General features: G+C 43.4%; 1 protein-coding gene across 1 annotated transcript; it reads left to right on the top strand.

Annotated features, from left to right (window-relative positions):
* Nucleotides 1-36,277: 36,277 nt before the first annotated feature.
* Nucleotides 36,278-109,089, top strand: LOC125018041 (contactin-associated protein-like 5). Its single transcript, XM_047601679.1, has 24 exons — nt 36,278-36,511; nt 52,860-52,970; nt 54,311-54,504; nt 62,514-62,661; nt 65,195-65,398; nt 65,774-65,958; nt 67,790-67,933; nt 69,884-70,151; nt 74,682-74,825; nt 74,921-75,080; nt 78,081-78,187; nt 81,105-81,224; nt 84,798-84,998; nt 87,486-87,642; nt 89,036-89,163; nt 89,993-90,163; nt 90,920-91,138; nt 94,971-95,210; nt 97,313-97,534; nt 99,325-99,458; nt 100,691-100,778; nt 100,877-101,077; nt 103,432-103,506; nt 105,774-109,089. Exons 1-24 carry the CDS (start codon nt 36,439-36,441, stop codon nt 105,971-105,973), a joined length of 3,894 nt encoding a protein of 1,297 aa, XP_047457635.1. The 5' UTR covers nt 36,278-36,438; the 3' UTR covers nt 105,974-109,089.
* Nucleotides 109,090-144,179: the final 35,090 nt, after the last annotated feature.

Below are 144,179 nucleotides of genomic sequence, written 5' to 3'. Positions count from 1 at the left end.
GGTCAGTCTCCCAACAGAGACGCTCCAGCTACAAAAAAATGAATATAAAAATAAAAACAAATGATGTGCAGGGGAACCAGGGTGACCACTCCAGCCAGAACAGACCCCCTGAGAAAAGAGGGATCGTCTTCTAAGACTCTAGACATTCAGAATTCTTAATTCTTCTCTCTACGTCCTCCTCCTCTTCCTCCTGGTTGTTTGTGTTTGAAAAGATGAACCAAAGCTGGGAGCCATGTTGGAGACGTTGTGGCCATCTTCTTCTTGCTCTATCGAGGAGAAAGACGCTCCTGAACTCATCAACTATCATATAATAGAAGAATCAGTTCTTCTTCTGCTGCTGTTTTATTTCCTGTTAATCGAATGCTCTGTTGTTTCAGACCAGGAGCTCGTTTAATGAACGTGAAACCTCCGTGCTGAGTAATGCACTGTGTTTTCATCCAGATATTCTTTGTTTGTTGTACGTTGTTCTGCCTTCAGGGAGCTTCATGTCCAGCGGTGGGACTGTACTGTACAGCTGGACAGATAATCCACCCATGAATTGATCCCATTTCAGAAAAGGTACTGAACCAGTCGTTTTCCTGCTGTTAAAGGTCAGTCTCAGGTTTGCAGGCTCTGCTGTTAATGTCACCCTCTCCAAATACCGCGGCTCTAGTCCAGGGGACTGGACTTCACCACGTACTTGTTTCCCAAAGTTGACAGAACAGTAACATGACGTCGTGGAGGCTTTTATTTGTTTCAGAAAGCGTGGGCGAAGGCTCTGCGTGGTGCTTTAAAGGCACTCTGAACACATCCAGGCGCCTTTTGTGAAACGACTTTAAGGAAACAGAGGAAGGTCAGTGTCCTGGTGACAGACAGGCGGCCGGCTGTGCTCGCAGAGGATTTAAAGGCCGAGTCAGACCACGTAGGGAAAACGTTCTGAGGAGGCCACGCGTTAAAAGCTGGAAAAGCTTTGAATCCCATGGGAAGAACAGGCTGGTTTGTTCCATGTAAATCCTTAAAAACATTATTCTGTTCAGACAGTTAGAATGATTCATGTCAGAATTCCAGCAAATAGGAGGAAATAGTGCATTTGTTGGGGACTATTTCCTTCTGTGGAAGAATACCGGAGTGAGTATTCAAAGCAGCTGGTTAGTATATGTGAGGCTGACTCAGAATGAACTCCAGAGCCTCATCCATACTTTATATATTCATATATGAATGCTTTTTGAACAACAGTAGCTCCATGGGGCAGATATATATTATGAATATGAGGCTTTTGGCAGCACAAGCGTTGGGGAGATAAAACGCCTGCTGTTTGTTTTGGTGTTTTTAATGGCATTTCTTGGCAGAACAATGCAGAATAATGCCAGCCTCGTCGTCTAATGAGGAGATCAGAGAGGAATTAATGAGGGAACACATTTGTGTGCACAGATAAATGCATCCATTGTGGAGCTCAAGTCACAAAACTCACTGTTCCTAAACGCTGTAAAATGAGTTTCTTCTCGAGCCTTTCAGCAGTGAAGACGGTTTGTAACGAGTCTCACGACTTCAGCGACTCTGTACTTAACTCTGTGAAGTCTGGCATATCAAAAATAATGGGCGGAGAAATCTACTTTCTTCTAAAAAGAAGCACTTAAAGGATCTTTAAAGCGTTGCCATGCAGTTTGGTTTCCTGTAATATTTGATTCATCAGATATTTATGTCCAATAACGGATCATAATAGCAAAAAGTAATTAATATTAAGAATAATAGTAACTTAGTGAACCTCTGCAATATTAGGTTGATAAGAAACAGCACATGTAAATATCTAAAAATTACAATAAATTAAGTCTTTTAAGTAAAATAGAAAAACCCGTAGACTGATCACAAAGTGCATTAAATTAACAACTGATGTAAAGCATCTTTTAAAACAGAATTTATAAAGTATGAAGTAGCTACACGTTGCTGCATTAAATTAAATATTCACATTGAAATATCAGCAACAGCATGAATTCTGCTCTAAATGTAACCTTTTAAAACAAGTAAAAAGAAAAGTCCATGAAGGCGGCCATTTTGGAAATGGCTGCCAAAAGCTATTGAATGCAGGGCACAGATAAATCCACCAGGGGACAGAAGACGAGTCTTAAAGCGTTTACAGTAGGTGACAGCCAAGACTCAAATTTGATCCTGTTGGCTGTTTAAATGTCGATGACATTTAACGTGGACTCGATTCTTGCGCAGAGCATCAGTGGATATGTTGAGACTTGTGAATAATTTACCATCATTAATATTTTACGATGTAATGTCAAAGTGAAAACAAGGTGAAGATGTGACATTCATGGTGACGGACCTGGATCTTCATCCTTCAGCCCCTGGCTCCTGTTCAGAGCTTCTTGTTCTGCTGCTGAATGTGTTGGGACATTTATCCGCTCAGAAACACTCCGAATGAAAGATAATGTTTCTGTGGAGCTGCTGAATGTCTAAATAAGTGGCTGCTTCCTAACAGGTTCACTTTAGCAGCTTAGAGAGATGAAGCTCCATCAGTGTTGTGTTCCCTGCCTCCAATAAAAGTGAGTGACTGCAGATTTAAACAACTACTTTCTCACTGATTTCTTGCTGGAATAATCTCTTATCCACAGCAATAATATCCTCAAATGGGTTTCCACAAATGACGGAGCTATATTATATGTTTTAAGCTTGTTTCTGTGGGTAAACTGAGACTCTTTAGTGAGATTTCCTCTGGGTGCTCTGATTGATGATAGACTCCTGCTGCAGTACTGAGGACCAGCAGCAGAGCGTCACTGGAATCATTTTTGAGCCTTTAAATAACTCATAACTCGTCCCTGAACGCAACACGCGGCCTCATGCCACAGTGGCTCTTAAAAGTTTTTGCATCCTTCCGAATTTTCTGTGTTTTTCACAAATATTGTCCCGAGAGCAGACAAAGAAGAACCCAATGAAACTGAAATATGATGTTATTGTATGTGTTTATTCCAGTAAATGAATCTTTGTTCATATCTGTGAGTGGCTAAAGCTGTTTTGTAACCTCCTAAATGTTTCTGGTACCTTATTTATTGGACCTACTAAACTAAATTCTCAAGTGAAACACCAGAAACTTGAAAGTGACGGCCAAAAGTATCTGGACACCTTTTTTTGTGGCCTCACTTAAGCTCGTGGTTTTAAGTTTGCCTTTCTTTAACACGCAGGACACAACATCTGGGAATTAACCAGCGTGTGTAACAGCTGTAGCTTTCAGATGATCCACGCTGCCGCTTCCTATTGGTGCTGCTGTGGGATTTAGGTCAGAGCTCTGGGAGGACCATCATAAGACGATTTCCTCCTCAGCTAAATATTCTTTAGAGTCACGGCTGCCGTGCTTTAGACCGTCATCCCGCTGGAAGACCCACATGAAAGCGCTTGCTTAATTCTTATTTAAGTTCGCCTACACGGTCCCTCCACAGTTCACGATTCCATCAATAAATAAGAGCTCCTCCTAAACTATTGTGAGGAATTCTGCTGCTCCTCCCGTCGCTTCACTCCTCCCTCAGTGGCGTCTGGTTGAAGTTCCTCCTCTGGCTTTCACGTTCCCTAACACCAGACCCATGGAGGCTGAATTTGAAATATTCCAGAAATAAAACACATCTTCAAATGCTCATATCTATCTGTGGATGTTCTTTTGCAAATTTAATCTTAGCTCTCTCGTTCTTGGAGCCTTTAGTGTTTCCGCTCTGTACCCATACTGCTTTCCATTTTCTATTTTCCATTTCCATTTCCATTTCCATTGGTCTGTGAACTGAGTTGTATCTGGTTGATGTTGTTGATCCTTGCTGCTGTTTTCTGGCCTCTTTCACTTACTTGTTACTCACGGTCCACTCTGCTGCCTCTGTTTGTGAATCAGCCTCTGTCCTCCACTTTAAAACTCTCTGCTGGTGTACATACAGCGGCCGTGGAGGAATGGCCTTTTCTTCAGCAAACAAAAGAAGCTTGACCTTTTCTCTGAGCTCCCTCCTCTTATGTTTGCCATCCGTGCAGTTGCGTTTCCAAAGTGATGTATAGAGTAAAAGTTAATTAAGTTCAGTAGATTCACTTCTAGCAGAGAAACCGCACGAGTGTGTCGCCATGAATCAAAAACCAGTTAACTTTTTTGCCTTTATGAAGCTCGTGGCCAGTTTGAACTGTCTGCGTGCAGCTCTGTATCTGATAAAACTCCAGGATGACGCCAGAGACCACGAGGAATGGAGCATTAAAGGAAATTCCTCTGACTTTATGATGTGTAATATCCCAGAAAACAAGTCTCTCTGCACAGATAAAATCATCTGACTCTGGATTCAGGAACGAGGAAATAAATTGGATTGAATTATCGTGACCAGAGACACTTGGACTCTGCAGACCCCTGGATTGATTTTTATTTTGTCTTTCCAATCAATTTAGCTGATTAACTTGTTGTGAGTGAGTTTACAGAAAGATTAAAGACGATGTCAAACCAGCTAGAAGTCCTGCTCTAAACCGTTGCTCTAATAAAGATCGTATGAGTGGAGCTGATGATGTGTTAAGTGAAGATCCATAAAGGTTTTGACAAATTCAGCAAAATCCTATAATGTGTTAACGCTCTGAGGCCTCTGCTCTGTCCACGTCCTCCATGCTCCCCTGTTCAACCTGTTGTCAACCATTTGAGACTCGTCATCTGCCTCCTGGCCGATTCTTTTGGCAGCCATTTCCAAAATGGCCGCTTTACCAGACTTTCCAGTTTATTTTTTCAGAAAAAAATCTTGTTTTGAAAAGGTAACAAGATGATTTCAAAGATAAAATCTTAAATTATGCATCAGTTTCTTCTATATGAGTGGCGTTTTTAGATATTTATATTTGATTATATTATCAATTCAGAAATCAATTCATTCAGTTCATCTTTGAGCAAGAAAAAAGATACTGATTTTTTACTTCCTCAAGGCAAAACCTAAAATGTCATGAGGAAAAATTAAACGAGACCAACAGAAATGTTTGAAATGATGAAATAATCCAAATACAATGAGATGAAATAAAATAAAACATTGCTAAGTAAATTGCCATAAATCAACCCAATGCACCAAATATGATACAAGACAAAATCATCATACATCTAAATGGTTATCAGTAATTCTAATCATTCATACATGTAGTTTCAACAGTCAACTTAAAAAACAGGTTAAGAATGTGAGACGTGCTCAGCCTTCACTTCTATTTTGTCATTTTAATTCGAGGTCTGAAAACAAGTTTAAAACATTTAAGATGCCTCAGATTTCCTTTTATTTTTAATTTATTTTTAAAGTTCAGGTCAATAAAAAATGTTTCACTTCACTTTAAACTAACTTCAGTTTTAAAGAAGCAGAAACTTTGCTCCTGTTCCCTGCAGTTATAATAAGAACACATTATATACAGTGTATATATAGAATTCTTTAATGCAGCCCGGGGGTAAATGGATAAAACATTCATACAAAGTGGAATTTTATCAATACCTATCTCCTAAATAATTAATCACTTAGTATTGCAGAAGAAGAAGTAAAGTAGAAACTGTCCCTTTTAACACAGATGTGGATCTTTTAGTCTCCTTCACGGTCGCCCCACTGCCACCAGTAATATCACATTCCTGCTCCGAGTACAAATGTCTATCTGCAGGACTCATCACGCCGTCCCCAGCCCCCGGAGAGTCTAATTTTAAAACAACAATGCTGTGCTTTTAAGATCTGAATCTCTTGTATCCTGTATCAAATTGATCTTTTTTCTTCTTTTCTTTTTTCACTTGACCTACAACTTCAAGAACAAAACTCGCGCGCCCATCGTCTCTGAGCTGTGAATTAGACTGAGCCGTGCTTTCTGTTAGAATTTGTTGATTTGCTGAATTATTTATGATGCGAATATCTGCAGAAATCAAACGTGTGCACTCGTTTCGAGGCCTGAAATCCAGCTGTTCGGGTCCTGCTCATCGTTACCACATCCTGCAGTATTCCACACGGATCACATCACATCACCGCTGCAGCCCGCACCCTGAAACCACCAGCCGCTGTGTGGTCACAGCTTGGCTGCAGGCTGGAAAAAAAATAAATAAAAAATACAGGGATTTGATGACAATGCAGACGGAAAGCGTGTAATTATTTTGCAGTAGGACGTGGTCAGAGTAGCCGTAATGACCACTGTATGAGCTGCTGGGAGATTACAGGGCAGATGACAAGTGGCAGACGATTGAGAGGCTGCAGCTGAAACATGTCATGTTGAAAAGGGTGAAAGTAGACGATCTGACAACTCCACTTGTGGCTGGGAGTTATTTTCAGTTTGGTATTCATGTTTAATTGTATTAGCATACGCAGCAATGATCTAAAGCACAGCTCCTATTTGTATTCACAGCACAGTGGTCAAAATGCAAAACACAGACTGTCAGGATTAGCATAAGAACCAAGCTGCATATTTTCAAAAACATTTCCTGAGACTGTGACTAGAGCATTCAGCAGAGTTCAGGACAAAAGCGGAGTAATACAATAAATTATAGATTACTCAAAGCTGACTTTTAAACTGGGCTAACCATTTAAAGCATTCAGAGCAGACACAACGCTGACAGGTTTGCATTATTCATAGTCCACACGCACGCAGACACACACACACACACACACACACACACAGGCGGCTGCAAAGTCTCACAAGATGAACGAGCAAATTTGTTTTTATTGGTGAAGACGAAACATTTGAAGGATTATCCGTGGCAATGAGGAGCAGCGACCACGTCTCTGGTTTTTATTGGAAGCCGTCACTTCAAGTGTCGCCGACGTTTCAAGGAGGTATTTCTTTCATTGAGGACTGAGTTGGATTCTGCTCTGACGCCGACAGCGTCTGTTTATCTGAAGAAAATCACCAGTGAAGTTGGCAAAACGATCTGCTTGGTGTCGAGTTAAATCTTTAGATGAGCTTTTACATTTCACTTCTCTTCATTTTCAGAAGGTTTCAGAGGAAATATCAGGACGTCCTCGGATGCAGATCAGCTCTCTGGGCTGAATACTAGGGTTTTATTCTAACGCTACAAAGACAGATTCATCGTTAATGGATACGAGTTTTTCAAGAGTAAGAGTTCTTTAAAATAAACCCACCTCATCTGGTTCCAGCGTTTCAACAGAGAGAAAACGAGATGTATCTGTTTTAAACAAACAATCTCCAGAGTCAAGCTCTCATGTTTGGTTTCAGTCCTTCTAAATATCCCGGCAGCATCAAACTGTTTTGTTCCTTAGCTCCTGACAGACGGAATAAGGAGGCCTGAAACAGACTGCACATGAAGAGCACGGAGTCGGGGAGGAGAACTCAAATCTTCCAGTCGGCCTCATGTGAAGGTGAAGGAGTTTATTCAGCCGACCACCGTCCGGCTGGGAGAATTTAAACCACCAGGAGCTGCCTTCTGGGTCTCTTTGTCCATCGATGCAACACTTTCACTCCACTTCACACCCTGGACTTAGAGTCTGCTGTAGAGTTTTGAGCAGAGAGTTAACTCCAGGTCGTCCATTGATTTCTCACTTTCCTTTAGTTTGTGATCTTAACTCTTGACCCGAGGCCTTGTAGGCGAGAGCCGCCATTCCTATTTTTACTTGTTTTTTTACTCCTGTTGCTGGAGTTAGAATTAGTTTAGTTATTATTGTGATTTTATTTCCGCGTAGGGACAGTGGGTTTGTTGTTACGTCCTTGGTTCTCCCTGAAGTTTCCCCAAACCGCCAATAAAAGAGAGAGAGACCCAAACAACTCGACGTCCTCCGTCTGGTTTTATGTTCCTCCTCCGTCCCCTAAGACTGAAATGGGGTCGTAACAACAACAACAAACAAGTGGACAGAGTGGACGGGGCGAGCCGACAGATGTACCAAGACAGGAAGCAGCTCAGAAACACGAGGGAGACGCTCGGAGGCCGTGAGTCGGGTTTGTAAAGCCAAGCTACAGAGTTCGTTTCACACCTAATGTGCCACTAGCTGTCACAGAAATCACGCTCATACGCGGCTCAGCGGGCGTCGCGTCTTTCATTTTCACCAGCGGAAAAAACTATGTGAGAGAAAATCATCTCATCTCAAAGGTCCACATGAGCCTTCCACCACATCACCAACCCACCGCCAGCTCTGGCCAAATGAGCTCCTTTTAGATAACATAACAAAACACCAGCCAGTCTGCTTCCATTCCTCTGTTCTGTGCAGAACATTATTAATGTTGGATGGTGGCATTCGAGTGAACAATCAAGACTGGTATTTGATTTTGGAATCGTTTCTGATGGGAACATTACAGAAGATTAGAGTCTGTTATTAATCCCTGAATGCACTGAGAGAGATACCGCGACCTAATACATTCAGTGTTAATTATATGGTGTCAGTAATAATACAAATAGTCTTTAAGATGCTTCACAGACCCTGAAACCCTCAGAGCAGCACTACAGGTAAATGAAGGAATAAGAGGACAGGTACGTATAGCAGCATAACTAACCACTAATGAGTATCAGCTTCATCACAGAGGAAACCGTGGGTGGTTACTCTTCACATTCATACCAAAGACTTCTGGATCTGACACTTTATTTAACAAGTTACCTAACAGGGTGTTCGAGGAGCAAATCCACAGGAGGTGTTTGAATCCAAGAGATTATTGTTCAGTTCCAGTAATTAGCACATTGTAATGGTGAATTCATATGTTGCTTCTCTTCATCTGAACACTCACATATTATTAGTAGGTTTTGTTCTATCACATCCAGTCCACTGTCTGCGTTTCGGTCTCACCTGAAGATGAAGAGATACTTCACGTTCACGAGCAGCCGTGTATAAACCACATGTGTGTGTCATATTCATTTGGGGGAATCGGCTGATTTTAATAAGCTGCTGGTCAACTGGAGGGAGAGGTCTCACCTGACCCCGTCCTAAGACCAAACCACATCTTCCCAACAGTGCTCCAAAGCTCACTAATTAATGCATCCAGACCGTGAAGTGCAAAAACACCAAATTAGCGGATCACTGGGGTTAAGTGTCCCAGCGTGTCTTGGTTGGGACCAGTTGCTCGGCAACCAGTGGAGAGTAAGGTACCAAGAAATGCAAACCCTTCCTGTAATCATCAGTTTGTTGCTGCTTTGTCATTCACAAAGTTTAGAGTCTCAACAGGAAAAAAAAATAAAAAAGCTCAGCCCACACCCACGGCTAAAGCCCGCTCCTGAAAGTCTGTCACTGTTGCAAATGTGTCTCTGTGCACAGCCTCGTCTGATGTCTCCTACCAGGATGGATTGAACAGGTGCCTGAAAAACTTTCTCCAGCCAATTTATTCTCCCAGACATCTGCTCGCTGGTGCACCGGTGCCAGTTTCTTCCAAGACACTTAGCACATGAACAGAGCAGCTTGAATTTAGCCTGACAGCGTTCACAGGTCAGGGAGGACACAGGAAAGTAAGAACTGCATGAAAGTTATGGAACTAAACTCCTCATTTGGAGAAATTGAATTAAAAAAAAACGTCACATCTCAAACATTACATCAGATGAACTTACCTCCACGTCATTGTAAACACACCCTTTGTCTCTGCCCAGATTGGGTTTATTTGCCTCATCGTGACTATTTACAGCTTGAAAGACATTAAACATGCACAAATGGTCCTGGTGCTGAAAGGTGCTCTGTATGACCAGCATGCGGTGTCAGCTCAGGGGACTCCTCTAATGAAGTTACAATATGTAGACGTATGAGCCGAGTGTAGTAGGAGGGAGCAGCAGCCCCTCGGTGTGCAGACACTCTGATAAATATTGATGGTGGAAAGCAGGCCTGTTGACATAGCAAGTGGCTGTGACACAGTTACAGCTGGCAGCGAGCTGGCGAGAGCTGCACTCTTGGCACTTATAATTCTCGCTGAATGCTGCGAGTGCTGAGCTGTGCAACCAAACCCTCTATTAGATCACAGTAATACATAATGAAATCAATCTCCATTTGTGCCCCTGCAATGTAGGCATTTTCCATTTTCTGCGTTGGAAACGTGGTTCTTTCTGCAGGGTTTAACGTGGTGATGGACAGAAGAGACAAACACGTCATCTGATTAGTTTAAGTGCCTCTGATTGGTTGGAGGACTATCCAGGTGATGCACAGGTATTTTCTTGTCTCTGTTAGTTTAAAATGAAGTGGAAAAATAACTTCTATTGGAAAATAAGAAGTCAAGAAACACTGGGTGAGTTTAACGGACTCAGAGCACCGAGCACTGAGAGTAGCTAATGAACAAATAATACAGTGTGCTGGTCTGTTCTCGACTTCTCATCTACTCAAGGTCACATTGTTTACTCCTTTCAGCCAGACTCACAGGCCCTGAGAGAAACAGGAATGCTGCAGAACTTATGATGCACCTCGTTGAACCTGTTACTCACTGGTGTGGATGGACTCAGACATGTAGCACCCACCTAGACCCGACCAGCCCCCCACCCCCACCCCATAGCAATGACACTTATTGATGGCAGCAGGATGCAGCCTGACACGAAGTGTTGACCTGGCCTCCAAATTCACTAGATCCCAAACTGATCAAGTATCTGTGGGATGGGGTGATGGGGAGGCCCCTCCCCTCATAGACCCCCCCACTAACAACATTCAACACCCCCAGAAGGCCCATGTCCATCCTCTAATGAGACACAACAAGGAAGACCTGCAGAACATTAGGAAGGTGGTCATAATGTTATGCCTAATCAGTGTATACTTCAATAGACTCACAGGTTAAAGCAGCATCTAAAGCATGTGTGAAATGTCCTTAACTAGTGTGACTCTCCTGGGAAAATGTCTTGTACCCGGGTCCACACATTAAAATGTGAACATTTCCGATGTTATCTAATCAAATAATCTAATAACTGCAGCTATTTCATATTGAAACTTTCATCCAACTTTCACCACAGTGATTTAAAATAGTGCTAAATTCCAACTTTGTTTGTTGTATTTACCTGATTAAAGTTGTATTCAGACTTTTAATTCTTCAATTCCGTAGCAACAAAACTCAAAGTAAACTTGAGTGTCATCTGCATAAACTCTGATGCTCCTGTTTCATAGAAGAGGTTTGAGTTGAGTAGTATCACCGTTTTAGAGAGGTCTTGAGATGCTGTTTTTAAGCTTTAGGATAAAACATATTTCCGGAGCGTTAGACTGGCTGCAACAAATCTGATGCTGAACGGCTAAAAATAAGAAACAAGGACAACTGATGGACAGCTTAAGAGCTTAAGATGCTGAGCAATTTTCTCTCAGGGTTCCGTCATCGACAGTATAAAAACCTTTCCTCTCATGATATTACACTTTTCATTCAGGTGAGGGCTGCAGGCCTTTGACGGACCAAGGCCTCGTGAAGACCAGCGTCAGTGATTTCCCTGATTTGATGTGAGCAGAAGAGGCACAGCTGACTCTGTGCAGGTTTAGTACAGTAACAAAGAGAATAATTAAATGAGATCATTACAGTTATTAAAGCATGTTGGCTGATAAGAGATCGATGATGTTTTGAGGGCGGGGGCAGCTCCAGCTGAGCAGCAGCGACCCTGCAGACGCAGCCTCCCACACTCGAGGGAACAGCTTGTTTACCAAAGCACTGCCTCTCTGCGCCTTTGGTGTTGTTTCACTGAGATTCGATTTTTTATTGTTCAAAGAGGCTTGTTTTTGCCATCAGGGTTTATATCTCATCACAGAGAGACATCAAAGGGAGATGAAGCATTCTTGTGATTCCCTCTTTGTGCCTTCTGGAGAAAACCAGCTCCGTCTCTTGGGTCAAAGGGACTCCTGAAGATCCCCTTCCTCTATGAGACGCTTATTTTTTTCTCTCTCTCTGGTTGTTTGTCATTTCATTTCTTTTGTGTGCCATCAATGTGCAACGTGTCACAACACAGCGTGCATCGAAATGAAACTGAGAAGTAGCCCGATGAGTTCAACGCGCTGCAAATTATGTTCAGTGTATTTTTGTGATGTTGTTTCTGTGAATGGATAGGAACGATGTCAATTATTAATCTGTCACTCTTGGTCTAACTCATAGATTCTAACATTAATACCCTCCTGAGGATCACTTCCAACCACTCCACTAATCCCCTGACTTTGTTATTTCCTGAAGTATCTTGACATCCACTCAATACATAAACACAAAATTTAGAAATAACTATTCATGATGGCCCAAGGATGCATCTTAGTGATGGTTCCCAGAGGACGAATCTTTGTATTTCAATGAATAGTGACTGGATAGATGGGGTCAGAGCAACGACATTAAATCTGCATCTGCTTTAACAGGAAAGTTGGCATTCTGCTCTACTTGGAGCTAGTAGAGACCAGTAAGTCATTGCCTTTACATGCACAGCTCAATCCAGCCATGCTTGGAATTCGACTTTCTGAATGTGGTCCTTCAGAAATCAAATAACTGACGGGAACACGTCCTCCTCCTCCACAGTAGGTGGCGATATGTGTCGGATTAAGGCAATAATTCATTGTTTTTGTGCTGTGTGTTTGTGACCTGGATGTGGAGTGGTCTCCAGGTCTGGGTTGCTGTGTAGACCTCCTCTGAGGCTGAGTTTGCAGTGAAACCTATGAATCACATTTGTTTCCTGATTACGGTGGCTCTGCCTCTGGAGGCCGCCAGGCTTCATTCTGCTAATCAAGAGGAATGAGTTCACCGGTCTCTTGTTTGTTTACCTCTTTTTAACTCTTGTAGATGAGCGAAGCTGCTTCTGTCGCTCCCGCATGGCTCCACGAGTCCTTTAATTGTTTTCTGTTTTCAATCAGTGTTGATGTGCCGTCCCAGGATGGATCAATGGGACACAAGAGAAAGGGAATTGAGGATGTAACGGAGCAGTCTGATCAAGCATATATGTGTAGAAAATTCAACTTTATTGTCTTTCCATAAATATAGTTTACGTACACAACACAATACAGACTGATATCTGATCAAACAGAGAAACTATGAGAGACTATAACTATTACACTGTACAGAAGTAAGTCTTTTAGCATAATGAGCTAGTTTTATCTGCGGACGTCATGTGATTCAGTAACAATCTGAGTTTCATGTGGTTCATTCACACATGATAAAGAAACTCCGTTACATTCACCATCATAGTTCTGTCTGTGCTACTTCCTGCTTCACTCCACTGCATGGACACGTTAAACCTTCTGACTGCTTTAGTTCCTTTTAATGGATGATAAAAAAATATATTTTTAAAATAGAACATGATGAGACTGGAAATACGAACAACCTTTCAGTATTTAAATGAGCTCTGTAGATGAACACATTAATGCTGGATTTAATCAAAGTCACCTTTATTGTCAATTCTGACATTTACAACACAAACAGGATTGAAATTTCTTTCCTCAAAGGCTGACGGTGCAAGTTAAGTTTAAGTCGCTAGATGTATTTAATCACTTGATCCCTGGTCTAACGGGTCTGAGACGTCTCCACTTTGCTCCCTAACATCTGTCCACACTATTAAACATCCTTCATGATTCTCAGGAGACGAGACGCAGCAGATCTCAGAGATGTTGATCCACCCACTGGATTCGTTTTATCACAGGACGTCAGTAACAGCAGGATCAACAGGAGGAGGTCATTTGTTGTGTCATTTTTAATTTACAAATTACAGACATGGGTGAGTCTCACAGGATTAAAATTGATGACTTCTGTTATCGCTGCAAATTACTGGAGGTCCCCAGATGAAACTAGTCCCACACAAATTGGCATTTAGTGTAAAAAAATGTGACACTAATACCAGGTCACTGGTGCCTTCTTTAAAACCCCATATATACTATAGACACGTATGGACAGAATCACCAGTGGACCTAACCAGCATGTCTTTGGACGGTGAGAAGGAGCCGGAGAACCTGGAGAGAACCCACACAGACACAAGGAAAATTATAAATTCATTTGTTCCAGAACAGAGTGTGATTGGTACGTTCACACCTGAACAAAGGAACCCATCAGAGGGAGAAACACTCCCAGTTTAACAGGCTCATTGGTGTAAAAGCAGCCTCAGCACCTGTTTGCACCGAATTAAGTTCACCTGGTGATGTCATGCGATTTAGAAATTACCTACGTCTGTGTTTCACTTGCCTCATTTACACTGAATAAATTAACTCTGTGCTCTGCTCTTTCTCGCTCCAACTCTACTGTAGGTTGATATCATGCCTCTTATTCCAGCACATGCTCTGAAAACTTTAGTTACTCTAAAATTAAAAAAAACATGCATCAGTTAATAAAATCCAACACATCTAAATCTGCAGCGACACACGTCATCCATCTCATCCTCCTCCAGGAACAGGAGCTTTTTTTCCGTGAATGTGTCTGAATGCTACACAGCCACATCTTGATTTTTTACTCCTTTGATTTATGACACACACACAAAAAAGAGGGGAATCAAATAAAACTCTTAAAACAAGAAATAAAAACACAATAAATTACAGACATTAAACTCACAGACGACCTCCTTCATCATTACCAGCTAACTAGAAGTCCCAGCTACAAATCATCCCTGTGAATTAGTTTTATTTCTTCATTTCTCTGCTCAGGTGAATCTCCATGCGGCTTTTATTCATTTGAATTTGTGTGTTTTTCCTTGTGTCCTTAGTTAACACTTTGATTGATTGATTGGTTTCTCCTTGTTTGCTCCGCCCTCTTTAGTCTCACCTGCGTCTCGTTAGCTCCTCTGTTCTCCAGGTATAGATTTCCTTTTGTTCTCTATCAAGTCGTCTTCTGTCTTACAGATAATTTCCTCATGCTTCTGAGTTGCTGTCTCAGTTTTGGTCCTCATCTGTCTTTGGGGTGGTGCTTTTGGTTCCAGCTCCTTTGGAGACTGTCCCAGCAGAAGATTAGATTAGATTCAACTTCATTTTCATTAATCATGTTCAAGTACACGGCAACGTAATACAGTTAGCATCCGACCAGACGTGCAGAGTATGTGCAGATATATGGAGAACTGAAACAATTAATAGAAACCATCAGTTCCCAAAGGAGAGACTCCAGACCAGCTTTGCTCCACCAGTGGTTGGTGCGCAGGTGTGTGTGGGGCAGTTAAACCTTTTGTAGAAACTCATTCTCAGTGATGAAGCATCTGTTTGAGCATCTTATCCAAACTTTTTTCCTATCAGATGCTGCTCGAGTCTCGAGGTGCTGGACACCCAGACGCCACTGATGATTCCTGTAGCAGGTAATCACACCTGGGATTAAACTATTTGTCTGCACCGAGCTGTTATTGGCAATTTCACACTTCTGGATATTTACAGTCCACATCATCCCCTTGTGGGAATGAGATTTTGCTTTCTCCTGCTTTAACAAATGGCAGCAGGTGAGCCATCAGATTAGAGATGTCCTCAGGCAGCCAAAACACACATTTATCCTGTAATGGACCACCGTGCTGAGGCGAACACCATTATTCTTAAGATGACGTGGAGGGAAAGTTGGCAACGTGCCTGGCTACTCAGTCAGCCGCTTCAAAACGTGACACCTCACCTCTGACCATCGATAACCACGGCCCCCTCGAACCGTAACACCTGAACATCGAGAAGGCATTTCACACCAGGTCCAGGACGTAGCCACCTCCACGCCATCAGCTAATTAACACGTTGGATCGGCTGAATGTAAAAACTCCAGCTCATAGATAGATAGATAGATAGATAGATAGATGCTTTATTAATCCCTAACTGGGAAATTTCACAAAAATCTTAAAAAAACAAAAGAAGGAAAAAAACGTCTTTTCTCTTTATGACACAGGACATAAACGCACACGGGGCAGAATAATAAAATATTGATAGCGATCGGCGCCTCCTGGCTCCACGCACACACACCTCAAACCTGATTAAATGAAGCTGCCTCGCCACATTTTAATGACAGCTCACTCCGTCCTGTCTATTCGGGGCGGAGCCACCACAGCAGCCCTGCAGCCTCAACAAATGTATTTCATGTCAACACGGAATGAGCCAGTGTTAACACCAAGCAGGTCTCCGACGGGCCGCATCTACACAGACCAAGCGTCCGGCGTCTCTCAAGTGTGGAAGTGTTTGATTTGTTTTTGTTTTCTACTTTATAACCAGAGAAGAAAAAGAAGCAGAGACACAGAGGGAGGCTGTTGTGGTTCAGTGACTTGAACTTTTTAATGCATAATAATTATTTATAGTGTATTCTCAGCAGTGGGCTGCACCTGTGCACCTCAGCCGTGAATCCTGGAGGGGGGGTGCGAACCTTTGACTCTTTGGTGTCAGAGCTGATTTCTAATCCACAGCTTTTTATTTTCACTTTAGTTGATCGTAGGCACCAAAGCTAATTAAAACCTGACGGGTTCTAAAGATGGATCAACCCTCCACGCGGTCACCGTCCTAAAATAATGGCCCAAGTTTTTTTTTGGACAAAATTATTATTTTTAATAATAAATATCATATATTGAATGTATCCAGTGCCTCGGGGCATTTTTTGAAGGGGGGGGGGGTCGATGCTCAGTGTGCCGTCTCCAGTCATCTCCATCTTTGTCTGACTCCATAACTCCCAACTGATTCAACAACGGTTAAAGAGGCGGAGCGTGAGCTAGCTACCAGTGAGGACACCTGTCATTCAAAGAGGCCACGCCCCCTTTATTTCTGCAGAACTTTAATTGCTGATCTAATTAAAACAGGTGAGTCCCTGAACGAAAAGGAAAAAAAGCTCTAAAGACCAAAACTGTTTTAGTAGCAGGCTGCGAACATAGAGGTCTACGAGGACTGGCTCAGTGGTGGAGTCTCTAGTGGACATTAGAGGAAGTGCATCCAGATCAACACTCATTTAGAGACAACAGCTTTACAAACAAACAGAGTTCAGCGTTAAATCTGTTCTCATGGAACCTCCCAGACTGTCACGACCGTGTCATTGAAGGCAGAAATCATTTATGATCAATTTGACCGTTTTCAGTTTCTCTGGAATTATCTGTTCAGGTGAACAAACATCTTGCGATAAATGATCTTGTTATCTCAAGAGATCTGCCTTTTGTTTTTTACAAATTAAACCTGTTATCAGAATGAACTCCAGATAACAAATTAATTTACTGGTGATCTTGAGATAATAGCATTAAAAAAGAGAAAGCAATAAACAAGCATCCAGGGTCGCGTTCAGCTTCCATGCACTTGAGCAGCTCATACCTGGTGTCTCGTGTTCCCTTTTGACCTTGGCCAACCAGAACCCAGCCTGGTGACTGGGGATGGGGAGTGGAGGGGTTTGCAGGTAGAGACTCTGGAGGAAACGGCGTCTCTGTCAAGGAGGAAAAACTCAAGTTGATGGAGGATTGAAATGAATGAGCAAGTGCAGGAGCCTGGGAGAATGTGCAAAATGACACATTCGGCTGGCAGCACAGAAATATCTAATTACAGAGTTATTCCCACAAAGAACATCTCACAGAGGCTCGTCTGACACGAGTACTTGAGGAAACCCCGGTTTTCTCTGCAGATTTAGCAGCAGCAGTAATTAACCCTGCGTTAGATGTGAGGAGAAGAAATGAGAGGCTGGGGTTAAAAGAGGCACCCCAGTTAAAAAACCAACTCCATCACATGAGCTCTGAATGTGGTGGGAGTAAAAGAAATTAATAATTAAATGATGCAGCCACAAATTTAAAGACAAGGAGGAAGAGGAGGAGACGCTGACGCCGCTCCCTGTTTATGTGCTAAAGAATTAGGACGGTGGTAATTAAACAGCAGCATCCAGGGCAGGCCTCGGAGGACACACGACTAAAAGTGAAAATGATGACAAAGACCCATTTTAGACCCCGAGCCTGACAGTGATGCCGCTGGAAGCTTGCGGTCGTACAGTGAGATCCAAACGTCGGAGAACATTTGCTTCTGTGTTGCGTTTCTCTCAGATCGAGTGCGTCTTTCAGTCGGTTTAATAATTTGAGTGAAACGCTGAATATCTGAGACGTCACAGTATCTCAGCCTCTGATCGGCGGCGCTCCAGCTGCATGGACTGGATTCTGTTCAAAGCTGATAACCCGTGTTATCCCAGCGTGACCTGACAACGCTCCAGCTTCTTGTGATGTCAGGAATGTTTGGCTCTCGGAGTCAACGCCGCTAATCTGCTCCGGTTTGACTGACGACCTAGAAATGGAGCCAGATCGTCTTTTCTTTTTTTTTTTTTTTTTTTACTTTACGAGCTCTTAAATGATTCTCAGTCTTTAAGCTTTTTGATTATGGAAAATATGACACATTATGACCGACTCTGGTTCTCAGATTCAGAAAACTTTATTTGTCCCTGGGGGCAGAACAGATTGTGATAGATACATGTTTGAACTTTCCAAAGCGTCAACATGACCAGAGGAGTAAAGTGAATAAAGTGCAAACACGATTTATAGGGATTATATATTTACATGTTATTGCAGAGGTAGTTTAGGTAAAAAATAACATAAATAAAATAAAAACTAAAAAACAGAATAACAAAAAAAACGAAGTCCTTGAAAAAAACTATTTAAAATGTATTTTATGGGACTGAGGTATAATCTGTTTTCCCGTTCACACCTGGATTCAGGAGCCTCTGGACATGAATGAGGTAGAAATCTGGTCATGAACAGACTCTAGTGGCCAGTCCTTTACAATAGGTCTTCAAGAAACTCTACATCTCTGCTCTTATCCCAGCTCGCTTTTATATTCGTCAGTTGTCTTTTAATCCAGTCATCTGGATGATAATTAGAAAAATTATGGCTAGAACCAAAAACCCATCCAATTCTACCACCTAATGATATTTCAAAAAGAAAATCCCTTGAGTCTCATCACGTTGATTGGAAACACTTGTGAACAGATGGACTCTAATTTGATTTTAAGATTAATTTTTAATCCTGGAGGTGCAGTTCAGTGATATGAAATATTGGTTCACTTTCCTGAAGAAACAAACGCACACACACACATGTATATGTGTATATATATATTAAAAAAAAAAAGCTGACCCGAAAGGAAAAACGTCTCATTTCAATCTAACACAATGCCAGCGCGGTTTGTGCTGTGCAGCAGTTTCTCCGTTTCAGGGAAGTTCAGAAGGGAATAATTACAGTGGTGATGAGAAGGAAGAATGTAATTGTGACTATAGACTTGTTTTTTTTTTTTTTTTGTCTCAGCAAAAAGGGAGAGCCTCGGTTATGAAGAGGCGGTCTGATTTGCCAGTGTCAGCTGGCCGGGCTGCAGAATCCCCAGTTGGGAGCTTAGCCGCTCTCAATTAAATCCACAGCCGAGCACTTTGATGGTGGAGGGCTGCACTGTGAATTAGCCTCTGTGTGGAGCTTTTGTAGCTCTGCCACTGGCTAAGTGCACTCGCAGTGACCTCTTTCCTGTCCTTAAGCAGAGACAGAGAAAATTATAATGGAAAGGCAGCAGTGTCACTGAAAAAGTATTTTATCAGACGCCAGCATGTCATCAGAAGGGAAAAGTGAAGGAAATTATATGACGCCGCGCTCCTTTATCATCAGGTTTATAAAGTCGTACATGTGAAAAGTTGTCATCAGCAGGAAGGCCTCACAGCGCACGGCCGTCTCATTTTCTTAATTGCTCCATGGAGGTGAGGATGGTGGACCTTTACAGACAGACAGACGGACGGCTCCTCTGTTTTCAGACATTCACGTCCTCCAGGATCAGGATCAGTCGCTGCTGCTTCTCCTCCACCTGAGCCGAGCCGTTGGCTGCAGCCTACACCTTTTAATTTAGCACTAAAAGTGTCGTCTGAAATCGGCTTACACCTGACTCCAGAGAATCCTCCAAAACAGAAACAGAACTCGAGACACGAGGAAAAACAACGTGTGTGGAAACGAACAGCAACAAACTAACATCTACAGCTGCCTCACTAAAAGCACAGCTGTCAGACATGCGGCCTGGTCAGAGGGTCCAGTCAACTCAGCTAGAAGATATTAACTGTATTTATTCAATAAAAATGACCGCTGATCAGTCCTAACTGTTTGAGACGCTGAGACACTGAGACACTGAGACGCTGAGACACTGAGACACTGAGAACCTGGACTAAACAGCAGATAATTCAGTAAATAAAAAAACTTAAACTTAATAACATAATGCTCTTGTTTGCACTAAACCAAAGGGAAACATCTTGAGTTATTGTTGTTTATTGGTTGTTATTCTATGATGTCACTGGTCCAGTCCCAGTCCCCCATGTGCTGCATGGGGCCCCTATATATTAAAATAAAAAACTGAGGGTGTTATTTTTTATTTATTCATATATTTGCCTGTAAACTTTTCTTGAAACATTATCACATGTATTTATTTTACTGCATCTCAATATTGATTTGAACTCTGACTGGAAAATGTAAAACATGCACCAACAGGTGAGGGTCTGGCTTTGTTGTGTCTTTAGTGGAGTCGTTACTTATTCTGGTCTCACGCCTGAATTATTTTAATGAACAATTCTTTATTGTTAAATTCTGGGACAAACATGTGTCTCTAAACATTTACACTTTAAATTCATGACGACGTTCATGTCAGCTCCACTAATCCAGACATTTAGATTCGTCCACGGTTTTATTCTGACTCTCAGACCAAACGTCTTCCTGCTGTGACCCCGGCTCTTTCTTTTTATTGCACCAGTCAAAGTTAAATTAGTGTCAGTGAAACTTCTCTCTGCTTCTCGATTATTGTTCTCATAATAAAACCTCTTCATCTTACTGTTATATATTTTTATATTTATCTCATGGCTTATATATCTTACAGTTTCTAAATCTAGGATCTTTATACATATACCACTTTATCTCAGACATAAGTTTACATAAAGAGGGTTGAACAACTCCTTTTTAAAGTCGACTAATTTGTGGGGAAAGTTGAGCCCAGGTCAACTACACACTAATATATGAACAGTAGAAAGTAAAATGAAATCTGTATTCTCACCTTAAATACATATCAAGCTATAGAGGCTTTTCTGCAAGTTTAATGAAGCTTGACCGCGGCTACTGTCGACCACGGCAACAGCACAGTGACAAACTCTCAGCTCTAATAACAAACCGTCTGTCGCATTAAGCAACAATGTCAACTAATAAACCACAACAGAAGAAAATACATTTCAGAACAGACACTGTGAGCTACAGATATACTGTATGTATAGTCTGTATAAAACCAGGCTGCACCTCAGCTCCATCAGTAGCCTTTGCTAGTCGTCCACAGCCTGGTGGTGGATGGGACAGTGGAGCTGGATTTTCTCTGGAGCTAAAGCTCTAATAACTTTATCAAATAGTTGATGTGCAGCCTCCTTCTCTCTGGGCCTTTGGTGAAGTTATTAACTGAACAACTTCTGGACAGTGGGTCTGGAGGATATGGGCCATTCCTCTGCTAGCGTTAGCCTTAGCATTTCTTTACCATGAGTATTTCAGGACTGACACATCGACAGGAATGAGCTTCATCTTTAGTGACTTAAAAACCGCTGCTAGTTTGCTGTAATGACCCACTGGACTCCTCCGCTGTCTTCTAGGAGGCGTCCATGTTGTTATTGTCAGGTGATCAGTCACTAGTCAACACGATGGTTAAAGCATCATTGTACAGCAGCGAAGTCGACTAAGCAACTAACCCTCAATAGAGACAGTATATCACAGTAGCAGATATGCAGTATCTATCTACCTATAAAGGGAAGGCTTGAACACTAGGTTAGTTATGAACGGCTGAGCTCGACTCAGCGCCACCTGCACGTCTGTCAGTATTCTAGAAACTGTTTCTTGTCTAGTACAAACTAAACGTTTTGGCCATCCAGTGAGTCCCCGACAGCTGAACCTAAACCAGCGCTCAGCCCCGGTGTCCCAACACAGACCAGGGAAGCTAATGGCTAGCCAGAGACCGAGGCTAAAACCCTGATGCGAATGCTGACATGGATAATGGACGTGGATACTGCAGCAGAGTCAGCAACTCCTGCTGCATTTCCTCCAGACCGAGTCATTAACATGAGGAGGATTCATCCAGCGGAAAACAACACTGACTCAGAAAACTGTCTAACATGCATAACCAGAACCACTCCCATGGTTAATCTCTCTCTCTCAAAAAAAACAACTATCAGCTGAAGATGTGACATTTGCACAGAGGCCACTCCTCTGTAATATTGTTTTATATTTTTATGAAGCTCCAGGCAACATGGAGCCATTTTCCACAATGCAATTCAACGTATGGATTTGCTGTTGCTTGTCCCCAAAAATCCAATGACTTCCTGGTTGGTCTTCCTGTTCATACGCCAACTAGTTTGCTAGCTAACAAATGAAGTTACAGAGCTGCACATGATACGTACCATCTACCTCTGTAGCTGCTATTGATCGACATTTTATTTCCTTCATCAACAGGTCAGTGAATAAAGCCGGGAGCTTAGCAGTTTGTCTACATTCGACATCGTATTTGTTCCAGCAGCTTTAAGCTTTTAGAGCCGTCTCTCAGAAACTGTTCATCAGAACAGAGGTTTGTTTTTTGTCTTTTTTCGTCTCCACACATTCACTCAGACGCATAAAGTTAATTGCACGAGTTAAATCTGCAGCTCCGACTTGTTCTGCTTTGTGATTTTCAGCCAAGGTCTTTTCCATTCACTTCCTCTCTGTAATGTAAGATGGTGGGAGCCCGGGTATGACACAGAGTGTGTTTCTCTGTGTTTGACAGGATGACCCAGTGGGCGAGGAAAAGCTCCTGCAACAGGGAGAAAGCATCTGGCCGACTTGATATTATGACAAATCTCCCTCAAAATGAGAGGATGCTTGCAATATATTACAGCGCTGGATGGAAGCCTCGTGGCCCAGAATGATTCCAGCAGCTGCGTCCCAGCAGAAAATGACAGTTTCTCCTGAACGCAGCAGGTCATGAATATGACATTACTTTAACAAGCAATCTGGGCTTTTTAAGGTTAAAAATAGACACACACACAGACACACACACACACACACACTGACATTCAACACATTTGCATTTTTTAATTGAGGCTTCATCAGCATGACAACAAGGAGTCTTTTTTTATTTTTAGTTTGTCTTTTCCATTCTTCCCGATCCGAACACTGTCCTCTGAAAGCGCTGCAGCGTTGGCGTCCACCTGGACAACGCGTCTCCAACATGATTAATCATTCTGATGGGAGGCTGTGACTTCGCCGTTTCCATGGAGACAAAATAAAATGATGTGATCAGATGAATGTAGCGACCCAAAACACCAGCCACTGCAGACCCCTCTCATCCCATCCTCTGCCTTTCCCTCCCCCAGACCGGCTCAAGACAAACTTCTTTGTACCCACTGAGGTGTGGTCTTGTTAGTGAACTGATGATATAACTCTTTACCTCAGACCTAAATCTACATAAACACGAAGCATGGCAGCACTAGACAGCTTAGTGACACACAGGAGATAAAAAGAAGCAAAAAAATCTGTAAAAAAAAAAGAAAAGTAAATGCAATAGAAGACATGTGCATGGAAAACTGATCCATATAACATAATGCACATCACTTGATAGAGCAGAAGAAGACGACCCACATGTCTCCAACTTCCTGCTCATGTGGAGTCCAGCTTGGTTCATCGTTGCAAACACTTGTTTTTACCCCACGCGGAGCAGACGCGCTCAGAGAGAATGGATTTATTCCAGCAACCAGAGAGAAAGCAGCTGGTTAAATGTTTACACGGTTATTAGGAGGTCAGATAATCAAAGGTTTACACCAACACTCTACGTCTGATCCGTCTATTCTGACTGAGGAGGTTACGTGAGGCGTTTGGGTGGAAAAGAGAATCATAATGAAACCTTGAAGACTGTGTTAACTTACTCACTGGAGCAGAACATTGTTTTAGTTTTCAGAGACAGATGTCACCCAGTCTCAGGTTCTGTTTCCCTCATCTGAGAAAATGCGGATAAAAATAAAAGTGAGCAGATGTGGCTTTAAAGGCATCTGTCTGTGCAGGTGTGTCACTAACCAGTTTATCTGCTAAATGCTTCAGCGCCGTCACCGTGGACAGTCGGAGCGAGAAGAATCTCACTGGATGACATCGACTGGAACACGAGTCTCCAAGTTCAACCACAGTTAAATCAGTTTCAGAGACTGGACAAATGAGTTTATGCTCCTACTCAGAGTTCAGGTCGAGGGTCGTGTTGTGATGACTGAGGTGGAGGAACGATGGCGGCCACAGCCGAAAGAAACAAACCTTAAATCTCTGTGGGAGGTTTTACTTTGAGGCTGCTTCCTCCTCTACACCCTGTGAGTCCTCCAGCTTCAGCTGGATTTCATCATGATACAGCTGATACAGAGCGCATCATGAGATGAGATGAGATGAGATAAGATACTACTTTATTGATCCCCATTGAGGAAATTCATCATCTGGACAGTCCTCCAACCAGTTTACTGTCCACATAAAGCCCCGCCCCCACACCATCTCACAGGCTGGTAACGTCTTTCATCTTTCTAGTTCTATCTAGTTCCTAAAGGAGAGACTCCTGTACATAACCTGTTGGCTTTCATCCCACAGGAACTACCTTATATTCTGATGTATCATCAGAAACAAACAAGTTAGATCTGAGTTCACCTCAGAGGAACTTTTTTCACAATCAATCAATCAATCAATCAATCAGTCAATCAATCAATCAATCAATCAATCAATCAATCAATCAATCAATCAATCAGACTTTATTTCTAGACCACTTTTCATACAAAATATAGCACAAAGTGCTTTATACGATAATTCCACCCCGCCCCCAACACAGACCCACACCCACACATACACAGACAGATGCACAATTTAATAATGTGTGAAACACTACAAACTAGAACAGCATTCATTAAAACACGGGCAACAACTGTGGAAACACTGGAGGCTGGAGAAAACCAGCAACAGCAAGGTAAAGTCAGTCAACAAATAAAATAAAAACTCCAAATTAGTAGAAATGGAATAAAACATGAGATCACAAAGTGAAATCCATGTAAATATAATAAAAATGCTAAAAGGCAAATGAGAGAGAAGGTGATAAAATTACACTAAGAGCAAACAGTGAAAGAGATCAAAATTTGAAAGTCACTAAATAAATAATTACATGGTTAAGGTTCGATTAAAAGCCAAACTGAAAAGGTGGGTCTTGAGTTTCCTTTTAAACATATCATCATCCTCCTGCGCGTGTTAACAGACAGAGATGTTCTGCTTCTATTGGCCGGTTCCAGGTGTTTCTTGTTTCTCGGAGCCAGAGGACGTGGCGTCCTCCGTCCTCCGTCCTTTTCACGTTTTCCCAGACATGCTGGACGCCGGCTGACCCCTGTGTTCTCAGTCTTTTACTCCAGGCCTTCTCTTAATGCACTGCTTGTTCATCAACCCCGGACTCCATCACTTCCAGTTATCAGTAACCGCCTGGACTGATTTACTGCATCAGAAGCAATGTGGTGAAACAACATGAAGCTAAACACCTTCCAGAAACATCCAGTGTAAGAGCTGTGAAGCTCTGTGGAGACGCGAACAATTTAAACACAAGGAAATGAGTTGTCGGAGGATTAATAGAATTTTTATGTTGTGTGAAAAACACAATTAAACAGCCTGACAACCTTAACTGTGACTGTGGCTGTTAGCTTCAGTGATATTCTTTATGCATTTTGCTTTTACTGAACAGAATCGACAGAGACATGGAAGCTACGTGATGGCAGCGCTATGACCTGATCAATGACAGTGATCAGACACGAGCCGTTTCCACGGAGACCAAATAAAAACGATCTCAGCATCAAATCTGCCTGAAATAGAAGAGTTCAGATTCAGAAAACTTTATTTGTCCCCAGGGGCCAATTAAGGGCACACATAGCAGGCGACAACGACACGAGACTGAGAGGAAGAGCTCAGTAAAAAAAATAAGTAACCTAAAAAAAAATAAGTAACCTAGAATAAATAAACTGGAATAAATACAGTACTGTGCAAAAGTTTTAGGCAGGTTTGCAAAAAAATGCTGTAAACTAAGAATGCTTTCAAAATATAAATAATGAATGTTTATTTTTATCAATTTACAAAATGCAAAGTGAGCGAACAAAAGTAAACTCTGAATCACATCAGTATCTGGTGTCACTGCCCTTTACCTTCAACCAGCATCGATCCTGATACACCTGCACTACACCAGGGGCTTAGTAGGATCCTAGAAGCAGTCGGCCAAGGAAACTTAGAGCAGCAGATGAAACACACATCAAGCTTATTTCCCTTTTAAATCTGAAACTATCAGAAATCAGTGGGACCCAGGTCCACAATCTACTGTCTGGACACAAGTGGTCTTCATGGAAGAGCTGGAGCCAAACATCCATCCCTCTGACCTGGAAACAAGACCAAGAGACTCAACTATGAACCAGAACAGAAACAGAAACATCTGGACTGATGAATCAACATGTGGAATATTTAGTTTGTTCTCCAAAGGGCTGGAGAGAGCTACAATAATGAGTGTCTGTCAAGGTTCTGTCTGTCTTTTATTTTGTGATCATGTTTTGAAGTTTCCTTTTTTATTTTTTCATGTTTCCTAGTTTCCTGTCCATCGTGTTTCCTTGTGGCTTTGTCTGGGTCATGTTGTGTTTCCTGTTTTATTTTGTTAAGTTCCAGATTTCCTGTCTTGTGTCGCTTTGTCTCTTGATTGTTAATTTGTCTCACCTGCGTTGATTGTCCTCATGCGTCTTACCTGTGTCTTGTCAGGCCTGAGCCCTCTTGTGTATTTATAGCCCTGCCTTCCCTTTGTTCCTTGTTAGTTTAATGTCTCCACGTCATGCTCCATGTTTCCTCGTACTTTTGTTTTCCTTGCTATGTTCCTTTTCCATACCACGTCATGATTCCTTGATTTTTTTATTTTTTCTTGCCTTGCAGCGCCTTTTGTTAGATTATTAAATACTTCTTTTGTTTGAACTTCCTGCCTCATCATTAGTCCTGCGTCTGGGTCCTCACCTCAACTCCCCCCTATTGGACGGGGTCTGCAGGATCTCAACATCATGGAGTGATTCTGGGATTACATGAAGAGACAGCCTACACCCACAGAAGATCTGTGCTTAGTTCTCCAAGATGTTTGAATTCCTTCAAAAACTGTGTCCAAGTAGAAGAACTGATGCTGTGTGGAAGGTAAAGTCACACCAGATATTTATTAGATTTAGATTTCTCTTCTGTTCATTGATGATGAAAATAAACCATTAACAGCATTTTTGCACAGTACAGTATAGATGTAAAATAAATGACAAAACGCACACACACCTGGTGATGAGTAGTGCAATGACTGAACATTATTTATGGTGAGCCACTGAAAGGCTGCGTGGAGCGCGTGGGAGCGCTCCTGGATAATCCGGTTTGCTAAGCTACGTGTTAAATGTTCATGTACTGAGGACATAGTTGTTTGGAGCAGAGAGTGACGTTCCTGCAGCGTTTCTGCTCTGGAGGCTGGATGAATAGAAGCAGCAGGTGGTGGAGACGGTGGTGCTGCTCTCCATGAAGAAGCAGATAGTTAGGATGAAGCTGTAACTGGACCCGGTTGTTGTGCTCCAGCAGAGAGAATGGACCATGGCTGGGGGAAGGCAGGCAGGGGCTCTGATGATGTGATGTTCTGGAACAATGTCCCGGTGGGGAGGGGGGGTCACCACCCTCTGATCTGAGTGCTGCAGCCGGTCAGTCTGCTCCCTGCTGTGCTTCTGTTGAAAGCTGTAAAGATGTGGGGTCGGGGATGCGCTCCATTCGTCCACCTCAACAAGTGCACTGTAATCGCCTTACAAGTGCTGTGGTGTTCAGGGTCCAGGTCAAAGTGTCTGTTTGTTGACAGCATGAAAGTGATTCAGTAGAAGACGACCAACATGTCTCCATCGTCTCTGTCCTCATTGATTCCAGCTTTGGCTCATCGCTGTTGTTCTACCTCCATGTTTCTGTCCTTCCTGGAAACTCCTCAACCTGATGTTCATTTGTTAAAAGATGATTAATGAGTGAAGGTTGCCATGGTTACCTGGATCTGACTGAGGAGATTACACGAGGACGTTTTATTCTGATTATTGGAGATATGTAAAGATCCGCCCTGTGTACATGATTAGTAAAGAGAATAAGGTCAGGAACATTTTCTCTACACTTCAGTCTCGACAGCTGCTTTATGTGGCGCGTCCTATTTTATTTTCCTCTAACCGTACGACTTTGTAACTCGACTAGACTCTGAATTTAGGAGCAGATGATGCAGAAAGTTTAATCAGACACATGTGGAGTTGAGGAAGCCGCGCTCTATTTTCCACTTTAGTTCAGTGCTGCTAATCTGCAGACCTGAAAAGTCCGTCAGTTTATCAGTGAACATGTGCAACAGTAATCCTCGTCTGGAGGTTTTCCATTCGTCCGGTGTCAAGGTGTTTCTTTCCTCACGCTAAATGAGGAACTTACAGCATGTACTTATTCTGCTGCTGTCCATTTACTCAGGTGTTACTCTTATCTCGCAGCCTGTTCACTGCTGCCTCTCAGATACGGACGTGACGTGCTTCAGGCCACAGAACCAGAAAATATTTTTACATCAAACATTTTTCTTCCATATTAAACAGCCAGATTTAACACTTCTAACCCACCGCTGCCTCCACAGAAAGCATACATATTACTGGCCACACTCTGGTCTGAACTTTAATCGACACATCGCTTGACTTGAAACTGAACCAGTGGTTTGAAAAGAAACATTCCTGAGGACGAGGAGAGTCATACATGAGGCGATGTGCTTTTTAGAGGGAAGGCTAAAACTACATAAAAGAGAACAAGACATGAAAAACATCATTATCACAAGAGTGAAGAATATCTGCTCCCTGGAAATGAGAGCGAGGTGCTCTGATTCCGTCTAATTAGCTGCTTTGTGAATGCGCCACAGTCATTATTGATGTTAGGCTGGAGTGTGTCTCATAAATGTCCCCCGTCCATTTTCACTTGACAAAGGACTTTAATGGGAAGACGTCCTGAGTGGATGTCAAGGAAGAGAAAGGCGTGAATGCCAATACTTCAGAAATGATTAACCGCCGTGGAAATGATTTTCTGAAGCTGCAGCGCGTTGTGTGTCTGCGAGCTGATGACGGTCCAGGTGCTAAAGATGGAAACCTCCTCTCAGCCTGAGCGTAAACCCAACGAGCAGTGTGCGCACGTTTAACGGCTCATTTTATATCACGGAATAAAAAAATTAAAGTTGGCCATAACTGAAGATCCAGACTCGGTGATTAGAGCGCGGGGAAGTCATGTGTGGACAGAGGCACTGCAGGAAGACGCCGCTGCAGTTTGTTGCTCTTTTATTTAGCTTCGTGTTTCCTGTGAGGAGTTTTTATTCTTTTTATTCCGATATGTATCTTGTCTCTGCTGCAGAGCCGGTACCTCGTTCAGCTGGACCTCAGACGAGGGCCTGCACAGACGTGACATGATTAGAAAGAATCATGTGATGCTGCGCGTTGTTCTGTTTTTGGAATAATTGACACGTTGCACATCTCTGAACAATATTTAAATTCATGTCGAGAGGGAAGATGCGTCTGATGGAACGTTTGCAGCTGCTTTGATTTAAGGGGTCACCAGCCAGACTGATTTGGAAGTGCTGATATAATGTGTGATTATTTTCTGCTAGGTGAGAATGGGATGGCGTCGCCTCGCCGTCTCTCGGAGAGCGTTGCGGTCTTTTGTTTTTCTTCTGCTGCTGTTTCTTTTGTTTGTCTTTTGTGTGAGATTGTTTGATTAGTCACTTCTCTCTGAAGTTGATTTTTGTGACGGTGCAGCGAGTCTCGACGTGATTTATTTTTCAGACTCCTTCCCTGGTATTGTCTCCAGCAGAGAATTAAATCAAGGAGATTTGTCAAGTTGCAACAGGAGCGGAAACTTCGGAACAACAGCAGCTATTGTGCGCGTCTTGAAAGGAACTTGATTTCTGAAATGATTTCATCTGGCGTCGTGTGAGAGCGAGGCTGTCCTGTTTAATTCTAGTTAGTGGTTTCTAGTCGGTAATGACCACATTCCCCGTGAGGCCATTCTCCTTGGCTGGGCTGAAAGAGCCGCGTGATTCATGAGAGGACTGAATTGGCTTTTCAAAAGAACAATAACGTGGGGACGGAACGTGGAAGGCAGTGAAACAAGAAACATTAGCTTTGGAAATGATCTCATAATCCGTGCAATTAAAATGAAGTGGCTGACGATGTGGTTCTGGCCCCGTCCCTCCGCTGCTGCTGGATTGCTGGTGTTCAGCTCCTCACAGCGACGTGCTCCTTTGATCCTTTCACGACTCTCTGGAGCTCAATTCAGAGGACGGGAACATTTAGGAACATTTGTTTCAATGACTGCAGCTGTGGGCAATTTGAAAATGGAAACTATGTTGGCATTATGTGGACACAGGGAATCTGAGGACCATTCAAGCTTAGTCTAATTCCTCTCTTATGCTGGAATCAGAAGGCTTTGGTCCATGTGTCGGCTCTGAGACAATCTCGGGGAGAATGGAGTGCGCGTCCCTCTCTGTGGCTTACAGATCACCTGAGTGTGTGACACCTTTCTGATGGCAGCTTTGTCAGGATCCTGTGTCTGCTACAGAACCACTCAGTGAGTCGTCCTCTGATGCAGCCACCGTGGAGAATTTAATTTGGGAAGCGCAGTCACCGCTGAGAGTTTCACTCTCACGGATGATGGATGAGCGTGGAGTTTTCACATGCAAAGAAACTCTCACATTTAGACCCGAGCACTTCTGTTGATGTGTCCTTGAGGGGAGTGTTCTCCTTCACAATCAGTGTCCAACTAACCAGAAAACAGGCGGAAGTAAGTTACAATTACATTTCCCCGACTGTGATGAAAATCTCTTGCCGAGTTCAAGGGTGTTCTTTATCATTAGGAAAAGCAGCCGCCGGCCTGAGGCGCTCGGCCAAGAGGAACCGTGGACGTACGTACTCTCCATACGACTAGACGGAGAGCGCTTTGCCTTTAGCTGCACTCGCACTGCTCATCCGTTAAAAGTCTGAGCCATTCATAACGCGATTTAAAATCTGCGTGATTCCCTCAGTACAGATTTACAAAGACCTGGAGCAGCTGTCTGTGTTGCCAGGCAACAGTAAACACGCTGGAGTTTGAGGCTAACGCTAGCTAGCGTGCTACTGCAGACAGATATTAGAAGTGACAGTTAATTTCACGTCCACTCTCTCTGAAGAACAGACAGCCTCCTGCTTCTCTTATTTTTTTTTTCCTGAGTTACAAAGTTTTGTCTGCATCCATTTCCCTGTGAGATCACAAGAGGTGGTACGTTGAATGCCTCCCCGTCTGACGCGATCGTCCAAACGATATCTTCTGTAGCGCGTTGATTGACTGAGATCAGAGAGCAGAGAATTTTCTGTGAAGTTCCTCCTTCAGCGTGTGATGCAACCTGATTTTAAAATGTGAGAAACGCTAAAGCACGGCCACTTTGGCTAAAAGTCGCCAGGATAATTATACGCTAAGAAGAGTCTGACTCATTAGTGTCATTTATACAATAATATATGTCTAAGGTTTGCCACCATAAGCCGCTAATCAGACCAGACTAAGTGGGCTGTCTCAGAAAAAATCTCACTCTGTTACCTCTTCACGAAGCTTCTGACGGTCACCCTCTTTTTGTTGCTCCCCCATAAATCACAGCAGAGCTCAGCAGTGACTGCAGCACATTGACAGACAGATATAAATATAACATGTCCCTCAATAAATAATAAGTCACAATATTCACAGGAAGCAGAAGGTTGCATGTTGGGAGGGGGATGTGGGGGGGCTACGTCGTAGCGTTCTCCTGCTCCAGCGACTCAAACGGATCCTAATTAAAGACAAAAGAAAAAAAAAATGCAATCAAGGCACAAAGAAAAGATGTTTTCAGAATCCTATGTTTTGGACATGTGAGTGTGCACCTACAAAGACTTTGACTCCAGTCACTCAATGGTATTAAACAAAGTACTTCAATATGTGTAAAGAAAACAGAAAACTGTACAACATAACTTAGACTTTCAGAATAAAAAATAAAGTTCAGGAGCAGATATAAACTATGGACGAGGAGGACATGTAGTCACTCCATCAAACGTCTTTAGACTCTCATCACCAACATCTTCAGCCACACTGAGCAGCTGTTTCCAGACAAGAAAATAAAAAAATAAAGAGAGCTGGAGTGGATGCTGTCTGCTCAGCACCAAGCAGCACACAGCAGCTACCCCTTGAACACAGAGGAGCATTTAGCAGCTAAAGAGGCAGATATTTCCCTCAGGAGTTGGTGGAAATCAGAACACAGCACCTACAGTATATATACTGGAAGTATGAGCACAGGGCTACGTTTTTATTAAGCACTAATATAGACGCTGGGATAGCACCTACTCGTAGTTCTCAGGGGGATTAAAAGAGCTACTTCATTCAAACACAAGCAAACACATGGCGTACGCTACACAGACACATTATTCTGAACATGAACGTGCTCTATGTCCATGTGGAGCTGACCTGCTCTGCCTTGACCACTGGCTGCTCTTATTTGGAAATAATTTCCTGGACTTGCATCAACTGTCTCAGTTTTCACGTCTTTGTGCAAAATTGGTTCCTTCCAGGAACCGTCGAGTGAATTATCAGTATCACTTCCTCTGGAGGAAATTATGGGAAATTGGACCTTTAAAATAAAGTGTTACTTAAGTGGAACACAGACACAGAGATGAATTTTATATTTATTTTTTCTTTTCTCTGTTTTTGGAGGTATAACCGTGAATGGAGGAGGCCGGGCTGCGTGTCACAGTGAGGGCATGCATGGCCGTGTGTGTGGAGAGGAAACTGTTCACCACATTTACCATTTGTCTCCTCTGATCTTGTCCGTTGTGTTGTTTTTTGTTTGTTTTTTTTTCCAATACAGTTGGAGAGTAGGACGTAGCACAGGTTCCACACGCTCTCAGACCAAAAACTAAATTCAGCACGTACGCGGGGAATAAACTGACACTGCAAGTGAAGGAGCAATATGTGTCAGAGCCTGAGGGAGAAGCAGCAGAACAACACATGAAACTGTACCGAGCTTTTTTGAAATGTGCCTCCTCTGCTTGTCGCTGTATTTGAGCCGTTGTTAGATCTCATTGGAACTGATTACATATATTTTGGATGTATAGATTTTTCTCCAGGGACATGTGTTTTTCATTTATACCGTGCCGTGCACGAACATTGCTGCAGTTGTACGTGCTCTGGCGCTGCGGTCACACCAATGAAGGAAATTTGAATTTAGATTTGTGCACTAAACAGATTTTCTGCTGCCTGTGTGATAAAACGCATCTCCGCAAGGCGCCTTCGCTTGTGGAGCCATGAACAATTTGCTCCTTCTTTCTTCTAATGCTCTTGTTGCGTTCTGTGTTTTTTGTATGTTTTATTCAGGAAGTTAAAATGCACATATTTAATGTGTCCATCATGTAAATGACAGATTTATCCATACAGGCCCGTTCCCATGGACCATTAATGTATGTATTTATTGTTGAGTCTGCTTTTATGCTCCCTAGTGTGTGTCGTTATTAAGCTGTATGTATTTTAAAGACCCACCCAGGGACCTGCACTGCAAATTAACTTATGCTATAATCAGTTCAAGTCCCTATAGAAATAAACAGTGGGTAAATAAAATACGAAAGCTACAAGCACTCGGCAATCCAAACTAAATATTATCTGAGTGCGGTGGGCTCGTAGAAACACAGCGGTGGATGCTAGGCCATTATCTCTGTGCTGCCAAGAGAAGAAGATGGAGAGAGTTAAAGCAGCTGACCATGAGGCTCCGCATCACTTTCAGCCGACGGCCTCTGACCCATCAATTTACAGCCAGGGGGAAAGAAAAGTGCATCAACCTCTGAACAACACCAACTCAAAGTAAACTTCGGAGCCGCTTTAGCACAGAGCTGACAGCAGACAGTCTGGCCAGCGTGAGCGATCAGAGACATTATTCCAAAAAGACAGAGTGATCACACAAGCGGGCGCAAATTGGCGAGTAGAACGAGCCGTCACAGAAAAGCCTGGCAACCTGCAGGAAACAGCCTGAGTCATTGCTGCAGGCAACAAGATGGAGGCACGGAGCACAATGGAAGAGCGCAGCCTGCACGGAGGCCGAATCAAGGTCTCCAACAAAACACAACTCCAACTGTGAGATTATGGGAGAGAAACCAGGACGCATGCATCAGAGTCTGCTGTTCCACTCTTGTATATGTGTGATTGTCTGTGAAGGTTCTCTGTCATCCAGGTCATGGTAATCTAAGAGGCGTTGAATAAAGACAACTGGATTTGTAGAATTTCTTGAAGACGTTTCATCTGAGTAGCTTCTTCAGTTCCGAGAGACTAGTGGGAAGTTGAGGTTTAAACGGGAAAACTCAGAAACTTGCATGACCAGAAAGTGGTGCCACTATTTTCTACAAGTCCAGTTTTGGAATATATGTGTGATTCTGTTTAGATGTTAGTGTGAGTATGTGCTTCATTATAGTATCCTATGAGCTTTATGATGAAGACGTTGGGTCATCACGTGTCGGATCAGATACCTCAATGTGTAGGACGGATCAAAACATGACAACAATAAAAAACACAATGCACGACTCATGGTGTGAATGCTGCATATCCAATACACAAAGTCACCACAGACAGCTATTTCAGAACCACGGACAGGTGGACAGCTCCACACACGTATCACCAGTTACGCATTCCACAAATTCCACTATAAATGAAACAATATGTAAACTACATTATCAATTTCATTTAGATCAATGAATTAGACTCACCAGCCTCTTTGTTACGAGCTCCTGATTAACCATGTTTTCTCCTTAAACCACTCCTGGTTGAATAACCTAGTTTTGTCTTTATTACATCCTCCAGTCGATGTGTGATAAAGTCCTAAATCTCACACTAGCCAGATGGTCAACTCCACTCATAACGCTATTAATAAAAGAAACATGAATTAGCTACCAGTACGTTACGTTAGGTATGTTAGCCGAGCTAGCTGACCTGTGCAGTATGGCCCCTTGCTTCAGACCAGCCAGTGAAGAGCTCTGGGTCCTGAACCTCAACCCGTCTGCCCAAACTGAAGTGTGCGCCGTACATGTGCATTCATGTGCAAAAGTTCACCAGTTCACATCAGTGCAGGCCGGGGCGACCTGGGCAGGCGCCACCGAGCGGGAACAGAGACGCAGAATCAGACTATTCACACACAACTACGTTTTCATTAAATGAAAACTGGTGACACTTCATTAGAGACAAAGTTTATTATTTAATAATTTATGTGCAACAACGTTTTTGACACAGGAAAAATTATTAAAACAATGATAATCCTCCCCTGCACAGCAGCGCCCTCTGGTGGGACTGTGCCCGGCCCCAAATGTGACAGTGCATGGATATCTCAACACTGAGCTATTTTAGAGTTTCTACATTGTTTAGGGGCTCATTCCGCTGAGTTACATTTAATTTAGAGACAATAATAAATGAAAAATTCACTGCAGGCAGAAGCTTCCACAAACACAGTCGCTCCAGCGGTGGAGACAAATCCCTCCGAGAGCTGCCAGACTGACTTTAAAGCTCCGCTCTTATCATATGACGCCATGTTCATTGAGATTTTTATCTTATTATTATTATTTTTTTAATCTATACATATCCAAGCTACAATCGCCTCTTTGTTGCCTTGGCTTAAATCATTACAGATTATTTTTGAAATATTAGTTTAACTCGCTTCATTCCACCAAAAGGTGTTGAATAAAGGCAACTGGACTTTTTCGGGAAATTTCTACAAGTCCAGTTGCCTTTATTCAGCACCATGACCTGGATGAGTGAGAACCTTCACTGACTTTCTGTTGGTTCCTCACAGTTACATAAAGTAAAACTCTACTGGTGACTATATGCGGGGCAGCTGTCAATCACAGCTGTCATTTCCTAGTTTTATAGCACCGAATAACTCAGGCAGCAAGTCAGCAGGCAGCCACCAGGGGGCGTATATTTAGGCTTCACTTTATTTAGGGGGAGGTCAGCCATCTTGGAATCTACAGGTGAGCCACTCAGGTGAGCTTCCCGCCTTTAGGGTTTGTTTCCATTCCGATGAGTTCAATTGAATTTAGAGACACGAAGACACGAATCTCTGATTTTTGTAAAAGAATATGAAAAAAAAAAAAAAAATCTAAACAAAACAAAACAAGTGCCTACAGACAGAAGCCTCCACAGACACAGCAGCTCCAGCAGTGGGGATGAATCCATCATAGACCTGCCAGACCGGATCTGGACTTCATCGTCATCATCATCATCACATCATATAGTTAGTTATGGGGAAGCACGGAAGCAAAAACAGCCTCAAGTCTCTGAGGGTCTGCTCTATTGTTCCGCGTTTTTACGACCATGATCCTGTTCTGCCAATAAAACCCGAAACACACACACACACACGCACACACACGCACACACAGACAGAGAGAGAGGGAGAGGGAGGCTGCAGCTCACAGTGAGGGAGGGAGTGCCTGCTGCCATCGTGGGAGCGGTTCTGCTCCTCCACATCAGACTCCTTCAATCCCTCCAAGCCGGAGGAGCGAGGAGGACCCTCTGCCCGTCTTTTTTTCCTCTCTGCGGACTCTGGGATAATTACCACCACGGCTGGGAAGATGTTTTTTCTGCTGTCCATGGTTACCCTTTATACCCTGAGCGCGTTGAGCGGAGCCTCCGCCGCCACTCTCTGTAAGTACTCCGCTGGCTCACCTGTCGCCTCCTCCTCTGCAGCCGGAGAAACAAAAAGCTGCTCGGAGCAAAGGAGCCTTCTCACGGCTCCGTGCTCCCGCTGCAGAGGGAGGGAGGACCGAGAACCGACAACCAAGCCCGAGTCCGAGAACCGAGACCGAGCGCTGCCTGTCACACCTGTGCGTCAGCGGCGCGCATACGAACAAGTTGTGTTGTGTGTTGGGGATGGATGTGCGCTGAAGGTCAAGCAAACAGGTCCGCTGACTGCTTCATGATGCAGGGACTGACCGCCCCCCACCCCACTAGCCCGCTGCACGGTGCCTCCGTGAGGTGTCTCTGAGAGTCAACCACGGACGTGTTTCTGCTGATGTGTGTTGGAGAACCAAAAGTGCTGAGTGGCTGTAACTGTGTGTGTGTGTGTGTGTGTGTGTGTGTGTGTGTTTGGAGACAGCTGCTGGGGTCCAGCCGTCCTCTTGCCATCTCAACACTGAGTGATTTTCCATCAGGAGCTTTTTGTCCCCCCACCCCCCTGTAAACCTGAAGCTGTCTCCGGTTAGCAGGCCCGCGTGCACGTTGAGGTGTGGAGATTCGAACCATATTGATCAGCCATCAAATATTTATGCCACCTTTCAAGCAAAATTCCCAGTTTCTGCTCCTCTCAGATGTGAAGGGGTCTGCTCAGAAACAGAAACAAAGTCAGCCTGGTAGCAACGTAGGAATCACATGCAGTCTGCTTCTGATGCACATGCCCCCACGTCCACTCAGGGCTCGGTGCATCTCGCTGAGAGACTGAGCTGGTCAAAATATTAGAGGCGTCCATGTTCAGCAGCACCATGGAGACGATCGTTAAGTTGAATCAACGCCTCAATAACCTGGATATGATCACCTGTGGTTAGCTCCTCACCTTCATCCAGCGGGTGTTAGACGAACTCTCAGCAACATGTAGATGAGTGTTGATGCGGCAACAACCAACAGAGAATAGAAACACAAACTGTCCATGAACGAGGGGCTGGGATCTTGTATCGGATTGTGTTCTGGAGCCGCCGGTTTCTGATGTTTGCGTCAGTTTGTGAGGGCTGCAGAGCCAGATGTTGTTGGAGGAGTCTGTGTACGCACGGCGCTCAAATGTTCACGTTAGCTTTAATAATGAAGGGAGAGGGTTCCAGACCTGCTCAGCTCTGTGTTTGTCAGGTCACTGCTCTGAACATTTCACTAAATTCAGCTGTAAAAAGTTACATTTCCAGAGAATATTCACACTCATCAAATGATGAAAACAAAGAAAACTACAAACAAAGCCTCAGCAGTGACTCTGACCTTGGTGCCACTCAGCGCAGGCTGAACCACAGGAGACCAGACAATAACTGCTTTTCTTTCCAATTTGCAATTTGGGCAAAATGTCAAATTGGCTCAGAACAACTTAAATCAGGATCAGTTAAACTAATGTATCATCCCTTGGTTCAGATATTAATGTCTTTTCTTCTTGGCTTCGGTTTCTGGTGAGTTTTAACTTTTCTACACAATTATACCGTCAGATTTCTCCGAAGATATTCACGCTCATCACAGGATTAAACCACAAAGCCACAGCAGTGAGTCTGACCTTGGAGCCACTCAGACCACAGGGGAAAAAGGAAAAAACCCTTTTCTTTCCTATTTGCATTTTAGAATACAGCCTCAATTTAAAGCAAATGCATTATCTTGTGGTTCACATGTGAACGTTCTTCTTTTTTCTTGGTTCAGTTTGTGAGGGCTGCAGGGCCGGACGTGTTTGTGTATGTTTGCTCGGAGGAATCCGTGGCTGAAATGTTCCCGTTTGTTTTAATAATGAAGGGAGGGAGGCTCCAGACCTGCTCGGCCCCGTGTGGACTGATCACTGGTCACATTCTCTTTTTACCAAATTTAATTCTAAAAATTCTCTGGTTCATTTTACAGAGTTCTTGTGCTCATCAGATGATTAAACCTTTTTATTATTATTTTGCTCAAAGAAAACTACAAACCCTCAGCAATGAGTCTGTCCTTGGTGCCACTCAGTGCAAACTAAACCGCAGGAGCCCAGAGAATAACTGATTTTATTTCTAATTTGCAATGTGGGCAAAATGTCATTTTGGCTCAGAACAACTTAATTCAGAGTCAGTAAAAAATTATTTATCATCTCATGGTTCAGATCTGGTTCAGTTCGTGATGGCTGCAGAGTCAGATGGTCTTTATTTATTTATTTGTTTTTCTATTGTTTTATGTGTCAGGGACAGTCCACGTTAATAAATGATAAATTGTAGGTACAATAAATCATAAATGAGCCAGAATTAGACAAGAGGCTAGTTTTCTAACATCTGGCCAGATGTTAGAAAGCCTGAAAGACCTGAAACATGAAATACAGATCATTAAAAAACGGCAGAAATAGACTAAATGACATTAGGGCTCATCAACATACTTACAGTTAAGAGTGAACATTTAAAATCTGCTCCCGAGTATCATCACTCGGAGGAATCTGTGTCTCGACTGTTCACATGTGTTTGTTTTAGTAATGAAGGGAGAATCCAGACCAGCCCGGCTCATTAGTCGTTTCACTCATCAGTTAATTCTACAGACCTGCTCGTGCTCCTCAGATGACGAACATTTTTTTTTTCTAATTTAATTTGCGCAAACAAAACAAAACAAAGAACCCACAGCCGTGTGTCGGGCCGTGGTTCCGCTCAGACCACAGGAGAACACAATGTCGAGATGAATCTGAATTTAAAACTAATTTCTAAGTGGAGGCTTCAGATATCTGCTTCTAGTTTTGTTGGACTTTCATATATATTTTTTTCTGTATAAGCTGTATAAAAGTGGAGCCTGCTGACCTTCCTTTGCCCCGTGTCCACATGTTAAAACACGTAAAAGGTTTTCCAGCCGTAAATGAATCCACCCGAGGCCTGATATCATTTGATCTGTTTGTCTATGTTAGCTCTCCGAGGGCGAGTGTGACACCGGGCTTGTGTTGGGGTTTAAGCAGTTTATGTTAAGATGAGGAACTGAGCTGAACTGACAGCTGCATTAGTCATTTATGACAGTCATGTGCTTCTCAAATGTGTGCCGTGATCAGCTGTGACATCCTGCGCAGAGATGAAATGGTGAGATGCTCCTGGAGGTCAAAGAGCTGCTCTCGTGTTTACCGCTGAGCAACAAAAGGAGGCGAGCAGGGATGTGTCAGAGCTGGTTTGTCAGGTGGCTGACGTGACGGCAGCCATTTCCTTTCAGAGCTCTCTCTTCACTTTCTCTGGGTTTTCCAAGGAGACAATGACGAGCGCGTCATCGGACACGTCAGCCTTCGATCAGTCACGTACCAGCAGGGTTCACTGATACTGTATTGACATGGCCTTTGCAGTGTTTGCCAGATGATGGAATCCTGACATATGCATTGAAATAACTCTTTCCTTTACCAATTATTTCATTATTGTGGTACAATACAACTTATTGACCGTGGAGGAAATTTGTCTTGACAACAGTAAACCACAGGGAGCTCTGCAGCAGCATCAGTGAAAGGACGAGAGGAAACTGATCATGTTGGCGTTGAGTGCTTTCTTTAAACCGTATCGAGCTCTTTGCTCTATTCCCCAGCTGCTTCAGCTCAGGGTTTTAATGACTTTACTGCTGGCCTCTCTGCAGCGGTTTGATATTTTCTGTTTATACGTTTCAGGATGTGGAGTTGAGCATTTTTAGCGGCGCCTTATAAATAAAGCCCCCGGTGCTGTGGCTAGCTCCCAAACCATGTGCATCAATTCAAGTCAGGTTTTATTTAGAGACGAGGTCCGAGACTCGCTCTGCGCTGTAGGCGAGCGCAGGCAGATAAAACACAGCGAACTAAAGTCATTCTCTTCAGGAACACTCAGGCCACCAGCTTAGCTTAGCTTAGCTTAGTCACTAAATCTCTGTTAGCTTCTTCTTAAATCACAACATTTTAAAATTGTGTCACCACAGATGTTGCACATAAAACTTTTTCTATATTTGTAATGTTTCTGTTGTTGCACATCTTTTAGTATTTAATTTTTATTTATTTTTGGCTGCACAATTTTTCATCTGTAGATTTAGAAAAGAATCTCTTGATGTCAACTCCCCGTGCTGTGTCCTTCTGAATTAGCATCTTATTTCATCTTATCTCATTTGGTGTTTCTGCTTTTAATGCAACGAGTGTGTGTGTGTGTGTGTGTGTGTGTGTGTGTGTGTGTGTGTGTGTGTGTAGTCATCTGAAAATAATTCAATAATGAATACATCTAAATGTTTTAGCTGTTGAGTAATTAGAAGTAATTAACTTTTCACTTAGGATAATGAGAAATTGATAACAGCGATTTATAAAAATATGTTTGTTAGCGCTGCTGCTAATGATGACTTTCCTTATTGATTTGTCCGTTGTCCATATATAAGATGTGATAAATGTGTGTGGATGGTGTTCTTAAATGCTGGTGTCGTCCTTCCAACATTCTCCGGAAAGTAGGAGGAGAAAGAGAAGCGCGCTGCCACTTTTCCTGGGCGTGGAACTCCGACGCGGTGAATTGATTAGGAGCAGAGCTGAGCACCAATCGGTTTTCTGTGGCCTGACTAATTGTTTCTGCGCTGCATATCTACATATTTATAACTCAAACATGCTGCTGTTGTCTCTGTTCTGGTGGCCAATGGCTTAATTCATAATCATAATCTGCTTTACCGTCCTTAATAAGGCCAGCCAGGGCCACGCCGGGGGCCAGCGGGAGGCCTGATTTGAAGGAATTTGCTTTTGGCTGGGAGGAAGGCTTTCATTAGCAGCCGATGCGACGCTCCTCACCGCGGGTCTGCGGGAGGAATATTGCTACACTCCCAGTGATCCCCTCACAGCGAGAGGAGACCGCTTCAGCAGCCATCCATTTTTTATATGATAGAATCAGTTTCCGGGAGGGTGCAGCACCACACACACACACGCATATTTACTTAAAATTTCATGCTTCAAGTTAGCTCAGTGAGCAGATACTTCACAAGTAATTATATCCCATCCCGAGCACCTGAACGCGTCAGAGCAGCGCTGGCATGCTGCTTCACGGGAGACGTTTGCTGGAGACGATGCAGCTGCAGATCCCCCCACTAATGAACGTGAAGGAGACACTCAGGGAACACCTACAGCTGCACACGTTCAAGGCCTGATGAATTTATCAAAAGGTAAATGAGGCAGAGCGCTGGTGTGACTGCGCCGGCACTTTTCCTCATGTTTAAACATGCAGCGCCTCTTCTCAGACACAAACTGAACCGGAAGGAGATCTGAGGCCGAGCGTCCGCAGGGAAATACGTTCGCCAGGAGGATCACTCTCATCATCATTATCATCACCTCCATCATCAGAAATCTTTTAGTTCCTTATATGTGAGATTTGATGTGGCTGCACCAACGAAGGACACTGTTGGTTGTTTTCTGAAGAACTCTGGGTAATAGTAATTTGTCCTGTCTGTTTTCAGGGCTTCGTCCCAAAGTTCTTTAGCTTGAAGTTTTCCCTGACTTAACGAGTCTGGTAAATTTCTGAAATGAGCGAAGCAACAATCGTCTGCAGCCGTGCGGTTTGTGTCTCCTCCTGGATAAATAGTTGCTTTCCTTCATGAGGAAAAAAAACGAAATTAACAAGGTGATGTTTGTGCGCTGCTCCTGAGAGCTGAACCGAGCCGAGCGCAGCGCAGCTCCAGTAAACACATGCAAATAGACGAAACACGAGCAAAACAGGGAAACATGTTGACTGGGTGCAGCAGGAGCACAGGTGCAGCGTTTAGCTTTTAACACGAGCAAACACGGAACGGGAAACGTTTCCGGGAGGAAGTCAACGGTTGGCGGACGCAGCTGGGACACGCTGGCTGTTGCCGTGGTGACCCATGTACTTTACATAGCTCATCATGCTTGATTATTTCTATCTCAATAGTAGTCATCAGCTATTAGGTCGATACACAATCAGCTGATTGCAGCTGTTTGATGTGACAGACATGATTTGCATGAATTCATTTGAGGAGGAATCTATTCACGTGGGTGAAAACCAACAGGGAGGTCATGTTTCCATCCCCGGTCTCCACCTTCCTCTCCTCACTGACATCTTCTTCTGGTCTAACGAGACCTGAGGGGACGATTAGTAGCTAACGGTTCATCTGGAGGTGTTTAACTTCGGGTTCGGCGACAGTTTATAGCCACAGAAATGCAGGTTCAACAAAGACGATGATTTATGTGACAGTCAGGTGTCGTTGTCCTGGATCTATTCAGGACTGATTTCAGGAAAAGAGATTTTTCTCCAAACTAATCCAGAGGTTTGTGGCGTCTGTGTTTTCTCCATCTCCATCGTCTTTACGTCTGTCACGTTCTGATCTCCCTCACACGTCCACCAGTCTGTTTATGTGACTTCATGAGGGAAATGACGTTTATTTAAAATACCGATCTCAGGATTTAAAAAAAATAATATTATGAATAAAAAAAAGAATGGTTTGTTTTTTGTCACTCAGTAGGCAAATCCTTTTCCTGCGTGTCTCTCATCCTCTCTGCCTCCATTTCCTGAGCGTCTCTCTCCACTTTGCTGTCAATAAACGCTGAAATATATGTAAAAAAAAAAATAATAATTTAAAAAAAAAAAAAGAATGGTGGGATAACTAGTGCTGACATCCTTTAAATCATGGATTTACCAAATGATATTAACTGTAATTCTTCGATAGGACAGCGCCCTGGTCCTAATACGTCAATGTCAATAAATAAACTTTAAGTCTCACACTAAATAAATAAAGACACAGTGTCTATAAAACGTCAGCTGTTTACTCCCCAGATAAATCTGCAGGTATTTATGATGTAAAAAATGAAATGTATGCAGCTCATTCATTTTGTTGGAAGGACGCTCTCTTCTTGATCATCTTCACCTATTTTATTTTTTTTTATTTGTTCTTGTACCATCCTCCTCATTAATATATAATTACTACATTAATATATAAACACAATCAAACAGCACATCGAGTTTTAATAAAGGCTCCGTGATTCTCTGAAAGATTCCAGGTTCCTTTCTTACGTGAGCTGATATTTTTTCAGCGCGGTGGAACAGGAGCTCATTGATCCACCGTCTTACTGAGGCACAACCAAGAAAAAAAGTCACATCTGTCGTCTGGGAATTATTTGGAGTTAATCTGAGTCACTTCAGGTGAAGACAGGTCAATCCCGTTTCTAAAATGTTCGGCACATTTACCGCAGGTTTTTCTAATCTGTATCTAGTCGTTGCATCAGCTGTAATTTAAAACGCATTTGCACAAGTTATGACTTTTTCTATCCTCTGCGCGTCTGACTTTATTAAGCCTGAGCTGCAGGTTGAGCTTCGTTCAGCGAGTGTTCACGCTGACATTTTTATTCTCTGTAACCTTTACTAAACAAAAAAAAAACATCTAAAAATAATCTTAATGGTGATTAACTTAAAACCAGCAACGGTAGCTTGTAGGTTTGACATTTGAAATCCTTCACACTGTTTGAAGAGCAGCGTAGAGTCTCATCCGTGTCCGTCATCAAACACTTTCCTTTGTGCTTTCTGCCGTTTGCAGCTCGTCTCTCTGTGCAAGTGTTTTTGTGTTTCCCTTTTCTTTTTACTCTGCATCTTTGTTTTCAAGTCGCTGAAGACACTTTCTTGATTTGCATGTGTTTTTCTGTAGCTGCAGCGCGTGTTGAGCTCTCAGGGGGCCGCCGCACCCCCCCCACCCCATCAATCTCCATCACGACGACAGATTTTCAAAGAGCGGAATAAAAAATGAAAAGCCCGGCCGCCGATGGCTGCGTGTTTATTTGGCTAAATTGCGTAAATACAATGCTTGTGGTCTCTCCGACGGAACGCGGCGCCTCGCGCTTCTCATTTGATCTCGGTCAGAGCTCCGGGATGTTGTTGTGTTTCAGGTTTTCCATTGATTGTCTGGATGCATGAAGTGTTGGTGTTGAAGTCACACTTTATATGATCTGATCCCATTACACAGATCACATGCATTTATTTCAAGTTAATAACCAGAAGTGAATCAGTCTTACCGCTCACTCATTTAAAATATTTGAACATTTGAATTAATAGTGCAGAAATGAAGGTTTGCCTCTTCCAGAGCAGTTGTTAAAAACCACTGACAACAAATAAATTTACATGATGTCTTACTATTGATCATTACTTTCACTCCCTCGGTGGCTGCAAAGCTATTAACCCTCCACGCTGGACTCTGTCAGGTCTTTAGCTTTAAATCCAGTGACACACGATATCAGACTATTTAGAGAAATAATTTGTGCCTTGTCTCTCGGGAATTGAAAAAAATCTATTGTGATGCATGCGGCGCCAGTGGAGGCCTTTCCATTTCCAGCTGCATTGGTCACACACTGACGCTGCACCAAATTCCAAATCTATAGACTGCAATGAATATGCTTCAGACTGCTGTGGAGTCTGTAAGTTTCACCCTCGATTTATTCTCCATGTTACTGGCAGAGGGTCTGAAAGGATTATCAACACCCACTTTGTATCGACTGTGCCAATAAGATGGATGCAAAAATCAGCGGGGACGCAGATGAAAAATGAGACAAAAAAAAATCCTTCAGACAGCAGAGAAATTAAAGGGGATGAAATCCCAAGACCTGCTCACAGCGGCTGGATTTCACAGTCTGTGTAGCGCTTCATTATTTCATGTAATTACATTGTGTGATCACCTGCTGCATGTTCACACTGTATGATTTGATATTGATTGTGATGTGGTCATGAAGAAAAGCTTTCGTCCGGATCACTGTTTGCTATCCGACTTTTTTTAGCGTCCATCCTTGAGGTGTCTCTGATCCACAGACCGAGACTCGCTGTTGTGTAGCCGGTGGCTTTGAGCGCAGTGTGTGTCGGCACACCCTCAGCCGTGAATGCACACGGGAGAGTGTGCATCACTGTAGCTAGATAGATAAGTAGAAGAGCTAGTAAATGGAGCTACTTAATCTGGCTCTTTACGCTGTGTTATTAGGAAGTGACCGCCTGCTGCTGAGGCTGATTGAGTCCAGCTATAGCTATGATTATGAACGTAGCTGTGGCTGTTCCTTTTCGTCGTGATTATATACTTGGTGCAGCACTACAAGCAGAGCTTGTGCGTGTGCGCTCGGTTGACGTGGTGTAATGTTCTGAAACACGGGCGGCTGTAATAGCGAGTGGCTCAGCAGCGTCCGCTCTGATACGTCCTCCGTCCTCCAGCTCCTGAGACGTTTCTGTGGCATCGTCGACCACAGCATCCGCCCCAGCTACATCACCGTTCACAGACTCATCCGGAGGCAGGCGAGGTGGAGCTGCAGCAGCTGCTGCGTTCACCGTCGCAGCTCGGCCTTTTGACTGGAGTAATGAGCACTAAATGCATCATCTCCCCTTCTGTAGCTGCACAAGGACTACTAGAACCGGACTAATGTAACCCTCCCCGTAACCTTAATTCAGGCTTGCTCCAACGTTACTGGGACGTTAAACAAAAACATCTGCCAAGGAGAACAAAATCATTTTATTTTTCCGGTTTCACCACTGCTGCGAGGTGACACGACCAAACCACGCTCCTCTTTATTAATATCATTAAACTAATTTCTGCTTTGTAGTAATTGGCAATTAAATGCTGTGTTATTTTGGCTCCATTTAAATCAAATTGTCCCCATCTAGACAGAGACACACACAGTCTAATCATGTTAGAAACACTGTGAAATAATGATTCTGTTATCTCATATCACTGCATCAATACTAAGATGTCTTCCTCCAATAGACACCGTCCCCTGATGGCTACTAGCTTCTAGGTCATTCCTCGTTGTCCATTATTGGGCCCTTCGTGGACAAGATGTTAACCCACTATCACCTTGTCTTTACCGAGCTGTTGTGTAAAATGCTTCCAGAAATCCAATAATCCAAGAGAAAATTATCACGTTTCCCGTCTCGCTCCGTTCCTGAATGAAGGCTGAATAATTAATGCTTGGCAGATGAGACGTGTGTAATCACTAAAGCTGTCGATAAATCATCCCGCAGGCTGCCTGTAAATGCTTCTGGGTCCCTTTAGATTATATGCAGTGTTCAGAGAAATGAAGTGCTACAGTAAACCGCTCCCGTGTTTCTCAATCACTTGTATTGACGAGTGCTTCCTTGAATTCAGCCAACGTTTGGAACTAATTGTCAGCCGATATCTCGGCCCCACTCAGGCTATCGCTGAGCAGAGGTCACCGAGCCCCAAAGCATTAGTCCATGCACGGTATCATATGAAGCTCTATCAATACCACACAGAGGTCTGAGGCCACTCTGTTACCAGATACCATCGCTGTACCCTTTGATATTATTGACTCTGTGGTCTGTGTTGACTTAACTTCTGCACCCTCCTTCATCACACTGCCTTTGCTCTTGTGGGGTCTGCACACACCAGGTTATACCAGCCAAGATGGAGTTAAATACACACCAGCAGTCACACGTTTCCTCACACCTCATTCAGTGGTTTTCTTAAGTTTTACTGCTTTCTCCATTCTAGATACATACAGCAGACATGAACTACATGAAGCACTATATACTGGATCTAAATGTGTAGCAGGAAACAAAAAGTCAAATAAGTTTTATATATATTATTTTAGAATCGTCAGAGTAGGAACCTTTTGCTTTGTTGACAGAGCTGCAAACCTTCACCTTCTCTCAATGAGCTTCGTTATGAACTCACCGGAATTGCTTTTCACTTCACGTGGAATTTCCTGCCTTCTTCATGTAGTTGGGACCATGAGTAGTGTCCCAACAAGTGAAGCTCATGGAGACAACGCCAAGACTGTGTGAAGCAGTAATTTATGATGTAAATAATCTAGCAAATAGACAGGTAGTGTATCTGTACATTTTTGGTCTCTGCACTTGGACTCGTTCTGTTCCAAACAATTAAAGATTTGTGTCTTGAACGTCGGGACGTTGAGAGTTGTCATTTATAATTTATGTCCAAGCTTCTGTGGAATAGATGGAGGCTCGGAGCTCGTCCGTCCTCAGATCAGATCTGATGAGTGACAACACTGAGGTTTTCATTTCTGTCCCTCAGACGTTCCAGGTGCAGGACGTCCAACATAAACTGACTGTTTAACTTGTCCGTTGGTGAGGTCCCGCCCCTTCCTGGATGCCTCATTTCAGAAAAGAAAAATATGTATGTAGTTAAAATCAGGAGACATTTTATTACCTGTGGGGACCCACCCTTCAATTAAAGGAGCCACACCTCCAACTGTAGAATTTTAAGAGGAGAAAAAGGCATTTTATCTTTTGCATCTTAATCTTTATTTAGACCAGTCTTCTGTGAATCCAGGTAACGGGCTGGATAAACACTGACGTCTGAGTAGAACTCTTTCCAGAGCTGGATATCAGCTGCTGTCCATTTATCTATTTGGATCAAACGTTACAGAGAAGAGAGGAAGGATGCGTTTATCTTTAGAGACAGACAGGAGACTAACTATGAATTTAAATAAGTCTCATCTAAGTACTTTATATGATGCTTTCACCTCATCTGTAGCCACAGGGCTTGTAGCAACTGGCTAGTTTTGGAGCTAATGCTAACTGAGATCAGATCACATGACAGGGATCATTGAAATAACACCCTGGACTTTTCTCCTTAACGTTTCCTCATAGTTTTATTATCAGATGTTAGTTTCAGCTTGTCAACATCGCAGCCACAGAACAAGTACTCGCTGATGAGTGTTTTTGTCTTTGTTAATGAAATCAGCCGTGGCTTGAACTAGACTCGGAGCCTACGTGTGGATGCTTGGCTGATTCCAGCGTTACAGCAGAATGAATTAAAAAAGTTTTATATGTTCGTCAGTACAACCACGTCCTGGCTGAAGCAGCGAGACGAGTGGAGCAGCTCCATTTTTTCTTTGAATAATCTCTTTCCCTGTGAAGCTGACAGAATTAATCAGAATAATCAGTCAGAGAACATTAATAGATGACGACTCTGATAAATCCTCCAGCTCATTTATCAAGTAAAAAATACAAAGAGTGTTTGAGAGGACGCTGCGAATCACAGCTCTGAGTTCTGGGAATAAACTGGATCCATTTCGGAGACGTTGTCTATAGATGAATGATTAATTGTGTAGTGTTGTTATTCCAGGTGTTACTGCTGTGTTGATGGCCTTTTCTCATTATTTATTTGTTGGAAACCTCAGTGAACATCTAAATAAAGGCTTGAATTGAAAACATTGATTAAGAGAAATGAAGGGAACAGGAATGTTCCTCTGATCACGTGACAGCATCAGGTTTCCTGTGCAGAATAAAAGAACATTGATGCTTTCATTTACATCCAGAGCTCATGAACAGTGATATATATTTTAATGACTTCTTACTGATGTCCATCAAGGGACTGGTGTTGGCTTCAGCTCTACGCATGCATACCGAACATCAGGCACTCCTTTACAAGAAATAACCTGTTTATTTCAGTTATTTAAATTTTAGAAAAAGACAAAGAGGCAACGGGTCGGACACTGTCTGAGGTTCTGCAGCTGAAGAGCGCTGTCCACTCCATTAGGCCTGGTTTTTAAAGATTGATATTCAGATTTAAATCAGTTTCAAACAGAAAGATCTGATATTTAATAATTATTTAATATATAATATTTAATCTTTTTTTTCTTTAACCATTTCCTGCATCCCCTCTTTAGAAATCTTGCTGCACTTTTGCAAGACTGGTTTCACACAACAAATGTCATGAGACATTGAGAAAGAACATTTTAAAAGTCTGATGATGGAGGCAAAGAAGCTAGAATGAGAAGATGGAGGAGATGCCACTAACCTCTGGAAGGCAATTCAGGGAGTCAGTAGAGGTCCATGCTCCTCAGCCGTGCTTTAATCCACAGCAGCCACACCTGGAGAGCCACCCACAGACACCTGCACTGCCACTGCAAGGCCACAAGGGTGCAGAGGGGCGTGGCTTATGCAAAGCAATTGTTAAAATACAGACACACATCAGCCCCATTTGTATATTCAACACTTAAGTCCGATCGTCCATGAAAAGACTGTCTGCCATCACTGTCTTAAAGAGGCGGGAGCTGAGGAGGAAACGTGCCGACTTGGTTTTGGTGGGAGTCGTGGTCTGATTGTGAAGCTGTGGCTTTAATCACATGGGCTCGGTCCACACAGCGAGAAGGATCAGGTGAGATTGAGAAGGCTTCTCTGCCTGTCTATGCCTCATACACGCTCTATTTTTACAAAATCCCTTTGGCAATTGTTTTCATATCCAACTGTTTGTACATTATTTCCAGAGACTGAAACTTCCTCGTATGTGGTGAGCCGTGTTTATTTGGCTTAGGAGGCAGCGATGCCTCTGGAACTGAAGCTTATAACATCACGTGCACAACGAGAGGCTCTTTGTCGTCACGTATGAATCAGATTCTGTATTTTTTTGTTCTGTTGGGGAAGGTCAGCCTGGACTACGGCTCATAGTGAACAGGAACCTGCAGCTCTGTCTCCGTTTCACTTTCCACCAGGTGCCCTTGAATCCAGAAAAGATTATTTCTGCAAAGTTAATTACAGATTTTCATTCCATATGAACACAGATATTGATTGAATGAGGACAAAGAGGGGGAGAGATCTGACTCCGACTCTAAACGTGTTTGCATCCGTACCGGGGAGAAGGAGGATTTCTAAAATGAAAAGAGTACAAGGTTATGGGCAGCATTAAAGGATAACGCTGGCAATATTCTATGTGTGTTTTATTGGCCAGCAAATGCCGTGCAAAGGGCAAAAACCAACAAAGAAAGTGATCCTTTTGTTAAGGACTGTCTGTGTAGCCAAGCCTGACGTACTGGAGCTCATTCCTCTGTGCCGCCGAGCCCCAATGTCATTATTATACACCGTGAAGGACACGGACACACACTTCTGCTGCTATAAATATTGCGCTTGTGAGAGTTCAGGCTTCTATACGGTATTTAGCTCGTGTTTGAAGTTTGTTACATCAAAACAAAAAAGAAATCCATATTTTTAAAAAATGAAAACATTCAGTCAGACTCCAGATGCTGCGAACTGTCAGCGAGAGAAAAGACCTGGAGCTGTTTACCATCTGCTCCGAAATGAATCAAATGGAATGTGAAGTTCAATCCTAATGAACTTAAATGCAGCATTAAAGCCAGCAGGTCAATTCAAGCTCCAGAACAGAATGAAGTAATGCTGCCTGTCTCTGTCTGTCTCCGTCTGTCTGTCAACACAGAGGACATGGCCGTCTTGTTTGAATAAACTTTATTGAATTCTCAGTGGACAAAGTCAATGTGGACAAACGGTTCAGGTCCAGGCGGCCAGAGGGTCGATTAAAATATGAAGTTTGACTTCAAATATTGTACAAGGCTCATAAAAGACTCACTCAGTGTCTGGAGTTTAAGGCAGGACAGGAACCGTTTGCAGTTTCCAGGAGGGACAGAAAATATGTTCTTATCTACAAAAGGGAGACTTTCACAAAAACTTTGGGTCCCACTGCTCTGATGTTCTTTTGTTCTATTTCTGGCAGATCCAACGCTCCACTGAGCTCAGAACCATTCAGTTCATTTCCAGAACGTTCTAGTCTGATGTTTTTGGTCTAACATCGTATTGTGACTTGATCGCTCTGACATCCGACATGAACGTAGAAACCAAATCATCGGCTGCAGACGTGCGTCTGAGATGTGATGTGGTGAGTTCAGTCGGGTTCATTTCAGGCCAGGTGTTTCCATCTACTCCTTTTTTTCCCGGCAGTCGGTGATAACCTCCGTGGGTCTGCTCAGAAACACATCATCCTCCTCCTCCCTGAGTCTGCCGCTGATGGCTCCCGGCCTACAGCGGTTGATGCACTTTTGATTTGGAGAGAGATTAAGTGTTCCCTCCCTGCCAACACTTGTGTGCATGTGTTTATGGCGATGCATTCAAATGCAAGTCTGGGTTCGTTTGGCTCTAACGTTGGAGCCCCTGAGCCTCGCGCAGAGACCGTGAGTCGGCTTGAGAGGATTGTCAGTTATCCCACAAGCCAAGGAGCAGCTTTGCAGACAAATCATCCTCCGTCCATAAGTCTTCCTGACTGACAGCCGAGCATCTGGCTCAAGACCAGAACTCTAAACAACAGCAGGATCCGTGAGATGCTCATTCTGCTCATGGAGACAGACGGCAGTCCCACTCCTCTTCACTTCACTTCGCTTCACCTGCCTTCACCTGCGGGAGAACATGAGTCAGAACATCAGAATTTTGGTTTGTTTCGCATCTTCAAAGCCGTCTTGGTCTGATTTTGATTGGGTCGACTGAATGAAGGAGCAAAGTGACTAACCAGGCCTGGGAGGTGCTGCTCTCATCTCTCTGTCTCCTACCAGAGGAGGGAGAGCTGTTCCAGAGAGGCTGGATACAGACTGGAAGAAAGGTGAGTGAGCAGAAAGTTATTCTGTTGGATCAAACGCGGGATCAGGGAGACTTTTGACAGATTAAGAGAGTGTCTTGCATAACAGCGGTTCTTGTGGATGTTAAGTTGCCAGTGTTCTCATTTCCCCCGATGAACATCTGCAACTGCACTGCAGCTCAGCCTTACTCTGAGTCTTGGACAAAGCAGTTTGATCCACTTTAGTCACACTTGAAATCAGGATTAGAAAAATCTCTTGGCAAGCGATCTGAGCGCAGTCAAATCAGGTCAGACCAAATTCAGCGGGACGCCCAAAAGGAGAGCGCGCGCACGCTGTCGGCTCGGCCAGATGGACGACCAATCGCAGCTCCAGATGTGCTCAGAATCCACCCGAGCTCGAAGTGGAATGGCATCCCCCAAACAAAAGGCCTCTCGCTCACTCAGAGCGGTGAAGTGCTCGCTGATGGAGGGAGTGAAGGGATAATTGTAATCAGGCCAGTGCCAGTTCTCATCACATTCTCAGACACAGGTCTTAATGCAGCTCTGCTCTCGAGTGAAGCCAGAGCGTGAAGAGGATGTTGTTGTAAGACTCGCTGCTCTCGTAGCAGGCAGGCTGGCTCACGCCGAGATGAGACCGACAGCTTTTGATCACTGGACTCTTAATCTGCTCCTGCCTGTTGGACGTGATGTAATCTCACAATGTGGGATTAGAAAGAACACACACATAAACACAGAGGGAGCTTCGGCGTTTTCTCTGCACTTTCCAGGGGTCACTGCATGGGTTAATAGACTGTTGGAACATCTGAGAACTGGATAAGTGAGGCAGCCTTGTTATTTTCCTCCAATTCTTGCTTTAAAACTCCACCGCTGACAGGCAGCGCTGCTCTCTGAACCAGTGTGTTTAACTGCTCCTGGATGCAGTTTGTGTTATTACTGTCAGCTGAATAAGTCCAAGTATGGCGACAAGATTTAACACAACAGTGATAACTCCAGTCTGAATGGTTTTCTTTTTTGTTTTCTTTCCCAGATAATTGCAATGGTCCCCTGGTGTCAGCACTGCCACATTCCTCCTTCCAGAGCTCCTCTCAGTCCTCGGCCAGTTATGCTGCTCACAACGCCAAGCTCAACAGAAGAGACGGTGAGTAGGCGCGTCACTGCTTCTTAGTGCCTCCAGTAAACAGGGACGTCGCGGTCGCGGGGGCCGCTCTCTGAAGACGGTGACGAGCGTGTTCCCTGACAAAACACATTTTACAAATTACTGCAAATAACACAAGTACAGTGACGGTGAGGAGAGTCCAGCAGCACTAGTAGAGCACGAAACAACTTCATCTTCATCAGGCGCATCAAGAAACCGCAATTAAACATATTTACATTAACATACAAGCCAAAGTGGCATACATACGGAGCAGCCAGGAGACACCTGGTCTCTGGTAGAATAAACTAGAATAAACCTGTCCAGGACGTACGCTGCCTCTCACCCAATGACACCTGGGGTGGGCTCCAGTCATAATAAATGACATAATCTAAAGACACCTGGTTAAATTAAAAGAGAAAAATCCCAAATGGTCCAGGAAATATAGAACAAATATAAAGAACAAGACGATGCTCAGACACGTGGTCTCTAGTGGACGCCCCAGGCTCCGGTTGCCTAGGTAACCCTATGGTATATTTCCAAGTTCAACAATCAGAACATATAAAACTGTGAGTGCATGGATGGAGCTGCTGTTGGTGTCCCTCCTTTTCCTCCTTTTTCTTTGTACGTTCTTGTTCTGTTGGATTTTGATCATTTCTTGAGAACAGCGATGCCCCAGCGAGCAGAGACAGTAATGAATCCTGACTCTTCACTGACACAGCTCAGGCCTCTGAGGTGAACAGAATAAGTTACATCCATACATCAAACAGCCTACGACACACAGATTGTAATCACAATTTGGTCTGTGTGTGTGTGTCTGTGTGTGTGTCTGTGTGTCTGTGTGTGTGTGTGTGTGTCTGTGTGTGTGTGTCTGTGTGTGTGGTTTTGTGTGTGTGTCTGTGTGTGTGGTTTTGTGTGTGTGTGTGTGTGTGTGTGTGTGTGTGTAGTAGTGATAACACTGACAATACTCTTATGATAACGATTAAAACAGTGATAAAATACTAATAGTAACAACAGTAACTTCAATGATTGCAAGAATAGTAATAATAAAGTAATAATAATACTGATGATGATAATAATGGTTGTGATGGCAGAAAGCAGGAGGGCCGAATGTGAGAAGTGCATAAACTTTTGTAGGCAAATCTGGATGCTCTCAGCTCAGCTCTCTGGAGCTTTTGACGTACAACACGTTTTAAAATGCATCAGCAGTTTCCAAGGAACCAGGTGTGTAGCTTCGCCTCAGAGGCTTCCACATCCAGACACCAGCCCCTCAACCGTCCGTCTGTCCATCTGTTCATCCACGGACAGAACCGTGCTCAGTGGATCCCATGCGTCTGTATTTGCAGGAGCAGGAGGCTGGTCTCCCATGGTGACCGACCAAGAGCCCTGGCTCCAGGTGGACCTCAGGGAGCAGATGGAGGTGACGGCTGTGGCCACACAGGGGCGTCATGACAGCTGGGACTGGGTCAGCAATTACCTGCTGCTCTACAGCGACACGGGCCGGGCCTGGAAACAGTACCGGCACGAGGACGGAGTGGCGGTGAGTCAGTCTCACGTTTCCTTACTGAGACTCTAGCTTCACGGGTGAAGGAGTAGACGTCACTCGGATGAGACAATGTTTTGATATCACTCTGATATTTGTGCATTTTCCAGAGCTGCAGCCAGGCAGTGTGCAGTCAGTTAACGTAGAGGTGGGGCTGGCCTTCCTTTAAAGGTCACTACTTAACTTGATTGTTGAATCAGTGCTTAAAGAAATATCGAAATGTCAAGTTGTGGTTTAGGGTCCTCTTAACATTTTCTCTGTGCGTTGACGGGGGAAACCTCAGCGCATCAGTCAAGATTGAGTCAGAAAATATTCATTGGAGAATGTAAAATAGTGGGGTCTTATTCAGGCTGGGTCTAAAAAACTAGATTTCCTGCATCCTCTCATGAGAAAAGCTGTGAGACAAACCTCTGCATTCATCAACGTGTGAGGCCCAAACTGTCAGGTCTTTAAGCCGATTTAATTTAAAAGGTGTGAGGCTGGAGAAGATCTGAGGTTTGGTGAATATGTCGTTCATAAGTAATTGAAAATGAATCGGAAATGAAGTGATTCAGTGAATCAGTAGCGTTAGCGAGCGCTTCTGAAATCTAATCAGTTCTCTGTGACTCTGGTGTCTTCATACGTACATTTTCTTTGTGGGCTTTTCACGCACGGCCTCGGATCATAAACCCTGATAATAAGAATAACATTTAGCCTGGTGTCACATGAGATAGCGTCGGCTCTCTGTGGAGTATCTATCGATGACACTGCAGGTCAGATAACATCCTCACAGGTTTGTCCGGTGTCGACGCCACCGTTACGGCGGCTCTGTCTCCTGTGTGTGATGTGACCACAGGTTATGCAGCGTGTTCAATGATTCAGTCGGAGGAAATAGCCCCACGTTGGCACGTGCCATTAATTCTTTATTGTGTTTGCCCCAGTTATGTCACAGGCTGCCAACAAGATGTTAAACTGTATTTCAGAGTGTTTTTCTACTTGGCAGTCCAATTAGCAGAGTGTAGTTGCCCACTGGCGTGTCACTGCTGCAAAGTGATCTTTTTTTCATTGTGTTGAAATTAAAAGAGAGAGAGAGAGAGAGAGATGTGAGGCCCAATAACGTGTCTGCTCTGAATTATTTATCCTCCTTCACCTATTTAAAAATTGATTATTTAAAACACATTAAAACGTAGGAAACAGACCCGATGAAGCCTGAACTTTCCTCCACGGCCTCAACAACCACACAACCGCAGACTGTTTGCAGCTGATGTGTTAATACGCGTCTGAACGTAGTTCCCACAAACAACAGGAGTGAATCCAGTCAGGATGAAGCTACTGCATCCAGCTGTTTCTTTGAAAATCCTCCAGTGTTTAATACATTTAAGATTGGACGCCATTATTTTTTAACACTTTTCAAAGTGAAAACTGAAGCTGCTTCTGTCCAGCTCCTCTCTGTCGTCATGCTTTTTAAATCCAAAGACACACCGAAGATGAGAAACTACAATGTGAAGATGGAGGAGACGCTGTCTGCAACCAACGATGAAATCAGTTTCAGTCTGAAGTGAAGTTGCATTAAAGCTGAAATCAAATCTGGTCAGGACACCAGTAGCGATACCGGCCTTAATAATGAGCAGCAGCAGCAGCAGCTCATAGTTTCCAATGAGGCGTAAACCCTTGTTGACTTTGAAATCAGATCACAGCCCACTCATCCAAAGAGCAGAGGACAGAGAAGGATCAGGCCCGTGGTTTTTCCTGGAGCAGCTCGGTCACATATGTTGTGAGACCCTCACAGGTTTGGGCAGATGCCGATGTGAACGTCTCCTTCATGGACACGTAGATGCAGGAGCCTGATTCTGGAGGAGTTCATGCAGCCTCTGGACAAAATGATGCAAACGTTTGATTTGTTGTTATGAAGATGAATTCAGTTGTTAATTAGTGGAAGAAAAAAAAAGATGTGAAAGAATTGTAAGTTCCTCAAATGTAAAATGTGGGTTTGTGTTAAAGTTTGTTGGAATATTGTGACGAAGAGCTCGGAGCCTCTTCCTCACGCTGCCAGGTCTCATCATTATGGCTGAGAGATGAAATGAAGCTGCTGCGCAGGGGGAAGACTGAGCAACATGACCTGCAGCTATCGCCCTTTGTGACTGACTCATGAGAGGGAAAAAAAAAAAAACAGACGCTGAATTCCTGTTAAATATTCAGATTATAACGGCTCATCCAGGACGTACAGCGCTGCAGCCACCCCAGCCAAAACTGGCAACCTCCTCCGGGACTTGGCAAGCGTCTAAACCAGGCGTGAATGCTCTTTATATTTACTGATGTGTATTAAACGCACACTCACACACAATCCCGGCGCTCTTCTTTGGTCTTCATGCGAAGGATGAATAGCAATGATTAGCAGCCAATTTGTCTGCAGTCTCTAATGAAACTCACACACAAGATGAGTAACTCCAGCTTTCAGTGGGACCTTTTGGCAGAACCGTCTCACATCCGTCTGGAAGCTCAAAGGTAACAGCTTACTGTCAGAAACTGAACCGAGGGCAACTAATGAGCGAGCAGCAGCTGCCGGTACGACTGCTAACGCTCAGCCGCTCGTAGCTAAAGCCCAGCCAAATTAGCTCCACAGAAAGAGGAAAAAATTAGCCGGGTCGAAGGTGGACGGAACTGTTAATGAGCCTGCTGAAGATTTAAAAAGAAAAATAAATGCAATTATTTTAAAGTCTTAATTTGGTCTGGCGTGAATATGTAGAAGTGTGATCAAGGACCCCGGTGGTCAAGTTTATCCTCAGAGACTTTGACCGACGGATTATTAGATATTTTAATTGCACAGTTCAAACGTTGGCTGCTTGTTGAGGCAAAGTACAAATAAAATAAAAACTCCTGAGGTGTCACAAGTAGAAAACATTTAGCCTGTGGAGAGCATGATGAGACGGACACCATATTCATCAAGATTCGTCTTCTAGGGTGAATGAACATCGGCATAAAACTGGTTCCACAGATGTTTTTGCTGTAAGCTAATTTAATGGAAGGAGTTACCGAGCCGCTGAACAGTGAACAAAGCTACGTGCTCTTGTTGTCCAGCACTGAATGTGTTCGGCTACTTATGAGCTGCACCAAAAAAACCAGAGCCGTTGTTTCGAGACTCCGAGCATTTAAAAACAAAGAACAAACATACATATTTATAACCTCTCCTCCCTCTGCAGACATTAAAAAGTTTACTTTGCTTAACTTAGTTTCTCTTTAATGAGTCACTCGCTTGTTTTTTGTTCTTTTTTTGCTCTTTTGCTGATGACTGTGTTGACATCACCATTTGTTCCTGTCGCTCTTCTGTCTGTGGGAGTGTTCAGAGAGACGTCGGTGGAACGAGACGATGTCTTTCTTCTCCTAAAAGCTGATAATAAGCTAATTAGTGGAAGCCAGGGGAGGAAATCAGTGAAAATGACTCGTCTGTTCAAGCTTTGTGGACTTTTGTTGCCTCATGTGTGTTAAAGACAAACTGCCTTGCACGCTCCTGACGTCTTCTTCTTCCTGATGGTCTGTTTAAAGTTAGCTCCTTAAAAACAGCGCAGCTCTCGCTTTAGATCCTCCTTTAGCCCAAATCCCTGTATGATATTTGAAATCTACTCCACTGTGAATTAGCTGCAAATATTCATAGGTGGGAAGAGAGAATATGTTCCAGCAGGGAGTCCATATTATCCTTCATTATCCTTGCAAAGCCTTATTTAAAAATCTCTTTTAATGTAGCTCTGAATAAATGTGTGAAACAAATTCCCCTCCCCAAGGGAGGAATTCAGCATTCATTTTCTGCCAGTTCAGGTAGATGGGGATCTAATGGGATTTAAAATGTGTTTGCATGAAGGCTAGAGAGTCCCTTTTGTTAATTGATAGCACTTCACATTGGGCTAATTCCATTTAACTACATGTCACTGAGAATTGAAACAAGCTTCTGGCCACTGTTTGTAAAAAATATGTTGCATCAGTTCAGGGACGAGCAGCTGCAGAGACGTCGTCGGGTTTAATGCAGATGTTCAGGTTCCTCTGAGGACGCGTTGTGTTATTCTTCAGTAATTAGCTAAAAGTTAGTGTGCTAACGACATAAACTGAAACGATGGTAAATGTCACTCCTATTTTAAAAGTAAAGTGAAGCTGAAGAGAAAACGGCAAAACATTTGCATAACAATCCACTGATCAGCCACAACATTATGACCACTGACAGTAGCAGTAAATAACATTAAAACGTAGGATGCTGGTCATAATGTTATGGCTGAGCTTTCCACCAAAAAAAAAAAAAAAAAAAAATCTCATTAAAGTTGTCAGGGTCAGCCTGAAGACTGGAATCCTCATAAAATAAAATAATTCACATACTTACAGACTCTCAGACGGCTTCTCTGCAACGTAAATTATCCAAAAACGAGGACACAGAAAAATGTTGTGCACAGATGAATGTGGAAGTGATCAGTTCCAGGAGGCTCGTTTCCTTTTAGTCAGATTGAAAACAGACATTTGAAATATTTCATGTAACGATGCGTTTTTATATATATGTATATGTAAATATATAAAGCTGCAGGGAGCTGTTTAATTCAACTCCTCGTTTTCCTGAAACTCTCCAACGCTGAGGTGGGAGTGACCCACAGAGACACAGTGGAGGCATTAAAGAGAAACGCAGCAGGCTGAAATAATTCTCCTTTTACATCCACAGTTTATGCCGAGAAGCGGATCGTTTTAGTCAAACTAGTGAGTCATGGGCCCGACTGAGCTCTTGGGTGTTAATTTTCAGGATCAGCACCTTGGACAGCGGCCATGACATTCACAGTGATTTTAACATTTAACTCCCGCGTCACTTAGTGGGAGAAGCTGGAGAATCTTGTTTTGCATTTAAGAGAAATAAAAATGAAGCTAATAACAACAGAGGACATTTCGAAGACCCTCTGCTATCTGGTGGCCTTTGCTGATTCTGTTTGGGGGAATTCCACATCGGACTGGGCCAGTGATCTGGGATCATTTTAGAGTTTTTCGCCCGTGGCAAGGTTATGTGCTGTAGCTTCCTCTTCAATATGTGTTCCCTTAGGCTGTTTAACTTGCCTGTGACCTTCCTCGAGCACACTGTAGCGTCTTCAGCGCCAGCAGCAAGATTTCCCCCCGAGAGGATTGATTAAAATAAACGTATGTGCCTGTTCTGTATGCAACAAAAAGGAAAACTGACACAGGGGAGCTCATCACTGGAGAGGAAGAGTAAAGAGTCTTAATTAACGGGGAGGGAGAGTGTTCCACAGTGACAGAAACATAAATAGAAATAATGAAGTCACTGTGGGGTTAGGACTGTTTTTGTGGATAAGGACCAACCTTCGTCCTCGGGGCCCTTCGGAAAATCTTGTGCGCCCTCAGGCTTTAATTCAGAGACGTTTCTTCTCCCCCTCGCCGGAACACACAGGATGTTCTGCTGTAAGATTTTCCAGAGAGTGAAAAACACGGACGTCAGAGCTGAGGACGGCCTCGGAGGGGCTCTCGTAGTGGTATTTCTCTGAAGACTCGGGCTGACGTATACCTCGCCCGTTGTTAGCTAATGAGTGAGTAAAGACCAGAGTGCATTCAGAGTGCATTCTGCTCATATCAAATAAATATGCCGTAAACGCAGTAAACGCACATAAGCACGTCAGAAAAGACTCACATTTCAATTTGATCTGATTTGCTCAAGTCAAGTTGAACGACCGACCACCAGCAGGACCAGACTCTGGTTTTACTGTCCAGCCTTAACAGCTGCACTGACTCCAAGGTCACTGCTGCAGACTCTGGTAAAATGTTCCTAAATAAAGCAGAACAATCTAAAGGTCACTAAGCCCACGGTGAGTGTCTGTGGTTCTGATTCACTCTGATTGGCTGATCAAAAAAAGCTCAGGGGTCACACAGAAGATGCTTCATGTTCATCTAAACGTTCAGAAATCAAGAGTAGATCAGCTGATTCACGAGAGCACAGCTCTGTAGCACAGCTTGTAGCTCTTCCTGTTTCCCATTTTGAATGAGTGGAACGCAGCCTACTGCCACCTGCTGGTGGGAAGAGTTATCATGCCGGGTGAATGTTGATGTAGCAGCTGCTCGTTGGCTGCAGTCTGTGTTGTGTTCAAGTTCAGACAGTCGGCCTCTGTTTCCAGTAGCTTCGAGGTGTTGGTCTTGTACCTTTAAGAGCTCGTTGGAAATGTGCACGGCCACGTCCTGTTTTTCTTTTTAACCAACCAGACGTTAACTGGTGCTGTCACACAACAGCCGCACGGCCCCAATCAACAAGATCAGCCACATTCATCTGACTAATGAATAATTACTACGAATGTTTCTTTTTTTCCTTTTTTTTGTTTTGATCGTTGCCTCTGAATATTTGACATAAATATGCTTGAGATGTGAAACCACATTTTCAGAGGCTATAAATTACAGCTTTTGAAGGCAGAGTAATTAAACAGTATTGTACTGCAGCACAGATGAAAATAAGCAGGTCACGGCTGCAGCGCTGTATGCCATGTTTGCATCTGCCTAATTCCCAATAAAACATTAAAATGTTGGGAAGCATTTAGAGTGGGGGGCGGGGTCAAACTCATTTACTTTAGAGGCCACATTCAGCTCAGTTTGATCTCAACTGCCAGACCATAATAAAATAATAATAACCTAGAAATAACAGCCACTCCAAGAACTTTCTGAAAAATGGTGCATTTAATGAATTATCAACAACAAAATGTTTTATCAACAACTGGCTGTTTCCTGCTGCATCTCCTGCTCAGTTCTAGGTCTCAGTGTCTCTCGACGAATTAGGAGCAGCAGTTACTTTTACTGAAAACTTGCATTAAATATCTTCTGTGCATATTTTAGCACTTTGCTAATTCCTCCCGCAGGCCATATTGGACTCTGTGGTGGGCCGGTTTTGGGTCCCCGTGCCGTACGTTGTGTGACATGTGTTTGTGAATCAGAGTGTTTGGGACTGTGTTCAAGCTGTGTCGATACATCAGCTTTAAGCAGATGTTTGTGAAGCCCGGCGGTGACGTGAATTACTGTGCCCGGATTGCACCTATTTTAATATTCATCCACAAGGCTCCACTCAGTGAGGGGCTCAAAATGGGAAAGTGGCGGCATAAATCACAATAACAGCCTTAATACTCTCACGGCTGCTTTGATTATCTACCACGGAGCAGCACCCTGCCGTATTTAATGATGCCTCCGGTTTGCAGTGCTCTGCGAGCTTTGGACACTCATTTGTGCTGCAGTTCATTGTGTTTCTGTTGGTGCAGAAAGCAAGCTGAATGATTTGCCTTGTCTGGCTGGGTTGAACTGTTCACAAAAGCCTGGAGCTCCGCTGTCAATGATCTATCCTTTTGCTTCTTTATAGTACGAGTACTTATTGATCTGATATGTCACCTGCCCAGAATCGGTGATGACAGAGCTGGTAATCAGTCATTTGAGAGGAGAGGTTGTTTGTTTCTGTTTGGGTCTCCATCCTTCACTCTCCCTCTCTCTCAGTGTTTCTCTGTTTGTGTCCCCTGGCGTTGTCTGGTGCAGACTGAGAGCAGGGGAGGGGTGGAAAGGAAAAAAAGAAGAATGACATCTCACAATTGCACGCAGAGGTTTTTGTTTTTAGCTCTGCAGGGAGAGAACACAATACAAGAGCCCTTATTCTGCCCCCGGCTGCCTCACTGGTCGTTTTACCTCTGCCTCACATGGAGCTGATGGAACGGATATTCTCATATTTCTACACCACGCCATGATTCTTATCACTTTACATCAAATAGTATGTTCAAGGATAGGAAGAAGATATCGCCCTTGGCTCTACCTCGTCAGCACATTGTTGATGTTTGCGCTGCTCAAGGATTTAGATTTTTATTCTGCTTATATTTCAGGTATTCAGCTAAAAGACGTCTCTGCTCTCTGGTGGAAACGTTTCTAGTAGATGTGAGGTCACGAGCTGTTCCTCAGCGGACCCTTTCGGATTGTTCTGCGTCAGGTTTTGCGTTGCTGTCTTTCAACCGGTCTTTTCCTCTCCGCTCCTGCAGAGGTTTGTCGGGAATGTGAATTCAGAGGCCATCGTCCAGAACAAGCTGTCCCACCCGGTGAGGACGCGCTTCCTGCGCTTCGTCCCTCTCGACTGGAACCCCAGCGGCTGGATGGGCCTCAGAGTGGAGGTGTACGGCTGCTCCTACAGTGAGTAACACGCACCCTGCAGTTAATCACACACTTTGGGAGCACTCAGTCTGCACATCAAACCACTGTAGTTACACCTCCCGGACAGATTTATACACCTGGCTTTGCAGCTCAGCTCTTGATGGAGAGTAATGACGACTATTTCATCTTCATGTGGTTTTATCATTCTGTTTGGAACTGAAGACAGAACTGAGAAAAACAACTATACAGCCGGAGTGTGAGACGTCCTGTATGGACACCTCCAGCTAAGTGAATCCCTAATGTGTGGAGCTGCTGGGGTTGATTATTGTGATTTATCGGCTTAAAAGGAACATGTCAGTGCGTTATTATAACGATACAGTTTCATACTGGGTTAACGTACAGCTTCAGAATTTCCTACATTTCTGCAGAAACATAATTTTCACACTAGAGTGGACAAAATACAAAACGCAACCATACAAACAGAAATATTATACCTGCGCTTTGATTTATCAGAATCAGAATCAGCTTTATTGGCCCCGTATGTGAACACTTACAAGGAATTTGACTCCGGTCACTTTGCTCAATGATGCAACAAAATAAAAACAACACTTGAATAAGCATAAAAATAAAAATGTACTAAAAGAAAGGAAAAACTGTACAACATAAATAAGACATTTGCCAGTGAGTCCTTGTCTCCAGCGTGTACTGTGAGCTCCTTGTAGCCAAATGAGGAATTTAGCCCATTCCCCAGAACAGAACCATCGTTCCACAAATAATATTGGCTCATTTTCTCTCTTTGCTGCTTTAAGGACGTGTTGTTGATGCTTTGAGTCACTTTTGTGCAGAAATTACAAACATTGCAAATACTTTTTATGTAGCTCTTTGTACATACCCCCCAAACACACACACACACACACACACACACACACACACACACACACTACTTTTGTTAAAATGGAGGGACTGACTCACTGTTGGAACTGCAGCAGCGTTTCATGCATCAGTACTGACACCCGCCTGAACTCCTCCATTCATATCAACACCAGCATGCTAATTAATATAGAAACACTATTGTGTTTACATATATTCTGTTAATGCTGTTGGTTTCATACAGACACAGTAAAGAATGACACTTATAAATAACGTCCCACACACGCTGACTCACTTCAGTCTGGGACACATGGCAGATGTGACAACTGCTGCTCTTCTGTCGAACTCAAGAGCCTCACATGCTATTGGAGCGAGTGCCCTGAATTACTGGCTTTATTTAACTATCCTCACATAATGGAAGTTGATGTAGTTAACACAGTGCAGTCGGCAATTACGCAAGAGTCTTAAAAGATTTGAAGAAGCTGTTAAAGTAGCTTGTGATGGGATGAGGCGTAGAAACGGACGCACGCGCACAACCAGGAAGAAGAGAAGCATTCAGACTCACGGCAGCGGTTCCATCCTGAGCAGCTCTCCATAAAACACGTGGAATGGGGATTCACTGGCACGCTGCGCCCACGCCTTGTGAGGCAGCGCTAACTAGATGAGCCAGTGAATTACTGTACAGCAGAACGGCATCAGAACACGGCGCACTGAGCAGGTTTATGATAGCCACCCACCACCCACACCGCGCTCAAGAGCTCTAATGTTAGACAGAGCTGCTGCTTCATGTACTCTCTGTTGTTGCTGGGTTTATGTTAATGTGCCTAAACTAATGAACAAAAGCAGAGCCAGCTAACATAGAGCTCTGCAGCATTACAGGCTGGAACCTGTCAACCATTCCTGGAGACTCTTCATGTGTGTATTTAAACTGATCTCAGCTGTAAAGATGTGCTTCACGTGGACGGGGGCGTCGCAGGTCGACCAGCCAACACAGCTCTGGCCGACTGCATGAGATCTCATGACCCTGTGCAGTTAGCAGGAAGAATCCAGGTGTAAATAATTAAAGAACGGCGCGAGCGAGGCCCCGGCCGGGCTCCTTTCAGAGGAACCATCCAGCCGTCATTAATATCAGTGAAGCATTACCAACACTGGGGGATTATTCTGGTGCAGTGCAGTGAATTCCATTAGAATAATTAAGCAACAAATGCCACACATGATTGTGCTTTCATTGTGTGTAGTTGTGGTATTTCTGTCTTTGTTTCTTTTGATTGCAGACACGTATACATATGGCACCGCTTAGGTGTTAGTTTGTGCTTCAGAGATCTGAAAGCTGACAAAGAGAACCCGAAAAAACACGTGAAACTGAGATATGGTAAAAACTCAGAAGGGTGCAAAAGCGGAAGTACCACCGATATAACAATAACAACAATAATACAAGAAGTTTTGTTCATATTTTGACTGATGCAGTGAATACATTATTTGCAATCATTATTATGCTCAAACATCAATAATTGAACAGCCTTTTTAATTATATGCACATACAGAATTTCTAATTCAGATTCTAATGCTCACAGATTTCTTCTTATCTAAAGCCGTGAAGCTGCTGAAGCTGCTGTTGGCTCAGAGCTGGTCCCGTTTAAAGGTCAGCGTTTCCCAGAACGTGTCGCTCCACTAACTCAGCTCTGCTGTCGTTTCCTTGCAGAGTCATACGTGGCAGACTTCGACGGCAGAAGCTCGCTGCTGTATCGGTTCAACCAGAAGTCCATGTCCACAGTGAAGGACGTCATCTCGCTGCGCTTTAAGAGCCACCAGGCCGAAGGCGTTCTGCTGCACGGGGAGGGCCAGAGAGGAGATTACATCACCCTGGAGCTCCATCGAGGAAGACTGGACCTTTACCTGAACCTAGGTCAGACCCCCCACCCAGCATCAGCTCTCCAAAATCAGTAGTATTGGTTTCCAGTGGTGATGCGAGTGTCCTCGTGGTGATTTGGAGAGTCATTGCTGGAGATTGAGGCAGAGATTAGGAATGATTGAGAGCGTATGACGCTTTTAGAGGAGGGGTGTAGTGTAGGATGTCTTCCTGATGGAGCCAGCTTTTCATTTCCAGTTTTTACGCCACAGAGTTTTGAGTTCAAAGTGACAAATCTAGAGGAGACTGAGAGTGTGTTTAAAGCCGTTCATACCAGTCCCCGTGGTCGTGTTCCAGTGTGCGTCATGCCTCTCTGCCCTCACATGGCCAGGCCGGCTGTAAAGCTGCTGCCCTCTCTGTGTTTGTTTCCAGACGATAGCAGGCTGAGGTTCAGCAGCCGCCGCGTCGCTGTCACCGTGGGCAGTCTGCTGGACGACCAGCACTGGCACTCGGTTCACATCGAGCGCTTCAACAGGCAGGTTAACCTCACGGTGGACTCCCACACACAGCAGTTCCAAACCAAAGGAGAAGGACACTCTCTGGAGGTGGACTACGAGGTGAGTCTGAGGGCGTCACAGTCTGGAGGCAGCTCGTAAATGTGTGTCACAGATAACGCTGAGGAACGAAGTCTGCTTTCAAATAAAGAACCATACGAAAGAAAGAGAAGTAGCAGGCGCTTAATGTCTGATGCCTCTAATACGGTGGCCCGGGAGGTTGAAACCAACTTTATAAAATGTCAGACACTTTTACAAAGCTTGACACAAAACATTACCCCAACACATTTACAAGTCCTGGAACAATTTCAGAAAACAACAAGACGCAAAACACTTTTACAAACACTAGCTGACCAGTAGCACTGTTCACGTTCAGTGACATACAGATAGAGGGCGCTATGCTGCACTTAACATAGTTTAACATTTCAACCGTTTGTTGAGATGTCCCCTGCGCGTTTGGACCATACCATTTAAAAACTCTACAGACGACTGCACGAAAAACTAAACCACACCAAGCTGCTCATGTGTTGCCCACAAAAAGAACAAAACATCACTCGCTGTCCATCTTTGGTCACCATGGTAACCATCAGCGTCAACAACAACTCGTGTTGACCGCTCCTGCTTAGAGCAGAGTTGGTACATTCCCTCTCCGGTTGATGGTGGCATTTGTAAATTAGTTTCGCTGTCTGTAAAAGTGTTTGTCTTGTTAATTTGTTTTCTGAAATGTAAATGTGTTATGGTAATGTCATTTTGTTTTGTGATATGTAAAAATGTTTTCTAAAACGTAAATTGTCTCAAGCTTTGTAAAAGTGTTTCACATGTTGTTATGTTGGTTTGCACGTCCTGGTCAAATCATGGGCTCAGTGGCTCAGACATCTGGGAGGAATTTGAACTTGTGAAAACTAAAAGACTCACAGACTGGTGTTATTGAAATCTCCACCAGATCTGAAGCACCAGAAACAAACGACACCACTGAAGCAGGCAGCTGGTTTCCTATAGTTTAGTTTTTGGGTTGTCGGCTGGTTCAGCTTCAGATTTCTATCATGAGACGTAAACACCACGTTGCATACTAATCTTTTACACGTTTCTCCCGAAATGAAATGAAACAAAACTGCCTTCGAGGTAGAGATGATGCCACTTTGAAAAAAATATGTTTATTTCCATTTAGCATCTCAAAGGTAAATGTGACGGCTGTTCTGATTAACTGCAGCCTGATGGAAACGAAGAAGAGTAGATGTAGATGTGGGTCTCAGATCAGGCTGCTCGGCTGCTTCTTCTAACACGGTGAAATGGAGACATTTACGTTTAACCCCTAAAGTCCTCAGCTGTTTTTAGAAAGGTCTTCATGAATGGCAGAGGTTATTATCACCTGCATGTCTCCCTGACAGAAATGAAGAAGGTTAGAGCATGAATAGCGACCTGTGGATGGAGCAGATACATGTAGGACATTAATTCTTCTGCGGCTGCTGCGGCCCCCGCTCCTCTGGGAAGGCTTTTCTAAAGATTTTCAGGATTTGCTTTCATCCATCCAGCAGATCATTAAGGGGGTCGGGCACAGGTGTGGGCTGATAAGGCCGGACTCACTGCTGGTGTTCTACATCATCCCAGATGTGTGGACGAGGTCGGGGCTCTGGACAAATGTTCAAGGACAAAAAGTTCTTCCACAGAAAAACACTTTGCAGACAGAGACTGTGTTTGGTAGAAAACAGAGAAGTCTTCCTGTAAATGTCCTCAGTGTGTGGAGATGAGAGCAGCAGCCTCTGATCAGTGTCTCTCCGGATGCTCTGAGTGGGCGTTGTTCTCTCATATGCTCATTTGCTGGCTCAGGACTGGTTTCGTGTAATAGTTTGAACATGTGCATGACGACAGCTTTCTGCTTTCTTTTCCGTCACAGCTGAGTTTCGGCGGCATCCCTCTACCCGGTAAACCCGGCACGTTCCTGAGGAAGAACTTCCACGGCTGCATGGAAAACCTCTACTACAACGGAATCAACGTCATAGACCTGGCAAAAAGACGCAAGCCGCAGATACACAGCGTGGTGAGTGACTCTGTGGTTCTGCTGTGAGTCAGTGAGCCAGATTGAGACTGCACGATAACATATTTTAATATAAACGCACAACTGAAAGAAAATGACTGAACATCAGGAAAATGATTAATAGACCTCCCTTTAGCTTCTACACTAGTACATCTGTGATGAGCTTTCTTTACTTGGACTTTGACCTATTGATCGACTGTGTTGTTGAAAGACAAACACTAGGTTTCCACCTCAAGGTTGACTCTCTGCTAATGGCTTCCTTCAGCGTATTTACAGTATACAGTCATTGATTTTCTGCCTTTAAAGGCTCACGAATGTGAAAACAGCACTTTGCCATTTAGCACCCATCTCGTCGCGCCGAGCGTCTCTATTAAGGAGAGAAACCGATGTGATGATATTTAAAACCAGTGGAATAAATGCAGAACGAGGACACGCGTGGGCGACGGAGAGGAGGTGGGCGAGCGTACTGAGAGGAGAGAAGTGAACAACAGTTTAATTTTCTAATCATATATTTGAATTCAGCGTAGGGTCCAAGGTTAGGCATGTGTGTTGCTGCAGAGTTTAACCTGTGAAAGTCGTCTGACATAAATAAACCGGCTGTATGTTGGTGGAGCTGCCTCCTCGCCAACGAGCTCCTTTATTCCTGAAAATAAAAGCGTAAATTGTATGTTGTGCATGCAGAATGTGGAGAGCTTCAGGTAAAGGCCTGGAGGCTGCTGTTCATCACAGGTAATATGTGACTAACACTGGCTGTGTTATAATGTTCCTCTAATAATCAGAATTAAACCACCACCATCAGAAGTAGAGGAGAACATTAGCTCCTAATAACCATGCAAACCCTTCATCTTTTTAATTTAGCGTGTATGTAAACAGTTACGTTTCTAATCTGTGCAGCCAGTGATTGCCACAGGTACTATGTTCACCATGCTTTAATACGTGGTGATGGAGAAACGTCTTTTCTGCCGCGTGCTTTCTTGTTTTCCTCTCTGCTGATTTGTGACGACATCTGATTAGTCAGCTTCACATGGCTGAAAACAAAGTGAAAACAATAATCACATCCATTATGAAGGCGGCGGCTGCAGCGGGATTAAGTCCAAGTGCATTCTGTAGGGGTCACCTCCTGCACCAATCAGACGGGCCGGCCAAAGAGCCACAGGCCACATCTCATCGGAGACAGCCCCGCCGTTAACGTGTGACTGCTGCTGCTTTAACGCTTCTCCGCTGACAACACAGGCTGAGGTGGAGCGAGCTGCCGCGACGGAGACTGTAATGGAATTTCAATGGGACAATCTCGCCGTGGTTGATGGGAGGGAATCACATTGAGAGTCAAAGAGCTGAGATTGCTCTGCAGCGGCCTGCAGGCAGCACCACTGAGGGGACGCAGACACTGAGCTAACACAACACAACCGCTGCCCCGGATGAAAGTAAACTGCAGTTTTTTGGTTGAGTCTGCTCGGCCATATCAATTAAAAAATTATTCTTTTATTAAACTTGGATCTGTTTTTTTTTTCTTCTTCTGCTGCTTTATTTTATTGTGAAAACACATTAAAGGCACGAGAAAAAAGATTCGTAAGGGCAAATTAAATTAATCTTTGCCCAAAGTGTTGCACTGTTCCTTTAATCGACATAGTTTTTCTGTACTTGAACTTTCATCTCCACATTGTGGCACTTTTATGTCATGATAATGAATTTATATTTTCATCCAAGTTGTACAAATTACTGCTGATGAATAATTTGCCGTTTAAGAGAAATAATTCAGTTTGATTCATGGTTTCATTTTGGGCTAGAGCAAGGCTCTGCTCATGCTTCTTTAACCAGCCGCTCCCTTTTCTTGTGCATATCAACGTGACATTTATTTGCAGACATGCCACAGTGAATTTCCCTCGATACCAGCCTCTAACATGTTGCTGGAGTTACATGTAAATCTGAGTCCGTGGCTTTTTCGTCCTCCAGGGCAACGTGACCTTCTCGTGTTCGCCGCCCCAGCTGGTGTCTTGCACCTTCCTGAGCTCCAGGAGCAGCTTCCTGTCGCTTCCTTCAGCAGCGCTGGCCGTGGGGGGTTTCTCTGTCCGCTTCCAGTTCAGGACGTGGAACCCAGATGGGCTGCTGCTGTCTGTGCAGCTCAACCCGAGCCCCCAGAAACTGGAGCTCCAGATCAGCAACAGCATGCTGCATCTGACCGTCCACAGCTCAGGCCGGCAGAAATCTGAGGTCTTTGCTGGTGAGTCTCTGATTTTCTCTGTGTGTTTGTGAATGAATAAATAATCACACATTCTGTGCGTCTTATTCCCAGAGTGAATTTAAAAATCTCTTTTAAACCAAATCTCACATTTGAGGTTTTAACGATTAAATTGAATCCATGAATCCTCGACTCTTACAAACAACAATCACGATAAACGTCGCATCCAGTTCACAAAGAAGCAGTAGAAGCTATTTGAGGCATGATGAACAGTTAAAAGGTGCTGTGGATCTATTCCACAGCTAAAAGATCTGTCCTCTGCCAGGACAAAAGACCCTGTGAGTGTTTCAGTGGGACTCTGAGGCATCGCTGAATAACGGTGTGTAACGGATAGCCTTCACAATACAAGACGTTTTCAATTTAGCCATTCCTCTCATTTCTACAGTGACCTCAAGTGAGTGTCGAGGAAGACCAGTCTCTGAGCCAGCCCTCCTAATCATCGTATTGATCCTGTTCTTATCGTCTGCAGTGATGGTGCCGCCCTAGCACAGCACGGCACAGCAAAGAGAAAGATTCTAGCTAAGATACACTGGCTTTAGATCCAAGTTTCCTGAAGAAGAATAGACTTGATTGAGCGTATTATTAAACTAAACTTTAGCTTTGAGTCTCAAATATCAACACAGCTCTGCGTCAGACCAGCTCTGCAGAATAATCTACAGTCATTGTCCTTCTGGAGAGGGGAAATCATTCTGGCTCTTTTTTATTTATATATTTATGTTTTCGTTGTATTTCTTGAAACCAATCACAAGCCATCTTTGGATGCAGCCCGTGTCAAAATAGAAAGAGCATGAAGTTCATAATCATTAAAACCAGATGATTTGCTGAATGATACTCCTGTAGATATTTATTAAACCAACATCACAGAAGCTAGTGACACGATACGATATGATATTATACGATACGATACACTATGACACAATACGATATGGTACGATAAGATACGATGCACTATGATACGATACGATATGGTACGATACGATACACTATGATACAATATGATATGATACACTATGATACGATACGATATGATACGATACGATACACTATGATACAATATGATATGATACACTATGATACGATACGATATGGTACGATACGATACACTATGATACAATATGATATGATACACTATGATACGATACGATATGATACGATACGATACGATGCACTATGATACGATACGATATGGTACGATACGATATGCTATGATACGATATGATACGATACGATGCACTATGATACGATACGATATGGTACGTTACGATACGCTATGATGCGATATGATACGATACGATACGACGCACTATGATACGATATGATATGGTACGATACACTATGATACATTATGATACGATACGATATGATATGATACGATACAATACGATGCACTATGATACAATACGATATGGTACGATATGATACGCTATGATACGATACGATACGATGCACTATGATACGATATGATATGGTACGATACGATACGCTATGATACGATATGATACGATATGATACGATGCACTATGATACAATATGATACGATACGATACGATACGATATGATATGATATGATACAATACACTATGATACGATATGATACAATACACTACAGTATAATACATTACTCTATCCTATGATACAATACGATACGATATAAGTTACAATGCGATAAAGGTACAAAACAGTACAAAAACGGAGTATCTAAATAACTACAGTTTAGTGAAATAAATCAACCAAAGATTAGTAGAAGAAACAAACTTAAATTGGTGGATGTTGAATAAACAACGTGTACATCATGAATAATATGAATACTAACATGAATACTTTTACTAGGAGAAACACTTGAGGTGCTCTGAATGTGTACAGCACAGCAATATCACTGCACAGGATGAGAGATAAGGAAGTACATTTGTGACATTAATATATAGTTCAGAGTATGTAGGTGGTCCTTAAAGTGTGGAAGGAAACAAACCCGGCAGCAGCTGAGAAATGTGGATGTTAGAGTCTCGACTAGTGTAGAGACAGAGCCTAAGGTCGGCATCTCTTCCTCCTATCGTGTTAAAGGTGCTTCTTTTCCAACGAGAAGGTCTCATTACTCCAAACATGTGGCACTGAAACATAATATGAACCCTATAAGGAACATGAAGCGAATGACATGATAAGCCTGCACATGTCTTTTATACTTCCCTATGATGCTGTTAGCTTAGCAGAAAGACCAGCCTGGCCAAGCTGCAGATTTAACTGTATTACAAATAGAATATTCTAAAATTTGCAAAATGCATTTGTTTAATTGGAAAAAAAAAATAGAAATGTGTGAAAATCTGACCAATTTCACAAACACCTGGGCAGTATTGTGCATTAATCCAGACCTTCCTCTCTGTTTTTCTGACCTTTCTGACCTGAGTCCTTGTTTGTGTTTTTCACACTGATCCACCGTCTGGGGATAGAAAGTAATTTCATCCATCTTCCTTTTACCACCTTTGTCCTCAATACGTGTATTTTCTTGGAACAGACGAACCAAAATATCATCCAATCCTCTGGATGGGATTTCTTCGCAAAGATAAGACAGATAAGTGTGATTGTTTGGAGGAGTCAGACTTTGGGCAGGTGGTGGGCTGCAGGGAAATACAGATGGAGAAGACAGCCACAGCTGAGGGACAATATTCCCTTTTATATAATTTACCTCAAGCTGCATTAAGTTACCATCTGCACAAGGACGTATCCGCCAGAGAGCTGCAGCACACGAGGAGGACGACCTAGAGTCCTGCTGGAAGTTTCACTGCAAATGAATTTAACGCAGAGTAGAGAAGAGGTAATCTAATAGAAGTTATTCATCATTTTGTTTATTTACTCGATGCTTTTCATGGGGATTCCCTGTCTTCCTCCTCGGGTTAAATGTTTGGAGGTCACAGCTGAAATTATTATCGAGCCAGAGCTCTGATAGCATCTTGGTTACAAATTCAGGCGGCTAAGAAAACCATTATCATATTCCACACACTGAGGGATAATCCCTGAATCTGGTCTGTAAATGTGTGTAAGATTTACCGCAGACATGGGGGGTAAATTCTTTAATTTACACCAAGATACTGAAGTAATATTGGTTCAGTGTGAGAGGAATGTGGGATGTCTTGTAACCGAACGAGCAGAAAAGCTGCTTCAAGATGGACCCGGTCAGTAGACATAGTCTCCAAGGTGTTATCTTTTTATTGTGTCAGAAGACCAGCAAAAAGTTTAAATTAAAAAGATTTCTAACAATGTTTTCTCTCATTAAATTCAGATTTTTTTTCTAAATTTAAACATCTTTCTCTTCAGTTTTCAGTTTTATTAGACAAGTCTTTTCCAGACTGATAAATAGAAAACAATTGATCCATTTGTGTTTGAGCGGCACCAGGGGGCTAATGTGAGAAGAATATTGATGCTGATCCTCTCCAGAAATGATTGGCTTCATTTTCACACAGAGCAAACCTCTCATGGTCAAATCAGCAGATGCACAACGGTTCATCTAAAATGAACTTTAGCTTCGTCCATCTCACGCTGCATCCATTAGACGTGACGTGAGGAGGTCGCCTCTGCATGAAGCCGTCACATGAAACGGCGTCTCCTGCAGGCGGTGGTTTCACTTTCTGAACAGCTGAGGAATGGATAACTGAATAAATAAGTGATTAGGTGATTAGATGGCTATTTTCAGAGCCAGATCAGATTGTTTGGATATATAATGATGACCTGAAAGGGTGAGGACCAAGTCAGACGAATGCTTCCCTGCAGCCTCTATTCCCTGAAGCAGTCAGTGAAGTGAAGAGCAAACGGCTGTGGCACTAACAGTCTTGTGGGAGGAGAGGTTCTGCTGTAACTACAAGCATCACTGGACTCAGAGTAAAATTCTCCGAATCTCCCAAGAGCTCGGACAGTTGTGATTGTAGGGTAACTGAAATAACTCGCAGGGAGCATTAGTCGTGACCGCCGCCGTCCCTTCGGAGCTGCACACCTCCGTCTGTATGCTAATTTAGTCTGAGGGCTGGATTAGTCAGATTGGAGGCGTGGCTCAGTAAATCCCATCCACCGCTGACTGTGCTCTGACGACTAGCTGTCGCTTTAAAGTAGGATACTTACTGTTACTCTAAAACACCGCCAGTGTTTAATGACAATAATTAACAAGCAGGCAGACACTGATGAGTCATTTCTCCACATTTACACGTTCACCTAAATGATAAAGTGTGCGGAAAGAATTGAGTTGACAAGTGACAGAGCGGAGGAGGGAGAGTTTGAGTTGGGAGGCTGTGAGTGACGGAGGCGGCTGGAAGCTCTGGAACTATCTCACTGAGAACAACTGCGCTGAGAGGAAAATTTAGGATTTGACAGGAGAACTGGCAGCTATCACCGCAACGAAAAGCGCATCAAACGTGCATCTCTAACTAAACCCCAAACAGCCGGGGAGGATTTTCAAACGTGCTGGAAGCTGCTGAGCAAACAGAACTAAAGAGGAACCGTGAACTGACTGGAAACGTTCTCCTTCAGGTCGCAGAGTCAACGATGGGCTGTGGCACTCTGTGAGCCTCGACACCAGGGACCTGCAGATCACGCTGGCCCTGGACGGTCAGCCTTCCTCCACGACCGAGCTGTGGGAAGAAGTGGAGCCGAGGAGCAACTTTTATTTTGGAGGTCAGTGGATTCTCTCAGTGTGTGCAGCATTAACAAAGCCCTGGTTTATTCCCTTTGACTGACTGTTTTCTCGCTTGCGTGTCATTTCCATCCAGGCTGCCCCACCGTCGACTGCCAGGGCCTGACTCCGGCCTTCCAGGGATGCATGCAGCTCATATTCATCAACAGCCAGCCCATGAATCTCAGCCATGTGCAGCAGGGATTGCTGGGAAATTATAATGAGCTTCAATTTGACACGTGCAGCATAAAAGACAGGTAGAGTAGTTTGAATTTCTGCTTTGCACTTTTATTTAATAAGAGGACACTTCACATGTTTCAGCTGAAACTTTCAGACATTTGACTGTTGAATGTCAAACATTATGTGAGCTGGCAACAAAGGCTTATTCATGCCCACACTGTTAATTTGTGGATGGCAGTGTGTTGTCTGAAGAGCAGCCTGGAAGTCACTGACATCTTGTCCTATACAGACAAACAAGCTGACAGGATCATCCAATTAAATTGCAACAGAAACTCTGCAGCACCTTCTCTGGCAGAGGACTATGCTAACAAGCTGCTCCCTACTGTCCTGTGTGGCATGCTATCCCTCATTACCCTGCACAGCTGAGGGCCCCGTGAGCAGGATTGGCAGACCTACGAGCTCCATAAACGTCTGCGTGTGGATTGAACATTTATAGAAGCGAGACAAACATGCAAACTGCCGTTTTCCTCTCGTGTTTGCCCTGAGGAGAATCTCTCCTTTGTCAGACGGCAGACTACCTGCTCTCTAGGCCAGATTGTTCGCAGTCGGAGGATATGCAAACACAACAGCGCTGCCAGTCTGTTGTGTCAGTGGGCAAAGGGGCGCTCCGTAGGAACTGACAGGATGATGGAATGAGATGTTTCCTTTTCTCGAGCTAAGCAGCAGTCGTCTTCCACAATATGTTTTTATTCTTGTTGTTTCATCAAATTTTCTTCAGAGGAGCAGAGAGTCTGTGTGTGCCGATTGGACTCTAAAGGGAAAGTCTTTTCTGAGGCAGAGCATTTCTCTGAACTGGCAGCTTTCTGAATGAGTGGACCCACACATTAACTGTTCCCATGGCCCGAGGGGAAATGCAAGAGACACTGCAAGAGAATGCAAAAAGTTGATGAGAAATAAATTCCCACCGTGACTGTGTGGGGCTCCTTCCTAATGTGGTGTGACAGTTGGAGTTTCGTTTTGTCTGATTACTGCTGAATTCATTATTTGATATTCTTTGGTCTCGAGGAAGAAGATAGATAGATAGATAGATAGATAGATAGATAGATAGATAGATAGATAGATAGATAGATAGATAGATAGATAGATAGATAGCGCGGATCTTACCTGCACCAGAAGTAGCGCGAACATTACGTACGAGATTAAAAAATGTACTATTATCTGTCTGGTTGTTGGTTAAATGCCGGTCTGCTGCATGAACAACTCTAGTTTATTATATCATGTAATAGATCAACCAGAAATCGGGCCATATTAACGTGGTATTATCCCGCTGAAAAGACACGTATCGCCCCCTAGTGTGGAGGAGGAGAACAGTTATTCGATTTTCTTGTGCTGCATGTAAACTGGGACAAGGACTGTAGTCAGAAAGTAGAGTTTAGAGCAAAGCTCCATTAAGCTCTGCATGTAAACACACTGAATGTCTCTGGCGACACTGAGCGAGTTGTAACTAACGTCTCCTGTAGACTTTGATCACCAGGTAGACGCTGACTTCGGCTGTGAAAATTACTGAGTGACGATAGTTTTGTGACGTTACTGAACTTAAAGATGTTTAAAAAGCATCTGATTGTGACGTCTTAAAAGGATTTTATATTGTAAAAAAAAAAAAAAAGAAAGATCTCTTGACCCCTGAAGCTCCCTTTGAAAGGAGAAGCAGCCGAGCCGAGTCCGTATCCGCTCCACTCAACAAAGCCCAACAATGCTGCATCCATTTTAATCACGGCGGTACCAGGCGGCCTCTTCCCTTAATGAGCCACGCTCAGCAGCCTTCTCAAAATGGTGGTAGCTTGCATTTTAATAAGAGACGCAGCCCGGTCCCGCTACAGAGACCTCCAGGGTCCAAGAGATTAATCTTAAAACATGTGATAACGTTCCCACAAATAAAACCGCTTGTATTTGCAAACGATGCGCCAGACTTTGTAGATAAAGAAGGTGATGAAGAGCTGATGCGAGAGGCTTTTTTGTGGCTGTGCTGTGATCTGATGTGCGGACACGTGAGACTGATGACTGCATCGATGTTAGCTGTCATTTCACTTCCGTTGGCCAGTTTAACGAGCCAGAGAATACGCGAGAAAATGAACTTTTATCAGAGTTAATCTCCTTCCTCCTGAGTCTAATTACAACTTGAGACTCACTTCATGGCTAGTGTGCACTTAGGTGTGCTGGCTACTGTAATTTCATGACCTCTAAGGGCGTCCACGGGCACAACAACAGAAAATAGCTGGATGGTAATTAAACCAATGGCTGCAACCTTATCCATGTTGCGGCTGGCCCGCTCCGCTGCAGTTAATAGGTGAGAGATAAAGTGTATGAAATTATAGATGCATGCTTGAAAGGTTGGCAATTATGTGAAACTGAAGGAGGCTTGAGGAAGGGACTATTAATCAGAAGAGTGCGGTTTAAAGTTTTCTGTGAAGCGCTCATTGTGGTGAAATCCCATTAACAGGCATCCTGATCTGAAGGTGACAGTGATGCTTTTATTTTTAGAGAACTGAGACGAAGGCGCAGTATGAGACGCTGACGCTTTGTGCTTGTTCGGAATCATTTTTTGAATTTAACTTTAAAAACATGATTCGGTGTGTTGGGTGAGCGTTTACAGCAGGAAGCACAAGAACAAAGAGGAGACTGAGGAGGTGTCTCTTCTTACCTGGTAGATTAAAGATCGGCAACAAAAGAGTGATTTCTTTTCTAATACAACAGCCTGAGAGGATTCTGTGATGCTTTCTGTTTTGTCATAAATAAATGATGGTTTCCGCTTCTCTCCCTGAAGCTTTATTTGTTCTGAGAGGAGGAACGAGCTGGAAGATGGTGATAAAGGCACATTAGGGGGAAACTGGAGATTTTTCAATCAGCTGACGGGGGGATTTAATTACTAGTTATTATGGATAATCAATTCATTTTAAGCAATCAGAGCGGAGGAACATTTGCTCGCAGCTTTTAAAATGTGATAATTGGCCTTGTGTTTGTGTTTTTCTATATTTGGTGGCAGTGGCCTGACTGATGGTCCCGCTGTTGTGTTTCAGATGCCTCCCCAGCCTGTGCGAACACGGGGCCCGCTGCTCCCAGACCTGGGCCTCCTTCTCCTGCGACTGCTCAGGGACCGGATACTCCGGAGCGACTTGTCACAACTGTGAGCAGCTCGTCTCAATTCCATTTCTCCACCTGGTCTCAGACCTGCCATTACACCCTCTGCACCTCCCCATTTATTCCAGGTCTACTGAGCTGTGTCATTTGATTCTGCACACACGTCCACCTCCTTCGCTCCGCGGCTCTCTCCGCTTTGTGCCGCTGAGAGCCAAAGTAAAAAGTTGTCCTGCTTCGAGCCCGACATGACCTTCCATTCATCGCCGCTATTCTGGCTTTCAAATTTCTGCGAATCTCTTTTCGCTGTATCTTTAAATAGCGTCAGACGGGCTGACTATAGACTGCATGTAGGAGTTTTTTTTTTTTTATCTCACGGGTGTCATTTGATTTGACACTGCATTGATATTTGCTGAGGAGACGGCTCGTTGGAAACGTATGTGTGAAATTCCCCTGCCCCAGAATACTGATATCTTGTTTATATGCAGGCGAACACACATAAATTGTGTGTGTGTGTGTGTGTTTGAAGGCTGTTGGAGGGAACATGGCAGATAGAAGCTGCTGCTGAATTAAAAATAGGTCCTTTCATCAGCCTCCCCAAAAACACATAACATCAGCTTTTCTATCTTTTCTATCTGCAGCTCGAACTCAAAGTCTTTCTGAAAATCCACCACCGATAGGATGGAAAAAAGGAATGGATGAAGTAAATAAACCGAGAACTCATCCACTGTGACATTAGTGACAAGTTCACGTTGTCTGCAGAAAGACTCGTCACTGTGCACCGTGTTACACGAACACCCTGGTCTTAATCTGCTCACACATTCTAATGGAAAAGAAAAAGAAATCACAGACACAGAGATGAATTGAACTGGAGCAAGCTTATAATTGGAGCAGTTGTTACTGGTAAAAACTAAAAAAACAGGATCTGAGTGAGTAACTCTGACGACAGGACCGGGTCACGGTGTTGTGTGTTTGATGTCTGCAGCGTGAGTTAAACCTTGAAGTGTCGTCAGTAATTCAGCCGTGGGACTGTGAACCAGGGCAGGAAACGGATCAAAACCAAAACGGCTCCTGTTTACGACGGAGCATCGTGTTCAGGTGTCGACTGCGTCTGGATCTCTGAGAGACGCTGGTGACGGCTCAAACGACACACGACAAGTTTTACCCCTGAAAAACATAGAGTCAGAGTAAAACTAGTGACTTTTTTTAAGAGAAATATTCAAACTTTAAATATTTATAGAAAAACACAAACCTTTCTGAAACCATTTTTTTTTCCAGAAATAAAGATGCAATTCAAGCAGTAAACCGTCCATAATTCTTCTAAAGTGTTTGTGAGCTGTGGAGCATCAGGATGTAGTTGTTTTGTCTGTTTTCAGACACGTTGAGGTTCTCGAGCAAAGATCTGCTGAGACAAGAAATTCTTCTGGGTTGGAAAAAGTGGCTCTGATTGGTTCTCTGGATTGCTATAGAAGCAAATCTCAGATTTATTTTATTTTTTTATTAAAACTGATGCATCTGAATTTTATGCTTTTATGTCGTCACTAATTCTTCAACACGTCTTTCTTCCCAATCAATCACATGACCAGTGGAGTGTGATCTCATTGGCTGGCTGTTTAATTGAACGTCTTTATTTGTTTTATTGAATGTCAGGAGCTTTAACGTTTAAGTTCAAGTTTTAAAAATTTGAATTTTTGGTTCTAAAACAAATTAAAGTTAAAACGTTCCATGAGAAGGAAAAACAATCAGAGCTACACTTCAACACGTGAGACTCCATTAAATAAAAATAACAATAATAATAACAACAACTAGAATAAATGACTACCTTTACTTTTCAAGAATGATTAAAGTGTGAAACTGTGGGCGTCTTGGTGCTGCAGAGTGGAGTTTTAATGAAACATGACTGTGACGTTCCGTTTTTCCTCCTCGTTCTTATCTCCCTGGCACTGAACTCCGCTGCAGTCCAGGCTGACGTTTAGCCTGAGGCCTGTTAGCTTTAGCATTGTCAGCCAGAAACATTAATAACTCAGCTGGAGACTTCATCTCATCCAGCTATCGGACACACACACACACACACACACACACACACACACACACACACACACACACACACAAAGGCGCCATTTTTCTCTCTGAGTAACTTCTGTGACTGGACCGACCGAGCGCTTTCTGAGGCGTCCTGCTCCTCTGAGCTTCTACGCCGAGCCGAGGACACTTAGGTCATGAAACCAGATGCTTTTGGTTTTTTCCAGTCTAATTGAAACTCAGAGGGGACGTGTCCTCGTGGTTACACCTCCACTCGAGCGATGTGCCAAGTCCTGACCTTGGATTTTAAACCTCTCTGTCCTTCGTGTTCTCTCCTCCATGTTTTAGATGCTTTTTTCAAATTTATCTCTTGTTGTGCAGCTCTTGCTTATTTTATTGTGCTCGTATATATAAAAAAACAAACAAGAAAAAAAAGAAACAGAATTAATTACTTTGCTCCTTCTGAATTTAAAGTTTCTATCTTTCTGAAACAACGAAATAATGACACGATTCAGTTCTTATTGTTCTAAACTGTGTATGAGCTGTGGAGCAACAGGAAGTAGAAGATCTGTTTTCAGACACATTCATACGGGCCACGTCTCTGCTGCTTCTCAGATCTCCCGAGCCAATCAGATCATTTGGGTGGAAAAAACAGATCCAATTGGTTGTAGTGCTGATAAATTCAGATTCCCTCATAAACCTCTAACTGTACCTGTAGCATCCAGTGGCTGTAATGTGTCAGAGCTACAGCAGGACAGGGACAGAACAGAGACGGGCCTCTTCCGCTTCACGTTGCACCGTCTGAAGACAGTAACTGCTAAGAGTTCATGAATAAAGATGGCTGTTGTGTATTCATGACTGGTGCCGTGGGAAGCTGCTGGAGCGCCGGCTCGTTCATGGAGGATTGTCTCATTTTTTCTTTGTCCCCACTCTGCTTCTTCCAGCCATTTACGAGTCGTCCTGCGAGGCCTACAAGCTGAGTGGCAGCTCCTCCGGCTTCTACTTCATTGATCCAGATGGGAGTGGTCCCCTGGGGCCCACACAGGTATACTGCAACATGACAGGTGAGATCATTGTAGTTCCCACGTTGTCACCTTTGCTCTTTTCACTCTCAGCTGAGAAAAGGCAGGAAGCTCAGGCCAGTCGCTCACAGCTCCGCCGGCATCGATCCGCCGGCTCAGGACACTCGCCGAGAGTTCAGAGCATGTCTGCGTGCAGCGGTGGTGCAGTCTCTCTTTAATCGTGATTTAATCTTCTAAATTCATTATGTTCAAACAACACTCTGCCTCCTCCCGTCCTGAGCGGCAATAATTAAAAAACAAGTTATCACTGCGCCTCCCCGGTTCACTTTTAAAGAGCATGTTTCACCTCTCAGTTGTCACCGGGAGCAGCCGTGCAGAAGTTACAGCTTCTCAAATGGAAAACATCTGAAGCGCACCCTTCCCTCCCCTCCCCCCGCCCCTCAGGTGGCCTCCAGAGGCTGCAGTCATTCCAGTCAAAAGGGGTCAATCCTCCTGAGAGCATCAATCCACGCAGAGTTTGACGCCAGCGCCGGTTATGGAGGAGGCTTGTGCGTGCGCGGCTGAACTGAAAGGAAGACGAGTTAACTCTGAGGATACAACAAATCAACACGTTCACCTGAATGTTCTGATCTCGTTAGTGTGGCAAACACAATCTCCACATCACAGCTCACAGGCGTCTGCCCGCGGATTGAACAAACACCGGTACGCAGTGTTTACTGAACATGTGTGGGTGGGTGCATCTAGAAGACAGTGTGTGTATGGAAGGCGACGGGGAGGTGGTAGTGCAGTGATGTAATATGAAGGCGGTCATGAACACGGTGTTAGTGTGATGCACCAGTGATTGATGATATTGTTGTTGAATATTCTGATTCATTAGTACTCATCAGGCTGCAAACAGCATATCAACGACCCAGAAGTCTGTCCATTGATTTTAATTTTTTTTTTTTTTTTTTTTATAGAACACAAACACTTAAAGACCAGGGACACAACAACTTGTTCTGCTGAGCACAGCAGGTCTGAGAGGAAGTGTATGAATGTAAAGACACGGTTAGAGGTGTGGAGGTAGTAATACACTGATATAATATGAAAGTGATAAATAATACAACAGCAGTGATTAATTATGTACAGGACACACAAACACACATGTTCATTAAAGTTATAGAGGAAAATGTCCGTTGCTCATTCTGAGGCTGCACATAAAGTTGCTAAAGGTTCCGTCAGACTCGTTAGTATTCGACCTGTGGCAAACAGCACAACATCCACATCACATTTCACAGAAATTTGCCCATCGATTTTGGAAATCTTGTGTGTTGGTGTTTGTGAGAGAAATGATAGACCTGTTGCTTTAGGAAAAACACATCACGTCCGAGGAGTCGATAAAACCATCACGGACGTTCCACTGAGCTCCAGAGTGTTGGGCTCTGACCTTTGCTCGTTTACAGTAATTAGTGCGGCCTGACGGGATGATGTTTATCACCTGAGATGACGTGACACCTGACGGACACACAGAGACGGAGGGACGCGACCTGATCCGCAGCCATCAGCCTGACACACAGGACCAAACGTCCCGAGTCCAGTTTTGACACTCTGGAGACAGAATTCATCACGGAGCTGCCACAACTTTCAAGCTGCTTTGTCCTCGGGAAGGTTAATGTCATGGTGATATCATTACGGAGGGGGGCGCCGTCAGAGAGGAGTGCAGTGTGCTTTCGATCTCCTCGTCCTCCTCCTTGCCGGTCGGCGTTGTTTGGCAGCAGATATGCCTCAACTTGACCTCAATTAAAGAATCCATTAGGGATGTAAATAACTCTAAGCCCGACAACCTGAGGAGAATAATCACAAAGTGGAGAGGGGATTTTCTCTAAGGCAAAGTAAACATAAAATCCTCATAATGAAGTGAGTGAGGACGAATAGATGGAGGCCTCGTATCAGCTCGTATGGAGATGTGTAGCTGTACATGTGTCCGGAGACTAAGGAATGAAAGCGTCTCTCTGTGTTTAGCTCCTGCAGACCGGCCGTCTAATTGTTGCCTGGAAACAAGTGAATTCATTTGGTCTTGGGAGATGAAAACTGAGGAGATTTGTAAAATGTCACCAGTAACAGCAGTGGGTCAGCCAGCAACACAGAGCAACACAGAGCAGAGCAACACAGAGCAGAATAACACAGAGCAACACAGAGCTGAGCGACATAACACAGAGCAACACAGAGCAGAGCAACACAGAGCAGAGCAACACAACACAGCAACACACAGCCACACAGAACAGCACAGAGCAGAGCAACACAGAGTAACACAGAGAAGAGCAACATAACACAGAGCAACAGAGAGCAGAGCAACACAACACAGCAACACACAGCCACACAGAGCAGAGCCACACAGAGCAGCACAGAGCAGAGCAACACAGAGTAACACAGAGAAGAGCAACATAACACAGAGCCACAAAGAGCAGAGCAACACAAAGCAACACAGAACAACACAGAGCCACACAGAGCAGAGCAAAACAGAGCAACACAGAGCGCTGATGAACCGCAGTCCGACGCTGAGCCGCTCAGGAAATAGGACAAACAAATGGGTCACAATCAGAGCGACTGATAAATCGCCAAATAATAAATGGTGCATTATCATTAATCTGCTGAGTGTGCGTGTGTGTGTACTTTGTTCTTTTACTTGATGTGTTTTTACTTTGTTTTGCATATTTTCTTATTTCTTTTTAATTGGCCACTAACCCAAACGGATGCAGACTAAAGGTTTTCTATGAATGTACTAAATTTTAAAAGTCAAATTCGATTCTGCAAACCATAAATCACAATCTTCTCCAGCCGCTGTGCAGCTTCACTTCATTATTAGAGTATTTCTATTCTACTGTTTGCTCCTCTACCTTTATTTGTTAGTTACTTTGCTTGTTCACATTCATTATTTAAATCATAATCAACAAACAGATGATGAGGCAGTATTAATATTATTGTTTTTTTCACATTAACATAAACCTTTATTGATCCTTAGGGGCAGTCGGCTCCATCTCTACCAGCTCCAACTTTAATGTATCGATGTAGCGACGTCATTAAATAAACGATCCAATTAAATCCAGAATAATATGCACTGTTCTGAAGTGGGTTCTCTGCATAACGAGTGTTGAATAATGACCGTTCTAATACTTTGGAGTCAGAGCTTTTACTCGAGTACTTTCTTTTCGTGTCTTCTGTCTGTATCTATGTGTGGTGTAGACCTTAATTTGGATACATTATCTCAGGGTTCTTGTAGATGTGTGAGCAGTGTGCTGACACAAGACGTTCAGAGGGTTGGTTATACTACTAACACTCACATGCAGAGGACCAGCATCAATATGGACTTGATTGTTCATAGACCCTGGTAATGGGAGTTTCTGATGGGTAACACTTGGTTTAAACGTCCTCAAGAAAATCTACAAGTTCAGGCGTCTGCTCTGTGTGTTTGACTGGTGTGTCTTTGTCCACTTTCAGGTCTTGTGTGAAAATCAGCTGATGTTTGAGTCATTTTTAGGCAGAAATGCTGAACGCTGCAGATACATTTAAGCATCTCTGTATGTTTCCGTTCTCTGAGGAGAAGGCGTTTACGGAAGCTTCTTGCTTTTCTTTCAGACAAGAAGGTGTGGACCGTGTTGTCCCACAACATCTCTGCCCCGGTCACGGTGCAGAGCTCCTCCCTTCAGAAACCTCACATCATGAAGTTCAACTACAGCGCCTCGGCTGAACAGCTGCGCGCCGTCGTGTCCGGGTCGGAGCACTGCCAGCAGGAGGTGGTCTACAGCTGCAGGAAGTCCCGTATCTTCAACACAAAAGGCGAGTTATTTTAAAATGCAATGTGACACAGAACAAGTGCATTAGGAACTAAGCAGGAGGCCGGTCACATTCTGGATGCTGGATGTTTGGGTATTTTCCAAATAAAGGCTGAGGAGAAGAGAAACTGAAAGCAGCTCTGCATTAACAGAGAGATAATAAAGTGCAGTCTGGAAAGATTAATGTGTTTTAGGGCTTAGCAAACACAGACCAAAACACAGCAGCTTATACGGCTACAGTAGGAGAGTGTGCTCACAGCGATTCAGAGTTAAACAGAAATCCAGGATAAAATTATCTTCCAGGAATTTGCTCTTACTTGGATTTGTTCACCAGATTTTTTTTTTTATCATTATTATTCCAGCAGCACACAAAAAATCCGAGCTGCACACACCACCTGTCTTGACTCGGTGCCGTGTTGAACGGTGGAAGCTTCCTGTTCCATTTTAACAGTAACTAGAAGAGCCTTCTCCAATCTTTCGCCGTGCACTCATCCTGAACCGCTCCGGCTCCTGTGGCGTCCCACACACCCAAACATTTTCTCTTAAATCATGAAACATTCATGAAGTCCCACACTCGGCCGTTTCCCTGGCTGCTGTGCGTGCAAACAAACAAGTTCATTATCGCGGCAGACATCAAAAAACGAGGCCCGAAAACAGCCGGTTTTATATCTGCTCGAACACTTTCAGGAGCAGCCTGCATCTTTTAAATGGCCGTCTTTGTTGTTGGTGCTCAGACTTCTCCTGAGCAAAAAAGAGAAAGTGTCTCTTTGAACTTCACTTTTCCGAGCGTGTAGATACAAACAATATCCCTTTTGACAGGAGCCACACTCGGCAGCGTATTCAAATAATTTCGTGACAAAATGGCACTCATCATGCTAATTTACTGTGGAAAAAAACAACGGCGGCAGCTGTTCAAAGGAGCCCAGTGGGTTTAGAGAGGCAGCCGTGTGCCAAGAACGTCTGAAGTTCACCTCCAGTTGTGGAGATTATCTGAGTATCGCGTCCTCTCGCTGCCATCTTTCCTGCCAGTCTCTATTGTTCACTTAAAACACAGATGTTCCCTCATGTAATGTCCTTGTAATGGTGTTAAACTGTGCTGCCATTTGCATTTTAAACGCGTTATTTTTTTTGTTTTCTCTTTATTTAATGACTAGGACCTGCTGAGATGTGACTGTGGCTTTTAACGGCTTGTTGAAATAAGACTCACAGCTTTAATTACCGCTCCTCTTCTCCGTGTCCTGTTCTTCAGCCTTGTTATTTTCACATACTTATTGAATGTTGATGGATTTATTTAAAAGTGTCTTCGTGAACTCACTCCTACACCTGCATGGAACTTATTATTTAGACGCCTGTGGAAAAACACAAACCGCAGAGTTTAGAAGACGGATCCACCATTTCAGATCAGATGAGGTCGAGCAGCAGAACGGTGATGATCATCATCATCAGTCAAACCTGCAACTCTCTCAACATGCTTTCAGTTTCATCACTGCTAACTCTGTGGAGTCCTGGAGAACCAAGTGTTTTAGTTTCTAAGGCTTTAAGCTGTGAAAGTGGCCAAATTTTAGATTTCCACATGTTCCTTTAAAAGGAGAGAAGAAGAATCCTTTGCTTTCTTGACGTTAATTCTCTCTGTCAATATGCAGCCAATCAGAGGGAGAGAGTGACCTCTCCCTCAGCAAGTATTGATTGTTGCCTCTTCTTATTTGTGGACCTGTTCTGTGTTTTAAAGCCAGCCCAGGAACACGAGGGATGTGTGATATCTGCAGTGCGTGTGGGGAGGCAGGGAGGTGGTGGCGGGTAAAGCCGTGTATTATTTTCAGCCTTTGTAATGCAAATGTTGGCTGGATAGTCGGTGTTATTGGAGCCTAGCTGGCTCCGCCGCTGCATACAAATAACTTTCGCAGTTTTGATCAGACGATGACATTAAACCGTTCGCTTTAATGCCATCAGATTTCCAGGTGCACGCGTGCAGAGTTTCACATGAGCAAACACAGATGAGGAATTCTGCATGGAACCATAAATAAAACTTTGCTTAATGGAGCTGTAATGTATGCCGGACGGGAGGGGAGCACCATAGCATGTGACACTTGATTATGTATTGTGACATGTAGCTTAATGGGTTTTTCCCAGCGGCCTGGCCTCTCTGCAATGCAGGGTCACGCCGTGTGATGGATGATTGAAGCTGGGCACTTAACCCCTTAGTGGAGGTGATGGATTCTGCCTTTAGTGCTCCTCTGTGGCCTCATTGTCAACTGGCAATGAAGAAAATATCCAGTTTAGATGTGCAGAATGCACAATTCACCAGGAAGCTGTTTAGTTATATAATCCTTTCCCAGAAAAGGCCTTTTGAGTAGACGGATTGAACTGTTCTTGGTTTTTGATCTTTGTTGTAAAGCCTTTTTCTGCAGCCCGGCTTTATTTCCTGAGGTCTTTATTTGTCGTGGGTGTTAACAGATTGTTGCCGCTGCTCACTGACTGTGCTTGGTTGCAGATGGCAGCCCCATGTCCTGGTGGCTGGACAGGGATGGAGAGAAGAGGAGCTACTGGGGAGGCTTCCTGCCCGCCATGCAGCAGTGTTCCTGCAGCCTAGAGGAGAACTGCATCGACATGAACTACTTCTGCAACTGTGACGCTGATGCAGACACGTGGTAAGATGTCCAGACGCACAACAATCACATCTCTGACCTAGGACGATACATTTCTCTCCTCTTGTTGTTGGATGAGGTGCAAGACAAGACAACATCTGCTGAGTTTTCATGGACCATTCCTCTAATAATCAGATCAGACTGAAGAATGAGGTGTAGAGGTGTGGAGGTAACTTCTAATTCTAATCTAATGATGGTGAAAATGAGCCAAGCTGGGGTCCATGTGGTGTCATGGTCATTTTCTAAGACTCCAGAAATTCAGGTCTAGAGAGAAAGATGGAGGCAAAGAGAAGAACGGCTGAGTATCGCTGCTGATATCCTGATTCTATTCGTGATATTTCAGTTATTTTATATAACACTAAAACTAACGTCCTCGTTCTGAAGGTTTGAGGGCGTCTCCTCCATCGCCGGCATCTGATCTTTGCTCGTGTGTTGTCAGACTTTTTAAATCCTGCTCTCAGAGTTGGAGCTTCGAAGCTGAGACTGCAGCGATATTTCTGAAGAGAAGATTCAGGCGTGTATTTAAGTCAGCATCAATCAGTTTGAATCAGAATTTAGATTTTTTTTTAAACCCAGACACAGAAAATAACCTTTCTGGTTGATATACTGTGGCATGTGAAGAGATGATTTTATTTGGCAAATGAAATTAAATGTGTTTAGAAAAAAACAAAAGAGAACTCAGACACTGATGATCTTTATGTTGATCACAGGTCCTGAATAAGTGAAAAAGGAAACGGTGACAAGGCCACAGGATGAAAAGGAAGTAATCTCTGCTCCGTGGTTTAACTGCTGCTGAGATAATCCTCAGAAAGACTAAAGAGACAGAACTTAGACCTTGTGACTAATTAGTCCTATCACTTCAGGGAGAATATTCACCAGAATCACGACTCAGACTGAGACGTCAGGTCGGCGCCTTCATCCTTCATCCTTCACCTTAAGTTTGTTTGTTGGAAATTAAAAAGTCCATCATGCTGCGCTCGCGTCGTTTCCTCACTGCTCATTATCTGTTTTGTGCTGCATGGAAACGCCTTGGACAGTTCTTCGTATTCCAGCGTTTCGACTCCAGAATTATTAATCATGGCTCATACATAATATTACAATTATGATCAAGCTAATCAGAATTTCTGAGCAGTGAATGAAGAAACAAAGGCTGCATGAGAATCTCTGCGAATTAGACGCTCTGGAAGTTAATCCACTCCGGAGCCGCCTGGATTCAGCTCCGTTTGCATATTTCCACAGGCAGTTGTCTTCATTGTGATAGATTGCTCCCCGTTCAGTGTGTTTACTGTGTGTTCTGGGCTAATGGTGAGGAATGGACGCTTTTATCTGGACCCGCAGAAAGGGAGCGTGGCCCCCGAGGGTCTGTGTTTCACTTTATTTGTTTCTTTTGTCGCAGGGCTAATGACACCGGCATCCTGTCCTATAAAGACCACCTACCAGTGAGCCAGATAGTGATTGGAGACACCAACAGAACGGGCTCGCAGGCTGTCTACCACGTCGGCCCGCTGCGTTGTTATGGAGACAGTAGGTGATCACCTCAGTGCTGGAGCTATTGTGCCAGATTTGGTGTCAGATGGAGGCTGATTAGAGGCGGATCATGTTCAGACGATGTCTTTTTGGGCTCGTGCCTTCGTGTTTGTCGGCAGATTTTTAATTTCCCTCCCGGTAAACACGTGAAGACGCTGCAGCTGTGGACACAGAGCTCATCTGCAGCCAAATGTAGTTCATGTTTTTATTTTAATTAGAAAAGGAGATATCAAAGCCTCCTAAAGACATCAAATATGTGTGGGGAAATTATGCATAATATATGTAAACTTATGGAGAAGACGTGAGCGTGTTCAGAACCTATGAGTCTTTTTTTACATCACAAGAGCCTCCTTTCATCACAATGTGGACTAATAGATAATAAATATGTGAACAAGCACTGCACATGAAAAACAGGAGCTTGAATCATGTCTTTTTCTTCCTTCAGCTTCTAAAGCTCAGAGGAAGGTTTAGTTTATTTTATATGAGAGACATTCTCTTTACATCCTCAGCATCACAGCAATGAACTGTGCACACACGGTTTTCACAAAACAGCTCATTGAAAAGACGCAGATTGTTGCGTTGAATGCATTTTTTTTTTATTACTGATAACAGAATCGTTTCATAAACAGGGATCTTTTTAAACTGTCAGAGACGGATGGTCAGCTCGCTTCCTGTTTCCTACCAGAAGTCAGCATTGGGAATATTGGCGACACATCAGCTGCCACTGAACAGAAAATAGAGAGAATCCATGAGGGAATCTCCTCTTTCATCCTTCCTTTCACTCCTCTCCTCTATCTCTCTCTCTCTCTCTCTCTGTTTCTCTCAGAGTCTGTGTGGAATGCTGCCTCGTTCTACCAGGAGTCGTCGTACCTCTACTTCCCCACGCTGCAGGCGGAGCTCGCCTCGGATATCTCCTTCTACTTCAAGACCAGCGCGCCTTCAGGAGTGTTTCTCGAGAACCAGGGCCTCAAGGACTTCATCAGAGTGGAGCTCAGCTGTGAGTGAACATCCAGACAAGGACACAAACACCAGCACCGTGCTCCTCTCACATTGAAGGGCTGGCTGCACTGTAGTTGACAGCTTATTTCCCAGAGACGCCGCCTGTCAGGCCTGCACGGCGTGATGTAATCCTAATGATACAGCTGACAGTAATGTCATGCTGTCATAGACACACACATAGAAAAGCCTTCCTCTATGACCCACGTAGTGAAGCTTAATGCATTCAGCGGATGGCTGAAAGAGGCAAGGAAGAATGAATCAAAACACCTCCCGGATTTACCGAAACAAAGGAGAATATATTTACACATAGGATTCCCATTATAAAATTTCACCTCACCAAGCAGCACATTTATTAGGCGCCGGGTGTGGAGCCGGTCCTCAGAGAGGCGGCTCAGGCAGCAGAGCGTTAGTTTATTTGCTGTAGGTGTTTAAAACAGTGTGAAATTGTTGATTACAGTGTGTTTTCTTCCCAAACCTGAGGGAGGAGTTGTAAGGATATTTGGAGCCATTATGTATTACTGCAGCATCGGAGGCACAGTGAAATATTGACGAGCTGTCAGCCGAGCCTCCTCATAAATCTATGCAGGTCATCACGTTTTCCCAGCAGCATTGTATCGCGTTGCATCAGAACGGCCGGATAGAGGAGAAGAAGAAGAAGGAGGAGGAGGAGGAAAAAAAGAACACAGCCTCATATCACATTCAGTCCGACCTGACTGTGTGTGTGTGTGTGTGTGTGTGTGTGTGTGGCCCTCAGCTCCCTCCGTGGTGACTTTCTCCTTTGATGTGGGCAACGGTCCGGCGGTTCTGTCCGTGAAGTCCCACCTCCCTCTGAATGACCGACAATGGCACTACGTGAGGGCAGAGCGGAACGTGAAGGAGGCGTCCCTGCAGGTCGACCAGCTGCCCCTTCGCTTCCTGGAGGCTCCGGCTGACGGACACCTCCGCCTGAGGCTCAGCAGCCAGCTGTTCGTCGGTAGGCTCTCAGTCACACTCAGCGTTCCTCCACATTTGAGACGTGGGGGTTAATTAAATGTGCATTATTGATTTGTGAGTGATTTTAAAAAAAAAATATATCATATTTTAAGCACCAGCGCATCAAGATGTAAATAAATAACATTTCCTTGGATAGTATGTCTTTAGACACGTTAATCATTCTAATCAGAGATTAACTGTTTCCGTGTCCTGATCGGTATCAGCCTTCAGCCAAGTCTGCTTCTTCGAGTTAGTTATTTTTGGTTACAGCAGCAAAACATCTTCTTGTTCTTCTTCTTCTTCTGTTTTAATTGTGGTTAGCTGGCATTAAGGCTGGACTAGAACCCTGTCTCTGACCATGTGTGCTGTTTAAATTAAGTGATTGAGTCAGTAACTAGTGTGATGTGGATGAAACACTGAACGCTTCAACACTTAAAAGAAGAGAAGAGTTTCCTGGAGACTAGTCTTCCAGAGAGGGTCAGGGAGGTTGTGGCAGAACATTTCTGGAGCAGAGAACATGAGAACTCCCCTCTCCACATTATATTAACTTGTAGTAGGGACGACAAAGGACGTCCCTCATTTCCATGGTGCTAGATCAATGTGGTTTACATCAAAACATCAGTCACTAGACACAAGCCACTGGACCCTCATAGAAAACGTGTTTGTGCTGCTGTGGAGAAAGAAATCTCCTGGAAACAGAACTGAAGATGAAGAAGAAGGAGGACGAGGAAGAATGAGAAGGTGAAAGATGAAAAGGCATAAGATGGAGGAGAAGTATTGTCTCCTCCATGTTAATGTCCAGAGACAGGAGAGGAAAGACGAGGAGGAGGAGGAGAAAGATGAAAATAGGGAAAGGAACAGAAGCAAGAAGACGAGGAAGGAGGAGGAGTTAGTGTTAGTGTCCAGCTCTGAATGTCTAGAGTCTTAGAAGACGACCAAGATGTCTCCATGTCTCCATCGTCTTTGTCCACACTGATTCCAGCTTTGGTTCATCTTTTCAAACACTTGGTTCAACAAAAGCTGTAAAGAGGCAGCAGGTCCCGACCAGTGAGCATGTTCTTGTGATAGGAACCAAAAACAAATGAGAAGATTTATCTTTTTACACATGTGGAATAAACTCGGTATCTTGGGTCTGGCAGCTAACGGAGGATTCAGCTGTTGGAGCACAGGTGTGTCGGAACATCTGGAGACTCTGTCTGTTTACATGAGGCTGTTGAAGTTTAATTAGTACTGGAACACTGGTTTCCATGGAAACGTAGACGCTGTCAGTACGGTTAAAACTGTGGCCTGTTTACCTAGCGCTGTTTTTCTTCTTGTAGACTTCCTAATGCAGCTCTTACACTCAGCGTTTGGTTTCCTTCAGCTCTTCAGGGACAAACAGGAGCTGACTCTTTCTCTGAGAATCAATCCGGTCCCTTTTTCCATCTGTGTTTTTTAGCTTTACTGCTGCAAATAAATAAAAGAGCCAGTGGACTTCCAGGCAACTCAAACTCCAACAGTGACTTCTTTCAAATTCCACATGGTGGTTTTTAATTTCTAGATAGAAACGTTGTTGAGTGCAGCTCTGAAGGAAGGACTGGGTTTCGTGTCCTCCATCTATCGCCTGAATGTCTGGAGTAACAGCGACTCTTTTAAATGCTCATACATCATCTGAATATTGCATTAAGGGTTACACTTCTCCCATGTTAAACCAATTCTAAAGGAAACTCATTTATTTTATTGTTTCTTTCATTATCGGCCGGGTCAGAGATCGTAGCTCCTCCTCCTCCTCCTCCTCCTCCTCCTCCTCCTCCTCCTCCCCTGCTCACATTTCTCCTGCAGCCTTCCACATTCTGACATTTTAATGTGTCTCCTCAATAATACACGGAGAGAGACACCATTATAAAACTCTGGGGTTTTCTTTATGTGTTCCCTGTTTTAGGCTGGCGCTCCTAATGGATCATTTACCTTAAGAAATAATTCACAAGACTCATCAGGACAAATGGAGGCAATAATCCTCTGAGGATCTGAGAATAAAAACTTATCATAGGTGAAGATTTCTTTTTAATAAGGTGTCATTTCATCCCTCTCTCAGAAAACAAAGTTAATATGCTAATACGTGTGATTAAGTCTGTGATGGGGCTCTTCTCTGTTATTGTCTGAGAACACTTGATAGCAAAAGCCATTAAAATAAGATGTGGGAATAGGTTTTAAGACCAAAACCAAAGCATACAAGCACAGATAAAAGCTGAGGTCAGTGGAAGCTCATTTAAGATGTGACGTCTTTATGGAAATATCATTTATTCAGTGAAACAAACTAAATGCACAAATATACTCTTTGTCCTGAAAGCAGAACCCAGCCACCAACCGCATGAAAGAGAAATATCATACTTGTTGAAATGAGTCAATATTACGTATTAGTGATGGGCAAAAAGAGGAAGCCACATGTGAAGAGAAATTGGGTCAGGAAGCAAGAACACAAGTGGTTCTCCAAAAGAACGGTTTAAGAAGAACCAGGTGAATGTTTAGGAACAAGTCAAAGTCCTGAACTTAATCCATAGAAATGTTGTAGCATCAGCTGATGAGAGGAAACCACCAACATCTCAGAACATCTCAAGATCCTCGGATAAATAAATACACAAGTATAATATGTCTCCTTCCTCTGTTTGGTTTGGGTTCTCTTTCTCCACGGATGTTTCGAGTCATTTTTATGCACAAATGTCTTAATTCTGAAGGGTGATATTTAAGGATCACTGTGTGAGTCTGTCTCCATGTAGCCTGAGTCAGTCTAAATTCATGTAACGCCACCAGTCTCAACTAACTTGTGACATCTCAGTCAGTAGCAGCGGCTCTGCAGCTGAGAGGCCAAATAAACAGTGTTTGATAAGAGACACTTAAATAAGAACAGCCAAGAGATTCAATTTAATCGTAAATCACAGCTTCATAACGATAATGCTGACGTTATTGAGCGCGCTCTAAAAACTCAGCCAAATCTGATGCAGCGGAAATGAAAATCAAACAAAGCTGCGTCTGTGTTCGCCGCAGCAGCACCAGGTGGCCCCTTCAACCGTTCAGCCATCAGAAAATAGCAGCAGATCGCATTTTAATAAGAGATACGGCCCGGGCTGCTTCAGGGACCTCCACGGTGAAAGAGTCACTAACTCAGTGTACATCACAGGCACTAACATAAACATGTAGCATTTCTCTAAATGCAGGGAACCTTTTACAAATGTCTGCAATATACAGCATATAGGTCGAGCTTCATCTGAGACAATATGAGCTTTAACAGGCATCGTTTATCAGCCTTAGGGGATCATGAGTGGAGATTATTGCCACACGTTTGTATTTTTTCTCAGATAAATTATCACCGCAGCAGCGTGATGCATTTTCCATCCAGCTCCATCAGTCTTCCACCTCTGGAAATCAGGAATTAGCCGCGAATCTTCGTCAGGGTCCACACGCTTCCACTTGTTTATAATGCACACTGGTATTAGGCTAATGCTGGCATAAACCAGGTTAAAGAAAAAACATCTATCAACATATAAGAGTTCCATTTATAGAATAAACAAAGAGCAGCTTTAATTTGAGAGTATTCACGTCCTAATACAAAAGGTTTAGGAATTGCAACCATTTTAGCACACGCTCTCTACTGATAGTGGACAAATTGCTCATAAATTAAATGTTCCTTTGCAGACAGTGGATGCCTGGAGTCTGGCACCGTGGACGTCCTCCTTTGTGAGGATTTGTCAGCTGTCTTGTGTTGTTGTTTTTATTCGTCCTGCCTTTATTCTACATTCATTGTGTAGCTGAAGTAGACGTGTCGGTGTGACTGATTGTGACTGTGCTGCTCTCAGGGGGAACGGCGTCCCAGCAGAGGGGCTTCCTGGGCTGCCTCAGGTCTCTAGCGGTCAACGGTGTGAGCTTTGACCTGGAGGAGAGGGCCAGGATGACGCCGGGGGTGAGCTCCGGCTGTCCCGGCTACTGCAGCGGCTCCAGCAGCCTCTGCCACAACAGAGGGAGGTGCATCGAGAAAAGCAACGGCTACATTTGTGACTGCTCGCAGTCCGCCTACGGAGGAACCACCTGCAACCAGGGTGAGTCCTGCTATTCATTTAATCAATAAATGTTGATCATGGCAAAAAGATAATCGGTCATTGTCAGGGTTATTCATTACAGAGGACCAATAAAAATGCAAGAAAGGTAAGAGGCAATTAATACTTGTCCTGGCTCCAGAGTCCAAGAACATTTAAAATGCATTAGAACAAATTATCTCCTGCAATATGTGAGTGCAGACACAAACAACTGAAAGCCATCAACACCCTGCGCGTAGAGGAAGAGGAGCCGGCTGAGCAAACAGTCCAACAAAGAAATAAATTGAATACACACTCTGTGGGAGCAGTGATGAAAGTTCTGGCTGCAAAAGTGGATTACCACATTGCAATATTTACACTGTTTCTTCTCGCCCCGAATGTTAAATATTGAGGTGGCACCCGTGCCAGGATGCTCTAATCTGAAGGCTGTTACACTTCAGCCGCACACTCAACCAACCACACCGCGTTGTGTTGTCATGGAGAGGAGCCATGAGAGGTCACAGAGCGCCACTGATCCAAGCCTCCACGGGGGACTTTTAAAGCTCTGAACTGCTCAAGGTTTGACGTCGTGTCGGGAGAAAAAAACGCACCGGTTTGTTTCCCCACAGATGAGGAGTCACACTAAACCGCTCGCATCGGGGCAGAAAGCTGGAGCTCCCTGCAGCGCTCTGAAAACAGATTCCTTTCCACAGCGTAAACACGTGAACACGCAGGTGATTGGATCAGCTGGTAAATATCCTCTAATGCAGGCAGCACCGTGTCTGTCCCACGCAGCTCATCACCTCTTTAATCTGTTCTTTTTTGCAGAGTTTGCATCGACTCTTCATTCCCTTGAATCTCCCTGCCCTTTAAACAAAACCTGCCTAGACATAGAAAGTTCTTTTCCTTTTCCATTTGCTTTTATTTTTTTCTGTGTGTTCAGTTGTTTTCCACCAGCGTCAGTGACGTGTGTTCACGCTGCAGAGGCTGTGGCCTCACCTTTTGTTAATGTTGTCTTGTGTCTTGGTTTATTGACATGTTGATGTTTTCATCCATTAAAAAAAAGGAGGATTTAAATCCCAGCACTTGTTGAGGTATCAGGGTTTGGTGCTGGTCTCCTAGAGGACATGCTTCTCCTCTTGCCTCATCACTGTCATTGTTTTCTTTCTCTTTCTCTGTTTACCTGCGCTGCTCCAGGACCTGCTCAGATTTTACACATTAAAGTTGTTTTCAGGTCTCAAGAAGTACCTCCTCTGTCTGTGTGAAATGAAAAAAATAAAAGAAAGTTGAGTGAAGCCTTTGTGGCCCCAGAGGGAGCCGTGTGAAGTCTGATAAATTGCCCAAGGGATGAAAACAGCACTGATAACATGAAATACTGCAGCAGGATGGACACTAATGCTGGTTATTTTTAGATCTGAGAGAAGGTGAATCCACGGTTTACTCACTGTGTAGCTGCAACACACCACACACCTGAAGATACATGGACAGACTGAAGGAAGGAGGAGAGGGAAAAGGAAGGTGATAGAAAAGACTAAGAAAGATGATAAAAGGAGGAGAAAGTGGATAGAAGAAGACAGAAAGATAGAACAAGGAAGATGATATAAGAAAATAGTCAGAGAAAGATAGAGGGATGGTGGGTTGGATGGATGGATGGATGGATGGATGGATGGATGGATGGATGGATGGATGGATGGATGGATGGATGGATGAAGAAGAAGAAGAAATGAATGAAGATGGCCAGAATGTTTAAATCAGATCAGGTTGAAAGTTTAGGAAGCGCGCTGAGCTCTGGATTTAAAACAGGAGCGGATGAACCAGATGAAAGTCTTGGATAAGATGATCAGAGACGCCGTAAACAACCGCTACGTACGCCAGGGTCAGAGCATACAAGGCCTCACATGTGATTAGACTTTTAATTGAAGGAGGAACGTCTTTGGGTTTCCATTGTACCCAAAGGTTTTGATTAATCAAAATTATTCATGTATTCAGTTTAAATGGCCTCACAGCCTTCACTGCAGCTACGGCCGTGAGGCAAACAACATGAGTGACCTACATTTCTGTGGACTGGGAGTCGTAACAGAGCCTCTGCACTCACTCAAACACTCTGTTTCTCTCTCTGTGTGCAGAGGTGTCGGTGTCCTTCGACAGAGAGTCCTCGGTGACCTACACCTTCCAGGAGCCCTTCTCAGTGATGCAGAACCGAAGCTCCCAGGCTTCCAGCATCTCCTCAGACAGCAGGGCCCGGGAGGACGTGGCCTTCAGCTTCGTCACCTCCCAGAGGCCGGCCATGCTGCTGACCGTCAGCACCTTCAGCCAGCAGTACATCTCTGTCATCCTGGCCAGGAACGGTGCGTATGGATTTTACTTTATGAACACAGCTGTCTGTTGTCAGCACATGGATTCAGGTCAAGAATACACGTTTCATTACTTTCTGTTGGTTTTTTATTAGTGAAGACAGAACAGCCGACTTCTGAAAATCTTTAGCATATCTGCAAACAGGAGCTTTAATCACACCATCACGTGTTTCTGGACTGTGTCTAAAGATGAATGAGCCCCCCCCCCCCCGCTCAGTGTTGTGTCTCCGGCTGTCACCACTCCAACTGTCTCCCAGCTAATCCAGCAATGCTAGCATCCACAGGTTACTCAACTTGGTCAGGAGAGGAGCAGTAACCCTTAGGGAAACAATACATGTTTACATACATGTTACCTTCGGTTATTTGTTAATGAGGTCAACAAATCGTGTGTCCAGAAAGTTCCGTCGCCACCTTCTATGGCCTCAGTAATAGAGTAGAATAGTTTTTATCAATAAGCTCCACGAAGGCTGAATTCATAGATTGGATTCATCTGCACGGGTGTTCCTAATAAAGTGTCTGGCATAAGTTAAGACCAGTGGCTGGAGGACGTCCTCCAGCTCCGTCACGGTGCCGCGTGGACCGTGGGGACAATTCCTGTACTGGAGGACCTGATGCACACGCGTCACCATGGCAACCAAATGATATTGCATAATTACACGGCAGATTGCTTCCCTGACGGAAAATTGGTCCAATTTAGGCTCAGAGAGTTCACCTGGAGGCGGACGGAGAGCGAGAGAGCATGGGAAAAATAGTGTCCACTTAAAGAAGAAGAATCCAATCATAATCCCACTGCTCTCCAGGTAACATGACTCACAGCCCACGGCAAGGACATCCATCCATCCATCCATCCATCCATCCATCCATCCATCCGTCCATCTCCTGCTGAATGACCGAATGTCACCCCTGAATCTTTCTTCTCCAGGTTTCTTGAGTCTATCAAATAAAATGAAATAATACTCCGACTCTTCTTTTTCACATTCCTTTGAGAAATAAAACAGAGGCTGAGAATAAAGGAGGCGGCTGCTCTGTCTGGCTTTAAATGTGAACAAAGTTTCCCAGAATATTTGTAAATCTTGTTACGGGGTATTTCCTGCTGTCATCGTGGCGTCTTCGCCGTCTTCAGCCTCCGACACTAGAAAGGCCTCGAAGCTTTGAGCTGACAGCCTTTAAGCCGGATCCAAACTTGAGAGCATCACTTTGAGCGACGTGAGCAGCGCCTGCGTGCAGCTTTTTTTTTTTTAGTCCTAATCCACTCGGCGTGGTTAAAGCTGAACACCTGTGTTCTCAGGTCTCAGTAAATAGTGAAGGGCAGAGGAGACACTCTATCCACGGTGACCTTCATCCGCTGGAGCGCTCTCAGGATCTCAAATGAATCACAACTCAGAGCCCTTCACTTACAGACTGGGAATTGTAATATTGACCCGGCTCCACTTCACAATGCACGGCTTTGATCTGCACCCGCTTTATGTTTGTGTGTGTGTGTGTGTGTGTGTGTGTGTGTGTGTGTGTGTGTGAGACACTGAGCACATATTGACTTGTTCGGTTTTGAAGCAAAGAGCTTGGAGATAAATATTTGTAGACTCTCAAAAGGCAACTGAAGAAGCTCGGATATACCGGTCTATTTATAACTAAGCAGCCGCGTAGTTCCAGTGAAAGCGGTTTATTCTCGCATTTCTAATGCTAGGCGTAAAATATAGTTCCAGTCTATGCTGTCAGCTTGAATTTGAATGTGAGGACGAGAGTTGGATTCACTACATCTGCGTCTTTTGATGCTTTGTGTACAGGGAGTCTGCAGATCTGGTATCACCTCCAGACAGACAGGAGGCCAGATGTGTTCAGTCCGGTCCTCAGTAACCTGGCAGACGGACGTCTTCATCGTATCAGGATCCACCGAGTCGGCAGAAACCTCTATTTACAGGTGAGAAAGAAACAGGAAGTCCTGCATGTGGAGAATGTTTCACAAACCTGATCAGTGATTCTGATCAGAGACGAAATGTTTCCATGGAGACAAAATAAATCTGATCAGATACATGAGTTTACATCTAAACATCAATCGTTGTAGAACTGTAGTTGTAGTTTCTGTCTCCTCTTTGACTGAGAGGAGCCTCACATGTACTGGAAATAGAACAGTAGAAGAAGATTTAGTATCTCCTGCTCAATGTTAGTTTCCAGTCCTGAAGTGAAGTGAAGAGATGAACTGTCCAGAGGTTTGGAGACTAAATGAAATAAACTGATCAGATACATGCGTTTAAATCAAGAACATAAAGAAGAGCGTCACATCTACTGGGAAACTGGGGAAGAAGAAGAAGAAGAAGGGTGGCAAGTGGAGAAAGAGTAGAAGAAAAACAAAGAAGAGGGGAAGAAGAAAAGAAGAATGAATGCCTGAATGTCTTGGAAGACGACCCAGATGTCTCCACGTCTCCATCGTCTCTGTCCACATGGATTCCAGCTTTGGTTCATTTTGTTTCTGTCCCTCCTGGAAACTCCTCAACCTGATGTTCATTTATTGGTAGATGATTAGTGAAGGTTACTATGGTTACCACCACCAGAACATCTGCTCCTCATCCATCAGGTCTGGGTCTGATTCAGATCTGATTATTTGTGAACTCTAGAGTCATCACAGTGTGATTCCTTTAAGTGGTCGATGTTTTATAACCGTAAGATAACACCAAGCTGAAAAAGCGTCAAGATTGTTTCACCTTTGACTGATTTAACTGAAAGTCCTCATGTCCTCATGTCCACGACAGACGATGATCCTTGAGTCAGTCAACACCCAGCGTGGCCAAAAAGACGTAGAGAGAGCACAGTGTAGCCTGTACAGAAGAATAGAAAGGACTGCTGTATCAAAAGATCATTGACAGCTCCGACGGTCCAACAGCACGTAAATCTAACTCTGTACGACTTCATCTGTGGAGAGAAATTCTCAACTACAGCTGTGTTTTATTGTTACGTGATGCGTCTGAGTCGGCATGGGTGAGGTGAGAGGTCCGACTCACTTCGCATTAAACTGTGGGCAGAGATGTTTTCATGTGAGGCTGCAGAGAACACACTTATCAATCTGTACCGTTCTGCTCTGAGCCGCTGCTGCTGTTTCCTCGGTTTGGATTTCTTGTAATCGGCTTGTTATTTGATTTCTATGCACTCCACCAGATCGACCAGGACATCCACAGAAAGTACACGCTGTCATCCGATGCTGAGCTGATCTTAATCAGATCCCTGACGTTGGGCAAAGTCACCAGTAAGTCGTTCGAAGGCCCCCCGCTGGCCACCCTCCCCCGCCGTGCTTCTTCGTTCATTCATTTCGTGCTCGCCAGTAACAGTTTTGCGTCTCCACAGGCATGGACAACTTTGACGAAGAAATAATGCAGGCAGCGTCTAAAGGCTTCGTCGGCTGCCTCTCGTCGGTGCAGTTCAACCACGTCGCTCCGCTGAAGGCGGCGCTGACGAACAGAGGGAGCTCACTAGTCACCATCCGTGGCCCGCTGGTCCAGTCTAACTGTGGAGCTCTGGCCGAGTCCACCTCACACACACTGCAAGGTAACACACACACACACACACACACACACACACACACACACACACACCAGGTCGATCTAATTCAAATTCAGAACAAACCCCACTGACATAAAACAAAACCCGTGTCCGGCGTTTTCTGCTTCCAGCTTCTTAAACATGTTCATCTGCTGCTTTTCTTACAAAACAGCTAATTAAATTACAGACATTTTAATCAACGGTTTAAAGGAAGATATTCACAGGCCCAATTAATTCCTCCATGCTCCGTGTGCATCGTGGAGCCTTCAAACGGGTCCATCGGAGGCAGAGCTGCTGCTTGTTTGTCACGGTTTTGGAGACATGATGTGGACTAGGGATGGGTTAAAAAAAAAAAAGGGTCTTGATTCGATAGGGATTCGTAAAAATCGATTTGTTGCGTCCTTTTGTTAGAATCTGGTTTTTGTGTGAAAAATCTCATGAGACCACATAATGAGATTAATTGAGCTCAAACTCTGAGTGTAAAGCAAAGACACATGAAAGATGAGAAGTGCGAGGCAGAAGCGCGAGGGAGAAGACGGAGGAGACGCCACAAACCTCTGGAACCACAGAGACACTGGACACTGGATTTAGTTGTTTGAAAAACAAAATATGTCCAAATGATCTGATCTTGAATCAGAATGGATGTTGATCAGTCGTAGTCTGGACTGAGAACAGGTTTTAATCAGTCCTGACGCTGCAACCTGTCTGAAAATTAACTCATTAACTCAAACGAGAACAATCAGTCACAAATGAGTCGTGAATCTGGTTAATTGAGGTTTGTCTGGTTCTGTCTAGTTTTCATCCGTCAGATACTTTGACTGCTGTAAGAACATAAGCGCGTGTTTGCTTGGAGGGAAGCGAAGCAGCAGAGTGGAACTTAGATATGATTAGATGACGCTTGTTAATGAAGTCTCAATGTGAGGAAGCAGTGAGTCACAGCTGGACATGTTCCATCTCCTTCAGATACTGATGCCACTGAAACGTTGCTCAGTTGAACTATTTTTACGCCTTAACTGATGCAACAGAGTTGATAAACTGACAGGACTTGAAGGACGGGGATGGGGGATGAGACTGGTGGATCAAATGAGGTCAGATGTGGATACAATTTTAAATATAAGACAAAGAAAACACAAAATGCAATTTTTAAATGAAGGTTGTTGTTGTTAAGGGGAAACTAAATCCAAAGTCTTTTCCTCTCTGTCAAAACATAACTGTGGTTCATCACCTGAGTTCAGTTCCTCAGGCCTGATTCCTGCCACACCTGTTCTCACTCAGGAAATCACTTCAATAGAACCTGCCTGACAAAGAGAAAGAGACCAAAAGATCCTCTAAAGATAGACATCATGCCCAGATCAAGCCGATTTGTTTGTTGTTGGTATTTTCTTGCTACTGGGCAGTTTAAGGCACATGTGATCAGCATGACATGAAAGAACAAGAGAAATGATAAAACAATACAGAATAAAATGCAAATGTGGACAGGAACCACGGGGATTATGTTATATTTACATGTCATTGCAGAGGTAATACATCTAATAAAGAATCATAGAATAGAAATATCATCAGGAGGCAGTTGAGGAGCAGGGTAGCTTCAGGACTGAAGGTGGTCTACCTCTCTGAGTTCTGCAGGTGGGGCAGCAGACCCACCGTCCAGAGGGGGGGCCACTCAAGCGGCGAGTGGAAGTTTCCTGCTAACATGAGTCCTGACAGGCGAGCCAATGATCTTAGAGCAAACTAAAACAGTGGAGTAGAACCAGCAGGTTCTGGATTTTTAGCACTTAAGTTCTATAAAGCATGAATGGAACTGGGAAAATGTCTCTGCTGAGCTTCTGACACCTCCCTCAGTCTCAGTCTCTAAGCAGGTTGTCTAAGGTGGAGTCCAGATGTTTGAACTCCTTAACCATGGATGATGGTGGTGACTGCTCTGCTTCTTGGTGAAGGTCATCACCATCTCCTTGGTCCTTTCTGTCAGAACCAGCTTCAACTTCTTCAGCAGAACCACATGAGTCAGACTCAGTGAACCCTGGTCCAGGACTCTGTCTCTGGTTCCTTGGACCAGTGTTGACGGCTACTGATCCACTGCAGACCAGGAACTCCCCACGAGAGCTATATATATCCCAGCAGTGGGATTTACATCAAACCGGAGGTAGTAATATTGAGATGAGACGTTGTCTGTGACATTTAAAAATCATTGAAAGAACCGGAGAGTTTGTGGGAGCTTATCAAGAGAGCAGGAGGGGAAGTGAACCTGAAACTGAAACTGCATTTCCCTGACGAAGACGAGGACCAGAGGTTCCAGAGGTCCTCTCCTGGTCTCCTGTATGAGGGTAATGAATTAATCTGCTTCTTATTTTCTCCTGCAGATCAACCTGTAACAGCAAATAAAGATAAAGAGCAGCGTGACGACGGCGCCCAGAAGGATTTGGCTGTAATAGCAGGTCTGTTTTCCCTCTCCTCTCTGCTGGGTGTGTGTTTTCTCTCTGGCTGATTGGAAATGAGTCCCAGCTGTTGGTTATTTGTCATTCTCCCCATTTGCCTCCGTCTTAATGCCTTTTTCTAATCTCTTCACAACAGTCTCGGCTCGGGCTCATTTTCATTATTACGCCGTAGTGTTTGAAATTAAATGTGACGATTCATTGTGAGCCTCTCTTTGCTTTTAACACGTGAACAGTTGACACGTCTCAAACTGATCAAAGATGCTCTTTAGATCTAAACCAACAGTCAGATATGGAGCTTATGTGGAGAATATGGGAGCTAATTAACGCTCAAAGGAGCTGCGAATCAAAAACACAATAAATAAGCACGACTCCAATTTTACACCTGAGACCTGTGACTAGATATATTATTGACATGTGCTTGTTTCTGATAAAAGCAGCGGTTTGTCATTTGATTTGCTTCTAAAAGCCGCACGAGGAGATAAAATCCACTCTGATGTCTCTCATTTGAACACAAAGCCACAGCCAGGAGACATTTAGTGGAGCTGAACAGACAGACTAAATCAGCCTTCCAGAGCATTTAAAGCTCTCTAATTAACACATTACGTCTTATTTGTTTAATTACATTAAAAAAAAGGTCTTCTGAGTCTAGAAGCGGTCTCCAGGCAACCAGGAAGTTACTGCTCCTCTCATTTACCAGAGAAACATGAGAGTAAATAAGTTTGTTTCCTAGAAATGTCGAGAGTGAGATTTAAACTGATCAGCTTGACAGAGCGAAGCTGCTCCGGCGTCCAGTAAACTATGTTAACCTTTTATAGGGCACTCATTGAAATTCTATGTTGTTTCCCTTTGTCTTAGTGCAAAGAAGAGTGTGTTTGCATTTGCTGAACTGAACTATCACAAAACCTTTAATAAATGACTGGACATTCCTTTTATATGATAAGAGAAAGAAGTGCGATTCTCTCTAGTTCTAGGTTTCAGTGTGGTATTATGTCCACGGCTTTCACTAACTAACTAACTTTTCTTTTACGCAAAAAATAAATGTAATCAATGTAAGTCTTGCACATTCATCTTGCCAATTTAGACCCTCTGACTGGCTGCATTTGACATGTATTTAGATATAAGAACATCAGAGCTGATTCATTCACTTCACATGGTTCCTAATAAATCAGTTACGCTCAGCATTCATGAAGAGGCGGATCTTGTAGACCACGTTTAATTTAAGATAAGATAAGACTTTTTTTTATCCCTATGAGGAAATTAGGGACCTGGAACCATTTACTTGATCTTCTCTGATTGGCTGGATACAAACCACATGCTACTAAACCTCACTGAGACGTGCTGAAGTTGTGATGTGTAGTTCCTCGTCTTGTAAAGGGTTAAAACTCTTCTTCAAATGTTTGAGCTCAAGAGGTTTTATATGTTTGTGGATCGTCTGTGGATCCGTGTTGTGCTCAGGTGCGTCCTGTTTGCTTTAATTATCCTGCAGATGCATCCCTGGATGGATTAGACATCGCTTAAAGAGGCACAAAGGGATCATTAAAATATTTATTCTTAATAAATACCTGCATACAATGCTTTGTTTTTTTTAAATCAACTGATGCATTACTAAAGGATTCAGTTACCAGTCCTGATCGTGATGATGCCGTGTAATGATTCTGCTCTTTGTTTCTTGTAGTAATTGTGGCTGTGTACAGTAAAAGCTACACACCAGCCTGAGGCAGTGAGAGCATTACACACACACACACACACACACACACACACACACACACACACACACACACACACACACACACGTTCTATCTTGGTTCTAGTCGTAGTGAATTGATTGTGAACCCTGCAGTTCCGTTCCTAATGAACTAAACAGAAAGTGAAATTCATAGAGAAGAAGAACAAGAGGAGAGAGAAGGGTGGAGGGGGAGGAGGAAGGGGTGGAAGAAGAAAAAGAAGAAGGTTCATGCTTGTTTTTCTGCCTCAGTGTTTCTGTCCCTCCTGGAAACTCCTCATCTGACGTTCTCCCCACGTGGATCAGACGTGCTCAGAGAGAATGGATTTATTCAGAGAACAACCAGCTGATTAAGGTGTTTACATGGTTGTTAGGAGATCAGGTTATCAAAGGTCGACACCACCCCCTCATGTCCCTCTGCTCTCACTGAAGCTCATTTATTGATCCGTCTGTTTCCGTTGCACATATTCTAAAGTCCGATCATGACTTTGAGTGTTTGTTAGTAGCGAACGCGTCTAACGCCTCCTCCCTGCTGTGTTTTCAGGTGTGGTCACAGCGGTGGTCTTCATCGCCGTGTGCGCTCTGGCTGTGATCAGCCGCCTCCTCTACCAGCAGCGGCGGGCTCAGAGGAGCAGCAGCAGCAGCATAAAAGAGGAGCACAGACACAGCGTGTACACAGACTACAGGACTGAGCTGCACCTCCACAACTCAGTCAGGGACAGCGTGAAGGAGTACTACATCTGACTACAGTGTGCCGCCTGAGCCACAAACTTACCTCTCTCTCTCTCATAAAGGACTGACAGGTGGACGTGCCGCTGCAGGACCCTCACAACAACACTTCTCTGTGCCCTGCGAGTCTCCCGGGGACACTGCAAAAGCCTGTAGCCCATAATCCTCTCTCTTTTCAACGCTCCTGTACAAGCAAGTGGCCGAATCCTTGCAGCCGTTAGTGTATGTGGTGTCGGTGAAGTTGTCAGAATCGAGCCGCTGTGGTTTCTGTCATTGCAAAAAAAGAAAAAAAAGAAAAAAAGAAAAAAAAAGTGTAAAGCAAAAGATGAATGTTCTGCCGGGGGGGCGGACGAGGGACGCCGTGAGCACAGTGAGCAGAAGCTGCTGTCCATCCTGAAAGCGCACAACTCAGACGCTGAATATCGCCACACTTGGTGGGGCTGGGAAGTCAGGAGATGTAGGCCGGGCCTGTAAGATACGCGCACATTCGCTGCTGTGTTTGTTTTTCCAGTGGTGGTGAATGTTGTAGAAGAAAAGGGGACAATACTGCCTATACTGTATGAGTGCCTAATTTGCATACGCGTTTTTATTTTAACATTTTAGAAGTTAACTCGTGTGATGTACGCAGAGGCAGTCAAGTTTCCTGAGAGAGGAGCTTGTTGCTGTTCAGCTCTGAACCCAGCAGAGAACAAAAGACGGATGGACTTTCTCAGCCATGCACGGCCCTCGACCGGGTGACGGGTGAGCCTCGGTGACGGGTGAGCCTTGGTGACGGGTGAGCCTTGGTGAGCCTTGGTGACGGGTGAGCCTTGGTGACGGGCGACTGACGGTGTCGCCTGTTATTTTTCACTACACTGTCTGAAGCAGCACTGGAAATTGGAAAAAGTCCATTAAATGTAGAAAGATGGAACTCCTTGTTAGGTGGATGTTTAGCAGAGTCCTCATTTATCAAACCGTTCACAGAAGTGGTTTTAAATTTTTAAGAACATGCAGCGTGCACTGGGGAAATGGTATTTATCACGCAGGGCAATGACGAGCCCACATGCAGCAGCTGGCTCTAATCTTTAAAGAAGCACACGCCTCAAAATCAACCACATATGCTAACCTGCTTCCCTGTGAAAGGCTTTTTACCAACACAGATCCTTCCGTCCGTCTCTGTTTTCTTTTCCACCTCGTCTCCTCGCTGCTGCAAATCGTTCTCAGCTCAACATGTTGAAGGACGTCTCCCTTACTAAAATGCATGGTGTAGGAGCTGGGAGTGAGGATGCACGTCTGTGTCCTGTGACAAAAGCGTGTTCGTCTGATGCATAGAAGAAGAACAGGAGCCTGTTGTAAGAAGGGTGAGGAAAGGAGGGCAAGAAATTAAAAAAGAAAAAGGAAAGAAAAAGACAGAGGTTCTGATATTACAGGAGGATTTTCACGAAAAAAGACACAGATGACTAAAGAAGTCAGCACAGACTGCAGAAGTAATAAAGGAGACGGTGGCGGAGGACAGTAGCTGGTGGGGGATCATGAGGGCGGAGGAGGCTGCACCATCACTACTACAACATTATTTTATCGTCAGAATATTTATTTTTTTTTGAGGGGGTTCACTGAGCTGAAAAGCAGAAGATTTCATTCACCCTGCAGCAGAGGAGACACCCGTGTGCCCTGGGATGGACTGAGCTTCTGTTTGGCCTCTAAATGGACTGATCTGAACATTCAGCCGTGCTCTGCTTTATTCCCAACATTCACCGAGCCTGAACATCTCTAACCTGAGCTCCTGTCCGTACATGATTCCTGCGTACGGTACATGTGGTCAGGATCACTTCTAAATGTACACACAAGAAAAACATCCCAGTCTGGGTGTGTGCGTGTGTGTGTGTGCGTGTGTATGTGTGTGTGAATGGCTGATAAATGAGGCCACGGCTCCATAAGTCTCAGCTAGTTTGCAAGTTTTTTTTTTTTTTGTCTGCAAGAAAGGATTGCAGTACATAAAAATCATATTGCATCATGAGAGCAGCAGAAATACAAAGTTAAAGGAGAGGATTGTAATAAAACTGCAGGCAGCCAGGAACAGAAACTACAGGCCGCTTCACCACCTCGACAAGCTTCTTTCAAACAGGAAGCGTCGGCTTCTGCAAAATCACAGCAGCTTTGACGTTAAGTGAGTTCGGTACAACTGCAGGAAAAGCTCTGATCTGATCCGGGTGAGCACCAGACTCGAAGCTGAATCGTTTTAGAGCTTACAGCTTTTTGCAACCAAGAAAGAGGCGCTGACGAAGTTTCTTTATTACTGGAACTACAGGGAGTCAAGTGATGTTTTCTATGTATTCAAAGCAGAACACTTTTTCTATATATCTTATACTGGTAGAGCCTGAGAAAAAGAAAAGAAACAAAAAAATAATCCATAGTCCTGCAAGCCTGTGATACACAAGCCACAGTAGCAAACTGAATTAAAGCATGGATGAAAAACAGACACTACTTTGCTTTTTTTTTTTTTTTTTAGATCGTTGCTTCTAGTTTGACCTGAAGGTGATGCCAGAGGAAAAAATCCTGTTACCTAAATAAAATAAATCAGCTCAACGTTATCAAACGGAGCTCATTATCCGCCGGCGTCAGCTGCTCTTTGGCAGCAGGATAATGGTCCACGTCAACATCAGTTATGCTTTCAACTTAACAGGCTAAACGTGAGGGTTAATCCCAGAGAACAGCCATCCCCGGCTGACAGGAATGTGCTTATAATTTTTAGCATCTTGTCATGAACTAAAGTGTTGGAGTCACTATAATTCATCCTCAACGTCCGTAGGAAAAAGAACAAAAAAACAAGGAAAGCAGGAAGCAATCCAGTAAGCGATATTTCACTGCGGTTTTTGAGGGGTTGCGCTGAAGGACTGATGGATGGGAACACTTGAGCTCCACCGCTGCTGTGGCTGAACATTATGTGACTCAAATGGCAAGAAGAGATGAGGAGCCCTCTCTGTGCATGTCCTCCAGATATGAATACATACAGTACCTCTCAGAGTGTTTAGGGTCCGTTGCAATGGCTAATATCACGTGGTCACTTCTTAATGATTTGTATAGCTGCAGTTTTATTAAGGTTCTATTGTATAGATGTATAATTTAATAATAAAAGTGAATATATTGTTAAACCTCTGTTTATTTGACTTGTTGTTAAGATAATGTAGAGCTCAGTAACTTGACTTCTGCATTTTTCATTTTTTCTTCCATATCAGCTGCTGTTTCAAGTCGTAACAACCTAGGAAGCGTTACTGTTAGCTAGCAAGCTAGGAAGAGCTACTATTAGCTAGAATACTAGGAAGCTAGGAAGAGCTTCTGTTAGCTAGAATACTAGGAAGCTAGGAAGAGCTACAATTAGCTAGAATTCCAGGAAGCTGGGAAGAGCTACTATTAGCTGGGAAGCTAGGAAGGGCTACTATTAGCATTAATCCAAGTACGAACTACCATTAGCTGGAATACTAGGAATCTAGGAAGAGCTACTATAAGCTAGGAAGAGCTACTACTAGCATGAATGCTTGGAAGCTAGGAAGAGCTACAGTTAGCTGGAATACTAGGAAGCTAGAAAGAGCTACTATTAGCATAAATGCTACAAGGCTAGGAATAGATACTGTTAGCTGGGGGGCTAGTGAGAGCTACTACTAGCTGGAATGTTACTGATAGCTGATTGGCTGCTACTCTTTATTCTTTCTAGATCATCATGTTGTTCTAGAAATATTTGAGGGTCTGGACGTTCAGGTGAAGACAAAGAGCCAGATGGAGGCTTCAACCAGCAGCAACCGGCAACGGTTCAGGACACACCAGGAAAACACTGGGCGACCGCTGGTGGTTCACGTGAAAGAGGATGTGACAGAGAAGACGTGAGCTGATGCTGATGCTTTACGCTTTTACTTCCTTTCGGCATTTTACTTCAGCTGCAAATTACTGCAATTTTAAATCCCATTTCCCCGTCCACTCATGAAGATGTGTTTGCAACATATTCAACCACTCCAGCAGCGAGGGTCACTTCATCCACAGCAGCACAGAAAACAGATGTACAACACAACACAACACAGCACAGCGTTTAGTGTTTTACACCATTAGTAAGTTGTGATTATGCAAACTAGAGCCCTCTAAGTGAGGCAGCTCGTGGTGATGGGTTCATTTAGTGCTGCTTATTTAAAATACTGCAGGTTGTCAAAGCAGAATGGAACTGAGCTGTTTTGTACATACTCATTTAACGTGGACACATCCAGAGAATTTATTTATTTTTTTCTTTATTTGGTGACTGTGTGTGTGTGTGTAGAAGTGATGATGATGATAACATGACTATTACATTAACAAAGATTATCACATTCCTATTATGATAATAATAATAATAATAATAATAATAACGTAGTGATAGTAATAGTGGTAATAATGGTAATCATAGTGATTAGCCTTGTAGCAGTAATAACTGTAACTTCAATGATTGCACAAATAGTAAGAAAATAATGATGCAGATAATAATGATAGTAAGAGAGGAGGGGGAGGGAGGCAGGTGAGAAGTAGAGGATGCATAAAATTTAGAAGGCAAATTTGGATACGTCAGGTCCCTCCAGCTTAGCAGAGGACTGGCCCATGATCCCCCATCCACCAACATCTACGGCCGTCCCCCCGTCCCCAGCCCCCAGGTCATATGCAGCACACCCCTTAGCCCTGTCTGTCATTGCGCATCTGGGTGTATGTGGTGCATTAAAATATGGGGAGTTTTTTTTTTTTTTTGTCATTATTCTCCTCCACCCCCTTTTTCCTTTCTTATTTCCAACGTTGGGACATCTCAGGGCGGAGGTCCAGGGTAAAGGGGAGGCTACAAGGTGCAAGGGGACCACGTGCTGTGGTCTCTCCAGACCTGCCCTTCCAGGACCCGGGGCAGAGCATCTGTACAATATCAACATTCATTTTCATATTAATATTAATATTAATATTATTAATAATAATAGTAATAATAATAGTAAGAAGAAGAAGAATAGTAAGAACAGAGGTAGTGGTAATAACCGTAATAGGACGAGTTGTATTATTTATTCCTCATCCTCTCCTTCCTTATTTCATACCAGTTATCTAATAAAAATATATTTTTGTTTGTTTTCTTTTTTCTCCTTTTTCATTAATCCTGAGTGTGTGTGCATTTGTGTAGCAGGATATCCATCCATCTCCATCAGCACACAGAAAAAGGGTTAATAACTAAAAAAAGGTGAAGGTATTAAGTTAATCAATAAAATAAAAAATAAAAAATCAATGACAGCTGATGTGAAGGACTGAGGTTCTGTTGTGTTGCTGTGAGGGGATGATGAGGTTTCCAGTGAGATGTTGTCAGAGAGCAGGTTTTTCCAGTGAACCAAGTGTAAGGTGTTAATTGATTTCCAGTTCATGAAGGGTGTTTTTTTTCTATACACTGAGACAGAGCAGGAGCAGATGGAGGCAGAAGGTCATAAAAAACAAGCAGGGAGTAATCAGGAGCAGATGCAGGGTTGATCAGCTGAGTGGAATCAGGTGTGTGGAGAGGCGGGGCAGGTCAGGTGACACCACTGTGGGGGTGGGGTGGGGGTTCTGCAATGGCCACAGAGGAAGTAGTCGGGAACAACTCGGCTGAATGGATGAGTGAATAAATGAATGAAAAAAAAAGCCCAGCAGCGTGAAAACGTAAATGGAATTACCACTGACCATAAATCACTCGTGTCAAACTGTTTCACTTCAAAGTTATGGAATTAAATCCCTTAAATGGAACTTTAATGAGATTTTATTACCAACACAAAGTAGCAGTAAAAGAAGTAGCTGCAGCCTATACACACGAGAACAAGATGGATGCCTGGTTTACCAAGAAGAGGAGAGAACGAGAGGCTACAAATATGTTTCTTACTACGAGAACTTTACGTTGCTACATTTACATGGAGACCATGACACCAAAATATCTGAAGAACTTTGTTGATGTAAACTGCAAAATTGGTCAAATCTACTGGAAACAGAAGAGAAGAAGAGGAAGTGGTGTCTCTCAATGTCTAGAACCAAGATGTCTTTTCAAACACAAAGGGGAAGAAGAGGAGGATGAGGAATAGAGGGAGGAGAAAGAGGAGAAGAAGTAGTTATATGTCTCGAATGTCTAGATTCTTACCAGGTGACCAAGATGTCTCCACGTCTCCAATCTATCTGTCCAGCTATCTATAACAAAAATAAATACATTCATTTGTAATATAATGAATAAACAAAAAATTGCAGTTTAATTGTGAAGCACCAACATGTGCCGGTAGCTTCCAGCTGTCTCGCTCCATTTACCCTGAGGTACACGATGTGTTAGTTTAAATGCAGAGTGTGATGAGAGATGAGGATATTTCAAGGCCATTCATTATATTTATTGTTCTTATTTATTGATAATTATTTTTGTAAGTTGTTCTATTTTCTCTGATATGTGAGAGTGTATTCTTATGCAGCTTTGCTTTTAAATTTATTTATTTTATTATTATTTGCACCTCAATAAATTCTGTTTACATGATCATCCTCTCTCATCTACGAGGAGATGCAGACACTCATACAGTTGCAAGAAAAAGTATATGAACCCTTTGGGATTACTTGGATTTCTGCGTAAATTTGTCACAAAATGTGTTCTGATCTTCATCTAAGCCACAACAATATAGAAACACAGTCTGTTTAAAATAATACTGCATCAAAAAATGACGCAGTGTCATGTTTTTATTGAACACAACATGTAAACAGTCACAGTGCAGGCTAGGCTAATGACTTCCCTAAGAGCTGATTGGAGCTAGGTGTCAGCCAACCTGGAGTCCAATCAATGTGATGAGATTGGAGGTGTTGGTTAAAACTGCCCTGCTCTATAAGAAACACTCACCAGTTTTGAGTTTGCCTGATGAGAACCATGCCTCGCACAAAAGAGCCCTCAGAAGACCCACCATCAAGAATCAGTGACTTGCATGAAGCTGGAAAGGGCTACTGTCTAGTATCTCCCAAAGTCTTGATGATCATATGTCCACAGTGAGACAGACTGTCTACTCTCCCTATGTGTGGTCGTCCTGTAAAGACGACTGCGAGTGCACAGCGCAGAAAGCTCAATGAGGTGAAGACGAATCCTAGAGCGGTGGCTAAACACTCACATGCAAACATTTTTGTTGACAAATCTAAAATAAGTAAAACATTTAACAAGACTGGAGTTCATGGGAGGAAGCCACTGCTGTCCAAAAAAACTAAACCAAAACATTGCTGCACATTTGAAGATTGCAAAAGAGCATCTGGATGTTTCACAGCAGTACCGGCAAAATATTGCATGGACAGATGAAACAACAAAGGAGCACACAACGCTATGTGCGGAGAAGAAGCAGAACAGCACACCAACATCAAAACCTCATCTCAAATGTGAAATGTGTCAGAGGGGGCTTCATGGTTGGGGCTGCTTTGCTGCCTCAGGGCCTGGACGGATTTCTGTCATCGACAGAAAAATGAATTCCTACATTAATCAAAACATTTTGCAGGAAAACTTAAGACCATCTGTCAAGGAACTGAAACTCGACAGAGGATGGGTGATGCAGCAGGACCTAAAGCATAGAAGTAAATCACCAACAGAAGAAAATCGCCTTCTGGAGTGGCCCAGTCAGAGTCCAGATTGAGACACTGTGACATGACCTCAAGAGAGCGATTCACACCAGACATCCCAAGAATATTGCTAAAATTGAACTGTTTTGTAGAGAGGAATGGTCCAAAGTTCCAACTTTGTGCAGGTCTGATCTGCAAGAACAGGAAATGTTTGGTTGAGGTTATTGCTGCCAAAGAGGAGTCTACCAAAGGTCCGCATGTTTTCCACCCTGCACTGTGAATTTCTACATGTTGTGTTCAATAAAAACATGAAAACATCATTTTTGTGCAGTATTATTGTCTGTTGTTGTGACTTAGATGGAGATCAGAACACATTTTATGACCAATTTATGCAGAAATCCAAGTAATCCCAGAGATTTCACATACATTTTCTTGCAACTGTATGCAGCGTATTTGCGACTTGAAACTCCACAGTGTCCAGAAAACTGCTGCTCAAGCCTCAGGAAATCTGACCTCCAGTTGGCGGTTGGGCAGCAACTTTGACTTTTGAAAGTATCAACAACAAACCAGACTGATGAAGCTCCCATACACTCAGCCTTGTACTCTGCTAAGCCTTTTCTTTGTCTGAGCTCTGGGGCTTTGGAAGCAGATTGACTGCTGAGGCTGCTGCTGACAAACCCGGCTACATTCTCCCTGCAGCCGCTGGGAGAGCGCAGCAGAAGTAATGTGACACTCTCTCCTGGCTGCTGGAAGATGCCTGCAACCACAGAGGCATTTTCATCTGTTACTCCGCAGCCAATAACAAGTCCCTGCAGCCCTCCCTGTCCCAGCACACTTCATGTGTAGCAGCTTCACACTTTGATCATTTCTCATGTCCGTCCGTCCTTTTCAGCACCAGCTAATTGTTGTTGTACATGTTTTCCACAGTGACTTGTTGTTTGTTTGATTTGATTTGAACATCAGAGGTACACAGATTTACTCATGAAACCAATGGAGGCTGGATCTCTGCCTTGATGTTCCTTCATTAATAATTTACTAATTATTCTAATTATTTTAACAGCTCAGTTGAATTCAACATTCATTCCCTCCAGTTTGCATTTTAAGACATTTTAAGCAGAATATTATTAATTCAGGTGGTGATGCAGAGCAGAGGTTAAGGTTAATGAATCGGTCAACAAAACATCAGACTTTTTCTTGGCTTTTTGATTGTCAGCCAGTGATTCTTAACTATCCCAGCCATAGACTGTATATAAATACGGACAACGTGGCTCCACCTCCTCTCCTGAGTGTGATCCGTACGGTTCAAGGGCGGAGCCACGATATCAATGCCCCGCCCACATGTCCTGCTTTACCTCCACCAGTTACAACTTAGAAATGTTGGATTATACACTGAACTTATTTCTCCCACAGGAGTTGGCATGGTAACTGGTGGTCACCACTATGTCACATCCTTTTTCTGTAGCATCAACTAATGAACTAAAATGAAACATATCCAAAAAATTTGACACTTCAACACTTATCAGCATTATATTAACTACCTGAAATGACCGAAAATATCTTTGAAAACAGTATTATTTCACGTGTATTTTAGTGTTTTAGTTTGCCCCAAGTCCCACCCATTAACATGGAGGGGGTGGAGCTTATGACCTACACTGCAGCGGACACCAGGGGGAGCTCTATTTGCTTTGGCTCCACTTTAGAGGAGCAGATCCACCGTCCATGTTTATGCTGTGAATGGTCTTTGCCCCATTAACCATGAGCACAAATTAGCCCTAGCCATGGCTGAGTTAGCATAGAAGCCAAGAAAATGTTATTATGGATGGAGAGAGGCCCCTTGACATTCTGCATGTACCAGCAAAGAAGAATTTTATTTGTGGTATTTTAGTGGTTGTGGTATTTTTTTCAGCCCGGAAGCCAGCCCAAACGTCCCTCATCTGTATGTGTTTTTGGAGAAGGTGAGAAAGTTATCTGAGTCTCTGGCTAGAACTGATTCTGCTCCAGCTCAGGTTGTTTTGGGGGCGGGGCTTCATGGAGCACTGTGGAGTTGAATTAGTTTGCAGGTAAATGTGGTTGGAGGACTATCCAGTATCTCTTTATCATCTGAACCACGCCCCATCATGAAATCCAGGTTGCTGTGCTACTCAAGGCTACATTATTGATTCACTTTTCCTAACTTTAATCATTAACCAGACTGCTGTCGGTGAATATTAAAGATTTTTTTAGCAGCTATCTGACAACAAATAACATACCGTTGAGAGAGATGTCACCTGAGAAAACATTTCTATGAGTTTCTCTTCAGGGCATGACCTAACAACATAACGACGATGCTCGGCTGGACAGTCGTCCTTCAAAAAAGCTGAACCTGACTCCTCTGCTAGCACACTGGTGGAACTCACACTAAACACAGCAGAGGAGAAAACCTTCCTCCCAGTACTCTTTTCCACTGATACATATCTTTCACAGCCTCTACGTTCTTATATGTTCTGCCAGTCAGCTGCTTTATTTTTCTTCTGTTTATCATGTGACTCATATCGAGCCACAGGACTCAAACCAATAAAAACTACTGACGAGAATGTTTGTTCTGTCCTGTTCATCCACTCATAAATAAACTGCTGAGCTCCTGTTTATTGCTAATATCTCAAAGTTATTCCGCAAAGTCGCCTCGCTGCTCTTACCAAAGCTCAGGCGAGTAACATTTCCCATTCCATATCTCAAATGTTTCTCATTGGTCTTCGTCAGTGTTGCTTTTATTGAAGAAATACCTTGACGAATAAAACTGCTGGAGGTTGGTTATTGATCCAAGGAACTGTGGAGATGGATGCATGGGTGCAGCCTGCAGAGAAACCGGGTGGTGATCCTCCACAGAGATTTAAACATACATACAGCAGCTCATCTTTACTGTAGCTCCACTCCAGGGTCGATGTAAACCACTGTGCACAAGAAACACAACACATGCAGTATTTTACAAGTTGCTCATGCATAATTTTAAGATAAGCACAGTGTATTTGGTTACATTCACGGCCTCACTCTTATCTGGTTCTTCTAGACTCAGTCTGGTTTGATTTGTTCATGGATGCTGTTTGGGGTCCAGTCTAAATACACCAGAACAAGATGGAGGCCCGGTCGACTGAGAAGAGACGATGCTGATCACTGGAAGAACTCCAGTTCTGCATTTACTCAGATAAAATCACCAACCTGATCAATGAGAACTGTTTCAATGGAGACTAGAGTTCACATCTCTGTAGAACTTTACTGATGAAGAGGTGCATCACATCTACTGGAAATACAGGAGGAGAAGAAGAAACAAGTGGAAGAGGAGGAGGGATAAATGAAAGAAGGAGAAACAAGAAGAAGAATGGATAAAAACAGAACCTCCTCCTCCTCCTTGTCCTGAATGTCCAGAGTCTTAGAAGAAAACCAAGATGCCTCCATGTCTCCAACCTCTCGGTCCACATGGATTCCTGCTTGGTTCATCTTTTCAAACACTTGGTTCAACAACTGGTTGTTCTTCTACCTCCACGTTTTTTTTGTTATGTTTCGCTACAGGGTGATGGTGTGATCACTGCTTTAAAGAAAATATTTAAATAGTTAATTGAGTCAACTGCTTGTCTTGTATATTACTGTAAATGTTTATTATAGTATCTGGTGCTACTGCTCTTTATCCTGCAGCTGCTGCAGCTAAAGTTAAATGTGACAAACGTAATGAGATGATTGTGAGAGGGGACACTTTTTAATTTACATCCTGATAAATGGGAGCCATCTACTGGTATCTGATGGTAACTGATGGTCGTAAATATAAACCGGCCTGGTTAACCCACTGCCCCTTCGCTCATTGAAGAAGTCACCTTAGAAATTAGGACTTTAACTCCAAATGCTTTAACTGGAGCTGGAGTTTGAAGCCTCTGCTCTCAAAAGTAAAATAAGAAGTTTGTCTCAGACTGGAGTGTGGACCGGTGCTGTATCGGTTCATTATGAGGCCATTGATTGTGTGGAGTAGAACTGGTTCCCTCCGTTGTTCAGGGGGTCTGGATGAAGAGATGGTTCAATCACTTTATTTCCATCCTCTGCAAACACCTTTTCCTTAAAGAACAATCTTCAACCAGGAAGTTCCTATTGTAATAATGGAGAAGTGAAGAAGAACTAATTCTAATCCAAACTCAGATTTTCCCTAAACGGAACCATGTGGCTGGAAACTCCTAAAATCTAAGATCTTCACAAATATGACACAAAACTATAATAATGTAGAAATCATTTATTTATCTTCCTACAAGCACCTCGATTCCCGAACTTAAAGAATAAAGATGGTTTATTTCAGCCATAGACCGTCAATGCGTCCCCACTTCCTTGCTTATCCAAAAACATCCAAAACATTTCGACATAAGTCAGACAGACTGAAGCATCCTTGAAACAATAAAATATTCAACATGTATTTTAGTGTTTTATTTTGGCCACAGTCCCGCCCACTAACCCAGTGAAGGTGGAGCTTATGACCCACACTGCATCCAGTCTTCAGGGGGCGCTCTACTAGCTTTGGCTTCACTTAAAAGGAGCAGTTCCATCTTCATACTGTCCATGCTTTCCACTGGGTGTTTCCCATTAACATGGCTCCTGTAGGTCATGTTAATGTGCGAATATGCTAGAAGCTAATTCTCCACCAGAAGCTGGTTGAAGTAAACCAGAGTGATCCTTCACTGACTCACTGCAAAAAATGAAACCAAAAAGCGTTTTCCCCTTTTCCGAGTAAATGCAGTGCCTCTTGCATGATAGTTATTATTCTTCAGAGTCTGTAAACAAAATCATTAGTGGGCTGGTATGGACCTTTATAGTCTGTGCAATAAGGCCACTGATTACTTAGTTTGGTCCTAAGAAAGAAATCAGCCTGGGAAGAGTATTGGCATCAGCGCTGGGGAGAACCAGACTGCATCAATTCTTTTAATGAGTTCTCCACCTCTTCCTCCTCCTCCTCTTTCTTTATCCCCCTGTGCTGTCTGCTCAGCTGGTGCTTCTGCATGTTTGAAGGAAAAGAGGACGGAGAAGAGCCAGAGCGGCTCATCCGTGAACTTTCAAAGGTCACTCAGCATCCTGGCAAGCGGCCACGGGACATTTACCAATACGCTGGACTTTTCATTTTGTTGTGTCACCTTGAATTGCTGAGGAGGATGGGGGGAGGAGGACAGAGGGGTGGGGGTGGTGCGTGATTAGCAGCGTTTTACTGAGCGATCATCATTTGAGACACCGTTTGTTATGAGTAATGCAACCTCTCAAATTCATGATACAAAATATGAGCCTTAAATCCCTTTTTCTGTGAAAATATTATCTGGGGGGCATCGTTTTTCATCCGCTGACTGGTTATTTTCCCTGAGAAATGAAAACCTGTAGTCTTACTCTCTCCTCCACACATACCAGGACACACACACACACACACACACACACACACACACACACATCAGCCAAGGAGCTTGAGTAATGTGTGACTATGAAATCGGTACACAACATACTTTCTATTCATGGTGTCAAGAGGTTGATAAAATCCCAGCTCCACTTTAACTACGAGCTGTTTTTCCATTAGTTGTTTTTTTATCAGCTCAGGTTTGGCCGTATCTTACAGGTGAACATGACACAGTAGTGGTTTGCTCTGCAGCTTTTCTTCACTGCGTGACGCGTGGAGGAGATTCTGGTGCTGATACGTGAGGAGCAGCTCCTGTGCCATTTGAGAGAATTGATGAGGTTGACTCAGGGGTCATCAGCTCCTCCTGGGTGGGACGCAGCTGATCATCCTCCTCCTGCATTGCACCACTGCTCAGCGATCAGCACAATACCAGAACCACCAGGCGAAGCAGCACGGGGGGCCCTTTACCTCCCGCGGTTCTGCCTGTAGGACGGCAGCATGCATGAATATAAACATGTAATACATCTCTTGTGGGGTCCCATCTTTTACCTCATCGTGGTCATTTACAAAAAGAACAGCCTAATGTAAAACTAATCCACCTACACAGCTGAAGAAATGGATGCTGGATGGTGAAAAGAATAGAGTTTGTATTTATTTTTCTCGGCCTGCAGTGATTTCATGCTCCAGTGAGAGAATAAAGCTCAGATCCCCAGTGACAGCCCGCCGCTGCCAGCCACTGCCACAGGTCAGCAGAGGTTAACTTGTTCCCTAAACCCTGAACACTTCGCTGCAGCGCACACCAAATCATTTTAGGCTGATTTAACCGAAAAACATCAAAAATGTCAGTTAACTGAACTGAGTTTTGAAACAAACTGAGAGAAGTTCAGCAAGTGTAACGTCTTGAGCAGTGGCTCAGACTCACTTCTTTGTTTGACTTGACTCTGCAGCAGAGATTATCCAAACACAATGTTAACCAGAAACCGGTTCAGACCTCGCATTAAGATCCCATCTGAGCCGATCTGTGTACACCCCCAGGATGTGCTGAGATCATATTTGAGAGATCTAAACTCTGACCACATTTGGTGGTGTCCTGGGGTGGAGCTGTAGAGATCCATTAGAGACAGTAACTGTTGCAATATTCTACTGGGTCACAGGTGATGTTGGAGTTTATTATTATTATTTGCATGTAGAAAAACTGACATCGAACCTGTAGAGCTGAGAGAGAGCTGAGAGTTAAAGCCAGGTCTGAACACAAACATCTAAAGATGGTCACTTGCGGTCAGATTGTCCAGACCGTTGTGATGGTGCACACCTGATGTGGGTTGAGGCTAAACCTGAGAGTTGGTAGCATCCACACTATAAAAGTGGACGGCGGAGCTGCTCCTCAGTAGTGAAGCAAGTAGAGCTCCACCTGGTGGCTGGCTGCAGTATAGGTCATAAGCTCCACCCCCTCCATGTTAGGGTCTTGGGCCAAACTAAAACACTAAAATACACGTCAAATATTTATTTGTTTTTCAAAACTGGTTTCTGTCATTTTAGGTAGTAATGCAAGTAATGCAAGTTTCATTTTTGTTGCCATGCCAACCGCTCCTTAAACCCGTGGGGCTGTGAGAGTTGTAGAAAAATAAATAAGTTCAGTGTATAATCCAACCTTTCTTTGAAGCTGGTGGAGGTAGAGCAGAGCGTAGCAATACTTAAACAAAAGCAAGAGTGAGTCTGGAGGAAGTGTGGGCGGGGCATCAATATCGTGGCTCCACCCTCGTGTTGCTCCCATGACGGCACCACCCTCTCTCTCAGGACGGCTACCTCCCATCCATGACCGTCCTGACACCCACCAGCACTGCTCAGTGTATTTAATGACTGATATAAATACATGAAGTGGTAAAAATGATTTTCCTCTTCTTGTCACCAACTTGAGCCAGACTGACAGCAATGTATGAACACATATCCATCTGGACATTATGGAAGGAGCTCTCCAGAGAACTTTAACTGTCAAGCAGTGCATGTTAGGAAGCAGAGAAGCTGTGGACTTGAGATTTTCACGTCAAAATACTTCAGACCTTCATCCAAAATACATTATATAAACCATGTGCCATATGAATGTGACACTGTGACACTGCATTGCATGCCAATCTACACTGCAACAAAAAACAAGAAATACAGTTTTAAAATGAGGGATGTATTATTTATCATAACCCAAACCACCTGTCAGTACAACAGGAACATTTTGAGTCTTTCCCGTTAGAGCTGACATTGATCTGGACCGACTGCCAATAAAACAATGAATGTGTTAAAGAACCTCTAGTAGTTGTGTCCATGTAGAACCTTCAGAGCTGTTCTAGTTCTCATTTTAATCACACAACTTAAATATAGGGACAAAACACTCAAAGAGTCAAATGCTCTAATACACTTAAAGTGCTCAGTGTGAAAAATTATCCTGAAAACAAGACTTCATTTATGATATTTCATCTTAATTAGACTTCAGACTGCAGTAAGTCTGAATCACTGTTTTCTGTTTGTGAAACTGTGCAACGACTAAAACGCTCAACATGACGAACCACAGAAGGAACATCAGGTTAACGTTACAGCATTCATTTAAAATGAGCACATTCTGGTCAAGACTAATAGACTGTGATAACTATAATATAGTAGCTGTGGTGATAATGTAATAATGTTTATGAACAGTAAAAATGTAGCACTGTTGGCAGGAAGTGTTCAGCTCCTTTATTTAATTCAAAAGCGCTAAAAATAAAAATGCTACAAAAAACAAAACGTAATTATCCGTCAGTAAATGAGTGGTGACTGACGCAGTGTTAAATATTCTGTCATCATTTATTGTGAATTCATGTAAATTGGAGTCAATGAGCATGAGTCCAAGTAAGAAATACATAAGAAGTGTGGTTGTAAATGAAGTGGACACTGTTTTAAATGTTTTAATGAGCTGTGCTAATCAGAGCATTAAAACACAACAGTACACTGACAGATAGAAGCTCTTTGGTTTTATTTTTCTTTAACTGTAACTGGTGATTAAGTCCGTTCTGTATTCCTCTTCTGATCATTGATTAATTGTCTGATTTGTCAGATTCAGTGGGAAATCTAATCGGGGAACAAATTAAAAAGGAAAAACAGTTCATGGCTAATTTGAATTTAAAAGTCCAAACTGTTCTTATTCATACTTCACAGTAAAAAAGAAAACTCTTGTTTTATTCAGGTTTAGCCTGATTAGCTTTTGGTCTGTGCTACATGCTGCATGTGTTCATGTTGAATGGGTGCATAATGTTAATAGTGAGTGAGTAACTCTTTCCATCCTGGTCAGTTATAAACTTAAATCAATAAAAACTATATATTTATGTTACAATAAGTCGTAGTTTCAGATCAGATCATTTGATCACTGCACACAGACGGTAGATTTGTTCCTGTAGCATCAACTGCAGCGATACAACATCCAGCTCTGGCTCCCAGTCCCACGTCGATATCCTGAGTAATTCAGGCATCAATGAGGATTAAAAATTTAGGAGGAAGCCGCTGATTAATGGGACGTTTTCCTCCTGACACCAGCTGTAACTCGTGAGAGGCGTCCAGTAACTGTCTCCGAGATGATTTTCTTTCTGTGCTTTATGGAAGCGTGTTTGATCATCGGCAACGGTTTTCTGACAGTAAAGTAAAGTCTGTCTTCACATGCTGTATATTAAACACACACACGCACACACACAACAGTGTGATGATCTTGTGGTGACTGGGAGACATAAGTGAACGTCTTCACTGATTAAACACCACCATCAAATACAGAACTGCAACACAAAACAGTGTTTCCATGGGAGGCCAAGGTGTGATGAAGCTTGTCGAGGTTGTCAAGTCAAAGAATCCGACACAACATTCACAATTCATTTGACGGCATTAATATTCTAACACCTGTCCGTCTCTTCCTGGGTTCCCCTGGAGATATTTCTGTTGTCCATTTTGCTCCTTGCAGTGTGTTTCTGTTTGTGCTGTGCTGGTTCACAAAGAATCACCTCACTAACAACTGGATGGTGGGATGATGATCTTCAGACATACAGAAACCCAGGGAGTGAGACTAAAGCTGGGGGGGACACGTCTCAGGAAGCTGTGGTTCCTTGTCTGAATGGAATGAAAGATAGAAGAGGAAGAAAAGAAACGAGGATGGATAGAGAGATGTATTAGGTTTATTAAGACACATCTTTTGCTTCATGTCTCTTTCCGTCAGTCAGTTGATCTTCTCTTCACCTGGTGCTTCGACTCCGTTTTTTCTAACCTTTCAGGCCTTGGCTCAGTGTTTGTCTCTCATTTGTCCAGAAGGTCGATTCTTGATGGTGCCTTTTTACCCCCCGACTGATGGATAGTACTGTTAGTACTGGGGCTCCACATCACTGAAGGCCTCTACTGGACCCTGAATCAGTGATCAACCGTGATTGTCCTTCCAGAGGAGGCAGAGGAAGTTCAGCGAAGATCCTCAGTAACTTCTAGAGCTGCATCGTTCAGAGCATCTTCACCAGCTGCATCATCGTGTGGTACGACAGCTCTAATGCCTGCAGACGGGATCACCAGGACTCTACTGAACCTCTGCAAAGAAGATCTACAGTCACAGGGTCCACCCACCCACAAAACGGACTGGTCACACACCTACCCTCAAAAACCTCAAGAAATCCTTCAGACTCTAAACAGCTGACAGGAGTCCGCACCCATAAGCTGCTTCATGTCATACAATGCACTGTCCAACACTGTGTCGCCAGCCACCACAGGACACCGTTTCACTAAGTTTTTTAATTAACATATTCATTTTTAAATACATGTATTTCTGATGCTGAGTGCACTCAGTCTCTACCACAAACATCTTAAAAAAAAGCCTATAGACAAACACTGAGCATGTGTTATATTATATTGTTATATTGTTTCTAAAAACAGAACAGAGACCATGAGGAAATGAGTAAAACTAGAGAGGTTGGGGGGTCTCTGTTGTGTGCATTCATCTCAACAAATAGGAAAATACTTGATTTCATTTCACACAAATTAACATTACGTTTGCAGAACAAATCATTTCCCTGCTAACGATAACTAATGTGCTTGCAGTAATATTTTCTCTGGCCTCGAGATGTAATTCATACAATATGCAGGTGAGAGAGAATTTCCCCCCTCTCAATTGTTTGTCTTTCCGTGTAATTTAAATGACTGCGAATATTTTACGATCCAAGGACGGAGAGACGGAGGCGAGGCGCTTACGTCGATATTCATACGATAGTTGCAGCAGGTCAATCGATGTTCTTTCATCTGCAGAAAGCTGAAAGCAATTCAAAGAGCAGGGCACGGCTGAATATGAGAAAACATGCTCCAGGAGGAGAAAGGCTGAGCCTGAGCGAACAGCTGCAGGGACATGAGAGTCCTTGTCGTCATCTTATTTTGAGCCTTGTCTGTTGGATGCATTTGATTATGTGCACAAAATGACACGATCCTCACTATTTACAGTCTGAAGACACAGTCTGAGCAGAGGACTGGTCAGATACAGAATATTCACAGAAATATCCAGACATGTCAGGAGACAAAGGAGATATAAAGCTGTCATTTTCTGGACCATCAGTCATTAACAACACGACATTGCTCCTCTTATTCCAACCACAAAGTCCTCACTAGTTTGTCTTCATGCTGTAACAGAGTCCAAAGTGGCAGCTTGAAATCTCATTGACATCTGAGCTCCTTGTGCAGTGTGCAGCCTGTTAAGAGGACCCTTATCTTTGTTCCCAAACCTCCCTCACAAGCTACAACAAGCCCTGTTGACTTAATGTTATCCTCCCAAGACACACGGCTCTGTCAGCTCGCACATTTCAGAGGTAACGGGGAAAAAGATAAAAATGCAACGTGAGAAACATGCACAGAAAAACAATCTGAAAAAAGCGATCGATTTCACTGAGATTCTTTTGTTGCTCTTGTTCACTGTGTTCTTACTGCTGCAGCGTGTTGCCCATACTAAGTGCTTACTGGAGATATTTGCACTGCTAGGAGCAGTAGCAGGTGCAAGGCTGCAGTTCAAGCATGATCGCACACAACTACACAACATTTGATTAACGTCAAACACCGCTGATGACAACAATGCGGAGAGGAAATCAGGAAAAGGACAACGCCTGCCACACAGAGCCATGTGATGAGCTCTTCATGGAAACTGTTTGGAAAGGTCAAGCGCTTCCATCGAAAGGAACAAACGATTACTGCTGTGCATGGCAGAAGACAGAAGATGAAAACAGATAGAAAAATATTAAAAGCAAGCTGGATGTTAGAGGAGACTTAGGTGGGATCATTTTGGAAGTTTTTCCGAGCAGCAGAAACACCATATGTGTGCATCACTGGGTGAATCAGGTGGAGTCAGAATCATATTTTTCCTCATACAAGTAATTTGTCTTCACATGGAGCAATAAATATAAGTCTATGTTTAAGAATGGTTTAAAACATACAGAAATTAAAGGCTGGATTTAAATAAAGAAGTAACGGAACTGGACAGATTAACAGTTGCTGCATTTTCATTCCCCCTAGAAATGAGCAAAACCTAAATCTCTCATATTCTACTACCGCTTTTGCTCACTAGGGTCTAGGCGGGGTCCACCCTGGACAGGTCGCCAGACTATGCCAGACTAAATTGCAATGAAAACACTTTTTTGGCATTTCCCTGTCACCAGGGGGTCATGTGACCAGTTCACTTGAAGTCCATCTCACTCAAAGAGCCAAGAATTTAAGAGACTTATGGGATATCGTGAGACGAGACTTTACAAGAGTCACAGCTGATTCACAAAACACCTTTCAAAGGAAACATTCACAAAGAGCAGTAGTACTTTATCAACATTTCAGAAATAAGCTTTTATTTTACGAAGAACAGAAATGGAAATACAGCTACTGTTAATGTCACACATTGACACAGGCCGTGTCTCCGCCTTGTGTTAATTATTCATCAATAATCAGGAGAGTAGAAAGTAATTTTTTAATCCATAATTACAACATAAAGTACGACCACAGCAGGCCACCTTTTCAAAATACGCTAACAAGAACATGCTTTTTTTTTTTTTTGTCAGAATCTGGTAACATCTGATCGACTGGATAATCCTCCAATCAGTCAGAGACATTTAAATGATCCAACTGGCCCATCACATAGACTCCAGACCAAATTTACATCATAAATGATTTGTAGTAGTTCATCTTCGTCACAGTGGCCTCTCTCCTCTCCACATTCCACATTTACCTATTCTCAATACACATAAGGTCCAGAAGCCATTATTCTCACTGACGGAAATATTTCTACCTGAAATGCACCTCCTTCATTTGGAGAACACCGCCTAATGACAGAAATTATTCCAAGTGCCCGCGGGTCAGGTTCACGTTCCGTGTCAGCGCTGACATTTTGCACTAATTAAAATGTAGCATCAGAAAGAACGTGTTCCATCAGCACTGTCCAGAAAAGTTCCAGGTCACTCCCTGTGATCAATCCCAAGAATAATTAGTTTATGTATAATTTATTTCAAATGACAGAATTAGGACTAACACTGGTGATTTCACTCGAATACTATTTTTTTCTGGATACTAGTAGCGAAAGCAACAAGCATTCAGACAAACGTGTTCATGAATTCTCACAAATAAAAGCAGGTCATTGCTTTTCCTCCAATTTTCAGTTGCATGTTACGAGGATTAAATGATCATCAGACCACAGTCTTTATGGACCGTCCACTCATCCTGCAGGAATCATTTCTGGCCATAAATCCAGAGAGGACTGCAGCATGGTGCGTTGTTAATAAAATGCTGCATAGTAACAGGAGATAATGACAGTAACAAGATAAATCTGACGGTAAACTGATTGACACATTCGCCTCCCTCTCTGTAGTGTGAGTCGGACACACACACAAAAAAAAGCCACAGCCTGTCCAAACCCGGGCTGCCCTCGGCGGCCTCATCCCAAGCTCTGACAGCCACAACTCCCACCGGTTCAGTCCCCGAGATAACAAGAGGTGCCTGACTCCTTGGACTCTCCTCTCAGCCACAGCACTGACGGCCTCCTACACGATGTGAGCTGACAGAAACATGAGGCAGGCTGGTGAGGGGAGGGGAGGGGAGGGTGACTCACGTCATCTGCCTGGAGACTGAACAAGGCCGAGTGTCCTGATGAATAACAACGACAGCTCCATTTTTAAGACACACACCTGCTTTTGGGTTTTAACAAACAAAAACAAGTCAAATACGACCACTTCCCTTCATGAGACAATACAACGTCCCTCATTCACAGCCACAGTCCTGGAGCATGGAGTCATTCTGCAGTAACTAACCAACACAACTACGCACACCTGGCTGCTAAGAGGCCGTCTGATGACGTCGTTCAGGTCACTGATGGGACCATGGACCAGCTTCTCTGACCTCCAACAAACACTCTACACTGTGCTGGAAACACTAAATTCACTTTGGTTTTGTTTCAAATTGTTTTTTTTCTACCTGCAAAATAAAACTCAAAACTGTGAAAGTATTACTGCGCCAAGGAAAAATCTGAAATAACGCTCTACCTGATTCACCTAACAAAGCATAACAACTGTGTTTATGCTGGATGGTTGTAAATCTGTGCAACAAGAGCTCTTTCGTATCTTCTTAAATCTGCTGGAACATTCAGATATAACTATATATTCGTATTCAAATGTTTTTTTCCCCCCTAAATCTAGTTACTGTCATCTGTTTCCACATCCTGATTCTCTGAAGCTCATTGAGAAATGTCTGATTTTCTCCATATTCTCAGTTTTTTTTGTTTGTTTTTTTTTGTTTTTTCACATTATTGACCCATTTTGCCCTGAATACGTCGCTCTCACCCTCACAGCATCATCCCTAAGCTCAGGTCCTCTGTTTGACAGTTCTGCTGTTCTTGGCTGTTCCTAGGAACGTGCCATGACTCTTCTGGACTGAGGCTTCAGGTGTTGTTCCTGGGATCTGTTGGAGCCACTGTCCCAATTTGGGGGTCACTGGCCCGAGTCCTTCTACTACCACGGGGACCACATTAACTCGCCTTAACCTTCCACATCCATTCCACCTGCTCTTTCAACCCTTGGTACTTCTCAACCTTTTTGTGTTCCTTCTTTCTGATGTTGGCATCAGCTGGTATCTCCACATCTATCACCACCACCTTCTTTTGCACTTTATCCACCACCACTATGTCTGGTTGGTTAGCCAGGACCTGTTTGTAACTCTGGAAGCTGAAGTCCCACAGAACCTTGGCCCTGTTGTTGTGGTGTGGCCCATTGGGACTTGGGTGCTTCTATTCCATACATACATTATCCCAGTCCTCTCCATGTACGCTGACCCTGCTGGCATCTTAAACCCTGCTACTATGTGCTGGACTGTCTCAGGGGCGTCTTTGCACAGTCTGCACTTTGGGTCTGATCTACTCTGGTAGATCCTGGTCTCTATGGCTCTTGTATTTAGAGCCTGTTCTTGTGCTGCCATGATTAGTGACTCTGTGCTCCCTGTCAGTCCAGCATTTTCCAGCCATTTGTAGGTTTTCTCGATATCAGCCACTTCTTCAGTTTGACGGTGGTACATGCCGTCCAGGGGCTTGTTCCTCCAGGTTGTCTGCTCCTCTTCCTCTGCGCACTCATCGGGAACCGTGGCCTTGATGCTCACTAGTCCTCGACTTCCCTCTTTCCGCTTAACATACAGTCTCAGTGTTGGACTTGGGGTGAAACCCTCCGTGCATGGTGAGGAGCTTTCTTGTTTTGATATCTGTGGCTCCTATCTCCTCCTTTGGCCAGTTTATGATCCCAGAGAAATAGAATACAGTGAAACCTGAACAGTTTGATTGTGAGAATAAATTGAAATTACCACCAACCAATGGGTTGGCGGTTCAGTCGCCGGAATGTGCCACATGCTGAATTGTCCTTGAGCAAGAAACTAAACCCCCAGTTGCCCCCAGTGCTTGGTACTGGTGTGTGAATGTGTGTGTGGGTAGATGTGCCTGTGACTGTAAGTGCTTTGAAAAGCGTTATATAAAATCAAAAAAAAAAACATTTACCACTCCAGTTGAATTATTCTTTCTTTCTCAGTGGGTTTACAGTTTGATTTTGGAAAGTCCACAGTGGCGTGAGAATGAAGCTGTGCTCATAAGCTAAATACCTGAAGGACAAAGGACAAAGGACAACAATGTCCACATTTAATCGGAGAATATATGAATACATTTATCCAGAGAAGACAGATGGTTACAAAGATGTCAGACTGTAGTATCTGGCTGGTAATGGAAAGATAATGGGACATAACATAACAATCAGAAGAATCAAGTCATCTGGTCAAGACGTGGACAAAATTCTACCCTCCCAGTTTCTTCGACTTATTTCCCTGATGCAGCGTGACCCAGAGCGACTGAGAACCTTCACAGATTCAGGAGCAAACGGCTCCTAATCAGGAGAAAATAGAGGTGTTAAAGAAGAGAGATAATGTTGCCTGTTTTCTAGCAGAGGCTGGATCTAGCGATTAAATAACGGGCAGCGTGAGATAACCGAGGTCCTTACTGAACTGTGAATCATGCAGAGCTGCTCTGGTGGATTCCCAGAATAAAAATAAAGAGCTGCAAGTGAGCATAATGGCGCCCTTAAATCTCAAGTCTTTTAGGTTTACTTCAAACTGAGTGGGAGAAAGAAAAATAGCTGTTTAACACAGGATAACTAAACCAGTCCACGTGTGGATTAGTTGCTTGAGTTACTGATCAGAGACCTAAATCTACACATCTGCCTTATTTTAATTTGATTTAATAGAAGCAAATCTGTCTGAATCCAATTAGACGTCAATGCGAAATCCACCCTAACAACCACAGGTAGATTTAACAGGCTTCCACTCACACATTTCATTCCAGTTATGTGGCGATATAGTACAGTGTGTCACAGTCTTACATTTAGCCTTGGTGTGATTTGTGTTCAGAGAGCAGTGGAGACGGAGTTCTGACCCTCAACACTTCATTCTTTATAACAGGTTTCTGATTTCTCATAATAGAGCAGGAAATTTGGATTTCAGTAAAATGAAGAACTACAGCAACCTATCAGGTAAGCTGCTGGGTTCTACGATTCTAAACGTATAAATCGTAGTGGAATCGGACCGTGGGTAAGGTGTGTTCACACTGCAAATGAATCACTCCAGAGAGCGTCTGCAAGCTCCCTGACAACTATGTGTGAAAGCAGTTCTTGTCCTGACAGCAGCAGGAATTGAGTATAATCAATACAGATGTTTCTTTTTTATGCTTTCCATGTGTCTGCAGTGCAGCCTGTGATAGCAGATAGCATCTATTAACAGCCTAGTATGATCCTCCTGTCAGCACATGCTAGAGGTGACAGGAGAGTGTGAATCATCCAGAAGGTCTTGACTGCGTCTTGCTTCAAACCCCTGAGGCCGGGAGACACATCAACAGCAAGAAGTGAAAAGCTGTGCAACTAATGATCGAAAAGGCAATCAGACAAGGAGGGAAAGGAAGGAAATATAGCTGGAGCAGAGGCGCTAGCGTGATTTGTTTGTTTGATGCCTGTAGCTCAGAAAATAGAAATCTTCACAGTTTCTTTCTGGCTCACGAGCTCTGACCAGACAACGTCCCTCAAAGCTCAGTAATCCCCACGGCAGGGACACAACAGCTCTTTTACTTTCAGATGTGTTAATGCTTTCAAACGTGTTAATTAAAATCACAGGAGAACCTGAGAAAAACTGTCAGGATCACCTGAAAGTTTCACAGATTAAGTGAAGCTGATGCAAGGAGCTTTTTTTGTTTCTTTGGTTCCGTTCCCACGTTTATCACAGACGGGACACAGCAGGGTGGAACTGGTTCAGCCTCATCTTCTCTCAGTTATGATGCGATGTTGAAACCTTCCTCTGAGATTCATCTCTTCGTTTCACTCCTGTCGGTTCTACTGCATCCAGTTCAGCTGCCTGGGGGGGAACTCAACGTCACGTTCATGAAACCTGTCTGACTCTGTGACATGGAGCAGACATTTCAAGGGGGTCAACTGTTGCCATAAAGGGATTGTTATGTCCCTCTGCTCCTCCTCTGGCTTTGCAGTGGCAGCATCTCTGTTGCATGGGCTTCATTAGTGGAACCAGCCACAGCTGAGAGGAATAAGGCAGAAGAAGATCGCACCAGGCCTCATCTCTCTCTCTCTCTTTTTTAAAGATAAAGAGATATACTGACTTTATACACCATAGAAAGTAAACTGACCAACAGCGTCTCTCTGTGGTGCAGCAGCTGTGCAGCTGCAGACTCGGGACTTACTTCCATCAAGGATATGGGTGCCGAGTGAAAAACATCATCAGAGACTGGACACATCCACATCACGGACAGGCAGGAGGAACCACAGCCTGAGGTGCAGAAGAGAAGGGAAGTGGTTGTAATCTCTTGTCAAATGCAATAATCCAGCGCAATAATCCAGGCACTATTCTTATTCCAATGCACTCATCACTTTATCATCATCTATCTGTCTATCTACGGTGCAGAGGGATGTAACAGGATGATTGTCTTGTTCCGGAGAGGACCTCCTCTCTTTTCATTCTTCATACGGAATGAGAATGAACCAGCGGCGATCTCCGTGTAAAGCAGAGTTTAAAGTGCTGTAGAGCTTCTCCTTGTGGTCTCTCAGTGGGATATTATTAACGGCACCAGTGGAAGGACCAACCGTGCATGGATCAGATGAATCATGTTGCCTCCAGGCTGTTGTGTGTCTGAGCTGCTTTTCTGCTTGGCTCAGTTGGAAAGAGGTTATCTGAGTTACTGCAGCGTCCTGGTAGCTCCAGCCACCTGACCTCTGACCTTTCATCAACAATGAGTTTCCTCTCTGGATGGCTTAAGTTTATAGTTTAGATTGAGATGTGGTGAAAAACCAACAATCCTGTTCCAGTCAATGAGGTAACGTTTGTCCATTGCTGATTTATTATTCCTTGGATTAACAGGTATGATGTGGACATCTAGATTTCTCGAAGGCCAAGTATTTGATGGGTAGAAACAATAAGTCTCACCGTTTAGCTCGAGGATTTTAGGAAGCTGAGTTTATTTTTTAACAAGCAGATTCTCCTCGTCTGTCTCTTCTTTCTCGTGTGCACGTTAATTAAGGATGGAGTATTCCTCCTCCTCGTTTGGATAATGACACAGGGTTGGATGTTCTCACACATAAAAAAATATCTCTTTCAGAGCAACGCAAGCTTTGAGGCAAGAAACCTCGCTACGCTTTCATCTACTGTAGTTGAGCATGCAAAAATAGAAATGGAACATGTGGATGGGGCCACTGACAAAGCCGTGAACAAATAAAAGGCATCCAGTGGAGCCTGGGAAAAAATCGGAGGAGAGGAACTGATGTCTGTTTCTGTTTCATGGCGTTGCTGTGCGTGACTCACCGGGATCACTGAGAGCATTTCAATTCCCACAAGATCTCAGCGTTTCTGATCTGTTGGTTCTATTATTTTTATCCTCATTTTTTTTTCAGGATAAAAGTGAACCTTATGTTAATTTTATGTGGGAAGGTCACTGCACATTGAGTCACTCGTGCAGCTCTTGGAGCACAGTTCATTAGGCTTTTCCTCCCACTCATTCAACATTCGTACACAGTACATACGAGCAAAGACGGACACAAAACTTGCATTATTCAACATCTTTGGATATTAGCCCTGACTCCAAAGACTAATGTGGAAGCAATACTCATTGAGTCAATTAGATTTTGGTGCAGTGGTGGGGTCTTTTCTTTTACTCCAGATGATACTTGCTGGATGCTTGAGGACGTCATTTAAATCCTATGGAGCTCTTTCAAATGATTAAGTATTTAAAAAATAGATTATAGAATAGAACAGAATGTTTTTCATTTTCATAGTCTTTGATTATAGTGTAGTTAGGTGCCAGAAAGGAGAATAAATAAGTTTTATTTAGAATAATAAGAACTGGGAGGGAGAGAATGTTAGCCGGTTAGCTCGGTACCTGTGATACAAAAACTGGGCCATAAATGAAATGATATGCACTCAGACCACGTTATTGTCTAGTCAAGTAATGATCAAATCTAATAGTTGGTTGAAGTAATAGAAAAACAGACCCAACATCAACAGAAACTCCCCTCAGTTCAGAGTCTTAAAATAAAATGAAAAGAACCACAGCAAACTGAATTTAACATTCAAAACCAAAATTCAGAGACCATATTGTGATTGTGTGTATGGAGAAGCATGGAAGGAAGCAGGGAAGGGGGAGAGATGTTGGTGGAGGGGTGGTGGGGTGGTGGGGTGGGGGGTCTGAAGCCTGGAGAGAACTTAACTTTTAAAGAGGTTTCAAAGTCCACTGCTGAATCCGAGCAGGTCGATGGAATTGTGAATTGTGAAAGTTCAGAACTTCCAGCTGCTTCTGGTAACAACGGCCTGTTCTTTTACCTTTAAACAAGTCACTGGTTTATTTTTTAAACACAAAGCTGTCAAAATGCTGCATCTGATTTTTCCTCCTCGCTGTAGTCTGTAGTTTTCTGTTCCTCTTTCTGCTATAAACTGCCATGATTTCCCCAGTAAAACCAAAACAATGAGAAACACCAAACTGGGATTAATTAATTATTTCTGCCTCAGATTTCAGATTTTTTTTTTATAGATTTCATCACTGTAAATAATTAAAAAGTCATGAGTTGGTTTGAGTTATCTGTTCCATTTATTGTTTGTGCAACTAAAAGAGCCTAAGTTTAGTTTAACATTATAGTAATAATATTAGTTAATATCAAGATTTTAAATAATAATAATAATAATAATAATAATAATAATAATAATAATAATAATAATAATAATAATAAAAACTTTAATTTCACTCACTGCACTCAAAAAATATAAATATTAAAAAAACCCAGTTTCCACCAAGTTATACTGGGACAAGGCCAGAGCTTTCATGGACGCGTCCATCTTGTTTTCAGACTTCTGGTTACTGGTTCACAGATAGCTCAGACATCGTTCCCTGTGCTGACTTCCAGCCTCCGCGGTAAAAGGAACGCACCACCAGCAGTACTCCACTGAGCACAGCTTAATGCTGATTGGACAATATTTAGAGGACAAAATATCTACGACGGGGACAGAGTCACTGACAGATAGCCAAAGCCTCGGGCTGAATGTGGTGAGAAGAAAATAAATCCCTCTTTTGCTCCTTTGAAGGCGCTTCATCCCAATGGAGAAACTGCCCGTGGCCATGAGCCCTCCTGCAGTCTGCAATGCATGTGAAATATCCCAGCCAGGGTGGGACTTATCACTATGGTAGCCAAAAAAAAAAAGAAAGAAAGAAAGAAAGAAATTTAGAGGTGAAGTTTGTCACAGCTGGGATTAGACTTCCTTTGTTTTATTACAGCGTCTCTTCTAATCCAAACCATGAGCTTCGGTGCTTTAACTTTTCTAAAGGAGAATAACAAATCCACAACGTGAAAACGTATGAAGACTAAAGACTGGAGTTGGCTTAATCAATCAACTGATTCTGTCATAGAGTAGATAAAGGCAGATAAGGGTATTTTCTTCTGAACAGAGTGTCTTTTCTCCTTCTCCTCCCAATCTTTTATTTAAAGCTAAATGTCTCTACATTTAGATGCAATGAACAAAGTCTCTCACTGATGTCTAGGTCTGAATTAAACCAGGACTGTGGGATAATCGAAAGATCTCAAGGACACCTCTAGTTTTCATTGAGGTCACATCTGTGATGGACTAATGTATCGCTCACCATATGGGACAACCTCACAGTTTATAGGAGCGGCCTTGAGGGAGAAAGGCCAGCCGGAGTCAGGTGCTCCGTGGGCTTCGGGGAGGCCTGTGGAAGCCGCCTGCTGAAAGGGTGCCCTTCATTTTTAGACAGCGTGCCCTTTTTAAAATACAATCACAGATAGAGAGTGAGTGGCAGCCTCACCGCCGTCTATCCCCATTGCTGCATTCTCTCACAAACACGGCCTCTAGAGCCTCATTTGCTTAGCTATAGCTGCAGCCTCATGGTCAAAACATGACCTTCAACGCCCCGCTGCAATCAGCCCTTCTCCCGGACCGGGGGATGCACAGTATGGATTCATTTGTTCCCACCAGATAATTTCATCCTCGAGATTCTGTTTCAAAAAAAAAAAAAAAGAAAAGAAAAAAATGCAGCTGACAGAATATAACTGAAACAGTGGAGGAGCAGTGGAAAGACATCCAGACATAACTTTATCTCTCACCATCATAAGTAAGAAATAGATAGAAAGAAAGAAAGAAAGAAAGAAAGAAAGAAAGAAAGAAAGAAAGAAAGAAAGAGAAACACGGAGTCTTCTATTTTAGTCTGTATAGTTTAACATTTTAATCTAACATTTAAATGAACGACTGAACCGAGAACCAGCAAATAGAAAACAAATCAAATAACGTTTTAACATCATGTCAGGAGGCCTCAGCTTGGAGCCCTAGTTTACATTAATTTCTTCACCTTTTCATTAATAATATAATGATCCTACTCTGTCCTCACATGTGATTGGCTGTGTGGCGTGCCACGGCGAAATGAAGTCCCGCCCTTGTCTGCATGGACTGAAGGGCTGAAGATCCGCTCTCCTCAGCAGGAGTCGACTCTTCTCTTATCGCTGGCTCGTTCGTGAAAAATGCCAGAAACCATCCTTGAAAAAATTTATTTCATGTGTATTTTAGAATTTTAGTTCGGCCAAAGTTCGCCCTTTGACTTCACTTCTGAGGAGCTGTTCCTCCACTCATCTTTACACCCTCTTTGGTCCTGAGAGTTAACGAAAAGACTGAAAGGCTGTTAACCTCCTTTCAAAGGTCTTTAAACAGCAGCTGGAGTGAAGGATGCAAAGACTAACAAAAAATCTAACCACGAAAAATGAATCAACACAAAGAAAAGATGGAGAAATGAGTCACATGCACACATTTAAGAGTTAAAAGCACTTCAGTTAATGTTAACATAGTAAACACATTTATGGTCCATTTACTCAGAGACTAATGTCATCATGTTTTAGTGCACCACTGGCAGGTCAATTTATTACCATTTTTTTCTCATTACTTTCTTGTTTTCAGTAAAATAAAAATGTAATTTCGGCTATAGAGACGGGATGAGCTGGATGCAGCTGGGTCACATTCAGACGTCCACTGGGGTTTGTTTGTTAGCAGAGACATCACCAGAATGCTTTAGCAAAGAAAAAGAGCCTGGGGTTAAAACTACGAGCGTGTTTCCTTGAGTTGTCTCGGAAATGTCGTATAATACAAAATGTAAATTAAGCAGCAACAAACAGTGGAAGAAGAACTGGAGGTCATGATCTGAAAACAAAACAACACGGTGTTCAGTGAGCGCTGAAAAAAACGCAAGGAAGTAGAAGAAGAAACGGGATCAGAGACCTTAGCCGTTCCTTCATGTCCGCTGGTGTTGGTCATGTTGCATGTTGTCCGGGACAAAGACAAAGAGATGCAGTGAGTCTAAGGCATACAAACACCGTGCTAGACACTCTTCTTCTCTGGAAACTGATCTGAGGTCAGTCATGTGGGTTAAAATGCTCTCTACGTCACAACGTATCCAGAATGTGTGTACCTCCCGTTAAGTGCATTATTCAGGCTCAATAAACATGCAATCCATTTCCTAATGCAAAAATATTGTCAGTTCGACCAGGTTTTATACAAACAACAAGCAGAAAAAAACAAAAAAAGGACTAAATCTGGTTTAGTGAGTTCAGTGAGTGAGACCGGCCTGAACTCACCCACCCAAAAAGCTCATATTTGTTCTGGAGTCTCTCCATTGGGAACTCGTCTCATCTTCTACTCTTCTACCTCTGCATATCCTCTGTTGGGAACTGATTTTGCCAATCAAAAGGTCTGGTCATCTGAGCACTGTGGAGTTAAGTTCACACCTGTCTCTGATTGTTTGGAGGACTATCCAGTCGATGCAGAGCTATTTTTTCTGTGTAGCTACAAAGGTTTGAAACTCTCCCCTAATGTAATCTAAGTGTTAGTAGACTCATATTCCCTCTGCAGGAAGATTTAACACTGGTGGAGCTTCATTTGGAAGTGTTCGCTGCAGCCAGGTCTTTTCTTCCTCATCCCCTCAGCCTGGCGCGCTGTATCGCAGGTATTGATCCTGATGTGGAGGGTGATCAGTACATTAGGCAGGCAAAGGAGCGGCTGATCCCTGCACAAGATGAGGCCGAAACAGAAGAGAATCAATCTGAGCTGGAGCGTGTCATTCCCTCCTCGATTGTTCCGAGTGTTTTCACTGACATCAGACCTCAGCAAACATTCTGGATGAGTCACGTCTAATGCTGCGGAGAGAATAGCTTCCAGTAAGATCTCCTGGACGCGAAAAGATCACTGTCATTAACTCCAAGCAGAACTGCATAGATGCCGAGCAGGCACGTTGTCCCCACCTCTGCTGATACTGAGCAGCGTGGCTGTGGGCTTCAGGAGGACAGCTGTTCTAGAGGTCAGTCTGACAGCTGTCATGACACAGTCTGACCAGCTCAGCAGGTCATCCAGACTCTCACACAAACTCACTCCAACTGCTGCTCCCATCCTGCACTCCTGCACGCCATCATGAATAATGAATGTCTGAATAAATCAGCATTTTGGACGCTAATTGTTTCCACGAGAGCAGCACCTGCTTTGAGTATGTGTTGTTGGAAGAAGAAAGAAAGAAAGAAAGAAAGAAAGAAAGAAAGAAAGAAAGAAAGAAAGAAAGAAAGAAAGAAAGAAAGAAAGAAAGCAGTTTGCTTCTTAATGCTGTCCTAGTCTCAGATCACAGGACACATAATTTCCTGCAGACACTTAAAGTTGCAGGAAATTAAAGAAGCTCGTCTCCTAAACTGAATCAATGTCAAGGTCAATGGTTCTTCTGCTAATTGGTTTTCTGTTGTTAGCTTGCTGTGTTTGGATTTGGAATGAAAAGACGGATTTTAGACTTTCATGGGAATAGCTGTCCTGGTTTGATTGTTGATTGTCCTCTCATTCAGGTGTACAGAGGGAAAATAAAGACTGAGCGACAGAAGCTGGACTCTGGGATGAAAACCTCTGATTGGCAGCAAGGAACAACAATGAAACAACACAAAGACGGGAGGACTGTGGAGCAAACGATGGGGCTGAAATGAACATGTTCCAGAGCAGAGCAGAAAGTAGAGGAAGTGTCCCTGAGCTGCACCATTGCTGCTCTTCTGGTAAACATGGAGGAATGGACTCTCTGGATGCTTATTACAGTCCAAATCTGTTACATCGAGGATGCATCAGGAGGTAACTTGGTGCTGCCAGGTATCCCAGAAGTCCTGTGTCCTCCTGTCCTCCAGACTCAGTACATCAAACTTAACTTGTCAAGTCCGAACCACCGCAGGTCCCAAGTTTGTGACCGATGTCTGGGCTGATGAGACAACCTCCACTCTGATTGGCTGGACTTCATCCTGCTACAGGAGTCAAAACACATTTCCATCACCCAAACCTCCAAACAAGGACACAGACTGGAAGGTGACAGACTGCCTGTCAGTCAGTCAGTCAGTCAGTCAGTCAGTCAGTCAGCAGACTGAATCCCTGAAACAAAGATCTAAATGTTCAGTTCAGTCTGTGGCTCCGATGCTGCAGAAAAACTTTAATTTCCTCTCACATTCATCTGTTAACATGTGAAAAAAGAAATGTGGTGTGAAAAGGACCAAATATATGAACACATCAACATTGATGTCATAGACATTTGGAATAATTTGGTTTAATATATAGGTGTTCTCAGAGCTGTTCGTTCACAGGCTTTAGTTTTAAATGCACTAAGGTCAATGCATGGAACTACGGCTATATTTAATATGAGCATCAGATGTCTAACATGACAGAGAGCTTTTTATTATTTATTTATTTAAGAAAATGAATCATGTTGTTGAGTCCTTGTGTCCAGTGTGTGAGTCTGTGAGTCCTTCAGACTAAATGTTCCTGGTAACAGCTGATCAGGGTCTAATCTGATCCCATTCAGATCAGAACCAGTTGAGTTGTGAGATGTTGGTGATTTCCGCTCATCAACTGATGCTACAACATTTCTACTGGATGAACGTCAGGACTTTGACTTGTTCCTAAACATTCATCTGGTTCTTCTGGAGAACCACTGGTGTTCTTGGGCTCCTTGTCTTCCTCCATGACCCAGTTTCTCTTCACATTCAGCTCATGGTGTCCCTCTATGTGCTGTTAAAAAGGAGCATGCAAGAAAAAGAAGACAAAAAAAAGCAAAATAAGAGTTATAATTAGAAGCAGAAAGGCATGTTTATTTTGTCATTAAGGGATTATTCTTTACAGTTCTGTGTCTCTGTGAGTCATACTAGCTTTTCACCCTCCACCTCCATCATAAATCAAACAGTCCTGTGTGATATTACATAATAGTGTATAAATAACAAACCACCTCAGGCTCCTTTGACACTTTCACGTGTCATGGCGACACATGTTAAGCTTTTTGTTTTCTCCATCTCAACCATCTCAGGTGTCATTTAACAGCATAGAATGACAGATGGTTAAGGTCAGGGCTGAGGACAACCACATGCAGCCCCTCATCCAGATTACATGGTGTGAAATGACATGCCCGAAACCCAAAATGTGCACCGATGGCATGCAACACGACTTGTTAGATGTGGCTCACCTTTGGGTTGGCAGTAAAATGACGGTGTTCTTTATTTTTCCCTTCATCTGGTCGGAGTTTGAGCTGTGCTCTCTACAAATCCATCCAGTTATTGATCAGCCTTGTCTACACAGAGGAGAGGGGTCCTGTAGATGATGATCCCTCGCATGTTTCTCAGTAGGTGTGTGCTTGTTTTTCCTCTATTATGTACCTCGTTTGATTAAAGCAGACAGGCTTCATGTTCCTGCACGTTATAACACGGAGAGGAAGAATCGCCGGCCGGTTTACTAATGGTCTGGTTGTGAATCTGCAGACCCGCTGTATTCGCTGTAGCCTCTGAGCAGCATGTCCAAAGGATAATCGAAAGTCCGTATGATGTTAATTATGCGATTATGTCGAGCAGCATGTCCAGGGATAATGAAAGTCCGTAATCATGTATAATTATGCGTTGAAAGTCATTTTCAGAAGCGGGTCAGCTTTCTGCTCTTCATCTCTGCCTCACTCCAAATGATTTCTGCTAATGAAGACAATTTTATTTTGGATGTGGCTTCATTTTCACAGAAGTGAAAAGAAGTCCTGCCCTAATGTATTTAGTAACATGTCAGCTACCAGGGTCATTACCATGTAGAGAGGATTTAATCAAAAACTTCACTTAGACATGCCAGAACTCCTCGTTAGCTACTTCTCAGTGGAAGATGACATTATTTTACTAAAAAATGAATCAACATATGATTAAGATTATAATATTAACAGCTAGTGAGTTCTTGGGTCATCACAAAGCTAAATTTACGGTTGCCTAGCTCTCTAAGTCTATGGGAGGCTGTGGAAACAAACATGTCATGTTGCATGTAGGTCTAACGATAGATTTAACCACACATCACATTTCTAGTTGATATTCTTAGGCCGTTTCTGTGGCCTACGCTAGCGTCAGTGTTTTCTCGTCAACGGTCAGAGCTTTAAACCAAGCTAGAGGTTCATGTTTATCTGTTGTCAACATTTTTGATAGATATTTGTTGAACCCACGATGGAGGAAGGAGGAGAGCTTATCGATCTGGTTGCAGACATTTTCATGGTGGACTTGCAGGATATTGTGAGGAAAGGCCAGAGCTAGCTAGTCTGACCCAGCAGCAGAAACTTTAAGCTCAGAAACTGTGAGGCTACCCTCGGCTTTGAGGAGAATTCTAAATAGTTCCTCAAGCTCCGGTGAATAAAATGAATTATATTTACATATTTTATGCATATTTTTGTCATTTTATTGGGCCAACATTGATGTTTCTGTTGGATTTCATGTATGTGGCGCTGGTTCTGGTTACACGCATGGTGTGATGTGATAACTCACTGGAGCCATCAGTCTGCAGCTCAGCAGAGCTTTTATTGAGTCTTTCACTCAGGCAGCTGTTGCTGAGAACAAATTTCAGAGACACAAAACTGTGTGTTTGAAGCGCAACTAGTCATCTAGAGACAGACCAAACAAAAGCTACATGCAGAGCATAACTGTCTACATGAGTCTAACCTGGAAACGAGACCAGCTTCCCCCATCCACAGTTTCTTTGTCGTGGAGAGTTGGTCTGGAGTCTGTTCCAGAAAAGATCTGCCAGTTCAGTCAAAACCTTTGGGCGGGGCTTAATGAACATACACACTATCTAAACATAATGAAAACTCCTGGAAACCACACTCTGACTCCGATACGAACTCAGTCACAAATGAAAGAACTGCTGGTTCAGACAAGTTCCCCCTGAAGAAACCTCTCCAGCTCTGTGCCTGTGAATTCTCTTTTTCTTGCTAACAAGACGTCACTGGATGATGAAAGAAGGAAGCAGATGGAAAAAAAAACAAAAACAAAAAAAAGACAAAACAACAAATAATATTCATAACTCCATTTTATTAAAGGCACCCAAGAAGCCTCAGAACGAAAAGAAAAAAATGAAAAACTGCAGGGCATGGATCAGAATCAGATTTTCCTCTTTACTTTCTGAGTTGAGTTACCTTCAAGCTTCTGTTCGAGTCAGCCAGGAAACTCGTGCCTCTTCATGGCCCTGGAAGAACACTATCAAAGTGCATTTCATCCTGTTTATTCTTCAACCAGTTGCTTCTGCTGCAAAGAAGCGTTGGAGGTAAAATCCCACTGGAAACCACTGGGTTTTATTCCACGCGCCTCAAACGTTTTGTGAAACAATTAAAAGGAATCAAGTGAAGAGATTCCTCTGTAGTGAGATTTGCAGGTGATGTTTGCTGTAAAGACAAATCAAAGTTACAAGTATAATAGTGTCTGTGCACAGAGACCTCTGGGAACCACTGCTCCCAAATCAGTTTGTAACACTTTGATACTACTGAAAGAAGACAAACTGTGTTCAGTTGGGGAATGTAGTCTCTTGTACTCTTGCTTTAAAGACACAGCACACACAGAATTTGTAAAGAATTAATTTATTCATGTGTTGTGTATTGGTGAGGAAGGCACAGCGCAGGTCCTCTGATAAATGAACAGGTATTATCTTACAGACAAAGAATTAATCAGCAGCCGCTCACAAATAAAGTCTGTGAGTTTTGCCTGATTGACTTTAAAGTAACTTCTGGTTTTAATTTCTATCAAAGTCCTTGTTTAAGCTTGTGCAGGGCTTAATGTAGTGATGGACGGAACAGTAACAACACCGTGGTTGAATTCGTTTCCAACTAAATGTCCCTGAAATATTTTTCTCTATCAGCTGAAACAATAAAGAATCGGTAGGTTTTCTGAAGAGGTTTGGAGATGCAGGTATCTGCACTACTCATGGTGAGTGAAATTTTGACAGAAGTTAACAAAAAGGACTGGTAAAAAAAAAAAAAAAAAAAAAAGACGCAGCGCCTACTAGTGTTTGGGAGGCGTTACAGCGTGAGAAAGACTGAGGAGCTAGTATAAATGGCTCATCCCAGCACAGGCTCTGTATGTAGGTACGTCCCACACTACTATAAAAGAGCCTTTAGTCTTCATGTCCACCACCACTTTAACCCCCCTCAACATGATCCGACTGGCCTGGCCAATCAATCAATCAATCAATCAATCAATCAATCAATCAATCAATCAATCAATCAGCCGATGAAGAGTATTGCTGCTGACCATCTTCTAATGTCAGCTTCCTGTAGAGCTCCTCTAGGAGGTCGGCAACATGAATGAAACTAACAGAAGAATCAACATGGGACAGAAGCTCAGACGAAGGTTGACATGGGAGGATGCAAGGTGCCGATTTTAAGGAGCTCTTCTTTGCTCTGCAGGAGACGGGGTTGTGAATTCTTCCTTTAGCTTTTTTTTCTTTTAAAGCGTTTCTTTTAAAGAGGAAAAGATCAGTGAATGCTGAACAGAGCGATCCTCTCTGCATCTCATCAACCTTTAAACATGTGCTTGTTAAAAAAGCTGCTATATAAAACATATCAGGACTCATTCTGAGGCTCCTGCTGTTGACTTTTTGTTTGTATAATCAGAATTTTGACTTTTTTTTTCTTCATCTCCTCAGTTCATGCTTCTATTTCTGGGTGATTTGGTGCAGTTTAAAAACCAGGTCTGCTTGGCCAGTGCTGACCTTGGTGTCTGATGCTAAAACCACCTCAGCTCTGTCTGTACGGACGGAACAGGGCCTGGTCCGATGATTAATAGCACTCAAGGTTCACCGGACTGACCTAGATGATGTCCAAAAAAAGAGCGAGTTAATCCTCCGGCATTCACAACTAACCTGGATTCTGCTGCATGAGATTTGGACTGAAAACTGAAAAACTAGACATGAATTCTTGTGTGAAAGGTGTTAAATGATTGTAGAGTTGCATCAACGTGCTGACTCCTTGATCTCATGCAGGGAGTTTTCTATTTACATTAGAAAGTGGAAAAAAGGAGGAAAAGAGACTGAAAACTAACTGATGAATAAACTTCAGCTCCACTTTCAGTCACAAGAATAAATTAATATTTGTTTGCAGAGTTAGGGACCTCAGTGAAAAAAAGAAACACAAACAGTTCAGTAAAGAGCAGCAACAAACTTAGATTTCAGGCCCATGTGTCGCTGGTAGCGGTCATTAAAACACTCCTCACCCTCCTCCTCCTCCTCCTCCTCCTCCTCCTCCTCTGTGGTTTATTGGTTTGTAATGAATCAGTTTACACACACAGTGGATGGCAAGCGAACTTCAATCACATATTTTAAGCGTATTTTGGTTTGGTTTTTCATGCCACTGCTGCAGAAAAAAAAAAACAAAACAAAACAAAAAAAAAACCATTGGTGTCATCTTTTAAAATCCCACCCTGACAAAGAATGCCCTAAATTTACAACAACTTGAAGGCGACGCGAGGCTGAATGGACTCACTGAGAATGCGGCGTATGAAACAGGAAGAACAGAGCTGAGCAGAGAAAACAAATCCAGGTTAAATTGATTCGGCAGGACCGAGATGCTGCGCAGCTTTCACACCAAACTGCTGGGTTATACTTCAGGGTCTGTTTATACAGCTTGATCTCTGGAAGAACAAAAACAACTTAGTCTGGAGTGCTGCTTTTCTTTCTGCCCGAGTTTAGAGGACAGATGAACTGAATATCCTGTAGCAATCAATGGGTGTGGATCAATCCACTGAAATGCTTTTATTTCAGCCATAGTATGGAGCAAACTGAGGAGTGGTGTGTTGTTAAAGGAGGCAAAGGATAAACAGGATACTGTGAAGCTGCTTTGTGCTCCTGCTGACGCCTCTG

Source organism: Mugil cephalus, chromosome 12, assembly GCF_022458985.1.
Source record: "Mugil cephalus isolate CIBA_MC_2020 chromosome 12, CIBA_Mcephalus_1.1, whole genome shotgun sequence".
NCBI classification, from domain to species: Eukaryota; Metazoa; Chordata; class Actinopteri; order Mugiliformes; family Mugilidae; genus Mugil; species Mugil cephalus.
This window is presented reverse-complemented; position numbering and strand designations above follow the sequence as displayed.

Bases quoted from the DNA above. Each gene is read 5' to 3' on its own strand.
- LOC125018041 (XM_047601679.1), top strand. From the start codon at position 36,439: ATGTTTTTTCTGCTGTCCATGGTTACCCTTTATACCCTGAGCGCGTTG. The intron at 36,512-52,859 runs GTAAGTACTCCG...TTTCTTTCCCAG, and splicing joins AGCCTCCGCCGCCACTCTCT to ATAATTGCAATGGTCCCCTG. The intron at 90,164-90,919 runs GTGAGTGAACAT...TGTGGCCCTCAG, and splicing joins CATCAGAGTGGAGCTCAGCT to CTCCCTCCGTGGTGACTTTC.